This window comes from Arachis hypogaea, chromosome 16, assembly GCF_003086295.3.
Source record: "Arachis hypogaea cultivar Tifrunner chromosome 16, arahy.Tifrunner.gnm2.J5K5, whole genome shotgun sequence".
Taxonomy (NCBI): domain Eukaryota; kingdom Viridiplantae; phylum Streptophyta; class Magnoliopsida; order Fabales; family Fabaceae; genus Arachis; species Arachis hypogaea.
The window spans coordinates 20479052-20623230 of record NC_092051.1 but is presented as its reverse complement, the minus strand read 5'-3'; the positions used below and the strand labels follow the sequence as shown (position 1 = coordinate 20623230).

At 35.0% G+C, this 144179-nt stretch overlaps 8 protein-coding genes, 2 long non-coding RNA genes and 1 pseudogene across 15 annotated transcripts; 7 read left to right on the top strand and 4 right to left on the bottom strand.

The window, feature by feature from the left end:
- Nucleotides 1–52: 52 nt before the first annotated feature.
- Nucleotides 53–3479, bottom strand: LOC140179917 (uncharacterized). Its single transcript, XR_011873992.1, has 3 exons — nucleotides 3006–3479; nucleotides 786–986; nucleotides 53–503 (listed from the first exon to the last, which is right to left on the bottom strand). It is a non-coding gene; the product is annotated as an uncharacterized lncRNA (long non-coding RNA).
- A 6875-nt stretch (nucleotides 3480–10354) lies between these two features.
- Nucleotides 10355–15382, top strand: LOC112758354 (protein EIN4). The gene is made up of 3 exons (XM_072219969.1): nucleotides 10355–10746; nucleotides 10942–12786; nucleotides 14284–15382. The coding sequence occupies exons 2-3, from the start codon at nucleotides 11026–11028 to the stop codon at nucleotides 14812–14814; spliced, it is 2292 nt and encodes a 763-aa protein (XP_072076070.1). The 5' UTR covers nucleotides 10355–10746; nucleotides 10942–11025; the 3' UTR covers nucleotides 14815–15382.
- Nucleotides 15383–20678: 5296 nt separating this feature from the next.
- LOC112758638 (AT-hook motif nuclear-localized protein 20) lies at nucleotides 20679–21915 on the bottom strand. Its single transcript, XM_025807348.3, has one exon. It carries the CDS (start codon nucleotides 21668–21670, stop codon nucleotides 20864–20866), a length of 807 nt encoding a protein of 268 aa, XP_025663133.1. The 5' UTR covers nucleotides 21671–21915; the 3' UTR covers nucleotides 20679–20863.
- Nucleotides 21916–36315: 14400 nt separating this feature from the next.
- On the top strand, nucleotides 36316–38500 carry LOC112758353 (peptidyl-prolyl cis-trans isomerase CYP19-3). Its single transcript, XM_025807002.3, has 2 exons — nucleotides 36316–36921; nucleotides 37808–38500. The coding sequence occupies exon 2, from the start codon at nucleotides 37833–37835 to the stop codon at nucleotides 38355–38357; it is 525 nt and encodes a 174-aa protein (XP_025662787.1). The 5' UTR covers nucleotides 36316–36921; nucleotides 37808–37832; the 3' UTR covers nucleotides 38358–38500.
- Nucleotides 38501–46278: 7778 nt separating this feature from the next.
- On the top strand, nucleotides 46279–48519 carry LOC112756817 (protein FAR1-RELATED SEQUENCE 5-like). The gene is made up of 3 exons (XM_025805433.1): nucleotides 46279–47285; nucleotides 47385–48303; nucleotides 48430–48519. Exons 1-3 carry the CDS (start codon nucleotides 46279–46281, stop codon nucleotides 48517–48519), a joined length of 2016 nt encoding a protein of 671 aa, XP_025661218.1.
- Nucleotides 48520–55123: 6604 nt separating this feature from the next.
- LOC112758352 (ABC transporter G family member STR2-like) lies at nucleotides 55124–57589 on the bottom strand. Its single transcript, XM_025807000.2, has 3 exons — nucleotides 57086–57589; nucleotides 56309–57024; nucleotides 55124–56105 (listed from the first exon to the last, which is right to left on the bottom strand). Exons 1-3 carry the CDS (start codon nucleotides 57551–57553, stop codon nucleotides 55124–55126), a joined length of 2166 nt encoding a protein of 721 aa, XP_025662785.2. The 5' UTR covers nucleotides 57554–57589.
- Nucleotides 57590–68760: 11171 nt separating this feature from the next.
- Nucleotides 68761–69399, top strand: LOC112758351 (uncharacterized). Its single transcript, XR_003179580.2, has 2 exons — nucleotides 68761–68951; nucleotides 69088–69399. It is a non-coding gene; the product is annotated as an uncharacterized lncRNA (long non-coding RNA).
- A 2325-nt stretch (nucleotides 69400–71724) lies between these two features.
- LOC112756815 (linoleate 9S-lipoxygenase) lies at nucleotides 71725–77659 on the top strand. Of its 6 annotated transcripts, none has more exons than XM_072219966.1 (10): nucleotides 71740–71995; nucleotides 72158–72363; nucleotides 72542–72665; nucleotides 73375–73467; nucleotides 73551–73871; nucleotides 73976–74061; nucleotides 74146–74253; nucleotides 74337–74649; nucleotides 75418–75599; nucleotides 77266–77659. In XM_072219966.1, the coding sequence occupies exons 3-8, from the start codon at nucleotides 72554–72556 to the stop codon at nucleotides 74577–74579; spliced, it is 963 nt and encodes a 320-aa protein (XP_072076067.1). In that variant the 5' UTR covers nucleotides 71740–71995; nucleotides 72158–72363; nucleotides 72542–72553; the 3' UTR covers nucleotides 74580–74649; nucleotides 75418–75599; nucleotides 77266–77659. The 6 variants fall into 6 exon arrangements, with proteins under 6 accessions (XP_029149811.1, XP_072076067.1, XP_029149809.1 ...); XM_029293976.2 differs by having other exon boundaries at nucleotides 74337–74659; XM_029293979.2 differs by having other exon boundaries at nucleotides 73349–73467; nucleotides 74337–74659.
- Nucleotides 77660–83579: 5920 nt separating this feature from the next.
- On the bottom strand, nucleotides 83580–87327 carry LOC140180036 (protein FAR1-RELATED SEQUENCE 6-like). Its single transcript, XM_072220419.1, has 9 exons — nucleotides 87205–87327; nucleotides 86419–86478; nucleotides 86270–86329; nucleotides 85435–86171; nucleotides 85296–85339; nucleotides 84990–85236; nucleotides 83981–84317; nucleotides 83723–83791; nucleotides 83580–83636 (listed from the first exon to the last, which is right to left on the bottom strand). The coding sequence occupies exons 1-9, from the start codon at nucleotides 87325–87327 to the stop codon at nucleotides 83580–83582; spliced, it is 1734 nt and encodes a 577-aa protein (XP_072076520.1).
- A 1507-nt stretch (nucleotides 87328–88834) lies between these two features.
- LOC112756813 (glycine-rich domain-containing protein 1-like) lies at nucleotides 88835–97801 on the top strand (annotated as a pseudogene).
- Nucleotides 97802–129382: 31581 nt separating this feature from the next.
- Nucleotides 129383–130109, top strand: LOC112758043 (ethylene-response factor C3). The gene has a single exon (XM_025806604.3). The coding sequence runs from the start codon at nucleotides 129445–129447 to the stop codon at nucleotides 130099–130101; it is 657 nt and encodes a 218-aa protein (XP_025662389.1). The 5' UTR covers nucleotides 129383–129444; the 3' UTR covers nucleotides 130102–130109.
- The last annotated feature ends 14070 nt before the right edge of the window (nucleotides 130110–144179 follow it).

The following is a 144179-nucleotide window of genomic DNA, read 5'->3' as shown; positions in this document are numbered from 1 at the left end:
AGATAATTTTTTCCATTGCTTTTGACAAATACTAATAGTAGATATTGCAAAATGATAAGAAAGTATTGTCATTTCATTGATCCTACAATCCATCGTATGCACTATATAAGGAATATTACAGAAATAGATTTGCTTATCAAAGTATGAGGACTATTACAGATTTTATGTATCAAAATCTTATGTTCAAAATATGCTTCCAGCAAAAGAGGCATAAATCAACCTTCACATGGCATGCGTTGTAAACAAATAGATCCTCTTTGCTCGTCAGCAGGTGCAAAATGGGAAATGAATACTTTACAGGCATTAACATCATCATCCGCCATTCACAACAGGAATCATATAATCACCTTTAAATCTGAGCAACAGACCTAAAACTGGATAGCCGGACCAGTGTACTCTTCCGAGTGCATATAAAGATCTGCAGGCGTTCGGCGTTCCTATCTATACAAGCCAAGCATATTCCTCCTTTTCGCTGTCGCATATCTTAGGGCCATTTTGTGTTGCTGTAGTGCAACAAGCATTAAAAAAGAATATAACTGAGATGCTGATCAGATAATGCTTCTCCCTTCTCTTAAGTGATTTGCAAGTTTTGAAAAGGATAAAAACTTTCTAAGGGGAAAAACTAAAAATCTAACTAAACTTATAAATCCTCAATCAAAGGCTTCAAACTCAAGAAAGGGAGCAAATTGATTTTATAGAACTTCTAAGATCATTTCTACTACCGAGTACCAATGCTATATTTAATGGTGCATGGAATATAAGTGATAGTTCGAAGAGTTACTTACAGAATGTTGAATATGGATAATCATGATAATAAGTATACTTTCTTCCTTCATCTTCTCTATAAGGAGGTGAAAGAATGTCTAGCACAACACAAGGTGTTATTGCTGTGAAACAGTGCAGATTTTCACCATGCTTTGGATATAAAACCGATCTCTCACATGATACAGTCATGCCCTTATCAACAACTAACTTAACCAGTTTAACTACAACAAAGAAAAATTACAACAAAATCATTTTAAAACATGGATGTAAAATAGCAAGTTTTATAAGCCATTAAATATGATATCATATTGTTTAATAATGTTGATAAAAAGATCTCCTGAGTAAGACATACAATTATGTAATTTTAAGTCCTCAACAGTAGTAGCAATTAGCAATAGGAAATTCTATAGGAAAATGATTAATCCCCCTAATACTCTTCTTAATAATTCCTCCTAAATATTTCTGAAGTTTAAACTAACAAGTTTCACAAAATACATCATGAGATAAAATCAATAAAATCTCTTTCCTCAGTCATCCTTATTTTATATTATTTTACCCAGCAAATAAGCATAATTGGAAATATCATTGAGTTCCTAATGATACAATCTCTGAAATTTACTCCTAATCTAAGGAGTTCCCTCATATAAGACACCATGTATTGTATTTTAGTTTTTGACACAATCATTCTCCTACTTTCACAAGAGGTTAAACTGCAAACAAGAAAAAAGTAGGAACCTTATTCAATTAGAAATGAAAATAGTTACTACCAACAAAATCACAATAATCAAATTCAATCATTCAAGCATAATCAAGGACTCCTAATCCGTTTTAAAACTTTTCACTGGTTTATTATCAAATTCTTTTGAAATCAAAATAACATTCAATATTCTGGCAAACGAAGAACATTCAAATTAACATTAAATTTTCATAAAAAAGAAAATAAATTACAATAAAAATAAAAAAATGAAACCTTAAAGGAGTAGGCAGAGGTGGAGGGAGAAGGACAAAGATCAGAGTCCCTAGTGAAAAAGAGGAACAGAGAGGCGAAAACAATGAAGTAGTAAACCCGAGTGTAGCGGCGGCGGCGGAAGCGTGTTGCGGTTCGAGGATTAGAGAACAAGCACGGTGCAGGGGAGAATGAGCAACCGCGCGGATGGAGAAGATCAAAGAAAGACCATGGCGCTGGGAGGGGATCAGAGAACGAGCTACCGCAGAGAGAGAGGAACAAGGAACGAGCGACTGTTGATGGGAAGCAAAAAGAGAGGCAAAGCCCTAGCAGAACTCTTGACTTCTCTTTGAAACTCAGATTAAAGGAAGATGGAGGAATGTATAAAACAAAAAAATCAAGGGCCAAATGTTTAATTATTAATTCTTTTAAAAATAAAAAAGGGGTTTATTTTATAAATATTTTAACAGTGGTTAATCATTCTCCTACATAAAAATAGGAGTAAGAAATCCGTAGCCTTAATAAGTTAATTAAATTTTTTATTACATATTTTTTAATAAAAATATTTTTTTAGTTTTAATCTTTTTAACACGAAAAAAATCAAACTAAAAAATTAAAAGCAGTATAAAAGTTTAATTAGAAGAAAAAAATATAGAGAGGGTAAGGGATACAAGCAATTGATTTTATCGGCTAAGAAGAGGAACTACAGGCTCAGAAAGAGGAGAAATCAGAAGGTAAAAGATCTAAACATGATACATGAAAATATTATGATGTTTAATCATGAAAATACAGAAGGTAAACGATTAATTAGAATTTAATCAGTTTAATTAAATATAAAACAAAATTAAGAAATTAATATATAATACATCAAAGTGACAATTTTATCTTTAACATACAGCCAACAACATTTAAATAATTTCAGACAAATTAATGTAGCAAAGAATATAAAAACACAGTCAAAAAATTAGGACAGAGAATTAACCCAGCGAAAAAAAAATTAAACATCAATAAAATTGTTCTAGAAAACTTAACAAAATACCATCAACTAGGCTATTTAACAAACCAGTGAAATACCATAAACAAAATTATTTCAGAATCACTGAAATCAACCATCATCAGACCATCATCAGGGTTTATTCTAGTTTCATACAAATTAATAAAAGAAAAAATATAACAAAACAATCAAAAACTCAATCAGAAACATTATTCTGTTATTCCAGGTTTTAGAATCATACAAAAATAAAAACTTAAAATCTTAAAACTTAACAAAAAAAACAGAACAAGCAGAGCTTACCGGTGGTGACGGAAAACCAACCTGACGGCGACGGAGGAACGAAACAGACGGTACTTCAAGAGGAGAGGAGACGACCAAGAGCTTCGATCTGCAAGTCTAGTGGCGACGACGTAAAGGAGAAGAGGATCGAAGACAGAGAGGGAGAGAGCGGGGGCTCGAAGACAGAGGCTTGATGACTAGGACGAGGCCGACGAGGAAGACGGAGACTGGCTTGACGACGACGACAGAGGAGAAGAGGACCGAGCAGACCTTCGAGAGGCGACGAAGGCAGCCACTGGCTATCACTACCGACGGCGATGGTGATGGCGTTCTGATAGGGTTTACTCACAGCGAGGTGGGGGGTTTTCTTTTTTAATTTGGGAGTAAGAGAGTATTTGAGAATTTGGGAAAGGTAGTAGTGGCAATCCACATAGAATGGACTATTGGGTGTGGTCCAAAATCAGGTGGATTTGCCCAAGTTTAAACTCAAAAAAAAGGAGCCACGTCCGATTCGGATTTTTTTTTATATTTAAATTAAATAAATAAAATCAAGTTGGCTTGTTCTAGTGGTTAGTTTATTAGTTTGCTTAAACAAGTGTCGGATAATAAAATTGTGAAAGAATAGAAAAATAAAAAAAAAAAGATGAAAAAAATTTTATTGATTGTTGATTGATTGAATTATGAAGGTAAAACTAAATATATATAGAGTATTATCTACGAAAGATAAAAGTAAATATAAGATAAAATATAAAGATAACATAAGATAATAATGGCTAAAATTGTAATTGAATTTATGTATTTTGTTGGGCTAAATTTATGAACCGTTAGACTTTTTTATTGTTGTCATGGATTAAGGTAGAAGAATAGTTTAATATCAGGAGATTCGAATTCTGCCTTGTGCATGCAGCAACTCATTAGCCAGCGACAAATTTTAAATAGAACTCAGTATCGCCACAGATTAGTTCTTGATCTGTCGAATTTGAAGATACCGTAAAAAATAAAAAAAAATAATAAATACAAAATTTACGAAAATATATAAAATCTACCGTGACATGTGTATAATTAAATTGATGTTATATTTGTTTGATTTTTATTTTTTATTTCATTTAATTTAATTTAAATATTTTTAAATTTTAAAATTATAAAAATATTTAATTTAAATTTTATATGATTATAATTTAAATTAATAATTATGACTCTATTTATTATGTGCAGCTCACATTTTCAAAATTAAATTATATTAAAAAAATTTAAAAGAATAAACATTTTACTTCTATAAATAGTAAAGCATAAGTTTATACACTTATAGGGACAGATCTACTTGGTGACATGTGAAGGTAAGTGCTCCATTGAGTTTTATAAAATTTTCAAATAGTATATGGTATTAAATTTTAGTTGTCCCTATTATATAAATAATTTTGACCCAATTCTTTATAATTACAATATTATTGAAAGATATTTAATTAAATTTAATTTTATAAATATATAAAATTTAATTTTAAATAAAAAAATAATTAAATAAATAATAATAAAAGAATGATAAGTCAAAATAAACAACCTTAATCCAAATTATTTCCAAATCAGTTTTTTCGCTGCTATTTTCTTTTACTTTTTTTTTTCAGTTTCTTAGTTTTCTATTTTTTCTATTTTATTTTTTAATTTTTTAATTAAAATTTTATTTTAATCTTTTTGTAATTTGTATTTTATTAAATTATACTGCATTTGTTTCATAATTATACTATTTTATAATTTTTTTTGTTAATGGTTATTATACAGTAAATTTTTATTAGTATTTTATTATGATTGATTTGCTGAGTATTTTATATTTATATTATATTTTTAATTTTTTGTGAAATTATAAATTGTATTTTTATAATGTTTATATTTATTAATAAATTAATTTAAGTTTATAAATTTATTTTTAGTAACAAAAAAATATTTTTAAAAAAATCATTATTATTAGAGTTTGGATCTCAAAATAATTTATCAACCTCTTTTAGTAGAAAGATGATTTTAAAAATCAAAGTAAAAAGTCTTATAGCAGATCTTGGATAATGACGAAAAATTTTAAATTATGTTTATAATAACAAAATATAATTATAAAAATTAGGGTAAAGTATAATTTTTGTTCTAATGTTTGCATTTTTTAAAAAAATATTTCTAACATTTAATTTTATTCAATTTTCTCCCTAACGTTTTTTATTCATTTAATTTTGTCTGCGTCAAAACTATTCCTAAAAATTTTCAATTTATTCCTAACATTTTATATAAGTTGATGTCTAGGAATAATTTTGACACAAATAAAAAATGTTAGAAATAAAATTGAATATAACTAAACGTTAGATGTATTTTTGAAAAAATTGCAAATATTAAGAATAAAAAATACACTTTATCCTAAAAATTAATCTTATTATGTATGATTTGTTCCCACTGACAAAATTTTCTGGATCCGTCATTGCATACGTACATAACAAAATACTCTTTTCTTTCATATATATAATATAAAATCTCTCTCTTTCTTTATCTCTCTGAATATAAGCTGCAACATATATAATGTTAGTAAATATATATGAATTACTTCTATTATAGTGAGATAATAATATTGGTGAACTCTAATATTAGTGCCTTCTATTTACACTTTGTTATTCTATTTTTATTACCTCTTATTTATTTATTTATTTTACAACACATTATCAGCACGAGACTCTTATCAAAATTTAGGAAGACTTAAGTAATAAATTTTCATTATATCAAATCTCTCTCATCTTGAATTTAATGCTTTTGATATATCTGAAAACAACTACTTATCATGGATACTAGATGCCGAAATCTATCTTGATTCAATGAATTTTGGATATACCATTAAGGTTGAAATAATGCATCCTAAAAGGATAAAGGCAAAGCCATGATCTTCTTTCGTCGTCATCTTGACGAAAGATTAAAAAATGAATATCCCACACTAAAAGATCCTGCAGTCTGCAGATATGTAAAAAAATCTTGAAGAAAGGTATAATTATCAAAAGACCGTGATATTTTCTCAAGTCCAATTTGCAGATTGTTATTTTGATAAATCAAAATTTCCAACATTAGGGGAGAGAATAAGCTTCCTGAAAAGGAACTTAATTGGAATGCATCATTCTTGATACATTTAGATCCTCGATCAAGGCAATGTGAACTAGAAGTTCAAAAGATTATACATTTGCAAAGAATAGCAAATGAATTGCCTGATGCATTTTCTGATACGAAAAGGATAACTAAATCCTATATACTAGTTGAAAATGCTTCAATTCGAATTGATATCCCAGTCGGACAAATGACGACCGAAATAAATTCACGTCAGAAGCGTGGTAGACCTGTCAGTTCCAAAGACAAAAATCATCGAAAAAAAAAGAGGTAAATACTATTCCTGTTGAAAAAGATAAAGATATAGTAAAGACGCCTGCAGTTGTCCAAAATTATAATGTAGTTTTAACGCCAGAAGACGTTCAGGTACCTGAAAACTGTGAAAATTACGAGATCTCGATAAATTATATCTTTACAGGAGAAAAATGGGACCGAAATAAGAACATTGTTGATGAAATATTTGCATATAATGTATTATTAAATATCATGCATGAAAGTAAGGATATTGAGCCAAGAACAACCGAAGAATGTTGACAATGGAATGATTGGCCAAAAATGAAAAGAAGTTATGAAGGCTGAGTTAGACTCACCTGCAAAACGTGAAGTTTTTTGACCTGTAGTCCATACACCAGAAAATGTAAAACCTATTGGATATAAATGGGTATTTGTGAGAAAACGAAATGAGAAAAATGAAGTTGTACTCTACAAAACTCGACTTGTAGCACAAGATTTTCCACAAAAGTCCAGTATAGATTATGAAGAAACATATTCCCTTGTAGTGGATGCAATAACATTGCGTTATTTGGTCAGTTTATCTGCATACCATAAACTACATATGCATCTAATGGATGTGATAACAGTCTATTTATACAGATCATTAGATCGTGATATCTATATGAAAGTCTCCGAATGACTAAAGATATCTAAACTATCCAATGAATATTCGCATGGGTTATACTCAGTCAAATTGCAAAGATCTTTATATGGTCTAAAGCAATCTGGATGAATATGGTATAATCGTCTTACTGAGTATTTTGCCAAAAATGGATTCAAGAATGATGATATCTGTCCATGTATTTTCATAAAAAAAATCTACATTTGGATTCATTATAATTGCTGTGTACGTTGATGATTTAAATATCATTGGAACTCTTGAAGAGATTCCAACAATTATAAAAGCTCTAAAAGAAGAGTTTAAGATGAAAGATCTTGAAAAGACTAAATTTTATTTTGGTCTGTAGATCGAGCATACAAAAAATAGGATCCTTATTCATCAAACAACATACACAAAAAAGATCTTGAAGAGATTTTATATGGATAAGTCATATCCATTAAGTACCCCAATGATCGTAAGGTCTTTGGATGTGAAAAGGCATCAAGTCCGTCCTAAAAAAGAAAATGAAGATATCCTTAGTCTTGAAGTACCATATCTTAATGCTATTGGAGCAGTAATATATCTTTGCTAATAATACACGACCCGATATATCATTTGCTATGAACTTACTAGCAAGGTATAATCCATTTCCAACCAAAAGACATTGGAATGGAATCAAACAAATCTTTCAATATCTTTATGGAACGATTGACATGGGATTGTTTTATCCATATGGATCAAAGTCACAGCTAGTTGGCTATGCAGATGCATGATACTTGTCTAATCTACACAAAAGAAGGTCTCAAACAGGATACCTGTTCACATATGGTGATACAGCTATATCATGGAGGTCCACGAAACAGACGATAGAAGCAACATCTTCTAATCATGATGAAATACTAGCAATACATGAAGCAATTCGCGAGTGTTTTTTATTCAAGAGTTTGATCTAATTATATTATGTCATCATGTGGGCTGATTGATCATGAGATAGCTCAAACTGTTCTGTTTTAAGATAATACAGCATGCATTGCGCAACTTAAAGGTGGATACATCAAAGGTGATAGAATAAAGCATATTTTTCCCAAATTATTCTTCACTCATGATCTTCAAAATCAAGGAACGATTGATGTCTAACAGATCTGCTCAGGCGATAATCTGGCAGATTTATTTAAAAAGTCACTTCCAAAATCCTCCTTTAAAAATTGGTACATTAGATTGGGATGCGCCGATTTCGAGATATTAAATAATGTCGACAAGAGGGGGAGACTATACTCTTTTTTTCTTGGTCAGATTTTTTCCCATTAGATTTTTCTTGACAATATTTTTAATGAGATAGTCTTCATCACAAAGAATATCGTACTCTTTTTTCTTCACTAAAATTTCTTTCATTCGAATTTTTTTAGTAAAGTTTTAATAACTCCTAAATGGTAATTTAAGAGGAAGTATTGTAATAAAAATGAAGATGTGATGCCCATTCATTATGGATAGTTCACATTCTCAAAGCTAAATTATATTAAAAATGTTTGAAAAAGTAAACATTTTATCTCTGTAAATAGTGAAGTATAGGTTTACATACGTGCATAACAAAATATTCTTTTCTTTTATATATAATATAAACTTTCTCTTTTTCTTTGTCTCTCTGTCAGTATAAACTGCAACGTATATAATATTTGTAAATATATATGAATTATTTTTATTATAGTAAAATAATAATATTAGTGAACTTTAATATTAATATCTTCTATTTACACTTTGTTATTTTATTTTTATTATTTTTTTTATTTATTTATTTTATAATATTATGACTTTATAATTTATAATTTTAAAATTATAAATTGGATCTTGACCGCCTGACGTGGTGGAGGTGCAGCGTCAATGATACAGAAACAAAAATAATGTACAGTGAAATGGCCGACTAAGTTAAAAAAAAAAGAAAAGACAAAAATAAACAGGATAATTATATTATTTTAAATAAATAAATAAAAAGAATTTCTTTTTATTTTTTTAATTTAAATTTCATAAAATTTTAAATCTAACGTAACAGCCACTTAAAAAGTTTGCCATTATTGATCGCTGACGCTGATCTCTGAAAGTAAAAAACTAAAAAGGAAATATTTGCACTATCATATCATGGGCAGAATCGTCTTACCCACAAGATAACCTAGGCTTGTGCTATTTTGGATGTGCGTCAAACTATACAGAAATAGAAAGAATAAGATTGCCAAGCGAAAGCAAATCCAGCTTGAGATTGTTAGTTGAATGACTGAAAGAATGAATTTAATTTTAATATATTAATTATTTAAAACGTTTTATATATCTATTAAATTAAATTTATATAATATTTTATATAATAAATTTAAAATTAATTTATATTAATAAATAATATATAATTAATTATTTGTATAAAATTTTTTATATTTTCAATATATCAAAATTAAATATATTCAAAACATAATTGAAAACCAAACTTCAAAATTTAATTGTTTAAATTAATTACTGTTGATTATTATAATAATTATAATATATATAAAATATCAATTATTAAATTTACTATTAGTATAAAATATATATTAAATATAAATTAAATATTATATATATTTATACACAATTATATAATAATTGACTTTTAGTAGTATATGTTTTTTTATTATAAACATTATAAATATGGGTTGATGATATTTTAGATTTTATTATTATTAGAGTTTAATATTGATGTATTGATCGTGAAAAGTGTTTTTTTGGATGCCTGTTCATGTGCTCGATATAAAAAATAATTATTTTTATTAATGTGATATTATTTAATTGGATACACGTGTAAAACTATTTTACTTTTATATCCTATGATGCACGGATACTAATACGGGACGGGACACAACACAGGATACGCAGACATACGAATTTTAAAATCTTATAAGACACAGAGACACAACATATATATAAAATATAAAATATTTTTTAGATAAATTACAATGAATTTTTAATATTTTATTGGTATTAAAATATAAAATAATTTTTTAACGGTTTTTAATATCTTTTTTTATCTATATAAAAGTATTTAAAATATTTTTTATTTTAATAAATAATAATATATATCATTTTTAAATTCATTTAAAAAATAAATATTAAGAATAAAATTAGATAAGTTGACACATAGTAATATTTAAATGTATCTATAAATAATAATTTTTTATTTTTTATTAAACCACATATGACAAATACAACAACTCAATAAAGTGTTCATAGCTCATAGTGTATTTCAAAATTAATTTATGCAGAGAAGCAAAAGAGAAGGAGTCTAGGTTCGGTTGATGCAAGCCTCTGTGGGTCCCACAGTTCGCATTTCTCTCTCTCTTTCTTCCAACTTCTACACACAAACGCCTTTCCTGTGTGTTCTCTTTCTTTTCTCCTGTCTCTCTCTGTTTTTCAACATTTGCTTTCTGAAGCGGTAAGAGAGACACGGAGACGCAGACACACTCTATCATATCAACTGAACAAATCACGTGTAACTGTATTTATGATCATGCTCTTCAGAACTGCTCCTTTCAGTTTCAAGTTTCTATTTTTCTTCAACTTTAGGAAACCCGACTTAGTACTGTAACTATATCTCTTTCTTTTTTATTATTATTGTTGTTATTTAATATATTTTCACTTTTCTAGCTTATAGATTCCTTTGATTTGTTGTTATGATTTGGTGTGGTGTCGGTTCTTCTTTCACCTGTATCTAATCAAAGGGAGCCATCACTGTGGGAAGGACTCTGAAGTGTAAGATTTATGTTATTGGAATCCTTTTTGAGCTTCTCGTCTTTCTTGAATTGGATTACAGTAAATCTAAAGTAGGAGTATTTCTATTCAATTCCTTTCAACTTGAATTAGAAAGGCCAAAACTTGAAAGAAGGGATTAATTTTGTTAGTTAGCTGGGTTAGATCTAGGGTATTGACCTTACATGGGTGTGGCAGATAATAGGTCAACATCTACCTTGTGCACTGTGTGAAATTCATGGATGGTTTTGGTTTTGGGAACTTTTGACTTGACCTATTACCATGGAAAGAGGAGTGTGTCCTATCCTGTTGTTGGTGCTGGTTTTTTCTCTTGTGCTCTCTGTTTATGCTATGGATGTTGAGTTTGGACCCTGCAATAATTGTGATGATGAGGAAGGGATTTGGAGCATCCAGAGCATCCTGGTTTGCCAAAAAGTCAGTGACTTCTTCATTGCCATTGCATATTTTTCCATACCCCTTGAGCTACTTTACTTCATTAGCTACTCCAATGTCCCATTCAAATTGGTCTTCCTTCAGTTCATTGCCTTCATTGTTCTCTGTGGGTTGACACATTTGCTCAATGCCTACACCTATTATGGCTCTCCCTCCTTCCAGCTTTTGATCTCTCTCACCGTCGCGAAATTCCTTACTGCTCTTGTGTCCTGTGCTACTGCAATCACCTTTCCTACTCTCATTCCCCTTCTTCTCAAGATCAAAGTGAGAGAGCTTTTCTTGAGGCAGAATGTGTTGGAACTGGGCCAAGAGGTTGGGATGATGAAGAAACAGAAGGAAGCGAGCTGGCATGTTCGAATGCTGACTCGCGAAATTAGGAAGTCTCTGGATAAGCACACTATCTTGTATTCCACCCTTGTTGAGCTTTCCAAGGCCTTGGATCTGCATAACTGTGCTGTGTGGATGCCCGACAATGACAGGCGAGAGATGCATTTGACCCATGAATTGAAACCGAGTTCGGCTAATCAATTAAAAATTTCTATTCCTATAAGTGATCCAGATGTGTTGGAGATAAGAAAGAGTAAGGGTGTGCAGATTTTGAGGCCTGATTCTGCATTGGGAGCTGCTAGTGGTGGTGAATATGGGGAGTCGGGTTCTGTAGCAGCTATCCGCATGCCGATACTTCATGTTTCCAATTTCAAAGGAGGGACACCGGAAATGGTTGATACATCTTATGCTATACTGGTTTTGGTTCTCCCAAATTTAAACTCAAGGGCTTGGAACCCCCATGAGATGGATATAGTGGAAGTAGTTGCTGATCAGGTTGCTGTAGCCTTGTCTCATGCATCTGTTCTTGAAGAGTCTCAGCTGATGAGGCAGAAACTTGCAGAGCAAAACCGAGCGCTGCAACAGGCTCAAAAGAATGCAATGATGGCCAGCCAGGCAAGGAGCTCATTTCAGAAAGTCATGAGTAATGGAATGCGAAGGCCTATGCATTCAATCCTTGGCTTGCTTTCAATATTTCAAGAGGACAATCTAAGACCTGAACAGAAGATTATTATTGACACAATGTTGAGAGTTAGCAATGCACTTTCCAGTTTGATTAGTGATGTAATGGAGATTTCGGCAAATGACAAAGGAAGCTTTCGGTTAGAGATGAAACCTTTCGATCTGCATTCCATGATGAGGGAAGTTTCTTGCATTGCTAAGTGTTTGTGTGTACATAAAGGCTTTGGTCTTGAAATTGATGTCCACAAGGGTTTACCAGGGTTGGTTATAGGTGATGAGGCAAGGTCTTTCCAAGTAATTTTGCACTTGATAGGTTATCTGTTGAACATGTATGATAAAGGGACTCTCATTTTTCGAGCATTTACTGAAAATGATAGTGGAAATAAGGATGATAAAGGTCTTGGAATATGGAGATCAAGTGTGCAACATGACTATGTATATGTAAAATTTAGTTTTCAGATAACGGGTATTACTTCCGAGTCAGATGTATTAAATTCAGCAAAACATTATTCTGGTAGAAGGCACTACAACAATGAACCTAATGAGGGCCTGAGCTTCAGCATGTGCAAAACGCTGGTGCAGGTAGATGCTACATTACCTTTGTCAATTTTATGTTTTTTTTTTATTATGTTGAATAGGAAAAAGAAATCAAATTTATCTATTATTTTTGTTGGTGGTTGCATTTATACTCATGAATTATTCTGAAGTTAGCTTTTTGGTGATCTCCTTGACTTTAGGAGAGCCATAAATACTAATACTAGTCATGGATGGTGTTTGTTTAGATAGATGAGTTATTATTCATTGCTTAAATGCATAGCACCTACTTCAATGCTGATTAATAGTTGTGCATGCTGGGATGCTCAAAGGAGTTTGGAATATAATTGAAACTGTGTTCTTTACATTGATCTGCCACCTTTCCTGATTATTTAATATGTGATGTAGTCCCAACTGTCCCAGGAGGCAATGATTAAATTGATGAATGGACTCATTTATGGCCATTGATTTTTTTTTTTTTTTTTTCAGTTTATACAACGTTTGAGTGGGAGTATTTCTTCTAACTATCCATTGGGAAACACAAGTTTTGGTTACTCTGTTAGTCCATAATTGCTACTCGAGAATTACACAGAATTTTTCATATATTCCTCTCTTCACATGTCACAGGCATGGGTTGACGCGTCCTTTCTGTCATGACCCATAATCTAACCCCTGTCCTGCCCTTTTTATTATTATCATCAGAATGTAGTCTCGGTGTCCTTTTGGTGGTCTAACAGAATTGCAGAGTGTGCAGATTCTGTTTTCACTGTATATTAAATGGATCATTTCGTGTCTATTCCTCATTTTTATGCAGATTATCCTCATTTGGGGCTTAAGTGCTTAACTTAGTTTGCTAGTGTTTCATCCCTTTTACAAATATAATTTTGGTACCAATGGATCTCTGTATCAATAATGGGGATTTAAGTTGTCAGCGAATTTACTTGAATCATGTGTATTACCAAGGATTTTTCGTTGTATTACTTACAAATTTCTAAAAAGGATTTTACATATTTTGTTAGTTACAATATGAACCACCATAAAAATATAGTCGAATCCCCATGACATGACAATATGAACCACCAGTAGAGTAACTGAAATTTCAAGTTATCACTTATCAACACATGATTCTCATTGGGAAAGTTGATTGACTAGTAATGATGCAACATGACCTAAATCTTCAGTTACTGATACATGATTTCTCAAGTACCAAAAAGAGGATGTATGAAAATCATTACTCAAATTTAGTTAGTTGGGAATTACTGATTCAAAGATCATATTCATCAAGGGGAAAAAGAATGAACTAATGGGGTTTGCTTTTTCCAACTGATGATCATCCAGCTACTTTTACAATTTCAATTCATCAGTTGGCATTGGAGTCCAATAGCAGGTTTTATAGATTTATTGTGTGTATATCTTTCAATGTTTCATTGGAACCAGTTTTGGTGGGCTGCACGAGTACCCTTTAGTAGTAAAAGAAGCTGTAATAGTGTATTATATGAAATTTTTTTGAGTAATTCTGACCATATATTATGGAATAATATGCAGATGATGCAAGGTAATATCTGGATGTCACCAAACTCGTCGGGTTTGGCTCAAGGCATGACACTTCTTCTCAAGTTTCAGCTAGGTCGACCCTCGGTTGGAAGATCCACATTTGCACTAAAAGATGCTCCAAACCCACAGTTTAGAGGCCTCAAGGTTGTGTTGGCAGACGACGATAATGTAAACAGGACCGTGACAAAGAAGCTGCTCGAGAAGCTTGGTTGTCAAGTAACCGCTGTTTCATCAGGTTTCCAGTGCCTCAGTGCTGTAAGCGCCTCCGGCAACACATACAAAATTATCCTCTTAGATCTTCACATGCCTGAAATGGATGGCTTCGAAGTAGCTAGAAGGATCCGAAAGTTCCATAGCCGTAGTTGGCCCTTGATTATAGCTCTTACCGCGAGCGCGGAAGATGATGTGAGGGAGAAATGCATACAGGTGGGAATGCATGGATTGATTCGCAAACCGATCCTTCTTCAAGAGATAGCCGATGAACTCAGGACAGTGTTGCAACGTGCAGGTGAAAAATTGTGAAAAAACAGTTTCAAGTGCCTCAAATTTCTTAATTTCCCTTAAAAGTTAATTACACAATGATCCCACAAGGAACCTGGAATTTTCTCTCTAACACACTAGGTTCATTCTGCTAACCATTTTCCTGTTTGATCTCTTTTGCCATATAACAAGTTAGGCTTTTTTTCACAAGGTATACAGAACCAGTTGTCACCATGGAACAAAAATAGATGAAGCATCATAAGATTCCGGAAATGAGTAATAATTTCATGTATGTATATGTTTCTGGGGGAAAGAATACTATTAATTAAGATTTATGAGCTATTGAGGCATGTCATATGGTTCATGATTGTGAATATATATGTTTCAAGACTTGTGTTCCACACTACAGATAGATTTACAATTATATGTCCATGCAATATATTAATTGCTAATCCAACACACATTCATACACAATTAAGTGAACAATTTGAGATGTAATCACGAGAGGTTGTGTTGTTATGATTGTGAAGTGTGTGGGCAACAATAATATTAATACTTTAATATTCTTTATAATTTTATTAAATTTGTAATTAACTTTTATAGTTTAAAAGTTTTTAATTAGATTTTTATATTATTTTAAATTTTGTAATTAGGTCTTTGTCGTACAAAAAATTTTAACTTTAAAGTTAACAGAATAATTTTTTCCCAAATTAAAGATACTTACACTTAAAGGTTAAATATTTAAGCCTGTATATTCATTTATTTTAAAAATATTTTATTAATTTTAAAATTTAATAAAATTATAGTGGGAGATAAATTGAACCTAATATTATCATGCAACGTGCAAGCAAGCTCACAAGCCACAACAACAACAAGAATTGCAATCAGTCAACATCGGTTTTGTGAGACATCGACATCTAAAAACTATATGCTATCCGTGAATCCATGCTATTCATCGATCATCACTATCTTACTCCTTTAATTTCGTCTTTGATTTTGGCATGAACTGGAAGTGTATTAGACTTCTTGAATTTATTTTATTTGAATTAGATTCATTTATTATAAGAATAAAGAAGTTCGTTCCTTTAACATTAGCTATATGTACATATTATAATATATGAAGAAGATATGGCAGAGTTTGAATTTTTTTTAAGGTAATTACCCAAATCAGTCCCAAGAGTTTAAAATTAGACATTTTACTTCCTAAGAAAAATTAATACACAGATTAATCCTTAAAGTTTTATTCCGGCAGAGAAATCAGTCTCCAGTTCATTTTCCAGCAGAGTGATTATCCAGATCAGTCCTCAAGAATTTTAAAAACGGATATTTTAGTTCAAAAAAAAAATTAATGTACAAATCAATCCCCAACGTTTCTCTCCGTTAGACATAACAGTCTTTCATCTAAAAATAAAATAAAATAAAATAATAATTATATAATAATATTGTACCATAATTTTTTATATTTTTTAGACAAAAATAATGATAAATTTATTCATTTTTTTTTATCAAAGATAGAAAACTCGAACCTGCAACCTCTTAATTGAGTATGGAGAGACTATGCCGTTTGAGCTATAGCTCATTGGCGATAAATTTATTCATTAGATTCTTATATATATATATATATATATATATTGTGACTCAATAATAATAATAATAATAATAATAATTAGAGATTATTTTACAAGAAATTCAAGGTTAAAACTATTTGATATTTTTGTATTTAATATAATCAAAAGATATCCTATTTTAAAAAATATGTTTGTATTAAAAGAAATATGTATTTAATATAAATCCAAATTAAAATATTTTTTTTATATATGTTTTTTAATACAAACATATTTTTTTAATAAAACATCTTTTGATTGTATTAAATACAAAAATATCAAATGATTTTAATTTTAAATTTATTATAAAATAATTTCTAATAGTTTTATTTTTTATTATTATTATTATTATTATTATTATTATTATTATTATTATTATTGAGTGACTATATATATATATATATAAAAGAATCTAATGAATAAATTTATCATTATTTTTGTCTAAAAAATATAAAAAAAATTATAGTACAATATTATTGTGCAATTAATAATAATAATTATTTTATTTTATTTTATTTTTGGACGGAGGACTGTTATGCCTAACGGAGAGAAATGTTAGGGATTGATTTGTACATTAATTTTTTTTGGAGACTAAAATATCCGTTTTTAAAATCCTTGAGAACTGATCTGGGTAATCACTCTGCCGAAAAATGAACTGATGACTGATTTGTCTGGCAGAGTAAAACCTTGAGAATTGATCTATGTATTAATTTTTCTTAGGAACTAAAATGTCCGATTTTAAAATTCTTGGGAAGTGATTTGAATAATTACTTTTTTTTTAATAAATATCATAAATCCATTACCACGATGACAATTATTAGGATAAAATCATGTTATTGAAACTTGATCAAGAAAATAATTCGGGGTGTTTTCGTGCTGACCAGATTGGATGAAAGAAGTGATAGGAGACTGTGTTCATCAAAATCATGTCTCTGGCTTTCTGCTATTGTTTCTATTTGATGCTGACTTTATTCTCCTCTTCCTTTCTCGTGTTCAAATAATTGAGTATCCTTATTTAAAAGACCTTTTAAGTGTTCTTAATAACTTGTTTAATGTCGGCTAATTTTTTGTTATTAAAAAAAAAAAAAAGTATAGGTAACCAAAAAAAAATTATTTTCATGCATGGTTAGTGTAAATACACAATCATCAACCAAAATACTGATTTTTCAATTTTTTATTTAAAAAATTATCTAAATGTATAAATCTGATTGAATAATTGTAACTGTTAATACATAAAAATTAAATTTTATAAAAATATAAATTTTACTAAAAAAAATTAGTGTACCGAAAGGTAATATAATTAACATTATGCTACAAAATTTACTTTGGATTTAGACAAATTAAAAATCAATATTCATACATATGCTACAGAAATTTACTTTAATTTGTAGAATGACCTGATCATTATAATTTGACTCGATCGAACTCATTATAAAGCCAAATCAATATTATTCATACATATGCTACAAAAATTGACTTTGGTTTTAGAAGAAAAAAAATTCTTAGTATTCACTTCTGATCCGTGTAGAATGTTTTACATTGTTGAAAAATAAATACATAAATACCTGCTAAAGCTACATATTTTGATATTTTAGGTTGAAAAATGAAAAATGGCCTCATGAAGGCGTGTACTCCACGGCAAGTTCATATGGGTGTACGGTTTATTAATAAAATATGTTAATAAGCATCAAGTGCTTTGACGATTAACTATATAACCCTAACCATATTATATAGTTGTCACTCATTTGTGCTCTATAGTCTTTAACAATAAGTATCAAGTGGCTCATGTTTTCTTAATGCTTGAGCTATGGGGTTTTATCTTTGTTTATTAAAGTAGTATATTATCAATTAACAAATTGGGTTCTGATTAGACTTTTGAATTAAATATTAATAGGCCTGATGACTGTAACAAAGTAGAGTGTGAGATAAAATAATAATAAAATAGGTATAAGGGATTGGTTGGTAAGTCTTTATTTGTATAGTGTTATTTTAATTAAAGGCATTTGAATATGGAAGCCTCAAACCTTAGTGGGGCTCCAACCCATCACAAGTGCACAACTACTTTACGATTCGAATGTTGTATATATGCAAGTAAGCTTAGCTAATTAATAATAATTAAATATTAAATTCATTGTTCTTGATTTAAACATTAACACGTGAATCCATGTGAATTGGGTCCTCAATGTTGGCCTCCTCATTGTTACTATAGCTATAGAGCTAGAGAGGATCCTTTGAGTGTGAAGGAAAACAATTAATAACATCCTTTATTTGAATCAATTAGTTATTCATTTTTATTTTTTATGTTTTTAATTTTTTTTAAATATTTTAAATATTTTTTATTTATTTAATTTCATTTTTAAAATTTTTCATTTGTATTAAAATTATTTTTAAATATTTTTAATTTTATCTCTAATATTTTAGATGAAATTAACGTTAAATTAAAAACGTTAGAAATATTTTTAAAAATACCGTACATTAAAGAAAAAACAAACATACTTTAACCATATACATAAAATGTGAATGTTTCACTCTTCCAGTAGAAAAGTTACCATATGAAAGCACAAGTTTGCTAGGCATAACTTGTGACTTGCCAACCAAATAGGTGCATCTGCAAAATATATTATAGGAAACATTTCAAGTGCACCAGGAGTACCGGTGCTCCAATTGTTTTAACGATTGATTTGAATTATAAAAAATATATATAATATATATTAATTAAAATCAAAGATTAAAATAACTGGTGCACCGGTACTTCCCGATGCACTTGAAATGTTTCCTATATTATATATAATAGAGATTCAATCACCTGTATTATATTGTCCCATGCATGAAGGGAAAGTATTTCATTGATTGATCTTTTAGTAATAAAATAAAAATATATTGTACAAGAAAGGCTCATCACAACAATAGCCTCTACAAATAATCTTGTGCTAGGATCCGTTTTAGTACATATATCTTAAATAAAGGAGTTTGTTATGTATGTTATGTAATGTAAGTGTTCTAGCTATAGTAGTATTAGCTAGGTGCAATAACTAGTGACAAAATAAAGTACAAAGCAATCTATCTAGCTATATAGTTCTGGTGATTTTCGATGACTAGGAATTATAAATATGGTGCAACAAGTCTGCCCAAAATCCCGCATGATTTTGTTCTTGATAGATGAGATGAGCTAACTAGAGAAGGCTGCACTTTACTGGGATAAAGTTAAAAAAGATGACTTGAAATTTTGACCTACTTCTCTCTTTTTACTCTAACGCATTCATTGAATTAAAAAGCCTTAACAAAATAATCCATGTATATAAGGTACAAATAAATATGTGACTACTTTTGTTCTTATTTCTTTCCATGTAAAATTGAAGCTACTCATCCATAATAAAATTAGGATTTTCATTTTAAGGACTAATAAGGAAAAAAAAAAAGAAAAAACTTTTGTGTTCAGAGCCCAAAAATATACTAATTAAAATTAAGATTTTGAAAAAAGAGCGACTAATAAGAGTATATGAACTCCTAGTCACAGAAAGAGAGATATATATATTAATCTGATAATTGGTCAACTTAATTTTTATATATATGGACATTCTAGAGTTCACTTGAATTTTTGATAATTTATATTATCCAAAGTGTCAACAGCTTAACTTGTATGTATAATTTCCTCTTGAATTAATTATTAGTTGTAATCTGTGTTGTATGTTCCCTCATTTAACAAACCCCCCCCCCCCCTCCCCAACAAAAAATGTTACTAATACTATTGATTTAACAGATATTGTTTTAATTAATAGGAAGGACATTAGAATTTTTTTTTTCTCGAAATCACTAGATGTAGACATCATTGCATGAAGCACACATCAACGCCTAAGTTATGGTACTGTATTATTCATGCTATTATTTTCCCCTTTATTTATATATATTTGGGATCAGAAGTATTCATATGCCATTTTCCCCCTTTATGTAACTATTAGCATTATAAGTGCAGTGTGAGTCAACGAATTTAGTTGTATTAACCATATGTAAAGAATTTTACCCGATAATTATCTAATTAAATTATGTATTCAGATATTTTTTAAATAGTAAATTTAAAAATTATAAAGTAATAAGAAATGCACTTCTGTTACTCACATTTTCAATATATCAGATGCAAATTAAAGGCATTAAAGAAAGGATTATATGGATAATGGATTAAAATACTGACAGTATTGGTTAAGCACACGCACTTACATAAAAAAGACCAAATAATGCATTTGGATTCAAAAGTTTTATGGCATGGTACGTCATAGAAGAAGGAAGGAAATGCAAAAGATGATATAATAACAATAAGCTAAGCCGTTTTTTGCAGTAAATTAAATGTACAGATGAGATGGTGAGTTACTACTTAGAGTAGTATCTATGATTTACTAATTAAGAAAAAGTAATTAACAAACATACTAATTATATTAAACATTGAATTTCAAGGGTTGATGGAATGTAAGGAATAATAATAATTAATAGAATCAATAGGGGGGTGGCGGTGGTCTCGAATGACCCCAAGAACCTTCATGGTTGAGCTGCCCAACCATATAACCGTCCCCGCCGGAACCACCTAACACCGGCGGAGAGCCACCGCCGTTTGCAGCAGGAGGCACTTCTTGAAGTTGATCCTCATCCTGCTCAATTGGCAATCTCTCATAAACTGCATTCGAAAACGTAGCCGCCATTATCATAACTGATCCCGACGCCACAAGAGGGCCCACCACCCCGCCGCCCACCACCTGCCCCTGCCCTCCAGCCAGGTACACTGTCAGCCCCGTCGACCCCGCCGGCGACGGCCCGGGAAGAAACGAGCCTGTTAAAGATATGATCTCAAAACGCCCATGGAGTGCCATGACGGCGCCGGGAGCAGTTGGCTGCCGGAGAGTGACGTTGGCGACTGTTCCGGTGGCGCTGAGAACGCAGACCCCTCTCTGGCGCTTCCTTGCGAACTGAACCAAGCTATCGGTGATGTCAGCACCGTTAGCAACCTCCATGACGTGGCTTCTGAGAGCGTTAGGGCTGTCTCTGGTGACGAATATCGGCGGCTTGGGCTTGTTCTTGGAGCCAGGAGGACGGCCCCTTGGGCGGCGCGTGGCGGAGAGCTCGATTGCTCCTTCCTTGGGGTAGTCGTCGCTGTTGTTGTCGTCTTGTTCTTCGTGCTTGTCGATGGGAGCAGATGCAGGTTGGGTGTTCATGGAGAAACCCAGATCGGGTTTCTTGATCGGAGAGTTGGTGGAGTTGTCTACTCCGGGCAGACCAACCGGATCGGTCCACCATCGGTTGGCCATGGTTCTATGAAAAAAGAGAGTAGAGAAGTGAGAAGTTTAATTATTAAAATGGAAAGAAAGAAGGCAAGTGGGGAAGAAGGTTTCTCCTGGGGGAGATGTATGTACAAATTACAAACGCTTCTTGTAAGTTTAAGTAAACAAAAACACTAGGGAATTCAAAAAAATAAGCTTCGTACTTAGGGTTTCCCTTTTCATTTTTCTTTTTATATATATTCGCTCTGGCGGAAGGTGGCCCAATCACATCATTATTCGCATCTCCTCTAAATCATACTTATTACTTTTATGCTCACGGCTATTTCGCCTAAACTTTCTTATTGCTCTTATGTATACTCATTGCTTTTTGCTAAGGTACATTATATTTTCATAATTAATGAAAAATTCTATACAATAAACATTAAAAGAAATTTTGAGAATTAAAAACAATAAAAACATCTAAAATTTAAGTAAAAAATAATCTAAAAGCAAAATAAAATAAAATTATTTTATAGTTTAGAAATTAATATTTAATATTTAAAATTTAAGTTTTAAGATTTAAGATATTTAGAGGTAGAAATATAGATGATAGTTGTCGAAATTGACATTGGTGATCGAAAGAAGAAGTGAGAAGGGGTAAAATAATAATTTTTAAAAGAAATTATAAGTAAATGGACTTGTTTGCTGTTAGTCTAATAATATTTGTAATGTGAAATTATTTTTTATTTTGCAGATTTTTTTTTCTTCTCTTATTTTTGTTTTGTAAGTTTCAAAAAATATTTTCTTTTTCTTTAAAAAGTACAAGGAAAAAACTAAAAGAAATACTACTTTTATCTTAAAGGTACAAATAAACGAGGTTATTATCTATCTAAAGTTAGTGTACCAAAAATAACAAGTTTAAAACATATTAGGAAATAATACTTTTTATTAATATTAGCTAACATTTTATTTTTATATTATTAAAAATTGGAATTTAATTTTTAAAATTTAATTATAAAATATTAATCAAGTATTAATAAAAAATGAATAATTTTGTTGGCGATGACTCTTTTCCTTTCTTTATCCCCACGATTTACATATATTGATTTGCTTCGTCACGTTTTGCGGCTAAATGTGCAAGTCTTTTACTTCTTTTCACTTTAAAAAATATACAAATTCAACGTATATCATATATTCAGACACGCATTCATAACAAAAATAAGATTTTATTATTCTATTAAATACACAGTCACTATTTTTCTGCAGTTTGGTTGTAAAATAATGAAGTAATAATCTCCCGTTACGTTCGGCATATATAATATGACTTTTTGAGAATTTCACATAACATAATAGCATGATTCCTCTCGTAGCTACTAGCTAGTGAGTAGTGACCTTATCAGATCACATCAATTAATTAATATGTAGACAACTAACTGCTTCAAATTTTCAATTGAGAAACGGTTGTTGAAGAACCCATCTTGTTTTTTTCTTTTCTTTTTCGTTGATTCTTTGTTGCTTTCTTATTTTTATTTTTATTTTTTCAGAATAATAGCATTTCACTTTCGATTGTGTTTTCGATCAAGTAACTGTTTGGAGAGAATACCGAAGGTTGTGGAATCTTTGCTTTCATCAAGGCCCTTGGAACTCTAATCCTCTCACTTTTCTTTTCCTTTTACCATTATTAATCTCATATCTATCAACCACGTTATATAAAAGTTATAGTCACTCTACAAGTCTATACGGTGTTTATGCGTGTTTATACTATGGCTCAAATAAAATTATGACTTAAAAAGAGTTGATATATTTTTGGATCTAGTGAAAGTTGTCTAAATTTAAAGAGATCTTAATTATTGACTTAATCTATTCGATTTATTTGTGGTATGGATACTACTATTAGTGTTCGATTCCATTTACACGATAAATATCTACTATTTCTGATATTATATCAGTAACCACCTCAACATAATTTTGAGTTAACTTTTAAAATAGACCAGCCATTTTTTTTTTATCAAAGATAGGAGATTCAAATCCGTAACCTCTTAATTGAGTATGAAAAGACTATGCCATTTGAGCTATAACTCATTGGCACCAGCCAATTCGAATAGTAATCAATATATAATTTATTCATATACACAACTAAAGAAAATGTTAACCATCTAAACCTTTTATTCTTCGTTTTAATAATTGCCATGTTATGCAGTGCAATGTCAGTTACTTGTCTTCTTGACTGATAAACGGAGATAATTTCAACCTCCTTAACTTAATTTTCATACTACTTTTGGAGAATTGAGATAATTAAATATCTTACTAATTTACTTGTATATACTCTAAATGAAAAGGTAAAATTTCATTGCTGAAATTGTTGTAACGTCAAAAAAGTAAAAAATAAAAAGCACACACACAAAACAATTGTAAGGTCATCATTGACCCCATAGTGATGATAATTATATATATTGAAAAAGGTTTAGAGTTGACATTCCAATAATTCTGTTGGTTGAGCCTGTATTTTGTCCTCACTTAAAAAGGATTGAAGTTTAGAAAATATTAGAAAGGAACTAAAAAAATGTGCATAGTGAAAATGCATCTTGATTAGGTCGAGACTGATTATAGAATTAGGCATGTCACACAATTTATTTTAAATTTCACGGGTTTGCAATTTTGATGATGTGACCGGGGCTTTTTAATTTAAAGGCTTTAGAATTTAAACTCCACTTATAACATTTTTAAAAAATAACATATATGCATAATGATTTTAAATAAATTTAAATCGACGTGATAAGTTTTGTAGGCTTTTTAATGAACTCAAGTCTAGTCTCTTAAGATAAAAAAAAAATAAAAAAAAAACTATTATAATTTAAATCTAAAATTTATTTTTATTAGGTCAAGTCCAAAAGTTATGGGAGATAGCCTTACTCAATTTCATCTCTACATGTGTATGTGCATAAATATGCTTTAATTTCTTTTTAATCGAAGATAAAAAAATTTAAATTTACGACCTCTTAAATTAGTATAAAAAGATTATGGCATTTGAAGTATTACTCATTAGCATAAATATGCTTTAATTTGTTAGTTAGGTGATGAGTTGATTTATTGACAAAAATATTTTTACAAGTCACATGTAGAGTCATGTAGCTTAAATCTATGTGCTGACATGACTGCTTTTGTGGGACAACATGTTTGGAAAATCAAAGTAACTATTTCATTATCGTCCCATTTATTTTATATTTATGATTATATCATATTGTTCTATAATAAGGAAAAAAAATTTTATATTTGCTTTATTATGTGGGAATATATATAAGACAATTATTCAAATAAAAATAGTAAAAATATTTTTTTGTAAAAATATATTTTATTAAAAAATATAATTTATTTATTTAGTTACATTTTAAATAAAAATAATATTTTTATAATATATCAAAATTTAATTATATAATTTATTATCCAAAAAATATATATTTTTATATAAAGATTATTATAAAATTTTTAGAATAGTATCCACTTAATTATATATAACTACGTACAACTATATATATACATATATTGTTTGTTTCATCAAGTAAGATTCCTAATAAAAGCCGCTATAAATAAAATAATGTGACATGAACATAATGTACGAGATAATGCATGGAAAAAGTTCACTAAAATGTCTTACATAATTTTGGGAGAAGTCACTTTTTCCCTTTATTATCCAAAGAAGATATTAGAGGCTAATATTTAAAAAAAATGAGGAATAATTGATATATATTAACTTAAATATAAGATAAATACAAAATATTAATCACTTAATATTTCTCTTTTAAAAAGTATAGCTATATAAAGAATATACATTAAACACTGTGTGAGTTTGAGAGGAAAATTATCCCTTTCAGGCTTTCATGATGGAAAACGAAAAACTAGCAAAGGGTTTGAGTCGCCTAATATGTGCTTTATTAAATCCCTACCTCATTTTTTTAGTGGGTTGATAGATTGATTAGTAATTATTAATCTTTTGGTGTAGTTGGTTTTGTTGTTTTTCCCACCAAGTTGTCCTCTTGGTATCTCAAGTCTGACCCTACATGACCATGATTGTCTCAGAGACCAAGAGGAAATTGAAAGGAATGTTGCTTAAGAAAAATGATATTTGTAATATTATTTTTTATATTTTTTTATGATATAAAAATAATTTTTTTTATTTCTTATCAATTACTTTCACTTTTTAATTTAGATGTGGAAAGAGAAATGGTGTAGAACGCAGATATAGAGTGTATAGGTGATTTATGCAAGTGTAGTGTCAAGAGCAAAAATCGGATCGTCCGATTTTTGAGTACACAAATCGGAGGGTCCGATTTATATTTAAAAAATTAAAAAAATTTGGAGTACACCTCCGATTTGTGTATTTAAATTTTTTTTATTTTTTAAATACAAATCGGAGAGTCTGATTACCTTCACCAAAATTTAAATTTTCTCTTCTACACTAATTGGACTGTCCGATTAGTAGGCTTAATTTTTTTTACAAAGAAATCGAATGGTCCGATTTCTTCACCCCTGTTTTAGAAAAATCTATTCCCACATCCATGTCTAGCACTCACATTTTCCACAATAATACACAACACACACATACTTCTCGTATCCAAAAAAATGAGTCCAATTACTTTTAAGTTTAATTACTTTGTAGGTTTCTATAGTTTCACCAAATTTTTAATTAGGTCCTGTTTCGAGAGTTACCTGAAACCGGACTGATTGAGCTTAAATGTGTGGCCCAAATGTTGGAAAGAATGGGCCTTAGACTGGTTCGCGTCCATGAGCCGCCTTCCAAATTGTTTGTATGCTTGAATAGGAGGGAGGTGGTATCAGCAAGACACTCCGATGCCTAAGTCAGCAAGGGGTTAAGCAGGTTTAGAATATTGGAACTTAAATATACCTGAGAGGTGTCAGTGTATTTATAGGTGATGAGACAATAACCACCGTTGGAGTAGTTCCACTATTAGTGGTGGATAACCGTCCCCTTTTTCTAGGGGTTGTTGAGATCTCTCTTCTAGAAGTGGGAGAGAAATTCAAGGAGGCAGTTACTCACTTAGATAAGTATGAGCTGCCTGTTTCAGTCGGTCCCGACCTCTTTGTGGAGGTCGGATAGGCGGTGAAGGCCAACCTTCAAGATTGGGCCTTTTAGCTAAATTTGGGCCTGGCTTATGATTTGGGTTAGGGTATGAACAGTATCCCTATTCGAGTCTGATCTCTTTAATAGGAGTTGGATTCGAGTATTGATAGAGCTCGGGACTGCCTAGGTCATTATCTTCTTCCCAAGTTGAGAAACTGACGTGGTTTCAATTTTGAAAAACCTACGTGATTTCAAATTATCAATCGTCATATCTTGTCAACTGTTGCATCCGTTTGGCTTTTCCCATTTATTCATGGACGGCAATTACAATGGTGCGTTCTTTAAATGATTGCGTCGTTTTACGATTATGCCCTTAGTATCTTATAAATAACTTTTCCTCCTCTCTCTCTTTTCTTTTGTCTTCGACGCTTCCTTTCTTTGCTCTTTCATTTTCTTACTCAAATACTTTGGCTTCTCGCTCGTTGGTGCCTTACAACCTTCATCTTTCCGTTGTTGGAACTCCTCTTTTTTGTAACTAAAAAAAGTTAGTCCTTCTTGGTTTGCAACATTTTTTCAGTATTTCCTTTATTTTTGCTTATGTTCAACTTTGCTTTGCTTATTGAACCATTTTCATAACTTAGGTTATTTTTGCGATGCATTTTGTTTTGCTCAGGCTTTCCGACTTATAAGTCGAATGCTGTCTTATTTTCGAGCTATTAGGATCGTCTTTCATAACCTCTTTACACCGACTTGTACCTCATCGCTTTATCTTGCCGACATTCTAGATCGGGCAACTGATTTTTGCGTTTTTTCGAGGTTAAGCTGGTGCGTATCGTAGTAATGATAAATGAAAATTCTAAAGAGAAAGATAAAAAGATAATAAAGAGAGAGATATTATTACTAATGAAACGTGGCTTTACACGGGCGTTTTTGCTACTGAGGGAATGTATTTTCTGCCTCTAGTCCTCGCTTTGATGCCTTGTTAAAACCCCCTCCAGGAAAATCCTTTTTTGGAAAAAAATCGTGAAGTCGGGAAAAAGAGTAAATCAGGGAGCGAGGTTCGCTTCTAGCTGTAATATCTCTTCATATTGCAAGCGTGCCACGACCTTGGAAGCTCGGAGCCTCCTAGGTCGGACACTCTGTAGTAGCCCTTTCCCAATACCTCGACTATCTTGTATGGTCCCCTTCCAGTTTGCAGCGAGTTTTTCTTCTCCAGACTTGTTCACCACGATGTCATTACGGATGAGAATTAAGTCGTCTGAGGTGAAGTTTCTTCGAATGACTCTTTGGTTGTACCTTGTTGCCATCCTTTATTTCAACACTGCTTCTCTTATCTGGGCTCGTTCTCTGACTTCTGGGAGCAACTCGAGCTCATCTTTGTGGGCTTGAACGTTGCCGACCTCATTGAAAAAATTCACCCTCGGATTTTGCTCATTGACTTCAACAGGGATCATGGCTTCTATGCCATAAGCAAGTCGGAAGGGTGTCTCTCTGGTGGTTGAATAAGGTGTAGTTCGATAGGCCCAGAATACTTGAGAAAGTTCTTCGGCCCAAGCCCCTTTTAGTTCTTGGAGCCTTTTTTTCAATCCTGCCAGTATAACCTTGTTGGCCGCCTCGGCTTGCCCATTTGGTTGGAGATGCTCTACCGATGTGAATTGGTGCTTAATCCTCATACTGGCTACTAGGCTCTTGAATGTAGAATCGGTAAACTGGGTGCCATTATCCGTGGTAATGGAGTGTGGGACCCCAAATCGGATAATGATATTCCTGTAAAGAAACTTCCGACTTCTTTGAGTTGTGATTGTGGCTAATGGCTCTGCTTCAATCCACTTTGTGAAATAGTCTACTCCCACTATGAGATATTTTACTTGTCTAGGCCCTTGAGGAAAAGGTCCGAGTAGGTCCAATCCCCATTTTGCAAAAGGCCAGGGAGAAGTTATACTAATGAGCTCTTCGGGGGGTGCGACGTGGAAATTCGTATGCATTTGATAGGGTTGGCATTTTTTAACGAAGTCGGTGTCGTCCTTCTGCAAAGTCGGCCAGAAGAACTCGGCTCGTATCACCTTTCTGCCTAAGGACCTTGCTCCGAGATAATTTCCACAAATCTCGTTATGTATCTCTTCCAAGACTTCTCCTGTCTTAAAGGTCGGGACACATTTTAACAGTGGTGTGGATATCCTTCTTTTATAAAGGACGTTTTGTACCAAGGTATAGTTCTGCGCTTCCCTTCTGAGTTTTTGAGCCTCCTTTTGCTCTTCGAGAAGGATGTCAAATTTTAGATATTCGATTAGCGGCGTCATCCATCCGAGATCTAAGTCGGAGACTGGCAATATGTCTAACCTGTTATCCATCTTTGTGACTGAGGGCTCCTAGAGAGTTTCTTGTATCAAAATTCTGTTATTTCTTTCTGACTTGGTACTTGCTAGTTTGGAAAGAGCGTCTGCTCTACTGTTGAGCTCTCTTGTTATATGCCTGACTTCAATTTCAAGGAACTGTCTAAGAAGCTCGAGTATTTTTTTCAAGTACTTTTTCATGCTGGGATCTTTCGCCTGATACTCTTCATTAAATTGGGAAATTACCACTTGAGAGTCGTTGGAGATTGTTACCTTGGAAGTACTGACTTCTTTGGCGAGCTTTAATCCCGCAATCCGAGCTTCATATTCAGCCTGGTTATTGGAGGCAGGAAACTCGAATTTTAAGGATAATTCTATTTGGGTTCCCTCCTTATTGACTAGTATGATACCAGCTCCACTTCCTACCTTATTAGAAGACCCATCCACATATATCTTCCAGATTGTGGATGCCTCCTCTTGGTCGCCTGCATACTCCGCTATGAAGTCAGTGAGGCACTGAACTTTGATTGCAGTCCGAGTTTCGTATTTCAAGTCGAACTCGGATAATTCTATATCCTATTGAACCATTCTGCCCGCAACATCTATTTTCTGAAGAATTTACTTCATGGGCTGGTTCGTTCAAACCCTTATGGTGTGAGTTTGAAAATAGGGCCGAAGAGTCCCAGATGCTACAACCAAGGCATATGCGAACTTTTCAAGTTTTTGGTACCTTAGCTCAGGGCCTTGTAGCACCTTGCTTATGAAGTAGACGGGATGCTGTCCGAACTCATCTTTCCGTATTAATGCTGACGCCACAGCCTTCTCGGTGACAGCTATATATAACACGAGTTCTTCTCTTGCTTTTGGCTGGGTAAGGATGGGAGGTTGGCTCAGAAACCTTTTGAACTTCTGAAATACCTCTTCACATTCAGGAGTCCATTCAAACTGGCATCCTTTTTTTAGTAGGAAAAAAGTGGTAAGGATATTAGTCCTGATCCTGCCAAGAACCTGGATAGGGCTGCAAGTCGGCCGTTTAGCTGCTGGACTTCCTTTAGACACGTTGCGCTTTTCATTTCCCGGACCGCTCTATACTTATCGGGGTTAGCTTCAATCCCCCTTTGTGTTAGCATGAATCCTAGAAATTTTCTAGCCTCCACTGCAAAGGTGCACTTATCGAAATTTAATTTCATCCGATGCATTCTTATGGTATTGAAGACTTGCGTGAGGTGCAAACACCTTATTTATCAGCGTTTGATATGTGACCCCTGCATTTTTTAATCCAAATAGCAGGACCACGTAGCAATAGTTTGCTCTGGCCGTGATGAACAATGTTTTCTCTTGGTCCGGCTTGTACATCGGGATTTGATTATATCCTGAGTAGGCATCCAATGAATAACAAATATTGATATCTCGAGCTGGCATCTACTAGGGTATCAATATTGGGTAGATGATATGGGTCTTTCGGACACGCCTTGTTAAGGTCGGTGTAGTCAACGCACATCCTCCATTTGCCATTCTGTTTCTTGACCAACACTATATTTGCCATCCAGGCCGGGTACTTGACTTCCCAGATAAATTCGGCCTCTAGCAGGGCTTGTACTTATTTTTCAACCACTTGAGCTCGCTCTGTCCCGAGCTTTCGTCTCCTCTGCTGGATAGGTCGGGATCCTGAATAGACTGCCAACTTGTGCGACATAAGCTCGAGATCTATTCCGAGCATGTCGGAAGCTTTCCAGGTGAAGAGGTCGAAATTTTCTCGTAGCAGCTTTGTGAGCTCTTGTTTAAACTCTGCCCTTATGTTAGCTCCTATGTTGGTGTTTTTTTCGACCTCTTGTCCAATCTGGACTTCTTTCGTCTTCTCTCCCGGATATGGTCGTAATTCTTCTTTTACTCGGGTTCCTCCGAGCTCTACTGCATTAACTTCCTTGCCTTTACCTCTAAGGTTCAGGCTTTCATTATAACACTTTCTTGCCAACTTCTGATCTCCCCTGATAGTAGCAATTCCCTCTGACGTTAGGAACTTCATGCAGAGATGAGGGGTAGAAACAACCGCTCCTAGCCGATTTGAAGTCGTTCTGCCCATTAGGACATTGTAAGCAGAGGCTACATCGACAACAATAAAGTCGATGCTTAAAGTCTTAGATGGGAGTATCTCCTAAACCGAAAAGTGTGTCCGGATAGGCTCTTAGCTCCTTTTCCTCTAACCCCAACTTATGGAAGGCTAGCTTGAACAGTATATCGGCTGAGCTCTCCTGATCTATCAGGGTTCTGTGTAGGTGAGCGTTGGCTAGGATCATCGTAATTACTATCGGATCGTCATGCCCTGGTATGATTCCTTGTCCATCCTCTTTGGTGAAAGAGATGGTTGAAGGGTCGGATCCTTCACTCTTCAAATGTCTTTTCCGAGATGACTTGGTCAACCACCCTCCAGCGAATCCTCCCGATATCATATGGATATGTCGTTATAGAGTCTGCGGGGGTGGACTTCTTCGTTTGTGGCCATCATCATCTCTTTTTCTTTTCCCCTGATTGTCTGACCTTTCCATGAGATATCTATCTAGTTAACCTTCTCTGGCCAGCTTTTCTATCACATTTTTTAGGTCGTAACAATCATTAGTGGAGTGTCCATATAGTTTATGGTATTCACAGTATTCATTACTCGTAGAGGAGTATAAGAGTGATATCTTCTAGGTCTCTCAGCTCCGACTTCTTTCTTTCTCTTGGGCTCCCTCTCCTTTTCTTTTGACTGGTGAGGGTGCCCTAGCCACCAGTTTGGTTCTTGTAATCTGACGTTTTCCTCCATGTTGATGTACTTTTCTGCTCGTTCTTGTACATCACTCAAATAAGTCGGGTGTCTCTTTGAGATGGACTGGGAGAAGGATCCTTCTCGGAGTCCATTAACGAGACCCATTATTACTGCCTTAGTGGGCAGATCTTGAATTTCTAAGCACGCCTCATTGAACATTTTCATGTAGTCTCTCAGGGGTTCTCCGACCTCTTGTTTCACTCCAGTAGGCTAGTGGCGTGCTTGACCTTGTCTTTCTGAATTGAAAATCACACAAGAAACTTACGCGAGAGGTCGTCAAAGCTAGTGACTGACCTTGGAGGGAGGCTATCGAACCACTTCATGGCCGCTTTTGTCAAAGTCGTCGGGAAGGCTTTGCAACGGGGAGCGTCGGAGGCATCAGCCAAGTACATCCGACTTTTGAAATTATTGAGGTGATGCTTCGGGTCAGTCGTCCCGTCATACAGATCCATGTCAGGGCTTTTAAAGTTTCTGGAAACTTTAGCCCTCATGATATCCTCAGTGAATAGGTCTTCTTCCCCCAATGGGGTGTCCTCTCGATCTGCATAGGAATCCTTATTTCGGAGATTGGATTCCAGTCTTGAGAGCTTTTCTTCAAGCTCTCTTCGTCACTCGATTTCTCTCCTTAGACTTCGCTCTGCTTCACGCTGTTGCTCTAGCTCTTGTTCTAGTTGCTCGAGTCAACCTTGGTGGCCATGTAGTATTCCCATGAAATCGGTGGAACGATGTTGCCCCTCTTGTCTAGGCTGATGAACCTCAGAGGAAACTTTTTTTGATCCTTGGGTATTTGAGGGGCCGTCGCCACGCAGTCCTTTCGCCCCTTGTAGGGATATTATTGCTTGGTCATTATTAACCGCGTCTTGATACTCTTGATCGGGCTCAGATGCAGTGTGTTCGTCTTTATGCTGATCGTCCGCCATTATGCGTTGATCTCCGAGTCCCCGACAACGGCGCCAATTTTCCGAGGGTTACCTAAAACCGGACTGATCTTGAATGTATGGCCCAAACATTGGAAAGAGGGGGTCTTAGACTGGTTCGCATCCGTAAGCAGCCTTCCGAGTTGTTTGTATGATTGAATAGGAGGGGGTGGTACCTGCAGGACACTCCGATGCCTAAGTCAGCAAGGGATTAAGCAGGTTTAGAATATTGAAACTTAAATATACCTAAGGGGTGTCAGTGTATTTATAGGTGATGAGCTAATAATCGCCGTTGGATCAGTTCCACTATTAGTGGTGGATAACTGTCTCCTTTTTCTAGGGATTGTTGAGATCTCTCTTTTAGAAGTAGGAGAGAGATTCAGGGAGGCAGTTACTCACTTAGATAAGTATGAGCTGCCTGTTTCAGTCGGTCCCGACCTCTTTGTGGAGCTCGGATAGGCAGTGAAGACCAACCTTCAAGATTGGACCTTTTAGCTAAATTTGGGCCTGACTTATGATTTGGACCAGGGTATGAACAGGTCCCTGTACTTTTTTTCTTTTTAATTGGGTTCCTAAACTGTTTTAATTTTGTAATTAAGTCCTTCCTAGTGTAAAAAATATTAGAGTTAACTGAATATTTCTTTGTAAATTGAAGGTATTTATAATTAAAAATTTTATTAAATTTTTGACCGCATGTATTTTGGTAAAAATATTATGTTAATTTTAACATTTTCAACTTGAAAAGGACGTAATTACAAAATTAAAAACAGTGTGTAAGGAACCAATTGAAAGAAAAAAAGTATAGAGACCTAATTAAAATATTTGATGAAATTATAGGGATTAACAGAGTAATTAAACCTGACTTTTGTTACAAAAAATAAAATATTTAAAAGAAGATGCACAAAAAAAAGTGACATATATTAGCTTTAGTTCATTAATTATCTTATTTAATATAAGAGAAAAACTCTACAACTAAGTAAAATACCTAACCAAGTCCAACCAAATTATGATCAAGGGTTTTAAATTTATGGGCGCCTCCTTTTCACCTATGTTACTACTGCATCTTCTTCTTGTTCTTCTTTCATTATTATCGTCGCCGTCACCACCACAACCTCCTCTTTCCTTCTCCTCCTTCCTCATCTCCATCTTCCTCTCTTCCTTTTTCTTCATCTTTTTCTTTTATTATCGTTGCCGTCGCTACTACCACGTTACTACCTCCATCTCCTCCTCCTCCTTCTTTTCTCATTTGAATTTCTTTGATCTCCTCTTTCTTTTTTCTCTTCAACCTCCTACTCCATCATCATTATTATAATAATTATCGTCGTCTTCTTCTTATATATATAAAATCCCTTAATGATGATGGCGACAGACAAACAAAGTTTAGAATAAGTTTTCAGACTAAAAATGCACCTTATTTAAATTCAAACTGCACCAAAATTAAATTTAGAATGCACCGAAATTACTGACGATATATGAACAAACTCGATTCAAAACAAGCACAGACCAAGTGCACCTTATTTAAATCAAGAATGCACCAAAATTACTTAATGATAACTCAAAAGTCTTCCTCTTCCTTCTTCATTATCATGATCATCTCCTTGTTCTTTTCTTATTCATCTTTTTCTTTTTGTTTGACCTTCTCATGATTTTTCTTATTTTACTCTCTTAACAAGAATAACAATAACAAAAAAAATTAAAGAAAGAAGAAGAAAAAACACATAATGCTACAAAATTACTAGAAAGATGAAGAATCTACATTCATTCAACTAAATAAGATTGCAATATATTATAAACATGTTCATTCGAGTCTAATATGAGAAGCAATGCTCCTAAAAGAAAGGAATATGAGCAACAGGAAAAAAAGAAACAAAAAAGAATAAAAAGAAGAAGAAAAAAGTATAGTATTAAAGAAGACATTTTTGTAGCAAAATTTCGGTGTAAAAATTAAGAAATTTTTAAGTTATTTAAGAAATTTCGATGTTATTTTTTTGATAAATTATGCATAATTTAAAATTCTTCTTTTTCTTCTTAGAAAAAAAAAGAAAGAAAAAAAAAAAAAAACACAGCAACAACAGTAGTAATAAAAGAACGATGATAAAGAGAAAACACACAAAAAATAAAGAAGAATGCGAAAAAAAAAAAAAAGATATGAAATTTACATTAGTAACCAAAAATTGGAGTGTATATTTACGTTCTCAATAATAAAATTAATTTTTGTTAAATTTAGACTAACTTAATTAAATTTAGTTATAAAAAAGAGTTAAATGTACAACAAGGCTACGAAGATAAATAAAATTGACCATATTCAAAGCGGTAAGATTTATCTTGAAAAAAAAAAAAGGTGGTAAGATTCCAACTCCAACCTCATGGTTAAAAAACTAGGTGATAAGCACCCATAAAGATAAAGAGACATTTTCTTTTACGAAATGAATATTATTATTCTTATTTTAGTAATGTTAATTTTTTTATAAATTCATGTAAACATATAATGCAAAAAAAAATTAGTATAGAGTGCCATCTATTTAGTATTATTATTTTTTATTTGTTTTTGTGATAAAGTGTATAAGTAATGTTACCTATGAAAGATTTTTGGTCTGACCCATACAAAGTTTGTACCTCGCCCAAATTTCATTTTACTCAAAAATGTTTTTGTTTGAAAAGCCCTGGTTCAAGAAGTCCAGTCCCCAATCTACAAAATATGCAAAACCCTAACCCTAAAACCCCTCAGCCGGACCACGTGTTTGTTGAGAAAGACGGCGCGAAGTCAATTGGAACTAGGGGTGCACAGACCCGGCCCGGCCCGGTCCCGAACACTTTAGGGACTAAATTGGTGTGATTTCATCGGGTTTAGGGTCGGGTACGGGTCTCAAAAATAGACTCGGTCATTATTTTGGGTCGGGCCCGAGCCATAGCTCGGGTCACCCGAAGTCGGCCCGGTGGCCCGGTCATCATACACAATTAATATTTTGTGTTATTAGTAATGGATCATGACTATTCTTATGTGGAATTTAAGTATTGTAAACCTTAATATTTTGTGTTATTAGTCATTATAAGACTATAAGTTAATGTTTTATGTTTAGAATGCATAAGACTTTAGACTAATACATAAGATTGTGTTATTTGTATTGGTTTGAATATTTGGTATTATTAGACAATTAGTATTGATTGTGGTTATGCTTTAATATTAATTGTGGTTATGCTTTAATTTTGAAGAAGGGTTGGTTCTTGTTATATTTTTTTAAGTGAATTTTACTATGTTAACTAATGGTAACCAACTTGGGTTGGTCGAGTGGTCAGCTCACTCGTCCGCTTAAGCAAGTGTCGGGAGTTCGAACCCCGCCTTGTGCATGCAGCAACCCATTGGCCAGCGGCAGACCCTTAAATGGAGCTCAGATCCGCGACGGATTAGTCCTTAACCTGTCGGGTTGGGGGATACCGTTTGGGTAAACCAAAAAAAAAAAAAAAAACTAATGGTTGGAGTCTTAAAAATTTGGATATTTTTACATGCTAGCTTACAAGAAGGTTTCAACATAATGTAATGTTAATGACCCGGTTTTCACCCGGTTTTTACCCAATTTTCACCCGGTATAATTGTGGCCCGAAAGTGTATTAATTTCATCGGGTCTAGGGCCGGGTTCGGGTTTAATAAATAGACCCAATGTATATTTCGGGCCGGGTCTGGGTCACATCAAACCCGGCTTCATCCGGCCCATGTGCACCCCTAATTGGAACGGAGGACAACCATTTTAAAGCTAGGCAGATGGCGAGGTGGACGGCGACGCGAACGGCAGTGTGGAAGTGGTCACGGAAGCTGCAATGGAACCAGAGAAGCGAAGCAAAGGAAAGACCGACAATTGGTCGCGACGGCCATGCAAGCACGAGAAACAACCGGCCTAGCGGGTGAAGCGGGCGATGGTGGCATGTTCGCGGTGGATAAAGGTCTGCTTGGGAGTTCGGAGGTGTTAGAGCGACGCGACGCACACACGCAGCGGCGTAGAGAAGGAGGACGAAGTTTGAAATCCGGGTCTGGACCCGCGTTTCCTTGGTTCTGGGCCTGGATCTGACCCAAAAAAAACCCTAAACTCTCTTGCCACCGTTTATTTAAAGCCTTTTCTTCGCCACTGTCTCTCAACTCTCAAGCTCAGATTCATTTCAAATCCAAGGTACTCTTTTCTTCCTTTTTACCTTTTCTGCTATGTTATTGTGTATATCTCTGCACATTTCGAAGACTCTCTAGTGCTTTATTTCGTAGTCTGTGAGTTCAAAACATGTGCAAAATTTCATTTCATCTTCATTCACATCCTCTTGCTTGTTGTTCATAGCTCTGAGGATTTTACACAGAATGATGAACATTCTCTATTTATTGATTTCCATTGTATTATGGTTTTTATTTCTTTAATTATTGTTAGTGTGCTTATGGACGGTCTTGTGTTGATTAGTTACGACATCATCACATAACATAAACCTAAGCTACATCTAACGTTGCCTCCTCGATGTATATCTTTCGGTGTCTTTCTATGATTAAATCGGAAAGGCTCTATTGCATTGGGGCAAATATTGCATCATAAGTTAGCTAGTTTTAGTTTTAGTTTTGGAAGAACAACAGCGAGAATTGATATATAGTTTGACGGTTAAATTACTCTGCTGTTCTGTTTTAACAAATTTGTAATTAAGTTCATATGGTTTAAAAGCTTTTAATTAGTTCTCTGTGCTATTTTGAATTTTTTAATTAGATCTTTATGCTAAGGTTTAGGTACTTAGACCGGAGGCGTGGGTATTTTCAATTTGAAGAGGAATATGTTGATAACCCAAGTGTTTTTGGCATGATAAGATCTAATTACAAAATTAAAAGAAGTGTAGGGATTCAATTGGAAGCTTTTAAATTGTAGGGAGTTAAGTTCAATTTTATTGAAATTATAGAGACTGACAAAGTAATTTAACCTAGTTTGATATATGGTTCTCACCTATTGGCTTTTATAATTTATTTATCTATTGATTTGATTATCAGTACAATGATAGTGTGTGACAACATTGTATTTACCTGGATAGGGAACTTGGGTCAAATCTGATAAAGATGTCGAATCCAAAAGTTTTCTTTGACATTGCAATTGGAAGGATGAAAGCAGGGAGAATAGTAATGGAGCTGTTTGCTGATGTAACACCAAAAACAGCTGAAAACTTCAGGGCTCTATGCACCGGAGAGAAGGGGATTGGAAACTCTGGGAAACCTTTGCACTACAAAGGGTCTTCGTTTCACCGAATTATTCCTCAGTTTATGTGTCAGGGTGGAGATTTTACCAGAGGGAATGGGACTGGTGGAGAGTCAATTTATGGTTCTAAATTCGCCGATGAGAATTTCAAGTTGAAGCATACAGGACCTGGTATGCTTTCCATGGCAAATGCAGGGCCCCATACAAATGGTTCTCAGTTTTTTATATGTACTGCCAAGACTGAATGGCTTGATGGGAAGCATGTTGTGTTTGGAAAAGTTATTGATGGGTACAGTGTGGTTAAGGAGATGGAGAAGGTTGGTTCAAATGCTGGGAAGACATCTGAACCGGTTGTTATAGAAGATTGTGGTCAGATAGCAGAGAATTGAATTCATCATCCATGGGTTTTTCATGGCAAGTTTTAAGCCTTGTTAGTAATACAATGTAAATTAATAAGCGATTATATGTATTACAAGTAAAATGCTTTTAAGTTGATTTTAATTGATAAATTGCTTTGTGCTTTGTTGGACCAGATGATTTAGAAGAGAAGTACCACACAGTACACTAAGTTAGAACCGAGAATGGGATGGGTAGGGTTTGAACTTTATTTTAATCTTATCTGTGGGTTGAAAACTTTTTTAAGACTCAACCCTGTTCTATCCTAAAGTTCTTAATCCTACTCTATCTAATTCTATCTGCAGGAAAATTAAAAATTTTTAAACAAATATAAAACAAAAATGCTAATAAAATCCTAAATTTCCTGTTACATCATCATGTATATCCTACTTCCTCACTGAATATGTCTATGATTCTCCATAATTTCTAGCCTTTCTAGTTACCTACAGAGATTTTATTTGTACCTTTATTGCTCCCCTGTTTTGTACCCTCTCTTCAAAGCCATACATTCCATGATTCATCCTTAGTGTTGGCTTGAATTTCCCATGAAGGCCACCAAGCAAAGGCCGCGACGGGCTTGTCCTGCAACTTCAGCTTTTTGTACATAGATTTAATAGAGCAGAATTTTTATAATACATAGTTGTTCTCCCATGCTATGGCCTTCTTGTAGGGTGTATGTTGCACTCCTCTAAAGTGAACTGCATATTAGTCTCAAGTGTCATGATTGTTGCTTCTAAATTTACAGCATACCGAGTCTTTTAGGAAAATCTTCACCCTTTTTATAATGGTTCGTTGGCCTCTTTTAAAGGTCGCTCCTCAAGCACACAGATATCTTTGGCAAGAGCTTTGATCACATTATGCTCCAATGACTTTAATGGAGAACCTCTAGCGTCTATAACACATTCATGTAAGTCTGACAAGAGTATTGATCATCTCAATGTTGCCTATTCCCACACATATATCATCATTTTATTTGATCATCAATGATGTAAAAATTACTTGCTTGATGCTCTTAGATTTTTACCTTCGTTTAAACGCCATCCAATTTGAAGGAAGCTGTTGCATAATATACTGAAGGGTATTTACAAATTTTATTAATTAATATTATTGATATTATTATTAATATTATTAATATTAATAAACGGTTATTAACTGTTTAGTACTATTTGGTTGAAGGGACACAACCTTTTAAGGATTGTGTATGTTCAAAACATTGTGCCTATTGGCTAAAGGGATACAACTCTTAAGTTGTGTATGTTCAAAACATTGTATTTATTGGCAATAAAAAAGACACAACCATTTGTATACGTAACTAATCATAATTGCTACGTGCAATATGTATAAATAAGTCCTTATCCACTATTTCAGATTAGAAGTATTAAGTGTACAATTTACTCAACCATTAAAAGAATTTCTTTGTTCAAGAGAGTTGAGAATTTCTTACTATTGCTAATTAAGAAATTCTTAGGTTTCATTGTATCCTAGGAGAGTATTGTCATCAACTTTATAACAACTAAGTGTGAGAACAAATATCTCTCTAAAGAAAGCGATCTAATCGTGCCTTGAAACCACTACACAAATATAAGATTTTGTCATCTTACCATTTTCATATACCCAACATATACAAGTTGGTTATTTTTTTAAATTTAAGTTGTTTTTATTTAACTAGAATTAGGTTTTATCGTTTATTATTTAATAATTTACTATTATGATCATTTTTTTAGTTAGAATTATAACATTTATCTTTATCTATAAGTTCCGATACAACTCATGTTTAGAGTTAAATCAGACTTTCATTAAAAAATATAGATTTTTTGTACAGTAAAAATTGTCTTTATTTTTTATACTTATACACTACATTCTATGTTACTTTTTTCTTACTCTTTTGAGTTTGCTCGATTATACTACTGAAGGTTGTGGTAGGCTTAGAGAAGGGGGGTTGAATCTATGCCTTCCTTTTCAGTTGCTGTTATTACTCTTTTAAAATAAACTTTCAATTCAGGTTCTGTTTGAACTCAGTAGTGAAAATTTATGAGACAATTTATTTTTGTCTCATGAATATCAGAAAGCAGAACTCAGCAGAGAAGAAAAAAGCTAACACTAGTATGTATCCTTGTTCGGTTGCCTTGTACTATGCAACCTACATCCAGTCTCCTCCACAACTATGGAAGAATTTCACTATAGTTAACAGTATTACATACACCAATTTCACAGGATTGACCCAATCCTTTCACACTCAAGTTCTAACCTAACTTGACATTGGCTATGCTAATACCTAACTAATCACTCTTAGTGCTAACCCAACTAAGAAAGAGATACCTTACAGGTACAAGATACAAGACACTTAACCAACCTAAAGAAATCAGAAAATAACTCTAGGCTTTTCTCTCAAGTGTTTCTCTCAACTTTTTTCCACTCATGGCTTTTTCTTAAGCTTTCTCACAATGCCTTTTCTCACAAGAAATTACAGAAAGATAAACTTAGAAAAGTACATTACAATCAGTAAAACATGAAGGAGATTGACTACATCAACAGCCTCTTTGCTATGTGATAAACCAGATTTGCATGTCTCTGATTCAGTTCTTCATTTTTGGCGGAATGCTTCTTTGAAAGAAAGCACTGTCCAAGTAGAGGAACTTCTTCAGAGAACTTCTTCACAGAACAAAAACCTCAATACACTGGGTTATCTCTCCTTGGTTCTGAATGAGCACAAAGTCTTCTTTTATCTCCTTGCATGTTGCTGAGTTTCTCTCTCTGAGGTCAACCCTCGAGCTGTGTGCTTTACTCACACACCACATTACCTTTTTTCCAATTAATCCCCAAATTGGAAGTTTGAGTCTGACCTTCTTTCATGACCGAAAGTCTCAGGGAAGCAAAGAAAATTATTTTCAATAGTGAACCCATATCTGAACCCTTGAGATACTTCTTGGTCCCCAAGAAACAATCTTGACCATTGATGTACAGCAGTGGTAAACAGAGATTGCTTTCTTCATTTATCCCAAATTAGGGATTTCCAAGCTGTCTCTTTTTTGCTTGACCGAAGACACAGAGCAGTAGAAACAAACATTTTTAATGGTAATCCCAGATCTTGGCCATTGAAAAACAACTTGGTCCCCAAGACACATATATGAATGTAGATGCACAGCAGTGAAGATCAAAGAACACTTTTTTCATTTATCCAAAAATGGTAAAGCAGAAGATTTGAGATGAAGTGAAGAAAGTAAGTTGCATGCAAATGGAAATAAATCACCTTTTAATTTCTAACTCAACTTGATGGGTGATTAGATCTTTGCTTTATGATTAAGCTTTCTCTTTCTTTCTTCTCTGATAAAAGTAGCAGGAGGAACACAACTCTCTTTCTTTTGTTTTGTTGCTGACCGAAGCAATAAGAGAGAGTGAAGACTTCAATCTTGTATGAGAAGTTTGGTGGGATCAACTTGGGTAAGCATCTCGGGCTTGGGTTGGCTTTCTTCATATTCAGCCCGTTGGTTTCTTTGGCTTTGTTTCTTTTGGGCTCTACTTGACTAACCAGCCCATTAGCCTTGATGTTTTATTTTTATTCCATTTTGGGCTGCTAGACAAAGTCTTGGCCTGCAATGTTTAATAAATAATTAGCAACATATCATTATTAACACTCAACACTAATTATTTATTTTACTCAAAAATAATGTTTGTCATCACTAATTAATTTAGTTAATTTCTTAACTCAACAACTACCTTTTTTTGAATATAGACTCCAAAAACGATACAGTTTTAGCATACTATAATTTTATTTCTTTTGTTGATTCCAGTGCTATTTTTGGAGTTTGCGTCCATCTGGTTTCTTGTAATTTTAAAGTTAAAATATTCGGTTATTTTCCGTTTCGAGAATTACCTGAAACTGAGGTGGTTTGGGCCTGAACGTTAGGTTCAGAGTCCTTATGATGAGAATTTCGACATCTTTCTCAGCGAGGTAATGCCTCCCGAGCTCTTTGATGGTGAATGAGATGTGGTACCTACAAAGGATTCAGATGCTTAACTTAACAAGGATTTTAAGTAGGTTTTATTAATTAGGGTTGAGAAATACCTGTGTGTAATGAGATATTTATACAATTGGGGTGAGGATTTTGCCCTCACTTTGTAACTCCTCACCTATAGTGATAGGTGGTTATTTTTCTTTGTTTAGAGGGTTGTTGTGATCCCATATTTAAAATAATGGGTGAATTTGTAGGGGCAGTTGAGATTTTCTGGCACCCCAAGTGAAGTCAAACTACAGTTAAAGGATCCAGGCCCCATAAAAAATGGTTGGTCACGAGATGTCCAACCCGTAGAGATTGGTCGCGTCGTGTGCAGTGGTCGCATATGTAAGACCTGCATATTAGCAAAAATGTTGAGTGCTGCAGAATTTCAACCTTGCCCTTCGGATTTTCGACGCGCATAACTTTTTTGTTTTAAAAGATTTTTCATTCGTTCTTTGAATGGCATAAACCTCACAGACCCAATTTTCATATGAAAGAAGTTTGAAACAATTTGAAGGTCCGAAAGCCAAGTTATGACTCGTCAAAATTCGGCCAAAAATTAGTTTTTCACAAAAGTTCATAAACCTTTATTTTCATCAAAGCCAACTTAATTCCTACATTCCACTTATATAAATAGCACCACAACATATCATTTACAACATTATAATCCCCAGATCCTATTAGAATCAACCATACTTCAATTTTACATAATCTCATACACAATTCCTCAATTAACTAACAAAATCATCATCAATCATCATAACTTTATTACCCACATCAATCATCATCAAACTATCATACTCATATCAAATTACACACATTACACATACAAGCTCCCATCTCAACCTCCACAACTCACTAATCACATACATAATAATCATTCTCAACCAACACAAAATCATAATTCATTTCCTATCTTAGGGTCACTTGCCTAAGTTTTCACAGAACATTATATATTAAATACGAGAAATCTAAATCATACCTTGACTGATTTCCACGTATTACTCAAGGCAACCCACTAATGCACCGAACACAGCCCCAAGAGGTCCAAAATCATCAATGCAATATCACCCAACCTCTACCAAGTTTCAAAGCTCATAATTGAAGCTCCAATATATATATATACACACACACACACACCTTACCCATAGAGAATTGGTGCAAGACCTATAAAGTTCATGAATCCAATTCGGTCCAAATTAGTTATTGGATTTTATAGAGAATTCCGAGACGAACGCATGGCCGCTGACGGCTCGTCAATCGGAGTTTCGGATCAAAAGTTACGTTGGATTGAAATTCAAGAGCAAGGGTTTTAAGTTCTCCTTCCCTTCTCCAAAATGTTTCCCAGCGTGAAATGTAGAGGAAGGAGGAAGGGAAGCTGGGTTTTGATTAAATGGCTGGGTTGAATTGGGCCTTGGGCCCATTTTGGACCCGGTTTGTCTGATTCGGTCCGTTCGGCTCAATCTTGGGTCGATTTTTTTAAAATTGGTGTCAAAATTCCTATTTTAATTTTCTCTACTCTTTTAAACTATAAAATTATATTTTCTACGGGTTTTACATCCTACCCCCTAACAGAAATTTTCGTCATCGAAAATTCGCTCTCAAATCTTCATATATGCTCTCTCATGTCCAACCGGCCTATTATCATTTATTTTGTCATTCTTCCAACATGAATTCAAACACAAATTCACACTCTCTAGTCTCAGGTACAACATAAAAGACCTAATCAAATTCAAGCCTAACTATATCCGTTTGTTTCACTCTTAACTTAGTCTAGTTCTTTTTTCAATGACTGCAATCTTTTTACCCTTCAAGAGTTCCATCTAAGTCAAATTAACTTCAAGTCCTTCTTAGCTATCTTAAACACTAATCAATTCTCCAATCTCTTAATTTAATTTAATCTGCTGTGACCTAAATCACACACACTTTTCACTCCTTGATTCTACGCCGATTCCTCAAGACACCTTTATATCCTAATACTCCTTTCTCACGTCACTATAATTCTAGAGCCACCAAATTCACCATGCTTCCGCAGCGTTTGTTTAATTATAAGCCACTAAGATTTTAATCATGCTCCTACTCTGCCAGATCACTCCTTGAATCCCTTCATCTCTTTAACTAAATGTCATCGACCTTTACTCCAGCTGCACGAGTTCTAATCCTTGTCTTTCTCCACCACCTAATCTATTACCTTCTCCATCACAATCCTTAGGTCATTTGCTCCATCCTTTCAGCAGTAGCTCGCACAGCAGCATCCACAAAATTAAGCCGTATTACCTCACTCGCGTCCACGAGACGCCCTTTGGGGTCATGTCCACACCGAACAATTGATATTAAGGTGATCAGTCTTAATATCTAAAGTCTAATGCTTCAAATCTCCAAAAGTAATGCTCATGAATATTTATGCTATATATGTCAAGCAGAAATCCTAAATAGCATGTACACACAGCTAGAGTATGCTCAGAAGCATAGTTAGTCCATTCCCCAAGCTCTACAGGAACGAACTGCTCTGATACCATAATGTAAGACCCTACCACACATAGTCTTATGCTTAAGTCATAAAGCTGAGGTGGCAAGGTATCACGAACTCTAAAAGTAAAAATGTATAAATATATAATAATAATAATAGTTGAAAGGAATTTAGATCGAGGAGCCTGTGAAGGAAAGTTTAAAACAAAAGTCGTAACACTCACGTGAACGGAAAATTTGCGTACGAAGAAAACTAAGGTTCATAAACCTAAATATATAGAAAGTAATAGCAGGGAGTCAAGGATACAAAATAACAAGTTCCTAACTCAGCTTGCAAAGCTAGGGCTGGCCGGAGAAATATTTACATACAAATATATAACCTTAAGCCCAACGAAACATGTTTAAAAACCCTAGTTCTCCATTAAACCTCTAGGAGGTACAATAGCAAAGTAGTAATATACATAGGAGGAGAGTCTAATACATATATACACATATCAAAATATCAAAAGAATAAGAAAACCCCAAATGGAAACCACTTCGCTGCAAAAGCTCCAAACGCCAACCAAGGTGTCTCTCGACCTGTATCTGAAAAATAACAACACAGTATGAAATCAGAACCAGAGATTTTTAGCATGGTAAAGGTGCCACGCACATAAGATATAAGGTCCTGGGAATGCCAGAGGCAATCCTAGAACGCTGACACTTAGAAATAAAGTTTAAGTTACTAAACAGAAGCCATAAATGGGTGGTCGTCTAAAGGTTCTCAACCTAACTAAACTTAACCTATACACTAAACTTTCCCACCTTCCCTCCGTTCCTCTGTCTCCTATGAGTTTCACAGACAAACAAGCAAAACAAGGCAAACACAAGTAGTTCACAAGTAATACAGATGATAATTATAACAAATAGCAGATTATAATCACGTAGACAATCCCATATAGTTCACAAGAAAGTAAATCAGACAACATACATATGATGTATGCCTGCCCTATGGCTGTTGATATCAACTGTCGGTTACGTAGCCAGCCCGACATGTCCTGATTGATAACAGTGTAAAATTAACCATGAAAAGAATTCCAAGCTGACATAGGGGAGTTAACACCCCAAGCTCAATGATAACCATGGGCAGGATCCCAAACTGACAAGGGGAGACAACACCCCAAACTCAATATTATCCATGGGACGAATCCCTGTGTTTATTTTTTTTATAAATTGTAGGTGTATGTTCGTTTTTGGGAGATGGAGCCGTCGGATAGCGATTTTTTTTGGAACAAACTCCGATAAGGAGTTCCTAAGAGGAGACAATCTAGATTTTTTAGACGACGATTCAGAGGCTGATGAAGATAGACCTCAAGATAAGAGAATAGCAGAGCTGTCACGAGAAGATATCATGCAACTTTAGTTTACAGATGAGGAAGCTGTTTATCGATTCTACAAGACTTATGCAATGATGCACGGTTTCGCTGTGAGGTTGGATGAAGTCAGACGCGATAGCGATGGTTCCGTAATTATACGCCAAATTGTTTGCAATCGGGCGGGCTCAAGAAAGGAAGAGGTTGAAAAGGACGAAAGAATCAGGGACCACCGACCCCTAACTCGAAGTTGTTGCCGGGCGAGAATTCGTGCAAGACTAGATACAAAAATTCAGAAATGGAAGGTTGTTTCGTTATACGAAGAGCACTCTCATGAATTAGTTGATCCACTCGACGTTAGCATGATGCCTGAGTTTCGCACATTCAGTGTATCGGATAAAGATCAGGGAAAGAATTTGCACGACATAGGCATCAGGACCTGTCACATCTTGGGATACTTGGCTGCTCAAAAAGGTGGATATGCAAACTTGTCATTCAACCAAAAAGATATGTACAACCTCATTACTCAACATAGGAAGGAAAAGGTGAAGGGTGGTGATGCAAATGCTGCAATAAGCTACCTGAGAGGTAAAGTTGGGAATGATTCTTATTTCTTTGGCAAGTACACATTAAGTAATGAGAATCGATTGGAAAATTTGTTCTGGGCTAATGGGACTAGCCGTATTGATTATGAGTGCTTTGGGGATGTCTTGACATTTGATTCGACTTACAATAGGAATATCTACAATAAACCACTTGTGATATTTTCTGGTAGCAATCATCATGGGCAGACTGTCATATTTGGTTGTGGTCTTCTTGTTAATGAGGATATTGGTTCATACAAGTGGCTCTTGGAAACTTTTTTGGAAGCAATGGGGAGTAAACACCCTACGGCAGTTGTCACCGACGGAGATCTTTCAATGAGAGAAGCAATTAAACAGGTCTTTCCTTATGCAACACATCGACTATGTGCATGGCACTTACATAGGAATGCATGCGAGAAGGTTAAGAACAGTGGATTTCTAAATGACTTCAAGAAATTGATTTATGCCAATGTGAGTGTTGTAGAGTTTCAGGTCATGTGGGAAGACATGGTGGCCAGGTATAACTTATTAAGCAACTCTTGGGTCATCCAAACCTATGAGTTGAGGAATCTATAGGCTCTTGCATATTTGAGGGACCAATTTTTTGGGCGAATCAGGACAACATCCCAGTGTGAAGGGATTAACTCTCTAATAAAAGCATATGTGAGAAAGAAAGATACCCTTGAATTCATCAATAACATGGAGACCGTGGTTAGCCATTACAGGAACAATGAAAGAGTCGCAGAGTTCAATAGTAAATATACCGATCCAGTACTTGTGACTTCTTTGCCGACACTTGAAGATTTTGCTGCAAAGACTTTCACTCGTAACATGTTCCGGGAGGTCAGAAAGGAAATTGAGGGTGCTTGTGCAATGAATACAGAGTTGGTAATTCACGATAGTGGAAAACTATACTTCAAGTGTAACATTTTTGGAGTGCCAGAGATTGATCATGTGGTTGAGTTTGACAGAGTTAGGGAGATGCTTCGTTGCGAGTGTCTGTGGTTCGAAAATAGAGGGATTCCCTGCATGCACATATTTGTCTGCCTAAAGCACCAACACGTTGAAGTTATTCCAGAATGCTTAGTGTGTAAGCGTTGGACGAAGATTGCCAAGAGTGACTTTATGAAGACAAACGTCGATGATCCAAGTGATTCTGATAAGGTACTAAAGTGTCGTTTGGGTGTGTTGGGTGCTGAGTGTTCTAGGTTGATGGATGTTGCATGTAAGAACTCAAGTGATTTTGTCGAAGCAATGAATGTTGTTGTCAACACAATTAGAAAACTTCAAAAGCGAGGTGAAAATTCACGCAACGGTAACTTAGACGATGACTACATTGTTGACCCATTGGTGGTGAAGAGTAAGGGAGCCCTCAAGAAAAACTCAAAATTTAAGCAACAGAGAAGGTGCTCAAACTGCGGTGTGACAGGGCACTACAACAAAAGTTGTCCTAATCTTCCTGGTAGAATTCCAAAGGAGCCAGTAGACGATGATACAGAAAAGAATATCAGCAGCCATCTTGACATCTTCACTAAGGTATCTCATACTATAACTATGTCTAGATATTTGTTGTATGCTAATTCGGCATATTGTGTTTTAGATTTATAAACTATGTTATTTTTATGCTTTTGTAATGGAAGGTGATATTTGGTTTGTGATCAGCGCAAAAGACATGATAGTCTGAAAAATCAGCAGAAGATGGAAAAAGATAGGAACATTGGTGGTGGAATAGCACCAACCTACGGAAGGTGATGTTTGGTTTGTGATCAGCGCAAAAGACATGATAGTCTGAAAAATCAGCAGAAGATGGAAAAAGATAGGAACATTGGTGGTGGAACAGCACCAACCTCAGCAGCTAAATCGAATTTTACTGATCAAGTAAAAACATCAAGTCTTGGTCCCGATATCTCGGTTTGTGCATCTACAAGTAACGAAGAGTCCGAGTTGAGTTCCAGACCAGCAGAGTCTCCTGTTGTGGCCCCTGAAACTGGAATGGCAGATTGAAGATGATTCAGACTTTGAAATGATTGATAATTTCGTACCATTTACTAATTTCCTTTTATTGATGTTTTGTATAGTTTGCATTCATTGATTGAATTGACAATTATTGAACTAGGAAGATTATGTCATATTACTCATTTACTATTAAATTTTGAAATTACTTTTTGACTTATTCTATCAATAACAGAACTTGATCTTAGTTTTAGTTCATTTGATGTGTCCCCATGTACTGTAGTAAGTAATTACCACGGAGTTTAACCACCAAATTTTAACTACGAATGCTAACTCGTGTCTTCTATTTATCACCAAATTAGCTCACATTGACGTGCCATAACTGACCTGTCTTTAATAGATTTACTAAGCTATAATATTATTTCTTAAAAATATTCTAACATTAACACAAATTTTTAAATTAAATCTAAAAATGTAAAAAATTAAATTTAGTTAAAATAAAAAATTATAAAGATAATTCTAATATGAAGTGTCTATGCTTTATGATGCTGAAGTCGCTCTTGTTGTCTTCTCCAGCCTTGACCGTTTGTATGAGTATGCTAACAACAGCTTCCTTCGCCTTTTCTTTCAAATAAATCTCCAAATCTTTCACTTTCTTAACTATTTATATTTTATACTTTAATTTGCCTTAAATACTTTTAAACTTGTTTATACACATAACCACATCTTCATGTTGATGATGCTTATTATCATATTTATTTTTAATATAATCAACCCAAAAAAGTTGGTAAATAGAAAAACAATGTCTTTTTTGTGTGTCCAAATTAGAAGTGAAATTTAAACTCGTGACTTCTAGGTGAGTATAGCCAAGTTATTCCATTTGAGCTATACACCAAAATCAACTACTAAGGTAGAATAGATTTAAACTATATATGTATTCGTACACAAATATATACTAGCAACTAGTGTTGTCCTTGCAAGAATGCAAAAGGAACTCCCTACAGCCAAAGCAATATAGCCTGCTATAAGAATTGTTCCAGAAACAGGTGGCTCAACATCTTGTGAGATTGGTGTTGCCCAAGCCATCTAATAGTTGTTTCCAATTTAGAGAACTTGGAAGAGAGTATGAGCTAATAGAATGAAAGGAACAAGAGCACCTCCATATTCCATAGTGATATATTGCCAATACACTGAAAATCCAACTCTACCACTCTCTCTTTCTTCTGCTTGAACAAGTTGACCTTTTGTCTCATCACTTTGTTACCAGTTTTATCATTTTTCTCATCTTTTTTTTCCTCTTCTTTTTCTCCACCATGAGAAATAGGAAAATCTGAATCTCGTTTCAAGGTACTTATTTCATTGGATATTATTCCTTCATCTATTTAATCAAGTGTAGACAAAGCTTTTTTATGTGCACTAACAAGTTCCATAAAATCAGTTTCATTGTTAAGCAGATCAGCATACTTTTCACATTGAGTAATCTTCCCATCCTTCATTACCTATACCAACAAGGCATAACAACATCATAGTAATAAAAATCAATTTTTCAATTAATGACAATTAACTATGATAAATACTCACCAATAAAAGTGTTCACTTATACACTGAACTCACTGGAATTAAACTATAAATCAAAGAAACAATAATGAAAGAAATCAAAGGGACAAAATCAATTGAGAAGAAAAATGACCAATTTATTTAGAGAGATTGAACCATATCGCTAGAAATGAATACAAAAGACATATAAAACCATATTGGATTCAATATCGCAATAAAAGAAAACATATTACAAGTTTACAACAGATAATCACAAAAGAAATTTGGAAATTGAATTATGGAAGGTTGTGGTACTTTCAATCTATTATTACTCATAAAGCCACTCAAATTCAAGATACCCCAAAAGAATTTGAAAAATAATAGCTAACCTCTGTAGACCAAAAAATTTTCCAAAAGTAAGTTTCAAGTATAGTACTTTAGAAGTCTCATCTTAGATCAGCAATGGCAAAAGAAATATAACGCATATTAGTAAATGTAAATGGATCTTAGTACCTTTCGACATTACGGCCCTTCATTGACATTACTTGATAAAGGTCTTCTAATATAGTCTACATACTTTTTTACTGCCCAATAAAGATTGCTAGAATCACATAAAAGAAATTTATCAAAACTGCGATCCACAGCAACACAGGCAAATGCCTTATTATTAACAGACAACGATCTTAAATTCGTCAATTTACCAGGCTTTAGCTTGGGATAAGCTGAGTACAGGTATGAAGTAATAAAAAAATCTAGCACAACATCTTCAGGAAACTCCAGTCGCTGCAAAAAAGAAATGTCAGGTTACAACAGATAAATAATCAGTGTCTTATCGGAGTTCTCAGATTTATAGAGTACATAAATAGTTCCTATCATAACTGAGACCTTACCTGGTAGCAACCTCCTCCATGCTTATTGTTAGAAGGATGCACAAATGGCTGAAGAAGCAGATCCTTATGGATGAAGTGATATCCCAACTTATCTTCGAGGGAAAGAATGTTTATACATCAACAGAGAGAGGACTATAGCCAATAGGGGTGCACAAACCCGGCCCGGCTCGAAGGCCCGGCCCGGTCCCAAACACTTTTGGGGCTAATTTGGTGTGATTTCATTGGGTTTAGGGTCGGGTAAGGGTCTCAAAAATAGACCCGGTCATTATTTCGGGTCGGGTCCGGGCCATAGCTCGGGTCACCCGAAGTCGGCCCGGTGACCCGGTCATCATACACAATTAATATTTTGTGTTATTAGTGATGGATCATGACTATTCTTATGTGGAATTTAAGTATTGTAAATCTTAATATTTTGTGTTATTAGTCATTATAAGACTATAAGTTAATGTTTTATGTTTAGAATGCATAAGACTTTAGACTAATGCATAATATTGTGTTATTTGTATTGATTTAAATATTTGGTATTATTAGATAATATTAGTATTGATTGTGGTTATACTTTAGTATTGATTGTGGTTATGCTTTAATTTTGAAGAAGGGTTGGTTCTTGTTATATTTTTCTAAGTGAATTTTACCATGTTAAATAATAGTTAGAGTCTTGAAAATTTGGATATTTTTACATGCTAGCTTACAAGAAGGTATCAACGTAATGTAATGTTAACGGCCCGGTTTTTACCCGGTATAATTGTGGCCCGAAAGTGTATTGGTTTCATCGGGTCTAGGACCGGGTTCGGGTCTAGGGCTGGAAGTGAGTCGAGCTGAGTCGAGCTAGACCAAGCTCAAGCTCGGCTCACGAAAATTGAGCTTGGCTCACGGCTCGGCTCATTAACAATCGAGCTTATTTCTTAAGCTCAAGCTCGGCTCACCAAAAGTTCACGAGCTGGCTCGAGCTCACGAGTTGGCTCAAATAAGAGAAACATAAATACATAATCTATAATTTTATATCAATAAATTATAACTTATATATTTTTAAAAATATTTGAAAAGATTAATTTTATATATTGTTTATCTATCAATAAATTATAAATTTTATATTTATGTCCTATATTAAAATTATATGTAAAAAATAAATATAAATATTAAATAATTAAGATTGTTATAATATATATATATATATATAATCGAGCCAGCTCACGAGCTAATGAGTTGAGCTTATCCAAGCTCAAGCTCGGCTCATTTAATTTATGAGCTCAATTTTAGGCTCAAGCTTGGCTCACCAGCTCACGAGCTTAGCTTATCGAGCTGTTAACGAGTCGAGTTCGAGCTGGCTCATGAGCTGGCTTGACTCACTTCCAGCCCCATTCGGGTCTAATAAATAGACCCGGTGTATATTTCGGGTCGGGTCTAGATCACATCAAACCCGGCTTCACCCGGTCCATGTGCACCCCTAATAGCCAACACTTCCTCGGCAAACATTAATCAATTGTGAGGCTTCAAAACCAACTTGTATGCCAAGCCACGTACGTAAGAAATACAATTGCAGCTTTAAAGCCACTGTCAACTATAAATGCTCCGACCAAAGCTTCATCTGCATTAGCAATTGTTTTTCTATATAGCCAGTGGTGATTTTTATTGCACTTGACTTCATTTGAGCTTTCTTGCTCCTTAACAGAATTTAAACATGAGTAAAAGTGGAAGAAAATTAAGAGTTTGTATTTACTTATAAGTGGAAGAAAATTTGGGCATCATATCAAAGTGGAACTGAATTTATTTAATTAAGAGTTTGTATTTACTTATAACTCCAAAACACATATCAAAAAGGGTAGAAGCCTCTTGTTCTACCTCTAGATTACCGTTTCTATTGCATTCAAATTGGTATAATTGAAGAAAAATATGAGTAAATGCAGTTGAACATTGAAGTAATGCCATGATAGTAACTTCAGCAAAATTTTACAGAGTGATATGAAAATTGTCGAACCAAAGAAAGTTTGAAATGAAAATTTCTCAAACCCAAGGGACACACTGCCATATAAATGAAAAGGGAAATGTTCATTAAATACCAAGAAGGATCACTCTTTCAAAATGGAGAAAAGGAGAAGACTTACCTGAAGAACGAACAGAGCGAACAGAGATGTCAGCGGCGAGGGAAGGTTCCGGCTAACGGATGAAGACAGAACGAACAGAGATGTCAGGCGGCGAGGAAAGCACGAAGAAGTTCTTGACAGTGACGGTTACAGTGACGGTGACGGAGGCACGGTGAACACAGAGAGAGCGCTCTCAAACAGAGGAGAGGACTTCAAGCTCCTGCGACGGCGCCGATCTTCCACATGCGATGCCTGTACATGCAACGGAGCTGCGGGGTTGAGATGGCTGCGGTGGTTGGCGTGGCTGCTGGCTGCGAGCGGCGGGACTGGGTCAATGGGTGGGTACAGGTTGAGTTATTTTTTCTTTCAATTTCAGAGAGAAATGTGACAAAGGGGCATTGAGCTTCTAAGAAATATAACTTTACTTTTTAATGTTTACAGAAATTATATTTTTATCCCTCTTATAAAAATATTTAATTACAAAGTTGTCCTACTTTAGTTAAGATATTAACTCTTGTTGAGTTAAATTAACTCAAACTAAAACTAAACATCTAATGGAAGGTAATTTACATGTTGATTTAGAGGAAATTGGGTAGAACTCACCTATAAATTAATGCTGGGATCTCTTGTTAAATTAGCCTTTTTAGGTATAACATAACGAAGTTTTTTCCATTGTGTATTATATTGAAGCCAAAGTTTTTATACTATTCATCCACCAAGTATTTTTAACATTGGTATAAAAATATAATTATTATTAATTAATTAATTAGGTCAGAAAAATACTATTATTAAAATAATGTGTATAGTAAACTATGTAAATAAATTTAGCGAGATTAAAGCTTTTATTAGTAGTTATTGTTTCATAATCATAAACAATGAGTAATAGCTCAAATGACATAGTCTCTCCATACTCAATTAAGAGGTTGCGGATTCGAGTCTCATATCTTTGGTAAAAAAAAAAAAAAAAACAATTGGGATCTAGTTGGTAGGCCTGTACCCAACAAATCGAATTTGATGTTTCCAATGGATTTATTGACATATATTCCACTATTAATCTCTGTCATCTGATAATATTGTATGACAAAAACAATAATTAATAATTTAATATTGCAAAAATTGACCTCTCTCCATAATATTAATTGTATTGATAAACCAAAAATATTATCCAAGAGGCACTTGGTATGGTAACTACTAGCACAATAAGACTTATTGGATAGAAGGAATATATTATTATTATTATTATTATTATTATTATTATTATTATTATTATTATTATTATTATTATTATTATTATTATTATTATTATTATTATTATTATTAATCATAACCACCTAATAATCAATAGCGTTCTATCTTAATACATGTCAATAAAATTCGAATTTTTCTACTCAAAACCATTCTATAACACAATATAAATGTCAATTATAAAACATAAGGTTATGAAATTTGGAACAATTCTAACTCATGTATAGGGATGTAATATTGTGCTAAATTCATGTTTATAATTATTGATGATATAATTTTAAATTTTCACTATATTCATAGCACACAAATTTCGAATCAAATTTGAGGTGCTTTTTACATATTGTCATAAATAATAAATAAATAAATAAATTTACTAGAAATAATTTTTTATATATTGAAATATTGTTGTATTATTCCATAAGAATATGTATATAATTATTTTGTTATTATTTTTATATTTTGATGTAAATTCTATTTTAAAATATAATTATTTTGTATATAATGTGTTGTGTAGTATTAATTATATGTATAATTGCAAATACAATACAACAATTTGTTTAACTAATAATTAAGAAACATATATATATATATATATATATATATATATATATATATATAGTTGAGTTTAACTACATATATACTAGCTAGCTAGGACCTCTGGTTCTTAGATCCAAATCGTAGCACCAAGTAAAACAAAAGCCTATATAACACAGCCCAACCTAACATGATTCCCACATTCTCCCACTTCTTATACTCCTCAGTCCCAATGTGAAGATTATTCAAGATTCCAAAACCAGTTATGTTGATGCTATTGTTGTGTCCAAAAGTAATGTTTGTCTGATACTGGTTCATTAGTAGCCCTTCATAAGGGTAAGTCATGGTGGAAATTTTGTTCATCCACCGCCAATAAACCGGTATATCATGGCTGCTCAAGAAGTATCCACAAAACAAGAAGAACAAGGCAGTGAAAGCAATGACAGCGGCGTAACCTAGTATATAGTTGGGAACAACGGAGCTGATGAAGACGACGAAGGAGTTGGTGGAGAGAAGCGAGACGAAGAGGACGATGAGGAAGTAGTAGAAAGGACCTCTTAGGGTTAGGGCAAACCAAACAATGGCAGCGTAAACGGAAGCTTGGAGGAGAAGAAAAGGCATGTGAGTGATTAAGCCGGCGATGGTGTAGGAAGAGGCTCTGTAGGCATTGTGAGAGGTTTCTCTAATGAAGATGAAGCGTTCTTGGATGAAGGCAGGGACGGCGTCGTTTGAGGAGAAGAAGAAGAGGCAGACGGTGAAGATGAAGAAGCTGAGGCGGTTGGTGATTCCCTGAAGATTCTGTTTGGGGTTGTGGAACATTGTGGCCATCATGAAGCCCATGATGGTGAGTACCATGAGGCGTGACAGGAACAGCTCTGGGGTTCTTCGGATGTTGATGAAGTTGCGCCGCATCAGGATCCAGGTTTCCGAGAGGAAGGAGTTGGCGAATTTTGGAGCCAGGTGCTCTGGCGTGGCAGCGCCGGTTGTTGGGGTGAGATAGTCGTTTTCGTTCACAGTGTAGTCACTGCTGTGAGGGGTTGGTGTCGCTGCCAGGATCTCACTTGAGTATGTGTAGTACCCTGGTGAGGAACCATGCCTGTCATGACAAATACACAAATATTATCACGTGCGGTAAAAATTTAGATACACTTAATTTTACTTAATTTCACAGATAATTAAAAATTGTTACATAATACTTATTAAAAATTTAATAATTTTCAGTTATTACTTTTACTTGTACTTCAATTTCTACTTTATTATATGGATCATTATATGGATCAATGTTGGGGAATGGTTTACCTTGCAGGATTATTGTGTGGCTTGGACTCTTTATTCCTGAGTCGTGAAGGAGTGAACTTGAGAAACATAGCGCTGTGACTACTGCTCCACGACTGCGAATTCTTGTTGTACGGACTCCTCAAACTGTGACCATACTCATCCGCAACTCTCCTACTCACTTGAGATGTCCCAGATACCTCCAACGACTTCTCCTCATACCCACGCCCATGCCGTGCCCTCACGAGCGACGGCGACGGCTCGACAGACACACCCTCCTTCAACAGAGGGGGCTTCATTCCAGTGCGTGCAAACTCAGCAAGCGCCTCCACTCCAACCTCACATTGATCGTATTCTTGGATCACGTCAATGAGATGTTCGATAGGGTTCTCACCCTTTGGTACCCTGCGGGACATGCGAGTCAAATGTTGCGTCACGTCATTAGGTGAGCCTTGGTACATGAGCTGGCCCCTGGCGAGAATGATGAGATGGTCGAGGAGCATTTGGATTCTTGAAGAGGGTTGGTGGATGGTGAGGATGACGGTGCTGCCGCTGCGTGCAATGTCGTGAACCTTTTCGATCACATTGTGTGCGCTTGTGGAGTCCAGCCCGGAGGTTGGCTCGTCTAGGAAGAGAAGGGACGGACCGTGGATGATGTTCACTCCTATTGACACTCTCCGCCGCTCTCCACCCGAAACTCCTCTTGTTCCTTCGTCTCCTATGTACGTGTTCCTGGATGTCTGCACACAAAAAGTTAGTCACATGTATTAAATCATGTATTCATTTTTAACAATTAATTACCGATAAGCCAAGTTGATCTATCAAGTTATCGACTCTGTGCCTTTTATCAGCAAGCGAGAGAGGCCCCAATCGAAAATCAGCAGCAAACATCAAAGTCTCATAAACAGTGAGCATAGGAAAAAGCCTATCGTCCTGCATGATATATGCACAAGTTCTCTTGATCAAGCTTGCACTCACACTTGCACCATCCAATGAAATCCTTCCTTTCAGGCTCCCACTCTTGATCCTCCCAGCAAGTCCGTCCAAGAACGTTGACTTTCCCGCACCACTGGGCCCCATCACCGCCGTGATGCACCCCTTCGGTGCATAGCCACTGATATCGTGGAGTAAGTCCACGTCTTCATTCGACCACTTCTCCTCCACCTTCAACTTCTTGCTCACGGTGTAGGTGAGGTTCCAGAACTCCAGACCGCCGCTGGAACCCACTGTTTGTTGAGCGGTCTTGTTGCTGTTCTTTATGTCAATCATCGTTTCGTGACGATAACCATTGGGTGGTGGAGGAGCCATCACTCAAGATTTAGGATTTAAGAAATGGATCGGAAAACTGAGGGAGTGGTGTGGTGAGGAAGCATTATAAGGTGGGAAGTCGGTGATTCCAAAGCTATGGAAATGATGTCTTTATTGATGAATTCAATTTAGGGTCGTTTTCATCGAAAGTGGAAGAACATGGTCTTTTTGTTTTCTTCATCAATGGTTTTGGTTTGTTATATTTGAGACATTATATTATTTAGCATAAGTACAACTTATGTATTGTTCATATGAATCATACAAAGATGTTTCAATCAATTCTTTATTTTGTATGGACCTATAACTCTCATATAATTACCAATTTTTTGTTTACTCATTCTGCATAGAAATCATAAAATACCATTAATTTATCATTCATTTCTTACAATGTATTTTAATAGACTCCATATTTTTAAATGAATAAATCATGACCAATGATGGCAACATGTATATATATATATCGTAATTCACAAATAATGGTTATTGACTGTGATCTTCCACAACGGAGATAGATAAAAGAAATTAAAAAAGGACCCATGTTTAATCAATAATTTCAAGGATAATATACTTCGATTTTATCCTCAAAAACCTCATCAATCCATGGCAAAATATATATATATATATATATATATATATATATATATATATATATATATATATATATATATATATATTAATGCTGGGATCTCTTGTTAAATTAACCTTTTAGGTATAACATAACGAAATTTTTTTCATTGTGTATTATATTGAAGCCAAAGATTTTATACTATTCATCCACCAAATATTTTTAATATTGGTATAAAAATATAATTATTATTAATTAATTAATTAGGTTAGAAAAATACTATTATTAAAATAATGTCTATAGGAAACTATGTAAATAAATTTAGCGAGATTTTTTTTTTGAAAAAAGGAGCTCAACACACATGTGGAGCAAAAAATACAAACAATTATAATGATCGTACAACTTCTATGTCATCTCCGGCATTGCCATCAACAACATGAGTCATTTACAATACCATTCTGTGACATATGAAAAGGATTGATCCACGCAGCCTCTAATCCCTGTTATTTTATTGTGAAAAATGGCATCATTTCTGTGTAACCATATAATCCATATCACTGACAAGAAGGCAACTAGCCAATACCTGCGTAACTCTTTCCTCATTGGGACAACTTTCCAACTCTCAAATTGCTCTTTCACACTGCCGGGGATAATCCACTTGTTTCCAAACGACGATATCCAAGCACACCATACCTGCCACGAGTACTCACAAGTAATAAATAGATGTTGTATATTTTCAGCATCTTTCTTACATAACATGCACATGGTATCATTCTGTTGTAGGACTCCCAATCTACTAAGCCTATCCTTTGTATTGACTCGGCCTACCAAAACAAACCAGAAGAACAGTTCCACTCGTGGCGGAACTAGGCCTTTCCATATTTCTTTTGTGAATCTGTAGCTCAGAAGCTCCTCATCCATAGTCTCTTCCTGCAACACCTGCACAAATGAGTTAGTTGAATAAACACATTCTTTGTGAAATTTCCACACCACTCTATCTTGCACATCTGCTATCAATCTAACAGATTGTAGGAAATGCAGCAACTGGTTCAGTACATTTGTCTCCCATTGTCGTAGTTCCCTTCTCCATTGAAATTGCCACACCCACTCTATCCCATCCCAGAACCCACAATCCCCAATAACTGATCATTTTTTGTTTGAAATCAAGAAGAGTCTTGAAAAGTTGTCTTTCAGTTTTTCCACTTGGAGCCATGTATCTTCCCAAAATCTGGTGGACCTACCATCTCCTACTTCCATAGCAAGCCCATCAATCATCTTCTGTCTGACATGTTGCTCTTTTATTTGTACTTGGCATATGTCTCTCCACGGTCCTCCCTTCTTTGGCAATATCTGAGTCGACAACAAGTGGTTTGGGTTCAAGTTATTGCAAGAGCATACAATCCTCTTCCATAGGGGACAATCCTCCTTAGAGAACCGCCACCACCATTTAAACAATAATGCCGTATTTCAGACCACCGTATCACCCACCCCCAATCCTCCTAGCTTCTTTGGTGCCTAGATCAACTCCCATTTCACTAGTGCCATACCAGGTCGTCCATCATCCTTTCCCCAAAAGAATTTCCTCTGCAAGTAGATAATTCTTCTTGTAACTGCGTTTGGCATCTTGTACAAACTCAGATAATAAATAGGCAGGCTGTTAATAACTGACTTGATGAGTACCAGCTTTTCGGCCTTGCTAAAAACCTTTACTTTCCACAAGCTGAGTTTTTACCAACCTCGAATTTGCTCCTAGGCTAATGCCAAGGTACCGCACCGGTAGAGCTGCCTCCTGACAACCTAGTAGCTGACACATCTGGTTGACCCACTCCTGGCTACAGTTCACTGGTATCAAGTTAGACTTCTTGAAGTTGATGCTTAACCTTGACATCATTTCAAAACACCTCAGAAGCCTCTTATAGTTACTGACAGTCTCCTCCTCTGGCGGACAGAATAAAATAGTATCATCAGCAAATTGTAGGTGTGATAGCTCTATTTTATCCCTACCGACTAATAGAGGAGATATCCGACTGTTTCTAACCGCCTCCCCAATCATCCTGTTCAGCACATCCACCACCAGGACAAACAAGAATGGCGATAGCGGGTCTCCTTGACGTAGCCCTCTCTCCATTTTGAATGGTTTCGACGGTGATCCATTAATTAGAAGGGATATAGATGCCGATGTAACACACTCCCTTACCCACGCCTTCCATGTTCTTCCAAAGCCCATCTTCTCAAGCACAATGTCAACAAAGCACCACTTTTCTCTATCATAGGCTTTTTGGAAGTCCAATTTAATAATCGCTGAAGCCTTCTTCTTCAGTTTTAACCATTGCACAGTTTCACATGTTATTAAAGCTCCATCATGTATCTTTCTCCCCTTCACAAAAGCACTCTGAGATTCCCCAACTAAGCATGGCATAACACCCCTCATTCTCCGTGTCAATATTTTAGAAATAACTTTATAGACACATCCAACCATGCTGATAGGTCTGAGGTCTTTTATCTCCTTAGCCCCAACGAATTTCGAAGCCAACGCTACCCAAGTGATATTAGTGCCTGCTGGTAAACTCGCAGTTTCAAAAAAGTTCATCACAGCTGCAGTGAACTCCGTGCTAATCTCATCCCAACACTTTTTTATAAAATTCATATTGTATCCATCACTCCCCGGAGCCTTAGAAGATTCACAGTTCCATACTGCCGCTTTCACTTCCTCTACTGATGGTAGCACCTCTAAGGCTTCTGCTTCCTCCCTCTCTAGACGGTTAACCAATCCATCCCTAAAAGTCACCCTTGGGGACGCTTCCTGGTGGTACAGACGTTTATAAAAGTCCCGGATGGCAATCTTGATTCTTGCTTGATTCCTTACTAGCCTCCCATTGATCACCAAAGCCTCAATCCGGTTATTTCTTCTCCTCGTCGAAGCAATATTATGGAAGTACCTTGTGTTTCTATCCATCTCAGTGGCATATCTAGATCTTGACATTTGCTTCCATTGCATATCCTGCCTTATATACCACTTCTCACAGCACCTCACTAACGCCCTTCTTCTTGCCTCTATTGTACCATCGTACCGTCCACTACTAACCATATCATCCACCTTACGTATTTCTTCCTCAAACCTCTTTATCCGCTCAGTCATATCCCCAAAATGCTGCTTATGCCATAAACGTAAAGGTCCTGACAGTGCTTTCATCTTCTCTAGGAATTGTACGTCTCCTAATTCCCTACATTCCTCCTTCACCATTCTCAAGAACCCTTCATGTGTGAACCACGAGTCCAGGCTACGGAACGGTCTTGAACCATCAAATCTTTTGAAGTCTTCCATGATCAACGGGCAGTGGTCTGATAAACCTCTAGGTTCACTTCTTAGACGCAACTTCGGGTACATATCAAGCCACCCTAAAGAATCCAAGCTCCTGTCAATACGACTGCACGACTGTTCCCTAAACCATGTATACTTGCAATCATTAAGTTCCAAATCGACCAACTCCATATCATTTATCCATGTTCTAAACTTTGTCGCAGACGCTGGTAATGCCGTAGCTCCTTTCCTTTCCTCAAAGAGCAGAATTTCGTTAAAGTCCCCCAAAAAACAGAATGACACCTGACACAATCCTGCAATATAACTCAACTCCTCCCACATGGAGATTTTCTCAGCTTTCTCATGCGGTCCATACACCAAACATATAGCACAATGAAAGTTATCTTTTACCACAACTCTTTCTAGACACAGCCATCTATCCCCTTTATAACAATTATACATTTTAAAGGCCGGTTCATTCCATATTAACAACAGTCCTCCTGAAGACCCAATCGATCCTACGAACTCCCAACACGCTCTGTCACTTCCCCAGATGCGAGCAACATCAAATTTAGTCATGACCTCCTTCTTTGTTTCTATCAAACCCAACATTTTCAGCCTAAATTTATTTTTAAAATTCTTTAGCATACTAACTTTTGCAGCATCTCCCAACCCCCTTATATTCCAAGAACTAAAAATCATTTTACCAAAATATTACACACCTGTTTACGATTTTTTGGCCGGCTTCTTCGATATTTTTCTTTTTGCTTGGCCTGTCATCGTTTCATCGCCATGACTTCGTTCTGCTCCTGCAAGATTGCCATAATATCATCCTCGTCGCTGCACTGAGCACCTGACTCTACAGCTAACTTCCAGACCTCTTTGTTCTCAGCCATCTCTTCTTCCCAAGTCAGCCTCTGTTCTTCTCTGCCTAGTTTCCTCATCTCTGATTCTGAATCTGCGTCATTCTCATGTTCTTCCTCGCGTCCTTTACCCTATCACTGTACAGTATCATCCACCAAGATTTTCCCTTCCTCCAGTCCCAATCATGTTCCTCTTCTAGACTGCCGTTTGACTTCCGGATCATTACAGTATCGGATTATCTCATCAGCATTTCCTTGTCCCCCATTCTCTGCGCCGCTCGTCCTTGGAGCTTCTTCAATTTCTGCATCCAAAGCCACCTTCTTTCCTTTCTGTCGTCGGTCACTCTTCTCATTGGCAACCTCCTCGACAGTGCTCTGCCCTTCATCAGCCCGCTTACATTCCGTTCCCCATGCACCGATCGCCTGGTCGCATCTCAGCCCACTGCCGCCTTCCACTCCGATTCCCAAATCTCCCGATGCGCCATCCATGCGTCTAGGCGCCATGCGCACATCCGCTAGCTTCCGCCCATGCCCGATCGATCATGCGCCCGGTTCCCTCTCCTCCTGCGCATTCTGTTGACCGACTTCTCCCCTGCTCCTCGTCCCGACGGCGTGCTTCCCCAAGGCTGGAGGTGCCATGTTCACCCTAGGGAGATTCACTCCGCTTCCTGCCGAGTCATCCTTGCGCTCGGGTCAGATCCAGCCCGTTTAGAGGACCCACCCGCTGGCCAAGCCCCTACGCCCTTCACCAGCAACTCATCATCTTGTCTCATCATCAACTTATTGGGCCTGTTGACTTCCAGCCCACTTTTCTTGCTTGTACCTTCATATATATATGGCAATCATATCCTTCATAATAATTATTTGAAACCGTTTCTTCCGAATCAATCTCATTGATTTCATGCGATCCCTTTGAATCCGCCCAACCCTTTAATGCCGCATGATTACCGTTTTCGTATGATGGATTTGAATTTTTGTGATGCCACTCGTTTAAAATGAGACTTGAATTTACGAAACTCCCCTCCCCGGTTCGTCGTTCCTATGGTCCACCTTCATCTGTACTACCGCCGGATCCCATCCAACCGCCATTGGTTCCCGCTGCGTCGCTTTTCCGTTTATCATGTGCCTTACTCCTGCCTCCTCCTTTTTTTTCCGAAAGCACTCCTCCCGATACACCTCTCCATCCACTTCTCTTACAAGGACGTCGAATTCACTTGTCCCTATTGTAACGTGGATCCATTCGTTGATCATATCAAAGGTGCATGTATTGATGAGAACTCTACCCACACTGAACGAATTACACAATTCCGTCAGTTTATCGCATTCCACCACTTCGCCCCATTGCTCTCCTATTCTGTGAAAGGTGTTCCTTGATCATGCATGTACTGGGACTCCATAACATTCTAGTCAAACCCTTCTAGACTCACTTTTCTCAGTCTCATCCCATCTCCAGATCATATAAAACAATTTTAATAGTTCGTTCATTCTAAATGTGTAAGCTTCTTCGGCACTACGCACTGTATTAAACGTTATCATTGCTTTATATGCCCCCAACTCCCTTACCTGTGTCACACCTGGCCAGTCCCTGTGGATCTTTTGTTGTAGTGAATTAAAATCAATCGCCGTCTTCGTGCCGCCTACAATACTTCTCTGTAGCCATGTGACATTCTCATTTGCTATCGACACTTCTAGCTTCTTTGTCCATCCATTGCTACTTTGGCCTTTGACGGGTGCATCTGATATATGCCTCACCATTTTCTCTTCAGCCGCTCCCACCCTCTGCTCCAGTGTATTGTGGCCTCCAGCATCATGTCTGGTGGTCACTTTCATTCGTTTGTCTGTCATATTTTGTAACGCAGCTTCCCTTCTATACTTCGCTTCTCCAACAAACAACTTTCTGCCTCTCAACACCATGTTGTTCATGTCTGCAATAGCCTTCAAAACTCCTCCCTTTGTGGTGTACCGTATGAAGGCAAACAGATATATCTGTCCATTTTTATTCTTTCGTGACAGATATATGTTGATGATTCTCTCTGTCCATTTGAACATATGAAACAGTTCTCTTCTTGATATATCTTCTGGCAGATTATCGACGAAGACGGAGAAAGACTACTAGCATTGTAATCCCCAGATCCTACTAGAATCAACCATACTTCAATTTTACATAATCTCATACACAATTCCTCAATTAACCAACAAAATCATTATATAGCATTCTAGCTTTATTACTCACACCAATCATCATCAAACCATCATACTCATATCAAATTACACACATTACATATACAAGCTCCCATCTCAACCTCCACAACTCACTAATCATATACATAATAATCATTCTCAACCAACATAACACCAATTTTCATTTCCTATCTTAGGGTCACTAGCCTAAGTTTTTACAAAATATTATATATTAAATACGAGAAACCTAAACCATACCTTGACCGATTTTCACGTATTACCCAAGGCAACCCACTAATGCACCGAACACAACCCCAAGAGGTCCAAAATCATCAAGGCAACATCACCCAACCTCCACCAAGTTCCAAAGCTCATAATTGAAGCTCCAATATATATATATATATACCTTACCCACAGAGAATTGATGCAAGACCGATCAAGTTCATGGAGACAATTTGGTCCAAATTAGTTACTGAATTTTGTAGAGAATTCCGAGACAAACACGTAGCCGCTGACGGCTCGTCAATCGGAACTCCGGATAAAAAATTACGTTGGATTGAAATTCAAGAGCAAGGGTTTTAAGTTCTCCTTCCCTTCTCCAAAATGTTTCCCAGCGTGAAATGAAGAGGGAGGAGGAAGGGAAGCTGGGTTTTGATTAAATGGTTGGGTTGAATTGGGCCTTGGGTCCATTTTGAGTTCGGTTTGTTTGGTTCGGTCTGTTTGGCTCAATTTTGGGCCGATTTCTTTAAAATTGGTGGCAAAATTCCTATTTTAATTTTCGGGGTAAGTATTGTTTTGGTTCCTAACGTTGAAGGTCAGAATCAAAACTGTCCCTGATGTAATTTTTGATTTAAAATCGTCCTTAATGTTACATTTTTTTTAAATTGTCCTTTTTAATAATTTTTTTTAAATGACAAAAATACCCTTTTTTCACCATTTCATTCTTCTTGTTCTTCTTCTTCTTCTTCTGGTTCTTCTTCCAGAAGAACAAATTCTTCTTCCATTAACAAATTAAAAATACAGATTCAACAAAAAAAAAGAACACAAAACTCAAAATCAGAAATTCAAGAAATCCAAAAATAAATTCTTCTTCTTCCAGAAGAACAAATTCTTCTTCCATTAACAAATTAAAAATACAGATTCAACACAAAAAAAAAACACACAACTCAAAATCAGAAATTCAAGAAATCCAAAAACAAATCAACAATGAATCCAAAAACAGAAAAAAAGTAACAGCAATTCAGAAATCAAAACAAGAACAAAACCAACAATAAAAATTAGGGATTATGATGAACAAATCCATTATTCCAATCCAGATTCAACAAATCAACATACAACAATGATAAAATCAGTAAATAACAAATTAAAATTAAATTAGAAGTAGAGGCAGAAGCACTCAAGCAGAAGCAGAAGCAGAAAGTAGAAGATGAAGCAGAAGATGCAAAAGCAGACGATGCAGAAGCAAAAGCACTCAAGCAGAAGCAGAAAGTAGAAGATGAAGCAGAAGATGCAGAAGATGCAAAAGTAGAAAAAGCAGAAACAGAGATCGAAGCAAGAAGCAGAAGCGGCGAGGAGCAGCGGCGAGGCGGCGAGGAGCAGCGGCTGGGTAGATCGGCGGTGGCAGGAGCATGCATGAACGGTGGGTAGATCGGCAGCTCGAGCTCCCCTTCCCGGCGACGCACTCCACGGCGGCGGCAGATGCAGAGGCCGAAGTAGGACCACCGTGGGCTGGGTAGATCGGCGGTGGCCTCCTTCCCTCCCTCCTTCCCGTTTCCTTTCCCCCATCCCTAGCCCCCCCCCCCACAAACAAAAACGCGTTTCCTCTCCCCCCTCTCCAAATTGCGTTCTTTTTTTTATTTTTTTTATTTTATATTTTTTATTAAAAGAAGGGTAGTTTAGTAATAAAATAAAAAATTTTATTAAAAAGGACGATTTTAATACGAAAAAAATTTAAGGATGATTTTAAATCCAAAATTACGATGGGACGGTTTCGATTCTGACCCTCAACGTTAGGAACCAAAACAATACTTATCCCTTACTTTTCTCTACTCCTTTAAACTATAAAATTCTATTTTCTAATTTCTCGAGTTTTATATTGTGTGTAAAAAATCACATGCAGTAGTTGTCTTCATATGAAATTGATAGTGTGTGTGTGAAAATCGTTAGATGGTTTAATAAGTTTAACTAAATTATCATCTAACAATTTTATCTATTAATTTCACATAAAGAAAACTGTGAGTTTTTACCCCCCACACACATATATATATATATATATATATATATATATATATATATATATATATATATATATATATATATATTAACGAGAGTTTAACATATACGTATAAATTATAAGTGTTACGAAATTACTTTTCTTTAAGATTAAAAGACAGATAATAAACAATTATATTTTTAACAATAAAATGACTTCACTATCACTCCATTTACTAAGAGAGATTTTCCCCTTCATTTTGTAAGGGTCAAACTAAATAACCTCTATCTTTATTCTCATTGTAATAAGTCACTTAATTTCGATTAAAAAAATTAAATATATAAATAAGAAAAAAAGAGAATTAACATTTTTTCTATCAATTTTTTTCCTCTATCTTTTCTCTCTTTTGTTGGCTAAAAGAGAATAACAATGTTTAAACATTTTTATTAATAAAAAGTATAAAAAATTAATTTTTAGTTAGCTAACATTAGCCACTTTTAAAATTTATCTTTATAATTTAAAATTTAAAGTTAAGAATTTATGATTTAAAATCTAAAATTTAATATAAATTAAATAATTTAAAAAAAATAGTTAATATTAACTGAAAATAATTAATTACTTAACATTACTTTTTTATTAACTGATGATTGGTAGTTAAAAAAGCACCAAAATTTGCAAAAAAAGGTCAACTACACAACTAAGGTTCCTGCTGAGAACGAAAACAGGAGTTTTATAAATGACACAAGAGCCCAGCCAAGTCATGGTACTAATAAAATTAAAATAACATATAGAAAACATTTTGCGTAGTCTCATCGCTGCTTCATTATTGTTCCTGAAAGAAAATGTATTTTGAAAATGATCTTTAGCCAATTGAAAGAAGTGATATCGTAATTCACAAATAATGGTTATTGACTGTGATCTTCGACAACGGAGATAGATAGAAGAAATTAAAAAGGACCCATGTTTAATCAATAATTTCAACGATAATATACTTCGATTTTATCCTCAAAAACCTCATCAATCCATGGCAACATATATATATATATATATATATATATATATATATATATATATAAATTAATGCTGGAATCTCTTGTTAAATTAGCCTTTTATTAGGTATAACATAACGAAGTTTTTTCTATTGTGTATTATATTTGTTCTTGCCTGTAGAGTAGGTCGGCTACTCGTATGAAACGTCAGCCGAGCTATCTCCTCGGGAGGCTGCACTGCTAGCTCGTCACTTCCGAGCTTTTCCTTTCAACTTGCAAAAGCGTGGACAATAAAGAGGAAGAGAGGGGGAGTGTATCTGCAAAGGCACTCCAATGCTTAAATCAGTATAAAATTCAAGTAAGAAGTCTATGAAAAAGATACTTTTATTTTGTTTTTATATGATCAGTTTTCTGTCATTAACGATTTTTTCCTTAACATCTATCTTAGCAAGGATTGATAACGTATATGGTCATTATGTTGTCTTTTACTCGTTTGTTTGGATCCATAATGTCAGTTTTGCCGAATTATTACTCATGAAGGTGGTATTTATAACGTATATCGCCGAGTTATGGCCGAAGTGTAACATGTTTTGCCGAGTTTTGTAGGTGTAACGACCATATCAATATTGAAACCAAAGTTTTTATACTATTCATCCACCAAGTATTTTTAACATTCGTATAAAAATATAATTATTATTAATTAATTAATTAGGTTAGAAAAATACTATTATTAAAATAATGTGTATAGTAAACTATGTAAATAAATTTAGCGAGATTAAAGCTTTTATTAGTAGTTATTGTTTCATAATCATAAACAATTGGGATCTAGTTGGCAGGCCTGTACCCAACAAATCGAATTTGATGTTTCCAATGGATTTATTGACATATATTCCACTATTAATCTCTGTCATCTGATAATATTGTATGACAAAAACAATAATTAATAATTTAATATTGCAGAAATTGACCTCTCTCCATAATATTAATTGTATTGATAAACCAAAAATATTATCGAAGAGGCACTTGCTAAGTTTGATGATATTCGAGATCCTTGATTCTCCTTCTATTGATGTAGCTTGTGAGAAGATCAAAAGCCTTACGAAGGCAAAGGACCTTGATTCTTCGTTGATATTGTTGATCAATGGTGCTTGGGCTAAAGCAAAAGAATCTACCACAATGAAGCAAAAGAAATCAAGCTACTTAAGCATCTGCTAAACATGAAGTCAAGATCCCCGATGCTCTATACACGTGAGTGGATTTCCTACTTATTCAATCAAATAACAATGCATAGAAATCAAAACTCTTTGAAATGCATCTTCTTTTGTAATTATTGTGATCTCTAATCTTTATTATGTGATGCATATAAATATATAATCTGAATAAGGAAGAAGCAGATTTTAGGGAAGCAAGGCAATTGGACCAGCCAATAGTTTTTCAGAGGTTGCTTATTCTGAAGGAGACTATTGAAGAGGAATATGAGCCAATAGATGAGTTTTAAGGCACTTGTCCTTGTTCATACAATCATAGTAGCAAGTTGAAGCAGAGAAAATGATTAAATGTGAGGGAAAAAGGATTTGTAGACTTTAGGATAGTGTATGTTTTAAAATTTAGGAGAATTGTATTATTAATCCATGTTTTCATGGCATAATTTTGGATAGTATTTCTTTTAGGTGCAAATTAATGAAGCATCTCTCTAGCTACCTATTTATATATATATAAAGGAAAAGTATGAGGAGCCAATGGAATTAAACCTCAACCTTCTACCATCAATAAGGTTGTTGATAACCCAAGAAAGAAGCCAAGAATTATTAACAAAAATGGCTCTCTCTCAAGTATGGTTAATTTCTCACCAATAAAATGTAGCTTCCATCAAGAAAACTATGTTTTATATATATATCAAATATTTTTTCATAGCCTTAAGAACGTTTTTAACTGACAAAAAAGGTTTCTTGTGATTGCTTATAAATTATATTTTTAGCAAGTGCTTTATGGCACGGTTAAAATACTAATAAAAGGAAATATATATATATATATATATATATACAAAAGGGAAGTTCACTTTGAATTTCTGAATCATTACTCTTCAGATAATGATTAAAAGTTTTAGAAAAATAACAAAAATAAAATTGTATACACCACAACCATTGCAACTTTTAATTTTCAAAAATGAAGGTTCTTCTTGTCATTATTGCAATATCATAATTTATGCTACTCGAATTCATTTATTATCTATTTATCTATATATGACTATAATAATTAAATTTGATCGGATTGAACTTGAATCCAAACAGACTTGTTCGATTTAATTGGTTAAATTACATTTATATAAACTTTTATACCAGAGATATAACTAATTGTGTAACTTTATAATTCTATTATCTCATATTAAAATTATATATACATATTTGTATACATACAAGTGAGAGCCTTAATTTTGGATAGGTAGCTACTTGACTACTTCAACTTGTCCTGTATTTAACCAATTTGGATTTGTCGAGTAATCAGTTTATTCATCTGTTTAAGTAAGTATCGAAAATTTGAATTCTGCTTTGTGTATGCAGCAACTCATTAATTAGTGTCAGACTCTTAAATAAGAGTCAGATCCACAACGAATTAATCTTTAGCATGTCAGATTGAGTAATACCATGTGTTGGAAAAAAAAACTTGTACTACCTTTGATTGTTGACGTGCAATTTTGGCACTAGTTTGAGCTGCAGTACAAGTACAACTCTATTCCCAATAATATCTCAATTACTTATTAATGTTGCCAATCGCATGCACAATGAGATATGTATACAATATATACAATGGGCTATTTATTAGGCTCAATTAATATTAATAGAAAGAATTAACCAATTAATAACCATAATCCTATTATAGCTGTTTAGTTTAATATACCACCCAATTTCTCATATTTACACTTTTTTCCCAAATCAATCAACCCTTTTGTTTCGGCGTCCCCCCCCCCCCCCAACACACACAAACACCCAAACCCTTCCAATCTTTGCACACACCAGTAACGGCGCATAACCCAAACCCTCCCAATCTTTGCACACCCCCAAACCCTTTTGCAACCGAGGAAGGGCACCAATCAACCCATTAATCCTCATCGTTGGCATCAAGGAGGGCGCACTCTTGGTCCTGAATATCTCGCCGTCTCTGCAACAGAGCCGCTGGGTGCGACACCGCCGACCAGGAACGCAACCAAGGAGCGCTCACCCACGAACCGAGCAGCATCAGAGTTCTCATCGCGTGGGCGCTTTCCTCTCCTATCAACGGAGCAGCCGACCCGGGAAAAAACACCTACCTGCTCGTCAACACACCGTTCACCGGAAACACAAAGAACATCATCCTTAGAAGAATCATAACCATCCAATGTAAGTGGATTTTGTTGTTCATTTTTGGATTGGTAGTCGCTGTTGCATGTTTGAAAGTAAATATATTTTGTTGGTTAAATCACTGATGACCCATGTGAAAAAGCAGTGGTTGCCGTTTATTATCGCAGAGATGGTGGAGTGTGTAGTTAGTTTATGATCTTGATATGCTTGTTGATTTAATTTTGGCGCGGAAAAGGTCGGAAATGTTTGGGATTGCTTTTATATAGCAGTCAAATTTAAATTTTTTTGTCCCTTTCCGTGTGGACTATGTGCATGCAACGTGACGTATACAGGCTGACCATTGTTGAAAATGGATCGATATTTGTTGGATGGTTACTTTAATAGTATGTTGGATGGTTACTTTAATAGTATATTGGATAATTATTCTTCAAATTTTTTCCTACACTACTAGAAAACTAGTTATTACAGACGGATATTTCCGACGGATTTTATCCCACGGAAATACAGAGGAAATTTCAGAGGGATTTTTTGTCGAAAAACAAAAAAATAGATTAGCATAAATTACACACGGAAAAGAGAATCCGTCGATAATTCCGTCGAAAAAATTAATTTTTTTCCGGAAAAAATAATTACAGATGGAAAATCCGTGTGTAATTTAAATTTTCCATTGAAAATATTGAGGTAACCCTAATTTTATCACCACCCATTCACACTCCATTCGAACGTGGCTGTAGAAGGTGATGTTCAAACTCTTTGCCCTTATCCCTCGAACTTTTCTCCTCCGGTAGAAGGTGCTGTCGCCGCCGGCGGGGACAGACCGTCGGTGCCTTCGTCATCTGGGAAAGCTTTACTCGGCCCTCTTCTCATCGTTCCTCCTCTTCTCGCCGTCGCACGAAGTTCTGAGTTGAGCTCGTGGCATCGCCGTCGCGAAGGGTTCCTCCCCCCTCGCCATATGTTGTTTCTGATTCTCTGCTCCTCGCCGTTTTTTATTTAGGATTAAGCTAGCCTTTGCCTTGGATTTTGTGATTTCATTTCCGATTTTGTGATTTAATCTCTGCGTTTGCCTGTTTTTCCTAAATTTGGATTAACTCATCAAGTTCTTTGATTATTCACCAGTGTTTTCTGAAACCAAAAATCCCAGTGTTTCCAACAAGCAATGTGCTGGGAAGGATTTTGTTGTGCTTGTTTCAAGGCTTCTTGTTGTTGAACTCTTCCTTCGTTATGATTCCTTTGAGATTCAAGTTGGAACTTCAATCAAACACTTTATATATAGGGTTGCATAGATCTTCAATCTTTTGATCTATTCGCACTCCACTAACCAGGTTAGCCCTAACTCCATCCCTTGTTTCTTTCGCTAATTTTTCATTCCAAACGCGTTATTGTGCAGTGTCTTGCTCTGGTCTCAAATTCGGTTTGAAATAGTGCTGATTAGTGGTTAATTGCTATCAATTTTGTATAGTTGAACATATCTCTGTTTTTGTTTTTTTTTTCACCCTCCAGGTTGGAATTGAAATGCAGAGAAAAGCAGTATTATCGTTGAGGGACGCAAAAAGCGGCAATGCGAACCAGTTGAAGGCTCTATGCGGCAAGAAAGCTTTGGTGAAGCTTCTGCGATGGCATTTTGGTGAAGCTTCTGTGCTGTTCTCTCAGGTTCATTTTTGCTATGTTTAATAGACTTGAGTTTTGGCAGAGCAGGAAATTATTTCTGTTAGGAAATCAACCAACTGGATAAACCCTTGGGGGGAAAAAATTTAACAATGTAATTCAAGCTGGTTATTGTGAATTAAGTTACTGGCGGATGTATGTCTCAATTGGCTGTTAATTAGGTAGCAAAGGGATTAAGGAATGACATAGGATTGAAATTAGGTATACTTGTGTCAGACAGAATTTAGGTTATGGCAGAATTGTAGGGAGCTAGCTATTGTTTGTATTATGATGGATATAAATTTCTATTAGTCTCTTTATATTCAGGTTGCAGCTTCAAAGATAAGTAGAGATCCACCTACTGGTATTGTTGATGCTTTCTATGGATCTGATTATATTTTATTTTTCTCTCCATTGATTCTACAATGCCATTGGTTATCTGTGGACTCTCTTGGTCTCCATAAAGATTCGACCTATGATCCTTATCTGTTGGTTATCTATTGAATTGGGATTTTGATGCTTCCTGTTTATTAAGGTGTGATTCATGAATTGTTGTGTATGTGAAATCTGAGAATTTTCACAAGATGACATTGATCTGGATTTTTATGCTTCTGATTGGTTTCCATAATTGTCTAGTTTATTAATTTCATTTGAAATGTCTAGTTTTTACAATGATTTGGGGAATCCAGATAGCAATGAAAAATATGCTCGCCCTGTTCTTGGAGGATCTACTTTACCGTACTCTCGTAGAGGAAGAACAGGAAGGCCACCTACTAACAAAGGTCAATTATTTCACCTAAATATATAACATGTTTAATTTGTGTTATTAGTGCTAATTAATTTTTCTTTCAACTTAATTAAACAGATCCTAAGAGTGAGAAACGGAGCGATTTTGTTTACCTACCAAGGGACGAAGCATTTGGTCACTTGAAGTCATCGGATTTTCTAACTTATGGATTAAAATCTATAGCCCAAGATGTGATGCCTGTTCTCACAGATGCATTTGATGCAAATATCTTAACTCTTGAGTTTGGTGATTTTGATGAAGTGGATAAACTCTATACTGGTGGAATTACACTACCTACAAACTTTCTCAGCAAGTTTTCCCCTTTGCCAGTACTCAAGGAAATTCTACGAACAGATGGTGAACAATTCCTTAAATATCCACCACCCAAAGTCATGCAAGGTATATATTTATATATATGCTACAATTATCTTATACATTAAACAATATTAATGTGGCGAATAATGTGTATAATTTTAAACTGAAATTATGTGATACATATACAGTGAATAAATCTGCATGGATGACTGATGAAGAATTTTCTAGAGAAACACTTGCTGGTGTAAATCCTAATGTCATTAAGAGTCTTGAGGTAATTCGATTAATTTGTGGTAATAAGTTTTTAGGGAATTGCATTCAATTATAGCTTGGATTTGGTTAATTTTCATGTATGCAGGAGTTTCCACCAGGTAGCAAGCTAGATAGTAAAGTCTATGGTGATCATACTAGTACAATGAAAAAAGAACATTTAGAGCCTAACTTAGGAGGGCTTACTGTAGAACAGGTAATTTTGTTTTTTTTTTTTTAGTATGTGGTAGTGATGAACAACTAACAATTAATTAATGAATTAATTTGGGTGAAACTCAGGCTGTTGAGAAGAAGAAATTGTTCATTCTAGATCACCATGACTATTTAATTCCATATTTGAGAAGAATAAATTCAAGCAAGACAAAGGCCTATGCTACAAGGACAATTTTCTTCTTGAAAGATGATGGAACTTTAAAGCCACTAGCCATTGAGTTAAGCAAGCCACATCCTCAAGGAGAAGAGCATGGTCCTGTGAGTGATGTCTATCTACCAGCATATGAAGGCGTTGAAGGTTATATTTGAGTGATGTCTATCTAGCTACATGCTTCTGTTCTTCACTTGACTATCGTTGCTAGGCACTCGCGGCACTATGGTGGGACACGGTTTGTACTTTTCTAATCCTTTATATGAGTTTTTCACATGATAAAGCTACATTCTGTTTTAATTCTTTACACTTGCAGTCCTTGAAAATATACATCTGCTTTTGTTTACATTTTAATTTTTCTAACATATATTGCTAGGTAAGATAGATCAGTCAATATGTTTCTTTAGCTAGGAAAGTAGTATTCCAATTAAAAAGTTTTGATAAGCCAATTACTTGGAAAAAGACAAGATACCCTAAAAATGCAAGACTATTCAGCTTGCTTGATATGTAACAAGTCCATTGCACCAGTTTTCCAGCATCAACAGCTTTAAAGTTCTCCTCATTATTTCAGTCTTAACTTTTTTATTATTTTTATGGTTATGAACTCAGCCTTTTCAAACAATTGCGTGTATTAATTATATTAGTCCTTATCTATATTTAATTATTCAAAATTTGTGCTCATCTTAATTTATTCATTTGATCATTCACATTTTAAATTGTGTTTTAGTTTAGTCTTCTATTATTATCCATTAGTCCCATTAAGAAAAGTAATATTATGTTGCTAATTCATTATGCCAATTGCCATTTCAACTTCATGTTATTAGTTATGTCACTTTGGGTAATTACTCTCACTGACACTGACATTGACATTGGCACTATAACACATCATCAAATTTGATAGGACCTTATAATAATCAAAGCAATTATCCTCTTTCTCACATGTATACGATGTTACTCTTTTAATATATATATATATATTTTTATTTTGTGATGCAGGGTGAACGAAGTTTCCATCTGTTTGGGTTTTTGATTTGTGTTTCGTCAACTGCTGCCAGAGCATTCAAATCGGTGCTTCAATCTATTTTTTGATTTGAGGAGAACAATGCTTTCTCTGTGTTGTTGGCTTATGTATTTTGCAACTTGTTCATCAGGGTTCACTGAATTATATTAGTTCCCAGGTAAAGCTGGCCCTCCTTGTCTCTCCCAAGTCTTGAAGACATACTTAATCAATTTTTAACCCTTTAATTCTTATCTTCTGTGAGCTCTGAAGCAATGGTAAGAGGATTGGAGGAGTTAGTAATCAATATATAAACATTCACGTGCCTTTTACTTAAGAGTTTAAAATTTTAATAGAGAGGGTTCATGACTACTATTATGCCTCTTGTTATGTTACAGTTTTCTAGAAAAACTCTTCTACCATCTAGCCATTCTGGTCCCAGGACTTACATTATTGAAACCTAGATTTTACTTCCAATTGGAATCCTCCTTGAGCACAAACCTCTTTAAACCTTAGGATGACCAATTGACTAGAAAACTAAGGTGGAGACGCCTCTAGGCTTAGTTTACATTTCCAAAATACTTTCTTATACATAAGCTGGTCAGGATCAAAGTGTGGACAAAGCACAAAATTTTGCTCAAGTATACTTCTTTAGACAGATAGATATAGTTTATTTAGGAATCAGTGTTATGTTTAGAAGCGATGTTGAAAACAAGACTTAAGCAATTTTATTTCAGTTTAGACTAACATTAGCTATGCCATTTGTACTTGTATCAATAGTACAATGTATAACTCTATTTTTTATTGCGCTGTAAAATTGAAAACCCAAGTTTTGCAGAGCCTGTTTTGTGGAATTTGTGATTTTAGTCTAGACCTGCTTTTATGGAAATTATTTTAAGCTCTTTCAAGGTGCTAATGCACTATGATGGAATACAAAGTAAAATGGAGTATGGAAATGAAAAATGAGCATTACGATTACAGGAATTTGTATCATATATGCGTGGAGTCATGGATTCATTATATAAGCTTGATTATCTGGTTCATTCAAAGTAGGGTAAAGTACTAAATTGGTCCCCTAGGTTTGGGCGTAATTCTGTTTTGGTCCTTAAGGTTTAAAGTATTCTATTTGAATCCAAAAATATTTCATTTAGCATCAATTTAGTCCCACAGTGAGGTCAAAATTAAATAATTAACAAAATGTCCTACATAACAATAATTCAAGAACAAAATCGATAATCTGGAGAACAAGTACAAGCTCCAGAGGCACAAAATCAACCATTGATGCATCAATACATTTATTTATCATTTTCTTTAGTTTTATAGAAAATATTTTATTTATATTATAAAAAAAATAATAAATAAATGTATTGATGTATCAATGGTTGATTTTATGCCTCTGGAGCTTGTACTTGTTCTCCAGATTATCGATTTTGTTCTTGTACTGTTGTTATGTAGGACATTTTCTTAATTATTTAATTTTGACCTCACTGTGGGACTAAATTGATGCTAAATGAAACTTTTTTGGATTCAAATAGAACACTTTAAACCTTAAGGACCAAAACAGAATTACGCCCAAACCTAGGAGACCAATTTAGTACTTTACCCTTCAAAGTAATAAGATTCAATTGAATGAGGTCGTTTTATTTATAATTAAATTACTTTCTGTATACGCACTTTGGTTTATAAGCCTGTTTTAGGATTTGTTCTAAGTTATTTTGTTCTATCCCTTCTTAACTCATTTACTCACTTTTCCAAGTGTCCTATCCCCTCTGTTCTATGGTTTAATGTAAAAAACATCTCTTCCTTTTGACTAATGAAATATTGTTGGAATCTGCTGGGATTTGCAGGTGCAGCAACAACATTTGGTTATTCCTTCAATGCAAAGCCATGAATAGATGCTTCAATGAATCACAAATTTTCACTTGATGGAGTCACTTTTGTCCTTGCAGTGGCGCGGCTTTTCTCTATTGATTGGTACAGAAACTGAATCAATGGGAAGCAAGAAGTTATGATAGGATACTCGGACTCAGGAAAAGATGCCGGTCGTCTTTCTGCGGCTTGGGCGCTGTACAAGGCTCAAGAGGAGCTCATAAAGGTTGCGAAGGATGTCAGTGGATATGTAAACATTGTATATATAACCTATTCTATGATGTCTGCTGGATATTTAGATCAGCATCATATGATTGTGTCTCTAATACTATTGTTATTTATATAATAAGACTTTGATCCCTTATGATGGCATATTTGGTTATATAAAAAATGTTTCATATTTTTATTTTATTTTATTTTATGTTTTTAATACTAAAAAACAAGTTTATTTTGCAACAAAAAAATTTTAAAAAATTATATTTTATTTTACAAACGGATTTACAGACGGATTTTCTGTCTGTAATCAAAGTGTGAGATAGTTTTCCAAGGTTCAAATTACAGACGAAAAATCTGTCGAAAAGTCCGTCTGTAATTACAGACAGAAAATCCGTCGAAAAGTTCATTGTTTTAGGGAAATGGATAGAGAATTTACAGAGACAAAATCCATCGGTAACTGGTAAAAATCCGTCAGTAATTTTCCAATGGAAAAAAATCTGTCGGTAAATAATTTCCGACGAGGCTTTTACAGAGGGACAAAATCCGTCGGTAATTTCGTCGGTAACCAAAAATTCGTCTGTAATAAAGACTAAATTTTGGTACTAGTTTGAGCTACAGTACAAGTACAACTCTATCCCCAATAATATCTCAATTACTTATTAATGTTGCCAATCGCATGCACAATAATTATTTATTCATCAATATATATTATATGTATTTAATAATATATAAAGAGCACTGCTAGGGAGACAATGAGATATGTATACAATATATACAATGGGCTATTTATTAGGCCCAATTAATATTAATAGAAAGAATTAACCAATTAATAACCCTAATCCTATTATAGCTGTTTAGTTTAATATACCACCCAATTTCTCATATTTACACTTTTTCCCCAAATCAATCAACCCTTTTGTTTCGGCGTTCCCCCCCCCCCCCCCCACACCCAAACCCTCCCAATCTTTGCACACACCAGTAACGGCGCATAACCCAAACCCCCCCAATCTTTGAACACCCCCAAACCCTTTTGTAACCGAGGTAGGGCACCCATCAACCCATTAATCCTCATCGTTGGCATCAAGGAGGGCGCACTCTTGGTCCTGAACATCTCGCCGTCTCTGCAACAGAGCCGCTGGGCGCGACGCCGCCGACCAGGAATGCAACCAAGGAGCGCTCAACCATGAATCGAGCAGCATCAGAGTTCTCATTGCGTGGGCGCTTCCTCTCCTATCAACGGAGCAGCCGACCCGGGAAAAAACACCCACCTGCTCGTCAACACACCGTTCACTGGAAACATAAAGAACATCATCCTTAGAAGAATCATAACCATCCAATGTAAGTGGATTTTGTTGTTCATTTTTGGATTGGTAGTCGTTGTTGCATGTTTGAAAGTAAATATATTTTGTTGGTTAAATCACTGATGACCCATGGTGAAAAATTAGTGGTTTCCATTTATTATCGCAGAGACGGTGGAGTGTGTAGTTAGTTTATAATCTTGATATGCTTGTTGATTTAATTTTGGCGCGAAAAAGGTCGAAATATTTGGGATCGCTTTTATATAGCAGTCAAATTTAAATCTTTTTTGTCCCTTTCCGTGTGGACCATGTGCATGCAACGTGGCGTATACAGGCTGAGCATTGTTGAAAATGGGTCGATATTTGTTGGATGGTTACTTTAATAGTATGTTGGATGGTTACTTTAATAGTATATTGGATGATTATTCTTCAATTTTTTTCCTAGTGTCGTCAATTTCTAATTATTGATGTGTTCCTATTGCCATTGCAACCAAAGAATTAGCTGAAACTATTGTTATTGGTTTGTAATAAAGTTAAAGTAATTTTCATAACAGGCCTAGACAGTTAGATTTTTAAACCCGGACGAAAAAATTGCATTTAGGACACTCTAACAAGGTATTATATGCTGTATGGATCTAAGTAAAGGTTTGATGCACTTGAGGTGCAACGTGTGTGGTGTGCTGTTGTTATAGCTTTTTATCTCATTTATAGATGGTGACAAAGGGAAAATTGTGAGGTTTGATCTTTGTATGAAACATGCTATAATCTTTGTGTCCAATATTTTCCTAAATGAACTCATTTTCTGTTATTTGTTTTAATTAAAGCAAGATATTAACCCATAATTCAACTGATTATCATGATTATATGTTGGAAGAGAACCTGCTATTTAACCATTCGTATATGCTTCTTTGGCCATTTGTGGCCTTGTTTTTACATTATAGAAGATGATATTTTTTACATAAAATAAACTATTTTGCATAGATGCCTAACTCACTATTTATTAATAGGAATTTTCTAATTTCATGCAGAAGAACTAGTGCTTCTTTATGCTAGTACATGTACCTACATATTTTATTCATTCCAGGTCAATTTAAGACTAATAGGATTATGCGTTATTTTGTTAACTACTTTACTCTAATCTCTGAAGATATTATACCTATGTGTAGATGATGATGAATCAACCCATCATTAATGTGAATGTTAAGACTAAAATGGTAGGGAACATGAAAGAAGCGTGATGAACTTGAATTGGGCTGAACTGAAGTGATTACTATTCAACAAACTTAATTAGTAAACAATTTTTTTATAAAAGTAAAGCTAATACTACCATTTTTTTGTTGGATTGGTGGAATTTTACCACATTAAATTATGCACAAGATTGTCCCAAGCATCTAAGTCAGCAGGGTTTTGTATTCTACTATACTTCTGCTACCCAAGATTTTCTTTATATGAAAAATGCTATAATCTGTGTCCAATATTTTCTTATTTGTCTAGATACGTAAGTATGATATTGTCGTGCCATATAGCGTCCAATGATTAAGTTTACATCAATTGCAATGTAATATAATGCTATTATTTACGTTATTTGGCTGCAGCTTACCAGCTTCTTTTGTAAGACTTTATGACTCAGATTGCCGGCTGAATATTGCGTGTGTGAATTATCACGGTGCTCGACCAAACCAATCCCTAAACCAGCCGACGACACACTCAGATGGGTAAAAAGGTATCCCATTGATTACATGAATAAATGACCATAGTTGGTTATTTTTTATGAAAATATGCTGATCCTTTTTTGTTTTGCTCAACAGAAACTAGTTGAGACGCAATGCTCATCCTGCTACATTAACAATTTATTTACCCATTTGGAATGACATAATGAGCAGGCTAAGTTAGCAGAGATTGAGGCCATTGGATTTGGCTTCCTGCGCCGGGTACCACAATGGCATGTGAAGCAGAGCATCATGCTCCAACTAGCTAGGGCCTATGACGTGGAGACAAACACTATAAGGGTCGACGCCGGGGACATTCGCATTACCGCCGAACTTATCGACAATGTATTCGGCATACCTTCTCAAGGTTAATGTAAGTTATGTAAGATGTAAAACTCCCGGTTCGGGGTTATGCTTTTTCCCATGTTGACACGTACTGATTGTGGTAAACTGTTTCATTTTGCGCAGGTGACCTAATACCGGTATTGCAGAAAAAAATGAATCGCATTTGGCAATAAAGAGAGAATTTCAGAAGAAAACTACAACCCAGTTGCGGGACTTTCTCTTTTCCTATCCGATGGAGACCGAGCAACAGAGGATGACATTTAGAAGATACTTTATCTTGATTGTATTGAAGATGTTTCTTAACCCAACTAGCCAGTAGACTATTTCTCCATGGCACCTCCCTCTGATATTGGACGTCTCTAACCCAAGAAGATTTCATTGGTCGTATCAGATATTAAAGTGGCTGCGGGATGCGATAAGGAAATTCCAAGACGAGAACCGGGAAACATGCGGCGGGTGCATGTTCGTGTTGCTGGTATTGCAAATAAATTACGTAAATTTAAAAACGATCTATGGCTTTATGTTTAAGTCCTAATATTCAAGTTACTTGTGTATATGTTTTGTACTTTCACCGCCTAAAGCATGGTCCGTTGCATGCATGTCGTGTGCCCGAGCCTTGGATTGTTGAATGGACCACTAATGAACTTGATAAGAAGGCCGACCATGTGATCTCACAGGTTCAATCTCTACTAGTCTCTTTTTAACAGTACAGTGGATATGGCAAGCATTGCTATTCCTGCCTTCGTTCGCAGTACGTACGGCCCAGCTCGTTCCTACGCCAAGGTCCCAATGCAACCGAACAAGTGAGATGAAATTATAACCCAAATTTGAGAATTTTTAAGTTTTCTTTAACTAATGTGGCATAGCACGTTACAGGTTTTTGACATCCTAATTGCAATAGTATTTTGTTTTCATGTAGCTTTGACTGTGGCATGTGCGTTATTAAACTAATGAAAAGGTGGACAGAAGATCGTGAACTTTACGAATGGGACGATGTTTGTTAAGTAAACATTTGCCCGGATGTCATCATTCATGTTGTATGAATATCACTGTAACGGTTCTTAATATCAAATTGCCTGATAAATGTTCTCTCAGGATTCACTCAGTTCATACAGGATGGAGTTGATGCTTGACATTATTTGTGGCCAACACAATGCATTGATTCAGCAGCTTATTTCATTTTTGGAGGAAATGGTTAAACCTGTTCGGCACAATGCACCACGGAACAAGAAGAAGAACGTTAGTTCACCATACACTGCACCTAGCACGAGGTCATTGATTGAACGTGCGGAAGGATTACCGAAGGGGGCAATGCGCAAAGGGAGGAAGAAGTTGCTTACTTAGGCTTAGCTCCAGTGAATTGAACTACCTTATTGTGATTATTTTACTTGCTGACGATATGCCTACGGATTTATTTATGTCACATTAGAATTACATGATTCTAGGATGAAATTTTTTTGGCTTGACATTAAAATGATACTTTGGTTATGTTACCATGTAAGGGACTTTGTTTTCTTGCAGCTTAGATTCCCGGAGTTATCAAAGCTGTATAGTAAAGTAGTCATATTTGTTAATACTGGACTATAGGAACAATAACCATCCACAGATATAGTTAAACTAAACATCTTATAAAGTACTATAATGAACATCCATGCGAATAGTGAAATTGAACATCCGCTCAAGAATAAGAAATTGTTATTTTTAACTTTGATTCGAATTCTTGATAAAAATCCAAAAAATTATAGTCACCCCGAGTGTAGAAACAAATAATACAGAATTTTTTATATAACGTTTTATATTTTAATAATGTTTATAAAATAATATAATCATCATAATTGATAATAAATATAATATATATTCATTTTTGTGTTAATTTATAACGAGGTAAATTATTTAAATTAACAATAGAATATTAGTTAAAAATACATTTGAAGTTACTACCATAGATATAATTTTTTATTAAACTAAGATAATTATGTTTCGTGTTACTATTAAAAATTAAAGAATACTATGTATTAAACAAGCAAATATTGTAATTTACTTCTTACAGGCATATTAGGCAAATCATTAAAAAAATAGGAGTATATATGCTAATGCACTTTTAGAATATATTAAAAATGCATTAAAAAAATAATGATCTTTTATTAATTGAATAATGACCTTTCACGTATGGCTACCATACTATAGTTATGAAAGTTGCTGCTGATATGCTTAGCGATTTAGTTATGCCACATTAGAATGACATGCTCGTATGCCTAGGGATTTATTAAAGTCATCTTAGAATGACACCAGGATGAATTTTGTTGTTGCACAGGAGAAGAATTTATTGGTTATGTTACCGTAAAAGACTCTATGTTTTATTTCTCTTGCAACTTAGATTCCTGTGGTTATCAAAGTTGTTTAGTAAAGTAGGCATGTGTGCGCATATTGGAGTAGGCGATCAATGACCATCCACAGATATAGTTAAACTAAACATCCTATACTTTACTGTAATGAACATCTAGTGTAACTTGGTCAAAATTAATCAAAACAAACAAACGCTGCACATAGAAATACTCACGGATACCCATCCATGCTTAGGGTGAATACCGATACTCCAAAATAAAAGGAAAACCATGGTATATACTCATTATGCATTCAATTCATTGGAATAAAATAACGCAAAAAGGTTCACTCGGGTGACATTAACATGCTTCATGTAATCAATCCAATCGTATTCTCTGATCAACTGCATAGAAACTTAAACCCTATATGTTTACCCCATGAAACCAGCCTCTTCCACTAATATTGAAAAAAAAAATGAATACATTGTATAACAAATCTTAACTTTTTCTAAAGGAGCTTAACAAAGACATGAAGCCACCAACTTGTTCGGGATCAGCCAGGCCTACAACACCATCGAATCTTACATCTTGAGTTGACTTCGGACAAACCACCTGGTTAACAAAACAAAAGGTCCACAGTTAACTACTTCCATAGTACTATACCAAATAAAGATGCTGGGTCGAGGTTGATACACACATTTACCGGGGGGTCATGCTTGTTTTTCCTCCGAGCAGATTTTTTAAATGACTTCTCCAGGCAGCGCCGAGCCTCTTACTCTTTGGTCGGCCCTTTGTGTTTACCTTCGATGGGGCTTGGATGTCCATCACATCGGCAACGTTCGAACTTATTGAGCCACTATTGTTGTGGGAGTCCGCCACAGTCTCGGACCTCTTCTTGACACGGTGAGCAATCAACTTAGCTCTTGTTTCTTCCAGAGCAGCGTGAAGCAAGGCTGTTTCTTCATCATTGTTTACAAAATCCTGAGCAATATTGTAGAAGTGTGCACATAGTCCCCTGAATGTAACATGACTCTCATCCGACCGACTGACGTCATGACTACTCTTGACATAAGTATGCTTGCGCTTTATGTTCTTGCTCCAACGAGGGAGAACATATTGATTAGGTACTTTATACACCCTGTAAGAATGGAAGACTTCAAGACAATGACAGCATAACACTCCTGAATTCTCAAATAGATTGCACTCACAACGAACCTCCTGTGTGGATCGATCAAAGTGGATGTCGTACGGAACACAAAGAATAGTATCATTCACTAGTTTTTCCTCTTCAACCTTCATGCATACCACTGGCCCCTCTTCAGCAACAACAGAGACTCTACAATAGCCTTCTTGACAAACTCAATTTGAACATTCCTAAATATGCATGTAGTGTACTCCTGCTAAAATTGTCTCTCCATAGGTGAGGTCGTTGCACAAGGGATAACCCCTCTCGAGTCTACTGCATCATCCTCCAATTCCCTTTGCTCCTTAATTCCAAGCACATTGTCATATTCGTGAACAAATTAGACCAAGCTAGTCCGACTATGTAAGAAATTTCCGTAGAATGAGTGCATGCTCTCACTCCTTTGTGTGCTCCTCATGGCCGCCCAAAATTCACCCTTGAAGAATATTGGGACCCACATGCGTCGATCATCAAAGAGGTTTATATAAAGAAAGATAAACTTTTTATTAAATCATATAAAGCCATCTACCAAAAAGATTTCAATTATTGAGCAAAAAATAATTGTACACTAACAGACCTGACAGCCATGTGTTGTTATGTAAGTTGTGTTCGTCTATGAATTCATACCAGTTATCCTCAAATGACTTCTCGGTCCGAGAGTTCCACACAATATCATTAAACTCATCATATAACTCTCTGTACCGGCGATAACCTCCAAACTTGTGCGGTAACTTCTTCGTAATGTGCCAGATGCACCACCGATGGCGTGTATCGGGTAACACATTTTTTATTGCACGAGAAATGGATTTGCATTGATCGTAATGATCAGCTGTGGAGCAGTTCCCATGCACTTGACCCATTGGCAGAAAACCCACTGATAACTTGGAATTTCCTCATTTCCAATAAGAGCACAACCAAGGATGGTCGACTTACCATGGTGGTTGACACCAACGAACGACGCAAACGATAATCCATGCCTAAATGGAAAAACAGCGACAAAAAACAAATATCAGTCATGACCAAACTAGGAAAAAAAAAGAAGAAAACTAACCCCATAGTAATTACTCCATACTTGTTTGTGCTGTATGTGCTATCAAGTGACACAACATCTCCATAATATTCGTACGACGCCCTACACCTTGCATCCACCCATACTGCACTCCGAAATTTACACTCATCGTCCAAATTCACCACGTAGAAGAAGTTTGGATTGATGCCCTTCATTCTTATGAAATAGTTCATCATCTCTCTGACATCCACGTTGACGTTGCTGGTTCGGAGCCTAGCTATAATAAAGTTTCGTAAATCCTTTTCTGAGTATCCCAGGTTAGATGGGCCCCCAGACTCATTTGCCAAAACTAGGAAAGTCTTGTTTGGTCGAATCCCAGCCTCATCATTATCCTTGATCACGCACTTCGCATGCATGGTCAGCTTCCTATACTCATGGTAGTGCACCGTCTTTCTCGCTGAACATGGGTGCGAGTGACTCAATTCCACCTTGAAGAAAAACCAGTCTTGCGTCTCCTTGTCAAACTTCACGTATATCATTGCCTTGCATCCAGCGGCTGAGATCCTGTTCTTCCGCGTTGACGCTTTGACACGAGACACACAAAACCCATCCCTATTATAGTGAATAGCTTGGTTAATGGGTTGATTTGTAATCTTATCACAGGTTGTCGTCCGTATCTTAGTAGCAAACCTGACTTTCTTCACGTATGTCACATAGAATTCATGAGCCATTTGCAATTGCTCAAACCGCATTCCAACACATGGTATTTCATCTTTCCGAAGGCCATCGTGGTCCGGTACCTAAGTATCAAATTTATTAAAAAAAATAAAACAAAACCGTTAATGTTCAAATCAACCATGCGGTTCAGGACTAGCAAAAGTTAAACTTGAGACCAAACCTGGTGACCATAATCCATCTCTTCACTTCTAACCTGCAAAAGATCCAAAAGCGGCATGTCCTATAATCGCAAAATAAACGAACAAAATGTAAAATCACGATGGTTATTGCCCCAAGCATTATAATACAGGATGAAACTAGAATCCAAACCTCGTAACAAATATCCATCTCTTCACTTCCAACCTCAGTAACATCCAATCTTGGCATGGCCTATAATCACGAAAACAAACACCGAAAATCAGATTCATGAAAACTATTTAGATAATCCACTAGTAAATGAGATGCACAAAAATCCTTTCCAAGCTCCATATATAAAGATACAAAAATATAACTGGACCGCATCATCCTACCCATATTAATTTAGAAAAAAATGCATCAGTCTCACCTATTGATAGAAACTATTATATTTAACCTATTATATAAGCATTTTAACTACTAATATTCTCTGTGCTACATCACATTGTGTACCACCGATATCAAAAAGCAGCACATACAACCAACATGCACTAATTTCATTACTGAGTTTGTGAATCCAATGTCACTAAAGTGGCATTTTTAATGCATATGCCATCTATCATGTATACTCATATATATAATATGTATCTAAACATGCATGACTCTTATTATTCTATTTAGCTTACATTTTCGGGAAAAGTCTTAACAATAACAATGCAGTTAGTTTTATCTTATTATATTTAGCAATATAATAATCTCCTCATCGTTTTATTCTCTAGGCATCAAGCACATCATGGGTGATTACTTCTAAACTAGCCACGTGTCCAGTGTACCAAATAAATTGCTTATACATGCTGGTTTAAATTTTCATATTAATATTCCATGACTCATTAATGCACTCATATCCTCCATGCAAAGATGAACATCTAAATCTTATATAAATAAGCATCCATGGTGAAAAATTCAATGGACCATTCTCACTTTATTAGGCTGCTGACCGTCAGCGAAAAAATGTTCTGGAGCTTCCTCCGGTGGTTTCAATGGATTGTGGTAAGGAATGGATGATGGAACATGACACAGAGACTGCACGACCTTACATGCCATTTACGCACTACCACGCGGTGATGGACATATCAAAGAGGAGACAATATTAACTCCTTTATCTTGCACGATGAATAAACCGAATAGACCACAGGCTGGCTAGGCAGGTGGACTTGATGCGGTGCCGCTAGAAGGAGCCACACGCTGGAAATGCGCTTCTGGGCGTTCACCACTGCGGACCTCGACGTCTCCGGGAGCGACTTCCGGTGATAACACACGAGCCAGTGAGAAGATGAGATAGTAACGTCGGCGAGAGGGGTTGCGTTCTTGGTTGTGTCGGCGCCGTTCATAGAGAAATGATCATGGTTTATGTTTTGGTTTAACTGAATCCTAATTTTTTGAACCATTCAAATTAGCAAATCTTCATAATTAATGATTGTAACCATAATTCAATATTAATTTCAATTAAACCCCTATTACCCATAATTTAATTTTAATTTCAATTAAACCCCATTGTATGCATTGTATAATAAGAGCATTGGTTCCTCATACTTTTCCATATATAAAAGCTGTTGCATAAACACATTTTCCTTCAGCAAATTTCTGTACAAGAACCAACACCTTCTTTGCCTTTGTTGTTTCCACTTTCCAGGTATGTAACTGTTAACGGAAAGAAATATGAGTCAATTGTTTTTATTTGTTTATTTATTTATTTCTTGTAGTAGTGATTCAAAATAAAAAACCAATTGACTTGATACATAGTGGATGATCATAGTGTTTTATCTTAACAGGAACACACTCTTTTTTAAGTTTTGGTCACAAAGGTTTTGCAAATTAGGTCCCTTTCTTTTTCACTCTAATCTTTCTGGTTGACCAACTTCTGAATTGTGATACAAGGTCTCTTTTTAATCTGAATTTGCCACATTCATTGTCTGGTACCATTCCTTCTGATAACACAAGAATCTGATCAATTTTCAGTTTTGATGACATATATGGTTGACTAATATGTCTTAAAGTATATTAACAGTTGAAGTTTATACCAGATTGTTTCTGAAAGAGAGTGTGTTTTGCAGGTTGAATTGAGAGAATGGAACCACAGCAAGAATTATAGTGGATTGCAGTAAGTGTGGACCTTGAAGCCGCTACAAAAAAAATAGCTTCAGTTCCTTGCAGCTGTAGATAGGAATCGTCACCTCTATGATGGTTCTGCTCTTGACAGGGCAATCTATAGGTGAACATTCTCTGATTATATTTATTTGTTTCCCTTGCTGTTTATGGAGTTTCACATCTACCAGCTGTTTGATATTTTTCCTATGAGAAAGGATTTAAACTTCAAACTCTTGGTTTGCTCGTCTAGTTTAACTCAATGAAAATGAATAACTAGGTACAATGCTTGTTGGCTTCCCTTGCTCGCGAAACATTCTCAGTCTCGGACCTTTGAAGGGCCTTTGGTAGTTCTCTTGACTATGAATGGGTTTGGCACTGTCACAAGCTAAACCCGGTAGCGTTTCAGACCAGAAAAATATTTACATGTTCCTGATTGTTTGATGGAATATAGATGCTAATTATAATGTTTTGGTTCTATTCCATAGGAAGATACAAGTCTGACTGCGAGGAACTTTACTGTCGGATACTCGACAACTTTGGTGTTGTCTCCACTGTTGAAGGAGTTTGTAGCAGGCAAACTGAAGAAATATGGAATAAAATGTATCCTAATGAGCCCTACAATGTTGATTTGACTAACCTTCTTCCAGAGGATATCTCTGAAAGGATTTCAAGTCTTGCTGTTGAATATCAGATTTGAGATATAGGCTTTATATAAGTTATTATGTTTTGATATAGTTTCTATTTTTAGATATCTGATTCTATTGTATCTCCTAGTATTAAGGGAGTTTATATATATATATATTGACGCTGAGAGATGATTCTCTCAAGGAATTCATCCAAAACACAATCCTTGTCTCACTCCATTCGTGTATTTCAAGTTGGTATCAAAGCGGGTTCCGACCTGGCTCTGGTTTCTATTTGTTTTTCTTCTTTTTCGGCTGCAATCTCTCAGTCGTGTTCCCTTTTCCCACCAGCTGACACTATCAGCTGTGTCTCTTCGTCAGAAACTGTTTTTCCGGCCAAAACCTTGTCAAACATCAGACCCACTCCAAAGCAACTCCAGAATTAGAACCGAAAAGCCAAGTTCGGCCTGTCCCCAAAATTTCACCGCTGTCAACCGCCGCACGCGCCGACACGCGCCGCCCCTTTTCCTGCGCGTGGTCCTCACGCGCCTCCGCTCCAGATGCGCGTGAACGTCACGCTCCGCTGCCCATGCTTTTTCCGGCCCTCGTTTCCCTTCTACAGGTGTTTTCTAGCCGTTTCTGAGTATCTGCCATCATGTCTTCTAAGGTAACCCCCGACACCAACTCCAATGGTGGCAAACCGATTGTTCTAACATCTGTTGTTTCTGGAACCACTACAATGACCTTTGAAAAATTGATGGGTGCCAAAAATTACCTTTCTTGGGCTGATTCTGTGGAACTTTGGTTCATGGGCCAAGGCTATGAAGACCACCTTACTAAATCTGTTGATGATGTTCGCACCGCTGACAAAACCACTTGGAAGAAGATTGATGCCCAGCTATGTAACCTTATGTGGCAGACCATTGATCCACCAAAGCTGACTATGTTTCGGGCTTACAAAACTTGTAAAAAGGTGTGGGACCATGCTAAAGCTTTAGACACTAATGATATTGCAAGACTTTACCATGTTGCTAAGAAGCTGTGTAGTTTACAGCTTCAAAGAACTGATATGGAATCTTATGTTGGGGCTGTGGAAGCTGTCAAGGAAGAGTTTTCGACTCTCCTTCCCTATGTGTCTAATGCTGATGACCATCATGCTCAACAGGGGAAGCTGTTTTTGGTACTTACGTTACTTGGGTTGCCAGTTGAACTTGAATCTCTTCGACAGCAAATATTGGGCACCTCACCCATTCCTTCCCTTGAGGACGTATTTGCACGACTCTTGCAATCCGGCCCCTCTCTTGAGACCCATACTTTTGACCAAACTGAATTGGCATCCCAATCTTCTTCTCAAGTGTCCTTTCAAGTGCCCACTCGCAGCGACCGTGGGGGTCGTGGTAATGGTCGTGGTAATTGTACTCGCCCTAGTTGTACCTATAGCCATAGGATTGGTCATACTCAGGATAAATGTTATGCTCTCCATGGTCGTCCTACCAAGGTAGCTAATGTTGTCCAAACTAATGAGCCATCTGACATTCACTCCGCCGCACAACCACAAGGGATATTTGTCTCTGGCATTAATTATGATGAGTTTCTCAAGTACCAAGCTTCAAAGCAGACATCTGCTCCCGTTGCTTCGGTGGTCCACTCTGGTAATTCTGTTGCTTGTATCTCTCATTCCTCTTCTCTTGGACCAGGGGTCCTTGACTCAGGTGCTTCTGATCACATTTCTGGTACTTCTTCTGTCCTCTCTAAACTTGAACACCCTGTATTTCTTCCTTCTATCACTTTGGCTGATGGTTCTAAAATTGGTGCTAAGGGAATAGGTCAAGCTACTCCTCTTCCTACATTACCTTTGAAATCTGTTCTTTTCATGCCCAATTGTCCTTTCAATTTGATTTCTATTAGCCAACGTACTCGTTTTCTTAATTGTTCTGTTACCTTTTTTGATGACTCCGTCATTGTGCAGGATCGAGGGACGAAACAGACGATTGGTACAGGATGTGAGTCTCAAGGACTGTATCGGCTTGCCTTACCCACTACTACTATGTCTTCTGTTGCTGCTGTTGAGTCTCCGGACGTGGTCCATTATCACCTGGGACATCCCAGCCTCTCGAAGTTACAAGCTATGGTCCCGAGTTTATCTCGTCTTGCTACCTTATAGTGTCAAACTTGTCATTTAGGTAAACATGTTCGTAGTTCTTTTTCAAGTCGTGTTAATACACAAGCTGCGTCTCCCTTTTCTGTTATTCATTCTGATGTATAGGGACCTAGTCGTGTTACTTCTCATTCTGGTTTTCGTTATTTTGTCACCTTTATTGATGACTTTTCTCGTTGCACTTGGTTATATTTAATGAAGGACAGATCTGAATTATTTGCACATTTCAAGTCTTTCTGTTCTGAAATTCAAAACCAATTCAAAACTTCAATTAAAATTTTACGAAGTGATAATGCTCATGAGTATTTTTCAGCACCCTTTTCGTCTTACTTGTCCTCCCAAGGCATTCTACATCAGTCGTCTTGTCCTCATACCCCTCAACAGAATGGTATGGCTGAGCGTAAACATCGTCACTTGATTGAAACTGCTCGCACTCTTATTCTCCATACTCATGTTCCCCTTAAGTTTTGGGGTGAGGCTGTTCTGACTGCATGTTATTTAATTAATCGTATGCCTTCTTCTATTTTGCAAAATCAAGTTCCTCATTCCATTTTATTTCCTCATGAGCACATTTTTTCTCTTCCACTACGAGTCTTTAGTTGTACTTGTTTCATCCATGATCTTACCCCAAGCAAAGACAAGTTAACTGCTCGTTCTATCAAATGTGTTTTCTTAGGGTACACTCGATTTCAAAAGGGTTATCGTTGTTATTCTCCAGCTCTTAATCATTTCTTCGTGTCTGCAGATGTCACTTTTCTTGAGAATACCCTTTTTTTCTTTGCACCCGACATCACTTTACCTTCCATTACGGAGGTGCTTCCTGTTCCGTACTTAGATGGGCCTCCTATTCCCACAAAGCCTCTCCAGGTTTATCATCGCCGCCCACGGCCTGCAGTCCAAGATAACTCATCTCCTGAACCCGTGGTTGAACCGTCCTTGGATCCTTCTTCGGGAGTTAGCAGTAGTCCTCCTATTGCTCTCAGACAAGGTACTCGTTCCACCCGTAATCCTAATCCTATTTATAATTTTCTTAGTTACTATTGTTTATCATCTTCGCACTATGCTTTTACTCCTCTTTGTCTTCTATTTCTATACCCAAAATAACAGCAGAAGCTCTTTCACATCCAGGGTGGCACCAGGCTATGATTGAGGAGATGTCTGCCTTACATTCTACTGGTACTTGGGATCTTGTTCCATTGCCACCGGACAAATCTACTGTGGGTTTTCGTTGGATCTATACTATTAAGGTCGGCTTAGATGGAACCATTGATCGATTAAAAGCCCGCCTTGTGGCTAAGGGCTACACTCAAATCTTTGGTTTGGACTATGGTGATACCTTCTCTCCTGTTGCGAAGTTGGCCTCTGTTCGTCTTTTTCTTTCTATGGCTGTCATTCGCCATTGGCCTCTTCATCAACTTGATATTAAAAATACTTTCTTACATGGTGATCTCGAGGAGGAAGTATACATGGAGCAACCTCCCGGGTTTGTTGCTCAGGGGGAGTCTTTCGGCTTAGTATGTCATTTACGCCGATCTTTATATGGCTTGAAACAATCCCCTCGAGCTTGGTTTAGTCGCTTTAGTGCTGTTATTTCTAAATTTGGCATGATTCAGAGTGAAGCAGATCATTCAGTTTTCTCCCGTCATTCTTCCTCCACGACCTCCATATATCTGGTTGTTTATGTGGATGATATTGTCATTACTGGAGATGATCATGAGGGAATCACTCAGTTAAAACAACACTTGTTTGATCACTTTCAGACTAAGGATATGGGGAAGTTAAAATATTTTCTAGGAATTGAAGTGGCACAATCTAATGCTGGGATCTGTATCTCACAGAGAAAATATGCTCTGGATATTCTTGAAGAAACTGGAATGTTGGATTCTAGACCTGTAGATGCACCAATGGATCCCAACACAAAACTTAGTCCAGATCAAGGAGAACCTCTTGCAGATCCTGGTAGATATCACAGATTAATTGGCCGATTGAATTATTTGACAGTCACTCGGCCAGATATTTCATTTGCCACAAGTATCCTAAGTCAGTTTCTTGACTCCCCATGCGATAGTCATTGGGACGCAGCTGTTAGAGTCCTTAGATATATCAAAGGTGGTCCAGGAAAAGGTTTGTTGTATGAAGATAAAGGACATAACCAGATTGTTGGGTATACTGATGCAGATTGGGTAGGATCTCCATCTGATAGACGTTCTACATCTGGTTATTATGTTTTTATTGGTGGAAACTTGATATCTTGGAAAAGTAAGAAGCAAAATGTTGTAGCAAGATCTAGTGCGGAAGCTAAATATAGAGCTATGACACTTGCCACATGTGAACTTATATGGTTGAAGCAATTAGTTAAGGAACTTAAATTTTGTGAGCCGAGTAAGATGGAACTGGTGTTCGATAATTAAGCTGCCTTACATATTGCTTCCAACCCTGTGTTTCATGAACGGACCAAGCACATAGAGATTGATTGCCATTTCATAAGGGAGAAGTTGCAAAGTGGAGAAATAGTAACAGCCTTTGTCAACTCCAACGATCAACTTGCAGATATTTTCACCAAAGCTCTCCGGGGTCCTCGGATACAATACATATGTAACAAGCTTGGTGCATATGATTTATATGCTCCAGCTTGAGGGGGAGTGTTGAATATCATATTAGAGATATAGGCTTTATATAAGTTATTTTGATTTGATATAGTTTCTGTTTTTAGATATCTGATTCTGTTGTATCTCCTAGTATTAAGGGATTTTATTTCTGTACCTATGTATATATATATATATATATATATATATATATATATATATATATATTGACGCTGAGAGATGATTCTCTCAAGAAATTCATCCAAAACACAATCCTTGTCTCACTCCATTCGTGTATTTCAAGTCTTGCAAAATACACCAAATATGATCTGGTTTCAGCTGCCAAGAGGCAGAGTCCATTCTTTTACCAGGTAATGGAGAATTCGTGTTGTTGTCTATTTCTAGTCTCAGGTTTTTGAGTAACCACAAATTTGGGAAAATTTTGTCCCAAGATAGAGATGTTTCCCTTGCTTTTTATATATGTATTCTGTTCGGAACAGATTTATGTCTTCTAGTATCTCTATATTTCTGTCATGAGATAGTTACCAAATGAGATTAGTCCACAAGTCACTGGTTGGTCTATTTCTAGTTGAATAACAAGTGGTTTTGGGAATTTTTTTATTTTGTAGTTTCTTTTATTAATGGTCAATTATTGTTCATTGAAAGTTCATAAAACGTTTATCTTCTGAATGGATCCTATATTTCTCCTTCGTGAAAGGTATCAAGACCCCACATGAAAAATGATCTGTTCATCAGGGAAGCCGTGGCCAGGTACAAAGGCTTCCTGTATCTTATCAAGAGCAACAAGGAGAAGGGTATCAAGCGCTTCTGTGTTCCGACTTACGACATCGACCTAATCTGGCACTCTCACCAGTTACATCCAGCTTCTTATTGTAAAGACCTCAACAAAGCACTTGGAAAAGTACTGGAACATGATGATACAGACTCAGACAGAACTAAAGGACGGAAACTGGATAATGGTTTTTCTGGAACAACAAAACAGTGGGAAAACACATTTGGTACAAGAAGGTTGTTCCTTCAGATGAAAATCCGCATGAAAATTTGCTACAATATCGGAAAATCGTGGAGGTACTTTATACATTGATATTTCACTTAACTACTTTGCTTAAATTGACAGAGATTTTGAAATGGGGAAAGCATAAACTCGACCTTAGAATTACGTTCTTGTAGATGTAATTTATGCCTGAATTATTTTTCAGGTTCTGTTAGAGTTTGTTGGGGTTAAAAACTTACCCGAGGGACAAGAAAGAGGTCTTCATGTCATATTTTCCAAATCACAGCCTGATGCATTTCTTAATGCTAAAAGGAGACTAAGTATTTTGTCAGAATCTAAAGAAAAACAAGTTGCATCATTCCAGTGTGAGCAACTACAGGGGAGCTACATTTTGAGCTCATGTCACATTCTTCTTCTAGCATAGCAATTAGAAGATCAGCAAAGACATTGGGATCTACTTCATTCCCCATGAAAGACTATCTAGACCCAGTTTCACAACTCTCTGTTGAGAAATGGTTGGAGTTGGTACCATGTTCTAGTACAATTAGCTCAAAGCCAATCATGTTAAGAGTAGCCATCTCCTTTACTGTCCCAGTTTCTGCTCCATATGTGCTTGAAATGACTCAGTCATCCCCATTTTCGAAAAATGCATGTTTCTTCAATCTTTCTGTTAGGGCTCGCCATGCCAAGAGCTGGACTCATGCCACAGATGAAACTGGCACCACATTCATAAGCCTTCTAATGAGGTACAGTTTAGGAACTACTTGAAATAAATGCATGCATTGATTCCTCATGGTTATGCCGCCAATTCGAACAATGAGATCATTTTTCCATATGATTTCCAATAAAATTTGGTTCGGCAACAAACAATATTAGTGGGCCTTCTCACTTATTATTATATTGAAGGGACTTGAAGGACTCAGAAAACACAGGAAGTATAGGAAAGGAGGTTGTTGGCCTTATGAATTCCGGTGAAACTCGAGTTCTAGCTAACTCAACGGAAGATGGATGGTCTGTTATGAACAAGCTCTGGTTGTTTAAGAAAATAAAAAATGATGATCATCTCTTTGAGCTTACTGGCTCCACGATGGTATGTATTTATTCAAAATCATTTGTTTGTAAAATATATTGGCATGCAGGGAAACTTTAGTGTTGTTTGATCCATGTAGTTGACCCTATTTAGTGAAACAAGTCTGTCATACTTTCTTGACGGCAAACAAGATTTGCATGCTTAAGTGTATCCATTGATTGGGTTACCTCACTCCGATTTACATTATTTCATGATAGCCTTGTTCAGTGAAGTTGAACGTGGTGATGGATTTGAAATCTATGAGAAACTGATCACTAACTCTTGTGATTTCTGGTACAGGTGAAGCTCTTCCCAGGAAGAAAGCTAGACTATGAAGCTAGGCACCATAGGAAACAAGCAAATGAAACGGGCTTGTTAACCGCAGTCGAATTCTCCACAGAAGATCCTTATGGCAAAGCAGTAGCATTGCTTGACTTGAGATCAAGAATTGTCATGGTACCATACCCTCATGCTAAGGCACATCATTCAATTTGATTAAATATTCTTCAAGCTATCAAGTGATGAGTGCTCCAAACAATTTAAGAAATGTATTATTTATACTTATCCGATTTCGTACCCATCAGGCACCAACTTGACATACGTCAAACCTATCTTATATGGGTCTGAAACATTATCCTATAGAAGAGTATGTTTTAACTTGGCATACGAGAATAAATAAGTATATATTTTTTTATGGCAACTACTCAAATGAATATAACAAAAACATCTTCTTATGAAGATATTTTATTTAAAAGTATGATTTATTTATTTAGCCACATTTTAAACAAAGGCAACATTTTTATAAATATTAAAATCTAATTATACAATCCATCGTCCAAGGATCAAAAGAATATATTTTCACACGAAAACAATTATAAAGTCTTCATTGTAGTATTCACCTTTTTTATTGTATATTAGATGAAATATACTACTATATACACAAGAATGCACATAAAAATGTCCCATTATTTTATATTAACCTGTGTGTAAAATTGAACAGGCTAAAGAAAAATGGATGGTGTTGCCTGGGATCATATTGGCTTTCGTTGCTTCTAACATGATGAAGAAAGAAGGGTTTGAAGGCATCATTGCTAAGAGCAAAGATCTGAAGGTGAATGGTTCAGATGAGGCAAAAGATAAGATAGAGCTGAAGGGAGTGGACTCAAACATCAATAATGTATTGTCAAGTGGAGATGCTGCAGGGTTGACAAAAAAACTTGGAGGCTCGGCTGGAGGCTTTGGGAACAATGAAGTAAAGAGTGGTGGCTGTGGAGGCTGCGGTGCTGGTGCTTGTGGTGGCGGGTGTGGAAATATGGTTAGAAGTGGTGTTGGGTGTGGTTCTGGTTGTGGCGGAGGCTGTGGAGGAGGATGTGGAAACATGGTAAAGAGTAGCGGCTGCGGAAGTGGTTGTGGTGCTGGTTGCGGGGGGAGGGTGTGGAAGTATGGTAGAGAGTGGTGGCTGCGGAGGTTGTGGTGGCGGTTGTGGTGGTTGCGGTGGAGGGTGTGGTAGCATGGTAAAGAGTGGTGGTTGTGGCGGTTGTGGTGCAGGGGGATGTGGAGGTGAGAACATGAATAAGAGTGGTGGGTGTGGCGGTTGTGGTGGTGGTTGCGGTGGTTGTGGTGGTGGTTTTATGGACAGTGATAAGGCAGTGGCTGATGAACATGAAGCCTGCTTTGGTGATTTGTGAATATCAGCTTTTAATTTCTGTAATTAGCACTATTAATCTCTTGTTAAATAAACATGAGAGAGTTGAATATGCAATAATGATGCCAAGCATTTCATGTGTTCTGTTCTGTTATGCCTTTCCTTTGTAACATCATGCGTGTGTGATGTTCTAAGAATCAAGTGTGCATGGGGTATTATGTTGATATTATCATGCTTGCATGCAAAATCTTTTCTTCACATGTGGAGTTTGTGGATTTGGATAATCAAAGTTGTAAGAAACAATATGCGATTCCTTTATCAATTGCCATACTTAACAAAGATGCATTTTTAATGATAATCTTCCCATCATCAAATATATTTTTGATATATTCTCCAAAGGCATGCAATGTGATATGTATTAGATGAATTAACACTTTATTCTAATAACAGTCCGAGGTCTAAGTCAATAGCAAGACCAAGAAAAGAAGATGAGCTTTCTGCTTACTTCTTTCTCTGGTCAGGAAAGTCAATAACTTAATCACTGGCTTCTCTATCCGAGTATGGCCTCCTACTCCCATCGGCCAAGCTTCAATCTCTTAGAGCGGACGCTGCCACTGTAGATCATCCAAATGGGGACTCCAAAATGATACAAATGCGCATTTCCTCTCTGAATCGAGAGCCGGAATAATAGAGGTCATATGAGGCTCCTCTCAAACCAATAAAGAGATTCATTAGCAAACTGAGTCTTATTACGGTCAAAAGGGCACGTAAAGTTAATACTTAATAGTTGAGAAGGTTAAATAATTTAACTAATTTAATTAAATTTTTATTTAATAACTTTCGGTTATCAATTTTATCAATTTTACGTGAAGTTGACTGCACCTGAGTTTTCACCTCTAATAACACTTGTAGTATAGAATTGGTGTAATATAATATATCAATCAATATATACTAATTAGAATTCTTGGTCAATGAAATATTCTGATTAAATATGGAACAAAAAATAAAACGTAATCTGATGGTTTTATCATTTTTCCATTCTTAAAAAATATTTTTTATAAATATAAAGCAATAACCCGCTAGAATCTAAAATAACTCGTTATCGACTATACCAAAACTTATTTCTAGTAATAAACTCTTAATAGCAATAATATAATAATCATTATATGTCTTATTTAATTTATATTTTTATAATAATTATATACTTGTCATTATTTTTATATGTTATAATAGTAATTATATATTTTATGATTAATAAAAAAATTTTATTAATAATTATATAATTGTTATTAAAATATTTTAACTACAAAATATAAAACAACTAATTTTTAATTATAGCTAAAAATAAAATAAATAATTACTAAAAGTAATTTTCTAACGGTGATCACTCACTTCATTTGACTTATTTTGTACATTATACTTTTTTTCCCCATAAAACTATGATTGTCGAAGGCTGCTAATAATGCAATTGTTGAAGGCCTTGGTTTGTCTTGTTGTGGAGGTCCTTGATGATGGCTTCCATATGATCACCATTTGTGATGTGCTTTGTTTCACAACCGAAAGTGATGGATGTCATGATTTTCCAGGCTACTCTTGATTAAATATGATAATAATATAAATCCTTAATCTCAACTACATAACTTTAATTTATATTATCATTAAAAATAATAAGTTTAATTTACAGAGGCCTAAATCCTAATATAATTTAAAATTTAGTTATATGTATTCTTAGAATATATATTAAAATTACTATTAACGAAATTTTATCTCTTTTTCTTAATAAATATATTAAAAATGTAATTTTTTATATTTTTAATAAAAAAGTTTTAATTTATAACATTAAGATGTGTCTTTATAGCACATGTAACATATAACAGCATTAATTTCGCTAGGAAACCAATTCAATATCTGTCAATTACCAGCCAACTCAAATAGGCTTAGTAACAAAAAGCCCAAATAACTAAAGAAACACCCAAAAAACTCAATAGTTACCCTAACATCATCTTTCACCTTTTAAGTTCATATTCAGAAATTCACCGCACAATCCTTCCTCTTCTTCCCTCACTCGCCACCCCTGCTGCGTCGCCGTCATCGGCCGGTGAAGTCACGTCAATGTGGAACGGCCACCAGTGCCGAGCCTTCCACTGCCAACGCTGTCATTTGCGAGCTTTGTTCCGTTCAACGTCGCTGCCGCCGCGTCGATCGATCTCTGTGTTCTCGCCAACACCGTGCCGAACAATCCGCCGCCTCCACCCAGTTCCAGGCATCGTCTTTGCCGGCGCCTCCATGCGCGTTCTGAGCGACGTCTATGCCCACCATCGTTGCCGACCTTTCTCCTTGCGGCGCTACCCGCCGCTGCGCCGTCACCCTCCCACCGTGAGTCTCATGTTTCTATTTTTATCGCGTTTGAATATATCTGTTTCTTTTTTCAAACCCTATATTGGAAGGAAGAAATAATTGGGATTTTTTTTCTTTGATTTGTGTTTAATAATGCTGAATTAGATGCGATTATAGATTGGATGTTATTATAGATTGTATAGCTTTTTTTTAAAGAAAATTTTGTTCTTTCCGATTCAAAAAGTTGATGATTTAGCTTGTTCCTGTATTATTGTTTGTTCTCTGAATTAGTGGATTCTGCATGCACGCTTTACAAAGACTTTTTGTTTTGTAAGGGTAATTTGGGCGTTTAATTTTTTTGAATTGCTAAATGTTGTAATATTAATTAAATTTAGAGGTGTTTTGAATATGTACATTTAAAATTATAGCAAGAACAGGGATCTCATGTAACTAGATATTGAATGCTGCTGTCATTAGATAATGGATGGTTTTGTTTAAAAAAATTAAAACTCTATCCCATTCAAATATAGTGTATGTCACTTGTTTTTAATACTATTGTTCCTTACTTGAATCGGTGAATTTCAGTAATTTTTTTATGGCGACAATGTATGGTTATTATATATATTTCCGTGGAATTATATTGAAAGTTTTGCCTGTGTGCAGTTTTACCCAAAGATCTTTACATATTATAAAATTACCTGATTTATGTTGCTGAAAAGCCTCGCCGCTGACTATCGCGCGCCACCATCAAGAGACACACACATGTGGATTCGGCTATGGAACTTATCCTTCTCTTTTTTTTTCCTTCTTCGCCATCCATTGCAGAAGACATGTAGATTTTAAGGTCATACCACAGAAGAAAAAAGATACCTAGAAAATTCATGATAAGTGGATGTTACTTCTCTCAAGCATCAGGATGTTTTTTTTGCATACTAAATGAATGTTACTTCATACATTTTTCGAGTTTTCTTGTGTTGTAGTTGTGGATGTCTGTATTTTGTTAAGAATTGTATGGCATTTTCTTTTTAAATCCTACTCGGCATGTTTCTCCGTGTAGGTACTTGGTTATTTTTGTGTAGATCTAAGTAGATGTTACTTCTTAAATCCTACTCGGCATGTTTCTCCGTGTAGGTACTTGGTTGTTTTTGTGTAGATCTAAGTGGATGTTACTTCTGTTAAGTATCAGGATGTTCCTTTTTCATACTAAATAGATGTTACTTTATACATTTTTTGAGTTTTCTTGTGTTGTAGATGTGGAAGACTGCATTTCTTTAAGAATTGCATGACCTTTTTTTTTAAAACCCTACTCGGCATGTTTCTCATGTTTCTCCATGTAGGTACCTGATTGTTTTTGCAAAGATTTAAGTGGATGTTACTTCTATTAAGTATCAGGATGTTCCTTTTTCATACTAAATGGATGTTACTTTATATATTTTCCAAATTTCCTTGTGTAGAAATTATGGATGCCTCTAAATTCCTTCACCACCTTCCCAAGCAACATGCCATGTTGGTTTCACTTTTGAAACTATCACACTAAGAGTGTAGTATAATCAATCTTGTTTTCCATCATAAAATTCTTTTTATCAATCTTGTATTTTGAAGTTTTCATATACAAATGTCCAATAGTTTAAGATACACTATCCAAAATTACTTCTATAATCTATTTGTATTTGATTAAATGTCCAATAGTTTTGAAGAAGAAAAATTTCTGTTTATGTACTTGTGTTCATATAAGTAATAGCCATCATTATTTGCATGATAGCTTGGTAACTTCCAAAGATAATGATGAAAAAAGAAAAACTCTCTAAAATACTTTAACAACAATATAATGAAAAGATTAATTCCATACAAGGATACAAGCTTCGTTCGTTTTGCTTCTGAAATTTGAAATACCAACTTTCGAATATAATATAACAAACATAATGAAATTGTCAATAGAACTGGCATTTACGCTATGACAAATTTAATGGGATCAAGGCCATTATTTTTTACACTTTCTGATGTACTAAATATTTTTTATGCTGATGGATCTATCTGATTCTTCATTAGCTTAATAGTCATTTGAAATTTTTTTTTTTTTGTAGATCTTCCCTTTTCAGAATCTTCACTGCAGTATCCTTCCCATCACTTTTCAGCAATGATATCCAATAACAATGAATCAGCAAAAATGAAATTGTAATTAAACCTAAACAAAATTCAGCAAACAAATCAGTCAATCCAAACCAAATGAAATTCAAATACAAGAAACATAAAAGCATGATGGAGTATCACTAGTGGATTAACAGCAATACTCAAGCATAATCCAATCAAGCATAATCCAATTAATTCAGCAATCATATTTTTACAAAATTGGCTATAACATAGTGGATTAACAGGATCAAATAATCTTAACAACTCCATCAAAATAGCAATAAAACATGAAATCTCTACATAACCCAACAATATTCAAACTATGCCAACAACAATTCCTCCATTAATTCAATAGAAAGTCAATTAAACCAGTTCAAATGAATTCAGCAGCATATTCCATCAATTCAACCAGCAAACTCATAATAGTTTTAAATTAGTGCAAAGGTCTGGTTTGCGGAAAGAGGAGAAGAGGATTGGTGTGACTGAAGAAGACAGAAAAAACTTTGCGGTGGATGGTTCGATGACGATGACAACGGAGAGGAGTGTGTACAGTACGGCTGTAAGAGTGAGAATGGAAGAAAGAGAGAAGAAGAAGAATTTTTGTGCGACTATGAGAGTGAGAAAAAGAAAAAATTTCTACAATTTCTAATTAAGATTTATTTAATCAGTTCTTAATTATTTCAATTTTAAATTTAAAAAATTTAAAATTAATTATTAAATAGAATTGTTTAAAAAATTGAGTGATTTATGTTGTTTCCGATATTTTTCCCATATCAATATATCATTAAAGCTATGCCCATTGATGACTTTACTACAAAGTTGCAACGCTGAGGATCACATTCGAAAGGATTTCTTGATGAGTTTAGCTACAAGGCACATTTGAAGTTATTAATAAAAATATTATTATAAAAAAATATGTAAAATTTAGTTTTTAATATTTTTATTATATATTTATTAAAAAAATAAAAATATTTTACTAATAATAATAATCTTAATTTATATTCTTAAAATACATACATATTAGTTAATTCTTTTTTTATCATTAAAAGTATACGTGAAGATTATTAGTAACACATTTTTTATTTTGGTAGATAATAAGGTACAATAAATACATTATAAAAATTTAACTTTTATTATTTTTTTTTTATAAAAATTTTTTGATTAATGATTTTAACATGTATTTTTATAACGTATAAATAATTTTACTGTAAAACATAATATATGATAATATTTAATAAATTTAATGAGAAAATATTTTGTAGTTGTTATATTTTTATAACATATATTAACTAAATTTTATTCTAAAAAGATAAATAAAGCTATTTTTTATTTTTTATAGTATTCTTTAATTTGATAAATAAAAAATTAATCTGTTGTGGAACTGAGTTTTATTTAAAAGTTTATTGGTCAATAAATTACTATACGGAGCCTGCTACACATACAAGCAAAAAAGGCCTACAAGCGTTACAAGTTGGCCCAGCCCATAAACACTACATGCGCACTCACTCCCTTTGAATGGAGCGTCAATGCCACGCGCGTCACTCAACGGTTACGCTTCGCAAAAAGCGCTCGTTATGGCGCACTACTCTTCCTCTTCTCCTTCGAAGAAAACACAAACCGTCAAGTTTCGAGCAACATTCCAAACTGAAGAGATAAAACTCGTCGTGAAAATTAGCAGAAACCATCAACAAAAGATAGAACTCTCCATCAACAATCTCCAGAAAAAACAAAGAAATATTACTCAAAGTATGTTACTATTTTACTCATTTTCCACATTTCGAAATCGAAGAACTAGGTTTTAGTGTTCTTCTACGTTCTTCTAGGTTTTACTGTTCTTCTTGTTCTAGCTCTCATTTTACTGTTTTTAATGTTCTTCTTGTTCTAGGTTTTACTGTTCTTTTTGGTTCTATGTTTTACTGTTCTTCTTAGTTGTTCTAGATTATACTGTTCTTCTTGTTCTAGTTCTTCTCGTAACTGATTTTTGGGAGTATATTGCGTAATTTGGTGGGTGTATATGGAGTAATTTGTTGGGTGTATATGACATAATTTGTTGGGTGTATATTTCTAAACTAATATAATGTAATATAATCAACTGTTGCAACTGTTCTAATATTGCTTGTCCTTGGGTGTATATTGCTTGACCTTGTAATGTTTGCTTGACCTTGTATATTTATGCATGTTTGAGTGAATTGAACATCATTTTGAAATGATCTAATTAAATACTTATGAGAATCCGTATAGGTGTATGTGGCTGATCTATGGGTGTATCTGACTGATATCTATGGGTGTATTTTTCATTTCAGAAAAAATGGCAGGCAAAAACCCAACTGGAAAAAATATAAGAACAAATATATGTCTTGGATCAAATCAGTTTTTCATAATAGAAATATATCTGACTCTAATTTTGCTTTGTTTACAGCAAACCAAGGACCTTAAGTGTGCAACCCATCTATTGAGTGAGAAATTCAGAAATATGAGCGAGGAGAAGAAAGCAATTGTTAGGAATTTGGGATTTGGTGGCCTGATGCACATCCCGCCACTAAGGGTGCATCACCAAATATTAAAGGAGTTGGCTAACTCCTTTAAATTAGGGAAAAACACACTCGAAATCGGCTACGGTTCGTTTAAAGTAAGACCAAGAACAATAGGGGTTGCGCTTGGCATCAACGCGTCAGGTAACTCGTTACAAACATAGGTGTATATGAGCCATATTGAGGTGTATTTCAAGTGATGCTTGGGTGTATTTCAAGTGATTTTCATACAATGTTGTTTTCCTTTTTGTAGGAGATCTACTGCCTCATAAAGTCAATTATAAGGATCTTTCTGAAGACAACAAACAAATTTTTAGAAGATTCCAGGTGAAGACCCTCAAAAATCTGACAGATGAGATGATGGCTATTGGTGTTGATAATGAACAGGATCGCCTCATGTTCAAGAGGATTTTTATCCTCTATATACAGATGGCGTTCCTGTTACCAACCACAATAAAAAAAATCTCTCCATGTGCACCTGGCACCAATTTTCAAGATGGACACAATAACAGAGGAGAACTGGGGAGCACATGTTCTGAATTTTATCATTAAGGGCATAACAGATTACAATCTGAAAAAGAAAAAGGCAATTGACGGCTGCCTGTTTGCCCTGATGATAGTTTACTTCCATCTATCAAAAAATAAAGACAAGAAGGGGGGAGAAAGACCTCCAGAACCCTGGATTGCCAACTGGACTAGAGAGCAGTTTGTTGAAAGAATGAGGGCAGAAATGGAGGAACATATGGTAAGTGAACAAAATATCTTGGGTGTATTTTATTTACCTTAATGTTGTTAACTAATATTTCTAATGTTTCAGGGAATTGTAAAGATGGCCGAAACAAAGGAGAAAATGAAAGAAATAAAGAAAAAAGAAAAAAAAAAGAAGAAACCAAAAAAACAAAAAAAAAAAGAAAGGCAAGTTCATCATCATCATCTGAGACTGAAACAACTGAAAGTGAAGTGCATTCTACCTCTGAGTCTGAGACTGAAGAGGACTCAGAGGATTCAACAAGGAAACAACCCACCCGAAAAGTCAAAAAGTAAGTAAGATACTTGGATGTATTTTGTTTATCCAATTGGATGTATTTTGTGCATTTATTTGGGTGTATGTTGTGCATTCATTTAGGTGTATTTTGTCCTTTTTAGTATATTTTTGAATAATGATTGTTTGTCTTTCAGAATGGAGTCCAAAAAAAGAAAGAAGATTCAGGAAGATTCTGATTCAGAATCTGAATCAAATGATGAGAAATGTTCTGAAATTATTACTGCTTTCCTTTAGATTTATTATCAAGATTTCATGTATTAACAGAGCGTCTCTTATTAACTTTTAGAAGCGAAGAATCATCACCAGTAGAGAAGCAAAAAACAAAGAAAAAGACTCAGAGAAAACCACAAAAGTAAGCACTTCTTTGGATAGTATTTTCGGATCAATTTAATTTTGTATTTTTTATTCATACTTGTTCCCCCCCCCCCAGGACACAATCCAAAAAGAAAAAGGTCATTGTTGAGAATTCATCTCCTGAGCAAGCTCAATCCTATCATGGGTACAGTACTTTGTAAGCTATATTACCGTCTATCATCAAAATTATATTTGTTAACATGTTCTTTAATGCATGTACTGTCAGATCTGAAATTGGAACTGAAGAATTAGATGAATTCTTAAGGGAAAAGAATGAAAAATCTGTTGCACAAGGGTATGTCTGGTTGGGGTGTATATTTCAGATTTTAAGGTGTTTTCTTTGCTGATAATTGTTTCTTGTTTGCCATGGAGAAGGAAGCTGACACGCGATCGACAAAAGGTCACTATGTCTCATCTGAAAGGTAAGAAGATTTATTTGATAAAATCTTGTTATCCTGATTTAACAGTATGGTATTTTTTTATGAATAATATGTACTCTATTATGTTTAGAATATCGGACATAAACTTAGGAAGTAATGATCTTTCGTCTCAAGGACACACAGATCAAAGTAGCGTAAACAAACCGGCAGAGAGCATGTAATTTCTCTTTCTAATAACCGTTGCTTTTATTCTTTTATTACCTTCTACTTCTAATTCTGTATGTATTTTTTTTAGGAAAAAAAGCCCTTTAATGTTTTATTCGAGAAAAAAAGGCAGAAAAAAAAAGCAAAAACTGGAAGTGTGTAAGTTCTCAAAAAACAAAGCCTGTCTTTCTTTTGAATGCTTCGGGTGTATTTTTGACTTTCTTAGGGTGTATTTTAGGTTGAGTCTGGTTGAAGAGTCAGCCAGTGATGAGCCAGCTGAAGAGAACATGATGGTTGTGCGGGTAGAGACACGGTCACAAACAGAAGCGCTTGCAATGTGAGCTTTTCAAGAAAATTTCAACCTTATAACCATTTTATTTTCGGGGGCTTTGTTAACCTTTTATTTTTCTTCTTGTTTAGAGTTCCGATTTAAGTTTGTCTACCACTGTCCCAAACAACCACTGTGCCACAAATTGAACTAACCCCTGTGATAGAAAATGAACCAACCCCTGAAAAGTCTTCAAGTCAAAAAAATAATGAAGGAACTACAAAAAGGTAATGAATAGTCTTGGGTGTGTATTTGGTTACAGTTTGGGTGTATATTGCCCCTGTTGGGGTGTATATTTTCACAATTGATCTCTGAATAGTTTTTTTATAACATGATTAATTTTATGTAACCCGCAGCACTCCTGAACCACCCCAAAACCTGAAGAAAGCACGCCCACGCTTCCACCAGCTCCATCTAAAATGTAAGTTCATCAGAGTAAAATAAATGTTTCGTTATCATTCGTATATTCTTATTCTTATAATACATTATACATGATCACGCAGTAATCTAGCCCCAGAAGACGTTGCTGCACTGATGATGATGGCACGGACAGTATCGTACGTTCCTAAAAAAGGTCTGATGCCATCATTCAGCCTTGGCTTGACTTATTCAAGCCAAGAAGAAGAAGCAACGCAGGAGGGGGCGGAAACGGAAGATGGAGGGAGGGCAAAAACTCCAGAAACCCCAAAACTGCTAGAACAATTAGGGGATCTGGTAGAAAAAATTGCAAGTGGTGGGGTGACAACAAAAGGAAAAAGTCCACAGATTCGAAAGGAGAATGGCGGAGAGAGTTTCGAGAAGTTTGAAACTCCTGCAAGGACGAATGAAGATACGGCTGACATGAAAGAGAAATGCTACATCTGGGCCATACGAGTGAAGACATACGGAAATGGACTAACTAATGAGTATGACACCGTGTGCACACTCAAAGCTCAAGATAGTTACATTTTGTCAAAAATCCACCTCGCATCACTCGCAGCTGAAACGCATATAGAAGCTGAGGTAATATTACAATAACCTTAATATTTTTATCACCAAAATTAACTGCAATGTTGATTGATGTAAATTGATTTCGGCATATTTTTCTAGATTGTCTCTGCCATGTGCCTCATCCTAAACCAGCAAGAGATTAAAAGGTTTCAAGAGGAAGTATATTGTCTCCCCCCCCTGATATTGTGGTAAGGGTTGCTTCAACGAATTTTGGGTGTATTTTTTGTGTTAAATTGGGTGTATTTCATGTGTTCATTTGGGTGTATTTTCTGTGTTCAATTGGTGTGAGTTGTGTATTCATTTGGGTGTATTTTCTACACTCGTTTTGGTGTATTTTTTGTATTCATTTGGTGGTTCACAATATTTGCAGAACATGGCCATTGGAAATCATCCAGAAGGGGTATTCTTACAGCCTAAAACCAATAAGCCATTCAGGGTGGAAGACTACCTAATGTTTATACCCTTCTTGGACCTTAAAAAATTAGCCTCACATCATTATGTAAGTTTTCATTTCTAAAACTTCTTATTACCATTCTTTACTTATGTGCCAAATAAACTAAAATAGTGTTCAATCTGGACATACTTTAGATTTTTGCACCTATTTGCCATTCACATTTCACAACATTGGTGGTTATGGTTGGCTGATACAAGAAAGCAGAAATTTTATATACTCGACCCATATCACACGAGATCTCTGTCCGATGAGAGAACGGCCCTAAATACATTCATTGTAAGTTGGTTCTGTGTTCTGTATTTTAATAGTTGGGTGTAAGTTTGTGCTCCTTTGGGTGTATTTATTTATTAAATTTATTCATATATTACTAATTTGTTTTGTGTTTTAAGGGATATGTAATTTTACGAATTAGAGTATATGCTGGGGGCACCTCTAAAGAAAAAGGACAAGGACAAGGAAATTAAACCGCCATACATTAACATCTCAGGCCAAAAGATAAGGTATAAATCTTTCACTCTGAAAATTAAACTTTCCTATATGTAATTTGTAATTTATTTTCTTGGTTTTCAGCTATGACTGTGCTATTTATGTAATGAAGTGGCTTGAGATAATTCAGCCCGAAAACATTAAAAGGTTGAAGTATGAGTGGGACAATTGGACCTAGGTAAATGTGTTTAAAACTAAATAACTCTGTATTACTTTACTCAATTAACATGGTTGATTAAACAGAATATTCTTTTTAACTGTAGGACGAGGTGGACCACTTTAGAGTAGAATATGCTTCCCGGATTCTATTCTATGAAATGAATCAAGACAAAGCCGAAGCCATTAGGGGAAGTAATGCAATAAGACTGTCCAAGCCATCCTCATTGTTATTGAGTCCATATTGTCAGATAGATTCTAATGATATTGACGCTGATTAATGTAACTGTTATATAGTCTTGTAAGAAATTAAACAGATGATGTAAAAATTTGCCAATTATGAGTAAAACTCTCTCTACTGTATTCAAAATGTCTGAATTACAGGTACTATAATAAGAAGGAAAACATCAAACCAAATATACACCCATAACCTAAGATTTTTTACACCCAAAGAAAATTGAATATACACCCAAACATCTATCCCTTGATGGTTTATCCCTAAAACCCTGAATCCTAAACCCTAAAACCCTAAACCCTAAACACTAAAATCTAAACCGTAAACCCTAAACCATAAAACCCTTAAAACCTAAATACTAAACCCTAAACCCTAAAACCCTAAACCCTAAAATTCTTAAACCGTAGTAAAAAAACAAACAATATTTTATAACATAAACAGCAGATTGTGATATATATATATATATATATGTAAAATGTGAAACACAAGAAAATTCAGAAATACACCCAAAAGAACAGTGCTTTTACACCCATATTCTGTAACTATACACCCAAAAAGTTATCCGCTGCTGCTGGTTCCCTGAACTGATAATTCATAACACGTCCTTGATATTGGCTGGAATTTGAACGTACCACTGATGCAGCATCAAAGAGGTTTAACTGTATATAATAAACTCACATATTAGCTAAACTATTAACGAGAAAATTAAACTCAATCACCACATATTTAAAGAACATCACTTTTACCTCGTTTAAAGCTTTCGTTTTCTTCTTCTTTGAGGCATTTGCAATCTGTTTGTCCAACTTTGAACCTAGCCTATTTTTGGGACGTCCTCTTGTTCGAATCCTTGGAGGGCTTTGAAGCTCGTTAACAGATTCCAAGTTGGCATCTTCGTGAGATAAAGAAGATGTCCCCTTCCTTTTGGCTTTCAATGATTACATCTCAACCATGACGTTATCGTACGCACGGTGCAGAATCGCAGTAAGCACCTCCGATTCTGATGCAAATTCGCAAATATTTTGTGAACGAAAAACCAATTCGTCAAACCTCTTGCTTCTTGGCTCCAACAATGGCTCGTCGTGACTGCTCTTGATGTGTGTGTGTCGCCTCTTTACCTTCTTGCTCCATCGTTCCAATATATATCTTGATGACACTTGGCTTACTCGTTCAAAGCTTAACACACTTAGTGCGTGACGGCACAATATCCCTCTTGACTCGAATAATAAGCATTGACATTTTACCTCGGCTGCTACTGAGTCATAAGTAACCACAAACTTGTTGAAAATTGAGCTGGAAACTTGTTCTCCAACTTCGTATACTGAATAGCCTAATGCGGAATTCGTTAATCTAGTGATGCAATTTGCCTTTCCACTGAATTGTGCTTGGACTTCCCTAAACTTTTGATGAGTGTACACATCTTGAAACTGAGCTTCAATGGAGGATTTGGTTGCACATGGTATGACCGTATAAAAATCTGCAGCATCTGATTCTCTCTCTGCTTGCTCCCTGCTTCTGAGGCAATTATCGTATTGTTTGACAAATTGAATAAGCGAGCTGTTCCGGGTAATAAACTTGTTAAAAATGAATGCATGCTCTCGCTCCTTTGTGTGCTTTTCATCCTTGCCCAGAAGTGGTGATCCAGATAGATTGGAACCCATATATGACGATTTTCATAGAGATCTGTAAAATACACCCAAAAATATACTATAAATACACCCGAAAAAACATGCAATTTACACCTCTGCTACAGATTTTAAACAACATTATCTGAAAGCCACTTGTTATCCACAAGACCAAAATTCAGTAGAAAATCATTCCAATTCCTATCAAATGAATCTTTACTATGAGAATTCCAAACAACTTAGCTCAATTCTTGTTCAATTTCAGTATGTCCCTTGTACCCGTTTAATTTGCTTGGAATCTTCTTCATGATGTGCCAAATACACCAATACTGAATTGTTGTTGGCATACAAGCCTCTAAAGCCCTTTTCATTGATGCGCATTGATCGGTGAGAATCCCTTTCGGAGCATTTCCTCCCATGCAACGAAGCCAACATTGAAATAGCCATTTGAATGATTCAATTTCTTCGTTTTTCATCAAAGAGCATCCAAGAAGTGTTGACTGACCGTGGTGATTCACCCCAACAAAAGAACCACAAACCAAATTATACTTGAAATAAATTACCATAGTGCAGAATGAAAATCATTACATACACCCAAAAAATGATTTTATACACCCAAAAACATCCAATATACACCTCTGCGGTAGATTCATAAAACAACATTAATTTAGCATCATAAACATGGACAGTTTATTACCTGTTGTATTGTAGGTGGTGTCAAATGAAATAACATCTCCGAAATACTCAAAGGCAGCTCTACTTCTTGCATCGGCCTAAAAAGCCAACTAATCGATTGATCATCCTCAAGTTCAAGCTCAAAAAAGAAATTATGATTCTTCTCTTTCATTCTTAACAAATATTTCCCGAATTCCTTTGCATCTTCTTGTTCAGAAATATTCCGCACTTCTCTCGTAATGTAATTCCTCACATCCTTTTCAATAAAATTTAACTCGCGGTGACCCCCGGCTGCTGCAACAAATGATTGGTAAGTTTTGCTTGGTCTAATACCAGCCTCCTCGTTATTCTCTATTGTATGACGAATGGACATGCTTAGTTCCCTGTGCTGTTTGAGCATCTCTGCTTTACTTGGATAGCAAGGGTGTGAATGATGCAGCACAACCTTTGAAATGATCCAAGCACCAACATCCTTCAATGTGTGTATATAAATTCTTGCAGGACAGTTTAAACCAACTGTGGGATATGTCTTCTCGATCGGAGATATTTTAGATTTCCATTTTCCCTCTCTGCTACATGTAATCAATTGATTCTTAATCTCGTTTCCCTTCTTATTTGGGCTCCGAAATCTTGTAGAAAAATCTGCAGCCTTGGCGTAGTCCCTGTAAAATTTTCCAGCATCTTCAAGGGTGGTAAAAGTCATTCCAACCTTCGGAACAAACTAGTCATCAACAACACAGAGAGGCTGCAGAATACACCATGTCAAAAACTAAAAATACACCCAATAATTTTTTATCTACACCCAAATGACAACAACTCAACTTAAATAACAAAAAAAGCCATAAACTGTAAATACACACACACTTCCCCTAAAATACATCCAAAAAATCCTTATCTACATCCGATCGTCTGCTATAAATTGCAGATAATTAATCAAAACTAATACATTAGATTCAATCCACAGATTTATGTTCACGCATTAATTTCACAGTCAATGTTCACGAATTATTCAGCTAGACAATCATAGACGAATAACTGCATCAAATTCAGAGTAATCGTAATAAGCTGAATGTAAATCAAACCTCATGAACTTCGTTAGATTCAAATTCAAAATCTACTTCGCCCTGATTCAGCTGACAATCTGAGGTTGAATCATCCATTATCTTCAAAACGAGTTCAAACTTTGATTTCAGAAACTAGAAAATCGAAAAAAAACGAACCTAGAGCTACAGAAAGAGAAACTCACGTCAATAACGAAGAACAAACGAATGATAAACGCAGGGAAAAGAACGATGGAAAAGGCAAGAAAAGACGCGCGAGAAGGAGAACGAAGAAATTTGGCAAGAAGGAGAACGAAGAAGGAAACGAAATCTTTTGAAAATTAGAAGTTATATATTCGCGCGTTCTGTTATATAGCACGTGAAAGGTACATAACACTAGGAGCGCGTTTTGGGGGTTAGTTGTTAATTGGACTTGTAAGGCTTGTAAGCCTTAATCGCTTGTATGCGAAGATTTTCTCTTACTATATATACAAAATAAAATTTGAATCTTTAATATCTATTTAAAAAAACTAGTGAATTGATTACTCCAGCCAAAAATAAATAAAGTCATTTATTGATTATTGCACGAGACTTTTGTTTTCATGTTCTAGACGATTTAGGTATCTTCTCATGGAACTGCTTTGGTCAGGATGTAGTGGCGGCGAATCTTGATTCTTAATTGGATTTCACTTTTTAGTTTTAAACTTTGAACGTCATCAACTGCAAGCTTAGTTATTGTGTGTTAGTGCCTCGCATTTAATTAATTATTATCGTTCAAAGATAAGGCATAAGCAAAAAGTTAACATACATAGATGAATTCCGTTTTCTATAATTTCTCATGCACGTGTGGCTGCAGATACAGTGCAGTGGTACAAACAAGAAAGCAACGAGTTCATCATCATCTTCATCAAATTTGTATGCACTTACCGCTGTGCAGCTCAAGGAACAGCACCTTTAATTAATCATTATAGCATCAATTGTAAAATGTGAGGATTCACGCATTATTATTATTATTATTCATCCAGATTAAACGATTTGTATTGTCTGGGTAACAATTCTTGTAAAAACAAACTAACAAATAATAACAAAAAGTCTTTGGAGGCCAACAGATTTTAATAATTTTGGCCAAATAAATAGTTAATATAAATACTAAATTATCTTTAATAAATAAATTTTATTAATTTATAAGTGCAAACTAATAAATATAAATGTAAACTGTGTTGACTAATATATATAAATTCTAATAAATATAAGTATAATTTATATACTTTATATGTATAGTAATAACATTACAGATAATAATGCAAAAGCAATAACATCATCATTATCATCCCTAAACTAAAATAAATCTACTAATTAACATTTTATAATCTCCATCGAGAATTTTGTCGCCACTACCGCAACAAGTACACTGTTTATTCCCAGGTCAATTTTGTAATACTATCCTTTTTATTACTGTAGTTACTTTGACCTTGTGGGTTTGTGGCGCACCTATATAATCATTTATAAGAAAGCATAAAGAAAATCCAAATTTTCTTTGATTTGAATGCTGATCCGTTTCTAAGTTGTACCTTTTTAAAGCGGTTTCCAACTTCATACTGTAGATAGAGTGATGTCACAAGCAGAGTAAGAAATTCTCTTTTATGGTTATCATTAATTTGTCAATTTGCCATCATTGAAAGATGTTCAACAAACCAATGGAAACTTAACTATCAAGTTAAGAGGGCTCTGTATAAAACTTAGGAAAGTTTTCAAATGTACCGTCGTATCGGTATTACAGTGATTTTTAACCGTTGATCTTAATTATATATATTATATATATTTTTTATAATTAATATTAACGGTTAAAAATCAGTGAAATATCGATATGATGGTACACTTGAAAATTTTCCTAAAACTTAAGGAGGTTTTTATGGTGGTAAAAATATCTCTAAAATTTTGGAGTATTTAAAAAAGAGACCGAAATAGAGAGATAGAGACAAGAAGATAGAATTATGTCTTAATATTATATTTGATTTAAAATAAATATGGAGATCGAGAGATATAGTTAAAATTTAAAAAATTAATTAGAGTATCTTTGAAAAGAAATATTATAAAAAATTCAGTTTCTGTTGTTAAAGATTGTATCTTTACTTTTTGAAAAGACTGAAATTTTGTGTTTCAAATTTCAGATTACTCAATACAATACTCAGTTTTAGTCTTTTAATATTAATTTCAATTCTAAAAAACAAACATAACCTAAAGGACCTAAATATAAAAAAAATTAAAAAAATGAGAAACTAATTTATAGATATGAAATTTTTGCAGAAGAGTCCAAAATTTAAAAATACTATAACTACCAAAAAAATAGTTCCACTACTATACCAAATAATAATAATAATAATAATATAATAATAATAATAATAATAATAATAATAATAATAATATTATTATTATTATTATCAAAAAATTAAATACCCTCATCTGATTTATTAAAAAATTGTTAATTATGGCACAAAATAAGAAAAAATTTTTTATCTTACTGCTACAAAAATACTTGTAGATTTATCTTTACACAAGACTAAAACAATATATTAATTACTTCGGCTACAAACAATTTTAATTGATTACTACTTATTTACTATCACTAGAAATTTACTAAATTATAACTAACAATTAAATACTGTTTAATTTAAATTGATATGCACAATTCTAAGTATAAATATAAATAATATTAAAGTATCATAGTTAATAATCATGAATGTATTTATTTTAAAAATTATTAACATGAGCTCTGTTCTCTCTAAAAAAATTATTATCGACCTTGAAAAAAGATCGTTAGAAGAAGAAGACTTAGTGGCTAGAAGCACCAAAAAAATAAAAGAGAAAAACCCAAAACATCCTCTGACAATTACTTCGAAAGACAACGAGGTTCTTGACAAAAAAAAATCCAACCCGGCCCCTGAGAATTACCTTGAAAGGACAACGAGGCCCCTGTACAAAAAAAAGTCAATGTTATTTTTTTTGTATAGGGGCTAATCAGTCCAAAAAAAAAAGATCAGGGGCCGGATTGGGTGTTTCTTTTTCTTGGAGACTTCGTTGTCCTTTCGGAGTAATTGTCAGGGGCTAGGTGGGCTATTCACTTAAAATAAAAATGAATGAAGAAAAGAAGGAAGATGCTCCTATGAAAGAGGACAAACAGCCTGATGAGATTGTGGGGATGAAAACCTCGGAAGAATCTGATGCCATGAAGGAAGACGAAGTTGCTGTGACGAATAATGTCCCCCAACCTCTGAAACTATCTTATAGGAATAGATTGGTTGCAGATGGTCTTGATAAACTAAATCCATAGGTGATTGAAGAAATGGTGGTTCAGGAGTATCTTTTAGACAAAGAGATGCAAATTTTTGAAGAAGAGAGTCAGACTCCCTTCAATCCAAATCCAGTGATTAAAGTCTCTTTAGAAGAGTACAACGAATGGTGCAGACCTTGGAAGAAAGTGCTGATAGTTAAACCCTTTGGTAAGAAGATTATTTTACATGTTATGGAACACTAGATTGATCAGAGATGGACCATCAAAAGAACCGTTCGGACCATGGACCATGAGGGTGGATTCTTCTTGGTGCAATTTTCACACCACGAGAATTATGTTTATGCATTGTATGAGGGTCCCTGGATGATCACCGATCACTATCTCCTCATCCAACGATGGAGACCATTATTCATACTCCATGAGGCTGAAATCCAAAAAGTAGCAGTATGAGTGAGGATTTTAAACTTATTGATTGAAATCTACAATAAATACTTTCTTTGAAAGGTTAGAAAAGTGCCAAACACTATGCTAAGATTTGATGAATTGAAAGAGTTTCGTGCGCATACTATGCGTACGAAAAAAAGCCAAGTCATGTGTACGCACGACCCATGCGTACGCACAACTTGTATTACAGAATTGAATGTTTTCGTGCGCGTTCCGCGCATATGCGTTAAAGGGGACTCGTGCGTACGCACGACTGTCCTGTTCTTCAGAAAATGTTGATTTTAACTATTTTTGCCTATCCAATCTACTTTTTCACCTCTGTAACCCATGTTTAAGACCCGCTAACTAGTATTTAGGTTTGGAAATGAGTGTGAGCATATTTAATGGATGAAATTGATAAGTTTGAATAAGATTGTAGATTGAAATGTCAAGATTAATGATGAGTTGATGAAAGTCTATAATTAATGAACTTACTAAATACTATATTGACTCAAGACCTTAATAATAAGGATGAATGTGATCTGATTCACTGTGCTGGCAAAGGCTGAGGTCGAATCCTAATTGCATGCTGAACCGAGATGTATTCTGGCAAGGTCAATGGTATAATCCGCTTGCATATTGACTGTTGTTTACTCTTGGTAAGGACATAGCAAGGATGGTGGTGAATCCCATTTGTGCACCAAGCTAAGATATACCAGAACAAGGATGATGATAGATCCCGCTTGTTCGTGGTTCTCTCTGTCTGCAAGGTGATAGGGCACTAATCCCCCAATCTGTAGGCCACTGCCTCATCAGGAAAAGGTGGTAGGGCACTCATCCTCCGATTTATGTCCCTGATGTTTGCCTCCAGGAGAAGGTGGTAGGGCACTAATCCCCCAATTATATGCCTCCTGGGGATGCGTAGAAGAGAGATGATATCCGAGTTAGCTGCCGAATGTGTCGGGTTCTGGCATACGTGAGCTCATGGCCAGTAGAACAGACATGCATCATGTACATTTAGTAAAATTGTTTGAGTGTGCATTTCGTACTTGGATTGACTATGTGTATATCTCTGCTTAACTGTCATTTGCTATATATGTTGTAATTGTCCTTGATTTGTGTTTGCAACCTATTACTTGTGTTTGTCTCTGCTGAACATTTACTGAGTTCAATACCGAAATTATGTGGTATTGAAATAAAAAGAGAATGGCTGAGAGGAGCATAGGAGAGAACTTGAGATTATGGATTATTGACATAGAAAAGTAATTAGTATGTTTACCCTATTTTGGATAAGTATGACTCTAGGGTTGGATTTTGTTTGTTGGAGTTTAGAATTGCCTAGTTAGTTCGTGTAGTTTTACATCGTCTCTATTTGGAACTGTTACCCTGTTGGGAACCTTTTAGTTCTCACCCATTTCAAAATTTTTCTGTTTTCAGATACAGGACGTGACGCACCTCACTAAGCGTGCTAGATTTTTCTCTGGGAAGCAAAGATTTAATCTTGGGAGATATATATTTTGTACCTAGTTAGGTAAAAGGTTTTTCAAGAGAAATTTGGTATCTATAGCTGAAAAATTCATGGAATATCAGGACCCTCGTTACACATAAACAATTTATTCATATGGAGGTCCAATAAAAAAGTCAAATTCCTTAAAATTTTACAGCGATTTATGGCAGCCCATAAATGGGAAATAGAAATTTGTTATGGAACAACATTAAAGAGATTTATCCCAACATCAATGGATTTTGGTGCTTGAAAAGTGATTTTAACTCTGCCTTTTCTCTTAATGATTCAGGTGGTTCCATAATTTCTCTCAAGATACTCATAAGGTTATTAATTGTTTAAATTACTGTGAATTAAAGGATTTAGTTTTTTCAAGTCCCCTTTTTACTTGGCAACGGAAAAATATTAAAAAGAGACTTGATCATTTTTTTAAGTAATTTTGAGTTTACAAATAGGTTTTTAGATGTTAAGCTTAAACATCTTTCTAAGTTAAAATTTGATCATCTTCCTATTTCGCTAGATTTTTTAGCTACTATCAACAACCAAATGAAAAGACCTTTCAGATTTCTAGCTCCTTGGATCCTTCACAAAGAATACAACAACTTGATGGAGAATACTTGGAACAAGGATAACAACTTCCTGGAGAACATTGCCAACTTTACCAATAACATTAAAGTGTGGATTGTGGAATAAAGACGTGTTCGAGAATATCTTTAAAAAGAAGAAGCATATCTTGGGAAGACTAGAAGGGATCAATAGGAAGCTGTCTTTTAGCCAATTTTTTTCTCTTGAAGACCTCCAAAAAGAGCTTTGGAAAGAGTATGAATATATTGCTATCTAAGAAGAGATATATTGGCAGTAGATGTCCCACTGTAATATTTTCATAGCATTCAAGTCTAAAGATGGGACTTGGGTGGATGATATAGATATGTTTAAAGATTGGGGAGTCAGTTTTTTTAAAAATCTCTATACTAATGATGCTATTGCATCTATTTTGTTTTTCAGAAAAATTACCTAAACTAAGGGATAACGACTATATTGAAATTGGCAAAGAAGTGTCTACGACTGGACTGAAAACAACAATCTTCAATATAGGAAGCTAAAAATCTCCAAGGAGTGATGCCGACTAAAATTTGCCAATAATTTTGGAGTGTAGTGATTGACTCTTTATTTGAATGGGTTAAATTGGTGTTTCGGGGCTCGAATAACATTAATAGGGTTAACCAAACTCTTATTTCTATAATCCTAAAAATACACTCCTCTGAAAATTTTAGTCATTTTAGGTCTATTAGTCTTTATAATGCCTATTACAAAATCATTACTAAGATTATTGCTGGTCGTTTAAAATATTTTATGCCTAGTATCATATTTAACACTCAATCTAGTTTTGTGACTGACAAGGTAAGTGCAGATAACATCTTAGTAGCACAAGTTATTCACTCCATGAGGAATAAGAAGGTTGGAAAAGGTTTGATGGCTATCAAAATCAACCTGACAAAAGCATATGACAAACTTAGTTGAGATTTTGCCAGACACACCTTAAATGATGTTGGAATACTAGAGAACATAATCAATATCATTTATCAATGCATCAGTTCACCCACTACGAATTTTTTGCAGAATGGCTCTCCTTCAGAGACATTTTCTCCATCCAGAGGCATTAGATAGGGAGATCTCTTATCCCCTTATCTCTTTTTTCTTTGTATTGAAAGATTATCTAATTTAATTCAAAAGTTGGTTGATAATAAAAAGTGGGATCCTATTGTTCTTTCTAGAAATAAATCTAAAATTTCTCACATTTTCTTTGCAGATGATCTCGTGTTGTTTACTAAGGCCAATACAGAATAGGTTCGAGTTATTAAGGAGGCTCTTCAGACATTTTACAGTAGCTTGGGTCAAAAGACCAGCTTCATCAAGTCCTACGTCTTCTTCTCAAAGAATGTCAATCATAACGTTCGGAGTCAGCTTAGCCAAGAGATCGAAAATATCCTTACAGCAAACCTTGGTTAGTACCTTGGGATTCCACTCATTCACGAGAGATGCAATCAACAGCATTTTCAGTTTGTGATCGACAAGATTCAACTCAGCCTAATAGACCTATTTTAGTGGTGATAACAATACTTTCAACTCAGCAAGATGCATTTGGAAGATAAAAATATCCTATAGAGGGAAAGGAGGGATCTTACCATGGATAATAAGTTCGAGATGCCCAGAGAAAGAATAATTTCTGAGCCACACCTTCAGAGATTGTTCTCTTATCCAAGAGACCCGGAATAGATTAGTAAAAATAAAGAATCAGAAAAATTTCTTTACATTAAACTTTTAAAATTGGTTGAAAATTAACCTGAAGTCTACTGCTATTATACAGAATGGGTTTGCTTGGGCCACCGTCTTCTTCACCATTTGTAATACAGCATGGAGGTGTCGTAATAAGCTAATTTTCAACAATGAAAATACCCCAAGCAATACTGTTCTCCCTTTAGTAACTTCTCTTGCTAGGGAATATGACCAATTTCAAAAGATGTTGGAAGAGAGTGTGAGAAGACTTCACAAGATTAGAAAGAAGGAGATTAGGGAGACTTCACTAGTTGAGGGTTAGATTAAGCTCAACTGTAATAACTTTGTTCTTCAACTAGAAAATTGAGGAGCTTGTAGTGATTTGTTGCGTGAATCTTGGGAGGCTGATTGCTAGGTACAACATGAAAATTGGCCATTGCTCCATCTTAAAGTTACCTGTTGAGGGAGACTCTTCGTGCGCCATTGAATTCAGCAATAAAGAAGAAGTGAGATATCATGCTAGCTCTTTCATCATCTATGTTATCAATAAACTCTTGAGAGAAATAGAAAACATATATATAACATATTTATTGAGAGACAAACTCCTGTGCGTATGCTTTGGCTCGTCAAACTCAATTTTAAGAAGTAGGAATAAATTTTTTAGAAGAATCTCCTTCTTTTCTTTTTTTCAAATCTTGTTGTAAATGTCTTTGGAAGTAGTGTTTTTAGATTAGTGATTTGTTAGTTTCTTTTTGCTGTTGGGCTTTGGACCCCTTTGAACATAAAAAAAAAAATCATGAATGTATTTAAAATTTAAATATCATCCTTTTAATTTGTCTGTTAGAGAATCATTAGAATCAATTTAGATCAATTAGTATACTATCGTCTATATTTATATAGTATATCTGTGTATTAATTGTAGGATTCTATGCCTTTATTACTTTGATTCTTCTGGCACCTATATATACCCCTTGTATATTGTATTCTTGATCAACCTGGATAATATACAAAACACTTTCTTTAGTTTGGTCTCTTGTTTCTAACATGGTATCAAGAGCTTAGGTTTTTTTTCCATGAAAATTAGTTCATAGTCCTTTGTTTTTTTCCTCTTCCGGCAGTGTTCTTTGGTCTCTCTTTTGCTACCTTTTCAGACGCTTTGGTTTGTCACCGCCCTTACCACCGCCTTTGTCTCGTCATTGCGAGTTCAACGAGTCCAGCCTCGTCACCAGAAATCACCGCACGCGCCGCCACGCTCCGTCTGAAGTTCGCCGTTCGTCTGTCTCTGAGCAGTACTTTGTGCTCCGTTTTCAACGCTTTCCTGACGTTTAGATTCGTCACCGCCACCACCGTTGCCTTCAACTCGTTGCAACGTTTTCAACGCCACCGGAATCATCGCCAGACTCGGCCGGACGCGCCGCCACGTGCCGCTTGAAGTGGGCTGTCCGGTTGCAGGTGTTCTCCTTCCAGAAGCATCCATCGCCGTTGGATCAGCGCTCCAGTTCAACGGCTCAGCAACGCCCACGTGTCAGCCAGACGAGAGACGGACCGCGTCCGACCCACGTGTCCGACCCGACCCGATTCTCCGCCACCTCGCGCCCAGTCAGCCGCTGACGTGTCTTGCCTCTCCAATCACCCCGTGCCACGTGTCATTGCTTGCTGATGTGGCAGACAGTGGGACCCTTCCTAAGGTTTTTTGGTGAGCTCTTTCCGATTCCGGCCTCAGATTTCTCATTTTCTGCTCCGAATTTGCAGTTTTTCTCTCCTCTCCTTATTTTGTGTGTCTTCTATTATGGAAACATCAGCTGTTTTTGCTGCCACAGACAAGCAGGGTACTTTTTGTCGAAACTGTAACCGCTCCGGGCACCTCTTCTCCGACTGTCCTTCTGTTGAATGTCGCACATGCCACCAAAAGGGTCACATTAGCTACCATTGTTCACAGCTGTTTTGCCACTATTGCAAGCTCCCGGGACATTTAATTACTGCCTGTCCTACTCGCCCACCACGTCCTAGTCCACTCAACTCGTCTCCTGTCTCTCTTTCTGATATTGCATCTCTTCTTCAGCGTCTCCTCTCTATTTCTGGTAATACCCCTGCTGCTTTTTTCACCCCTCCAGGTAATTCTAAATGGTACTTTGACTCGGGTTGCTTTAATCACATGTCTCCGTTGCGTCATATTTTCTCGTCCATGTCTCCCACTACGAATGGACCTTCTGTCAATACTGCAAATGGCTCCCTCTTGCACGCAACACACAAGGGTTCTATATCCCAGTCAACTCTTAATCTTCTTGATACTTATTATATTCCCAACTTAAACTACAATCTTATTTCTGTTGGTCAACTTGTTGATTTGGGTTTTGAAGTCACTTTTTCTGTTTCTGGTTGTCATGTACAGGATCCTCGGACGAGACAAATCATCGGGACTGGACGTAAGGTCGGAAGGTTGTTTGAACTCGAAAATCTTCATATTCCTCATGTACCAAATCTCTGTGCTGCTTCTTCTCCCTCTACCCTCCACTTATGGCATCAGCGTCTTGCCCACACCTCCTTAGGAAAACTGCGTCCTCTTGTCTCTCAGGGTGTTTTAGGTCAGGTTCCAAATGAATCTTTTGATTGCATTTCTTGCCAAACTGCCAAACAACCTGCTTTATCTTTTCACCATAATTCATCTCTTGCTTGCTCTCCTTTTGATCTCATTCACTCTGATGTTTAGGGCCCCGCTCCCACTGCCTCTATGGGCGGAGCACGATACTTTGTCATTTTCATTGATGATTATTTCCGCTTTACTTGGGTTTATTTGATGACTAATCGCATGAGTTACCTCAGATCTATATCAATTTTGCTACTATGATTAAAACTCAGTTTTCCAAAGTCATTAAGGTTTTTCGACGTGATAATGCTATGGAATACCGTGATTCCAAACTCTTAGCCTTTCTTGCAGAACAGGGTACTTTGTCTGAGTTTTCTTGTCCTGGTACATCTCAACAAAATGGTAGAGCTGAACACAAACACCGTCACATTCTTGACTCCGTCCGTGCAATGCTCCTTTCTTCTTCGTGTCCTGAGTGTACTTGGGGTGAAGTTGTTCTTAGTGCTGTTCATGTTATCAATAGACTCCCTTCTTCTGTTCTTGGTAATGTTACTCCCTTTGAGCGTCTTTATCATACCTTCCCAGATTATAGTTCTCTTCGAGTTTTCGGTTGTGTATGTTTTGTTCTTCTTCAGCCTCACGAACATAGTAAACTTGAACCTCGGGCTCGTATGTGTTGTTTTCTTGGTTATGGCACTGAACACAAGGGTTATCGTTGTTGGGATCCTCTCTCTAAACGTATTCGTATATCTTGTCATGTTGTCTTCTGGGAGCACCACATGTTTTCTCGATTCTCATCCTTTGAGTCCATTCCTACTACTCAGTCACCTTTGTTTACTAACCCCTATGTTGATCTTTTTCCAAGTGATGATTCTACAGATTCTATCTCGAGTGACCCTCCACAGTCTCCTGTTCTTCTGCCTTCTCCATCTCCCGATGATTCCAGACCGAACGATGATCCTGCTTCTACCGTCATGCCTCCTCCTCCCGCTCGTTCTTCTAGGGTAAGGAATCCACCTCCTCATCTTCTTGATTACCATTGCTTTTCTACTATTCTTCATCAACATGAACCTAAGACATTCAGAGAAGCCTCCTCCAACCCAAATTGGCAACAAGCAATGCAAGAAGAATTACAGGCACTTGAAAAAGCACACACTTGGGATATGGTTGATCCTCCTTCTAATCAGGAAGTTGTGGGCAGTAGATGGGTATACAAGATCAAGACTCGCTCTGATGGCTCTATTGACCGTTATAAGGCCCGCTTGGTTGCTCAAGGTTGTACGCAAGAGTATGGTATTGATTATGCAGAGACTTTTGCCCCTGTCGCTCGTCTTACGTCTGTTAGAGATCTTCTTGCCATTGCCGCGGTTAAAAAATGGTCTCTCAGTCAGATGGATGTGAAGAATGCTTTTCTTAATGGGGATTTGAAAAAGAAAGTCTATATGAAACCACCTCCGGGATATCCTTGTCCTACTAATAAAGTTTGTCTCCTTCGCAAGGCACTTTATGGACTTAAGCAAGCTCCTCGTGAATGGTTTGACAAGTTCAGCACTACCATATGCAGTCTTGGTTTTACTTCTAGCCCTCATGAGAATGCGCTCTTCATTCGTAAAAGCGAACGTGGAGTTGTTCTTCTACTTTTGTATGTTGATGACATGATCATTACTGGGGATGATGTTGATGGTATCTCTGATCTCAAGGCCTCACTTCACCGTACCTTTGAGATGAAAGATCTTGGTTCTCTCAGCTATTTTCTTGGTCTCGAGGTCATCTCCACCGATGATGGCATCTATCTCTCTCAGGCTAAGTATGCTTCAGATCTTCTTGCTCGCGCTGGGATTACAGATAGCTGCACTGAGTCTACTCCTCTTGAGCCTAATGTTCGTTTTACCCCTATGGATGGCACTATTTTGGATAATCCGACTCTCTATCGACAGTTAGTTGGCGGTCTCGTCTACTTGACTGTCACCCGACCAGACATCGCCTATCCGGTTCATGTACTTAGCCAGTTCTTGGCAGCTCCTCGTACTACTCACTATGCGGCAGTTCTTCGCATTCTTCGCTACATCAAAGGCACTCTTTTTCATGGCCTTTATTTTTCTGCCCATTCCTCTTTGTCTCTTCAGGCTTACTCCGATGCTGATTGGGCTGGTGATCCCACTGATCATCGTTCTACTACTGGTTACTGTTTGTTTCTTGGCGACGCTCTCATTTCTTGGCGTGCTAAGAAGCAAACGTTCACTACTCGCTCAAGCACAGAAGCTGAGTACCGTGCCCTCGCTGACACCACTGCTGAAGTTATCTCGGTTCGTTGGCTTCTCGAAGATTTGGGTGCTCCTCAGTCGTCCCCTACTGATGTTTTTTGTGATAACCGCAGTGCTATTCAGATCGCCCATAATGATGTGTTTCATGAACGCACCAACACATTGAGATTGATTGTCACTTTGTTCGGCAACGTATCCTTATTAATGCTGTTCGACTCATTGATGTTGGAACACTAGATCAGACTGCTGATATCTTCACGAAAGCTCATCACCCGACTCGTTTCCGGACTTTGTTATCCAAACTCAAGTTGGTATCCTTAGCTCCCACTTGAGTTTGAGGGGGGATGTTAGAGAATCATTAGAATCAATTTAGATCAATTAGTATCGTCTATATTTATATAGTATATTTGTGTATTAATTGTAGGATTCTATGCCTTTATTACTTTGATTCTTCTGGCACCTCTGTGTATTAATTGTAGGATTCTATGCCTTTATTACTTTGATTCTTCTGGCACCTATATATACCCCTTGTATATTATATTCTTGATCAACCTGGATAATACACAAAACACTTTCTTTAGTTTGGTCTCTTATTTCTAACATTGTCAACTTGTTCGTTTAAAAAAAATCCATTAAATTTACATAATTCAATAAAAAAAATTAGATTACTCGTTATTAGCTGTAATTAATAGTACAATAAAAAAATTTTAAATTTTACAAAAATGTTTATAATAGTTATAGATGCACAACAAAATATCCATTATCAACAAAATTAAAATAACAAATATAACTAAATTAACAATTAGAAACTAATTTTTTTATAAAGTTTAAAAAAAAATTTTGTATCCATTATTTTCAATCTTATTTGTTTATTTGTTATTTTAGTTGTATCTGTTGCAAAATGTAAAAATGCAATAAAAATTTTCAAATTTTATGCAAATAGGTATAATGGTCATAAAAAAAATTTATAATAAAAAATTTTAATTTTTATAAAAATATTTATGATGATAGTCGTTTATAGTTTCTTCAACCCGTTTTAACTTTAGAAAAAAATATATTTATTTGTGATACTAAAATTAGGCTAAATCTAACACCACGTACATGAAATTGATCATATATATATATATATAGGGCAAAACTTTCAATTAACATATTTTATGGTTTGGGCTCATTGTAGGCCACTAATATAAAATCTGAAACATTGATTTATAAAGGTTTCGGCTCTACTTTCCCTATCAAAGACGAAACTAATTTAAAAGTTGTTACATAAAAGATATTTTGGTTTTTTTATGTTCAATGTGAAAAAATATTTAATTTTTTAAAATAACTACAGAGTTTCAATATTTTAAAAATAAAAGTTAAATTTTAATTTATAATAAATTAAAAAACATAAAATCTAAAAGGGAATTTTTATCTTTTTATATTTCATAATATCATATATTATTTATTTATTATTATCAAATGAAATTATATGAAATAATTAAAATATATCTAAAAATATTAAATTTAAAAAATATTATTATTAATTAAAAATTAAATGATTCTTTATGGTTGATTCTAACGATAAACCAACAACAAAAAGCAAACGTAAACTATCAAGAACCAATTTGTTGAGTGGTCTAGTGACATAGTAAGTAAAGAAAAAGGCTAGTTATTAATAATAAATTATAACAACTAATTCATGTTCTTAAAATAGAACAAAATTATGCTACTTTTTACTAGTGTCATAATTGACACAACTTCACTTAAAATATTCGGACGTATTGACAAACGTTTCATGTCACTAATCTAAGTTAAACACTTAAAATCTATATGTGTGTATATTTTTTTAGATCTACATAGTAGACCTTTCAAAAAAAAGTAGGGGTGAACGCGGATCGGATCAGATATGGCCAAAATTTCTATCGGATCCAATATCCGCAGTTTTTAAGTTTGGATCCGATTCGATCTGCACATTTGTGGAGCAGATCGGATCAGATATCAGATATATCCGCAAAACACAAATATTTTTAAAAGCTTGTTTTTATTAAAAAAATATTAATAAAATTTATTTTTTTATTCTTTTAAATATGTTTACTCTTAAAATAATATTAAACATACTTTTCTTAAATAATAAATTAAAATAATACAACATATATGATAATTATTAGTTGAAATAAAACATAAAAAGAATATTTACTTATTTATTTCTTTATTTTTGCGGATATGCGGATACCTATACAAAATCCACAATCCGATCCAAAATCCGCAATCTGATCCTATTAGTGTGCGGATCGAATCCATATTCGGATAAATACCGTGGATATGCGAATCGAATCCGATCCATGATCACCCATAAAAAAAGGTATATATTATATTAAGTAAATTGAAGGAAAAAGAAAAAAAAGGAATGAAAGTGGTGAAAAAAGAGAAAGTGTGTGTTAAAAGGTAAGACACGTTAAGAGAAAGTGAATGAAAAAAATTAAAAAGAAAAAATTATATTATAAAAACATTTTAGACATTTTAAGTTTTAAGTGAAATTTTAATAGAATAGAATTTCAAATCGAACCTATTCAGATTGGAATTGATTTAAAAAAAACAAAAAAATTAAATTAAATTCCATCTAAACTAATTTAATTATTTTTATTTTAAACACTAAAATTAAATTCAATTTCCATAGAAATTAAATTCAAAAGAGTTTTCAAACACCCTGTTAGTTCTACATAATTCTTTTTCTATCCCATCACTACCCGATAAAAAAATTTATTTTTAATTCATGGGTGTTCAAAATTATAATTAGTTGGGACTTGGGAGAGAAAAAATAAGCATTGAAAGATATAATTAATTAAAAGAGAAAATAAGCATTGAAGGATATAATTAATTGGGAGAAAAGAATAAAAAATAACATTATAATCAATTAGATATCTCTACCGTTTAATTTGATGTAGATCTAATATCTATTTATTAATAGAAATTCACATGCAATTATCTTTATATCAATTTGATATAATTAAAAATTATTAGATGATAATTTAATCAAATTTATTAAATTATCTAATAATTTTTAATTATTAATTCACATAAAAACAACTGCATGTGAGCCTCCGTCTTAATATTAATTTGATATAATTGAAAATTATTAGATAATAATTTAATTAAATTTATCAAATTATCTAATAATTTTTAATTATTAACTTCACATAAAGACAACTTAACGTGAGTCTTCATCTTATTCATTGGTAACTAATTTAGATTGGTCAAATTATCAATTCACTCATCCGTTTAAGTAAGTATTAGGAATTTAAATCCTGTGTTGTGCATATAACAACCTATTAGCCATTAAGCCAATGAGTAATAGCTCAAATGACATAGTCTCTCCATACTTATTTAAGAGGTTGCGGGTTTGAGTCTCATATCTTTGGTAAAAAAAAAAAAAAAAAAAAAACCTATTAGCCATTGATAAATTTTTAAATAGAGTTTAAATCTGCAATAAATTAATCTTTATACTTTCAAACTGAGAAATATCGTTGAAGTGTGGGACACCCAAAAAAAATATCTATTTATTGATATAGATAAAAAACACTGGTGTAAATATAATTCCTTTCTATTTATATATATAAAATAAATTAATTTTATTAAATACATATTTATCACAAACAAACCATATTTTTTTCACTAAATTTACACCAAAAAATTATTAGTATACTTGGTCATCCTCCAATTTATTCGTTATACTTTTACCAAGTTAGAGACCATTTACACCATATTAAAAACGAAAATAATGTTAAGTGTATACTAGAAGCAGTGATCAATATAAAATATATGTTGAAATATAAATATATATTAAAATAAATTAAACCACACATATATTTATATACAAATATATTTATGATTAATTTTAATAGATAATTTTAATATATAAATAATATTATTTTAAAAATTAATATAAAAAAATCATCACAACCACAAAAATAGTATATTCTCCCTTATCCTTAAAGAACCTGTTTATGCTTTCCCCCAAATCCAAAACTTAATTAACAACTTCCTCATCAATAAGTAATCTGACAACCCTGTTATTAGTTTTTGGAGTAGATGGAATAATGAGGTCCAAATTAAACTAATATGGATGCATTGAACAGTGATGGATCGCCTTTGTATGTATTTCCAAGCCTTCATCCTAGGAAATAGTATAATATAATTAATTAATAATTACTAATTATGCCTCACATATACGATATGATATGATTACTGTAAAGTTTTTATAAACGTTATGGTTCTAGAAAAAAGAAAAAGAGCAGACATGAAGATATATGTGGTTCCAAAATAAGCAGAGAGCAATTAAAAGTTTAAATAATGTTGAATGAAGGCCACACCTCACACTGGCCGCCTTAAACCAAATAATACCCCTGAAATTCTCTTTGACTCACGTGTGTCATCTTTATTAGTATTTTCTTAATTTTAATTTGGGTCCCGTTAATTAATTATTCAACACTAAATCGCAACTTGCATTGCATTCATGCAATCTTATCTTCCCTCTTTTGCATATAATACTGCATGCTCTTAATCGCTCCTATATATTTAAGCACACTATAACACTCTGCTTATCATTCCAGAAACATCTTCTAAGCTATCATTCACTCAAATCTTGTAATTAATTAAGCTCTCATCTAGTACTATCACTATATATGGATCATTATTATTATTATAATAATTATTATTCATCGTTCTCTGTTCCAGCACCATATGCAACTACATCAAACTTTAATCAATCCCTTCCCTTCAACGAAAATGACTCCGAGGAAATGCTTCTATGCGAGGTTCTTGCACAGGGAAGTGGCGGTGATGCAGCGGAAAACTCCTCCACCGAAGAGGTGAACTCAACCACGGCGGCGCTGCAGCCACAACAACCATCTTACAGAGGGGTAAGAAGGAGGCCATGGGGAAAGTACGCGGCAGAGATAAGGGACTCGACGAGGAACGGCGAGAGGGTATGGTTGGGAACCTTTGATACGGCGGAGGAAGCTGCTTTGGCTTACGACCAAGCGGCATTGGCAAGTAGAGGATCAGTGGCGGTTTTGAACTTCCCGGCAGGGATGGTTGTTGAATCGCTAGAGAAGATGATGATGGAGTGTGGTGGGTTTAGTGAAGATTGTTCTCCGGTGTTGGAGCTGAAGAAGAAGCATTCCATGAAGAGGAAGATGGAGAACAGGGAGAAGAAACTGCTCATGATGATGAATACAAATAATAACAATCATCATAATCATGTCATGGTATTCCAGGATTTGGGTGCTGACTATTTGGAACAACTTCTTACAATCTCGTCCAACGATGCAATGCTATAGGAGGAGTGTTAGAGACAATTTTGTTGTTGGTTAAATGTTAGCTAAATTTTAATAAAATGTTGGTTTCTTAGGCTTTTTTATAATTTATATCTATATTTCTAATAAAAATATTATTTATATATTAAAATTAGTAAATAAAATAAGTCACTAATTATAAATATATGTATGGTTTAATATATTTTTAATATGTATTTATATTTTAACATATATTTTATATTGTGACTGATTTTAGTATATATTTAATATAGTTATATGTAGAAAAATTTTGCACATACAAAATATATAATTTATATTTATATTTATAAAAGTTTGTAGGCATAATCAATACAATTTACATTTATATTTTTCAAATTTTATATGTATAAATTAATAAAATTTATTTATTAAAGACAATTTAATATTTAATTTGTGTTGATTAAATAATAGTAAAAAATACTAAAAATAATTAATTTTTAGGAATTTTTTTAACTGTTGGTAAAAAATATTAGTTGATATTAATTTCTACGCAAAGGAAAAAAATGAGAGTAGCTTCTTTTTGGTTAAGTGTTTTTATTTTTTATTTTTTATTTTTTTTATAGTTTCTCCAATAATAATTTAAATAATAAAAATATTATTTATATATTAATTAAAATTAACTAATAAAATAACTATTAATATATTTTGTATAAATATATGTTATTTAATTTATTTTTAATATTTTATATTAATAATTAATTTTAATATGTGCTAATAAGTTATAGTTCAAATGACATAGTCTTTTTATACTCACTTAAAAGTCGCGAATTTGAGTTTCACTCCTAAATTAAAAAAAAAAAAAATTAATGCACACATATTTTTCTTATTTTAACGGGTAAGAATGGGGAATCCGGGTGGGGCAAAGCAGTTGTTACGCTCCCCGTTTTCAATGGGTGTTCTTGTGGGTGACTAAAGGTGGCACACGGCCAAATGATGACTATATATATGCAGTATGCTTAGTGATGTCAATTATCGTTGAATGTCTTCGCTCAATAAAGTAACAAACTAAAGTCTGTCAAAAACTAATGTCACCCCATTAAGGATGATAGCCAACCCTATTAACTACCTAAGACATAGCGGCTATAACATCCTCATACTCATACGCATTCGTTATTACAACATTTCTCTTGGCAACAATTAAATGTCAAAAACAATCAAATTCTCCTCTAGGCTACTTAATTTACATCTTATTAAGTGTACATCAAATAAAGTAATAAACTATTAAATTAATTATATATATAAAATAATATTAAAAATAAGTTAAATAATATATATATATATATATATATATATATATATATATATATATATATATATATGAATCATATATTTTGTGCATATATAATATTTTTGGCTAACTTTCGTGATAAAGCATTAAGCAAATAAATTAGACACTGAATTCAATTATCTTTTTTTAGTTTTGTTGCTGAACGAATTAGTTATTGCCATCAAATTTCCTATTTATTTACAACCTTAGCTTTAATCACAATAGTTACACTGCTCGTATAATCAAATATTCCTACTTTACAACAGAATTTTGAATAAATGGTGGTATTAATTTGTGTGCTCACAGTAGCTGGTACTCTTCTCTAACCCCTGGAATTGGTTGGGCTTGTCACTAGATGCATCTTTACATTAGACTTCAATCTTGTGCTCGTTATTAATTAATGAAAAATGCTACTTATCTATTAAATTTTCAGTCTTTAGATTAAGAAATTAAATACCAAAAAGAATAAAAGAAAATAACATTTTTACTTTTTGAGATGTTTAAATGATATTCGTATTCTCTCTATTTATAAAAGATATATATATTTTTTTTTTTAGCCAACGAGGTATAGTTCAAATATTATAATTTTTCTATACTCATTTAGAAATTGTGGGTTCGAGTTTTCTATTTTTACTAAAAAAAAGATACATTTTTTTACGTAAAATGTATATATATTTCATATTATTATTTGAATCAACCAAACAATTATCATTAATTTATATATACAATTATAGTTATTAAAGAGTACTATTTAATTTGGTCAAGTGAATTAAAGAGTGAGTTAAAGAGTATTTAATTTGGTCAAGTGAATTTATATATACGATTATAGCTATTATTAAAGAGTATTTAATTTGGTCAAGTGATTTAAAAAGTGGATTATTTTAATCTTATAGAAGAGAAAATCTATATTTTACAAATCCAAAAAAAGAAAAATGCTATCCAAAAATTTCCAAAGAATAATGAAGTGTTATTTTCTTGAAAAAAAACAATTTTAAATAAAAAATGTTATATGTAAAAAATTTATTTCTAAGTATATATATATATATTATTTAATTTATTTTTAATATATATTTTATTATATATTTGGTGACTGATATTTTGTATAAACGTAATATGGTTAATATTAAATTGATAATAATTCGTGTTGAATTTGAAACTATATATATAATCTGAACCAAAAGTTATGTAGACTTTTTTTTCTGATGGAAGCGTTTCCTTGTATAGATTGGGTTGACTTAATTAGAGGCAAACACAACTACCACACTCTTCACAAGATCGATCTCTTCTTCTACAACATCAACATGGCTTATAAACAGAAAATTAAAAACAGGATCTAATTAGAAAAGGAAGCGTAATTAAAAAGAAAATCAAAGCAGGTGATTGCAATTGCAATAATGACGGAAAATAATTTATAATTTTTTAAGCGAAGATGGCGATCATATCACAGCATATATTGAAGATGAGGGATCATTATTATTTAACAACAATGCTACATATTGAATATTTTGGATAATACTTCATCGATAATAATTTATATTCATATTTATAGAAATTTATTTAAAAAAATATATATAATTTATATTTATATTTATCAAGATTTATACACATAAATTAATATAGTTTGAATTAATTAAGTGATTAGCTCTCGTCTGATTAAATTAGTATCAGGGCTATGCATACTTTATATTTATCATACTGTTAAATACTAAATGCTGCCTAAAATTATTTAAAATTACGGGTTCCCAAGATTTTCTGATTATTTTAATTAATAAAGTAGAAAGCAATAAAAGAAGATGAAAAGAATGAAGTTTGGATATGAAGGATGAGGAGAAAGGAGGGGTAGAGGGATCGGCAGTGTTGGAAATAGGCGCTGGCGGAGGTGAAGGAACCCTGCCACTCACTCTGTTCATTATTATTCCCTTGTTTGCACCAACTCGTGATGAAGATGAAGATGAAGATGAAGCAGCAGCAACAGCAGTTCTTCCGAAGCCCAAGAGAAGAAGCTCAAGAAATTGATGAGTAACAGAACCACCACAAGATATCGAGCAGCTGCCATTATTACCAATTTGATTAAATGCACGCAATGTTTTTATAATGGAAGAGCACATGCATGCCATCACCTTTAGGCTAGCAATAGGTAGGGTAGGGCCCTACCTACGGGTTAAAAATTTTATTAAAAATTTATCCTACTATATCTGCAAGTTGAAAAGTTCTCAACCCTAATTATATCCGCATCTTAAAATTCTAAACCCTACTTTATCTTACTATACTCGTAAAAATATCAATTTTTTTAAAATAAATATAAAATTCAATCCTTTCAAATTTTATACATATTAATAACATAAAAAAAAATAAAAAACTAATGCTGTCAACTACACTACCACACACGAACCTTCCAACACCATCATGCGTTTCCTTCTTCATTCTAATCCCTTTCTCTTATTATTATGGGATTCTTTTTATTAACATTTTCCATTTTAATTAAAGTCTAAACCAAACTCTTTTCTAGGTAAATATATAAGTGCTACATCATTATCAATAGTTTTCCAACTAATATTAATACAAAAGAAGAAAGAAAAAAACAAACATCAAAATGTGGAATTTAAACCGGGAAGGTCAGACGATCAACATCTTAGTAAAAAACAGTTAATAAAAATTAAAGTTGGCTAAAATTAATTAGATATAAGGTAAATATAAGAGAAAGTTATTAATAATTTAATATTTCTCATCAACTCGGAGATTATTAATTGAGTTAATAGTCAAATTCGTCTCTAAAAGATTATCCATTCTTTAAATTAGTCCTCAAAAAATATTTTTAGTCATATTAGTCCTTAAAAGATAAAACGTAAGTCAAATTAATCTTTTCGTTAGTTAGATGATAACGGTTAATGATATGTTATGTTAAGTGCCATGTGGCATGATGACGTGGCAGGTTAATGCCACATGTCTATGATTGGTTGACGTGTAAAAGAATTATTTATAATAAAAATAGTTCCTAACAGTCTCATTTTCATCCTTAAAATTTTAAAAATTAATCAAATTAGTCTTTATATAAATTTCTTTTATTTTTTTCATAATATTAAATTTGAAGTATATTTTATAGTACTAATTTTAATATATTCCTTAATAAATAAAATTTTCTTTACATAAAATAATAAAAATAATTTAAATTATTATAAAGTTATTTTGTCATTTGTATTTTAAATTGTATATTTTCAATTTGTAATTTTTTATAGCAAAATTTTTTTATTTAAACGAATTTATCAAATTATTGTTGACTATATATTTAAAAATTTAATATTTTAAATTTTATTATATAATATAATATTTATTTTAAAATTTAAATCTTTTAAATTTTTAAAATTATAATTTTTATTATTATTTAATATATATGGTAGAATTCAATAATTAAAAAATCGATTTGTGGCATCACTTATTGAAATTTAATATTTTAATATATTTTTTTAAAATAATTACTATATTTATAGAGTAAGATATAAAAAATTAAAACATTTAAAATAACTACTATATTTATTTAGTAAAATCCAAAATATAGTTTTAATATTTTAGATTTTACTAAATAAATATAGTAGTTATGTTAAATGTTCTAATATTTTATATCTCACTAAATAAATATAGTAGTTATTTTAAAATATTAAAAAATTAGAGTTTTAATATTTTATATTTCACTAAATAAATATAGTTGTTATTTTAAATAGTTTAATCTTTTATATTTCACTAAATAAATATTGTAGTTATTTTAAAATATTAAAAAATTAAAATTTTAATATGTTAAATTTCACTAAATAAATATAGTAGTTATTTTAAACATTTTAACTTTTTATATTATAGTAGTTATTTAAAAAAAATTATAAACTTAAAATATTAAATTTTTAAATATATAATCAATAATAATTTGATAAACTTGTTTAAATAAAAATATATCACTATAAAAAAATTATAATTTAAAAATATAAAATTTAAAATACAAATGACAAAATAACTTTATAATAATTTAATTATTTTATGTAAAGAAAATTTTGTTTATTAAGGTTTAAAAAATAATATTAAAATTAGTACTATAAAAAATACTTTAAATTTAATATTATCACAAAAAATAAAAGAAATTTATATAAGGACTAATTTGATTAATTTTTAAATTTTAAGGATGAAAATTATTTACGTCTAAATTTGCAGGGACTAATTTAATTATAAATAACTTTTTTACACGTCAAGTGACATGTGGCATGTTAGTGTCATTGACCTAACACGTCAACCAATCATTTTGTGACACGTGGCATTAACCTACCATGTTATCATGCTACATGACATTTAACGTGACACGTCATCATATCGTTATCATCTAACTAATGGAATGACCAATTTGACTTACGTTTTATCTTTTAAGGACTAATATGACTAAAAAAAACTTTTGAGGACTAATTTAAAAAATGAGTGATTTTTCAAGAACGAATTTAACTATTAGCTCATTATTAATTTCTTATTAATATCACTATTCAAAGGAATTAGAATATAAGAATAATATTTTATGAAGATTTTCAAGTGTACTGAGAACATCGATATTCCAGTTGTTTTAACCATTAATCTAAATTATAAAAAATATATATAATATATATTAATTAAAATCAACGGTTAAAATAACTGAAACACCGGTGTTCTCAGTACACTTAAAATTTTTCTAATATTTTAATGATTTTTAAAAAAATTTTAGTAAGACGTACTTTTATTTTTAATTAATTTTAATTATCAAATACATCCTCAAATTTTTATTTAATTAGACTAGTCAATTTATACATCAGATTGTTCGAATATATAGAGGAATTGACACAAGAGTTTCAATTTTTTAATAAAATTTATATATTTTTATTAAATAACGATAGAAATGAATTTGTCTAATGTTTTATACAGTTTGATGTGAACATTTATTTTTCTAACAAAATAAAAAAATTATTGACTATTTGGTGTTACATTTTTTAAAAATTAAAATATTTACTAAATATATTTTTTGTGGTTGATTTAGAATATTACTCGTATACGAAAGAAACGTGAATAAAAGTCAAAGAACCCAATAATTGATGAATATGGTTTATTTATAAGCATATAAATTAACTTATTTTCTACCGCAAATTTATACGTAATATTTTTTTGGTGACTAAATTTATACGTAATATAATGGGTTGGCTTCTAGCTCCTATATCATTATTATTACGTGTATATGTAAAACTATAAAACTTTTTTTTTTTAAATTAAGAATGAGATTCGAATTTAAAATCTTTAAATAAATTTAAAATTTTTAAGTGAAGATGATAAAATTATGTCATTTAAATTATAACTTTGACATAAAACTATAAAACTAGTTATACTCAATAATGTAATTAATAATACCCATGTTTGTCAACTCAATTTGGGAACATAAAATATTTAAAACGGCCACCACAAATTTTGGTTAAACTCTCTCAAAGTCTTGTCTGTATCATTATATCAAGTGGACAAACCACCTCCCCAATTTACACGACTTTGAACTCTCACTATGTGTAATCCCAATTTTCCCTTTTTCTACATTAAATGGAAGAATGGAACCTTTATACTTTCAAGCTACACGTGAAATTTAATGACATACGAACAGTAATGAATTCAAAAAATTTTGATAATTGGGATAAAATATATATAATATAATAATAATAATTTTTATAATAAAAATATTAGGTATATATAAAAATTAATTATTAAATTATTTATTATTTTTAATGTATATTTTTTATTTTAATATATATACATATAGTTATTTTTTATATACATATAATATGATTAGTTTTTAAAATATTTAATTTATAAATTAAAATACTAAAATAATAATTTAAATAATAACATATAATTTAAAATTTTATTATTTAGATTTTATATTTTAAAAAAATTGAATAATTTTTTTTTAACAATACAATCGAAATATCTCTCTTTTTATATATAGAATAATACTATATATTTAAGTTTTTTTACTAATTATGTCCAATCAAATTAGTTTAAGATAATGAAAATCAATTATGACTAGTATTATTTCAAGTCTTATTGTTTAACCTGATTAGATTTAGTTTATAAAAAGATTTCGATATGTAGTATTACTCTTATATATATATATATATATATATATTTCTCATATAATTAGAAGCTAACTCTTATTGAGATTCATGGTTGAAAAATTTTTTTCAATTAATGCAGTTGTTATGAAAAAAATTAAAATTAATATAAAAAAGATAAATAATACTCTTTTGAATCATTTTTTTTTAAAAAAGATAAATTTCATTTAAATTGAAAATTGATCATTCTAATGATATCTAATATAAAATTCTTAAATTAATTATGAAATATGAAACATTGAATAAAAATTTATTGTGAAGTCAAATTCAATAATTTAATAAAATAAATAAATATTATTATTATATACTATTCAAAAAAAAATTTTAAATTGTAATAGAGACACTTGCCTCCAATCACATACGTACCTCGTATTAAGAGTAAATAATCATATTTTCATCATCAAAATTTCAGGTATTGATAAATTTATGTTAAAAAAATTTTCACTTTAGATCACATAATTTTAAGGGCAAAAAACATAAATAAGCTAAGCTGAGTGATATTTTATACAAATCAGCCAAAGCAAAATTTGGTTCATCAATCAACCAAACCACGTTTACATGTAGTTCGAAATAGGTAGGTTCGAACTCATATAACATGTAATTCGAATAATGTAGATTCGAATTATACACTGACACACAAACCAACATAATTCGAATCAGGTTGATTCGAACTACTTCCAATGACGCAAAACCATGTAATTCGAAATGAGTTAATTCGAATTACACAAAGTATAGTTCGAATCAGGCTGGTTCGAATTATAAAGGACCAGAGGTGTATATATATAGTGTGAACGTGAGTTGCTCTCATTAGAGGGGGAAAATGGCTAGTGAGGAGAGTTTTGTAGTGTTGGTTCACCACAGAGGATCGATTAAGAGGAAAACACGTTCCGGTGTGAAGTTCACTGATAAGGATCCTCTCAGTATTTTCGTGAGGCCTACGACGAGGAATGATGACCTTGTTAACTCTGTACTGCTGAAACTTGGTCTGGAAGGTGTGAAACGGGTTAAGAAGTTTTTCTATCGCATTCCAATCACGGTGCTCAAAGAAACCGTGAAGTATGATTGTTTCACGATCGGAAGTGATGAGGACTTGCAGGTCATGTTTCATTGTCGCCGGCAGTTTCCCAAAGTGAGGACACCAGAGCTGTTGGCAAAGTTGGTTGATATAGTATCCAGCTCGGGGGACTCGAACCGGAATACCCCAACTTTAGGCACGGTAGCCGGTTCTAGCTCCAGACCTGCCGGTGCATCTTCGTCCGTCCCTGTGTACGAGCCACCCGTCCAGCCTGTCGCCTCCCCTTCGTTCGTTGTTGATCTCAACGGCAGTGTAGGCGGCGAGGTTGGAATAGGGAATTTTGTGCCGACCTCTTTACAGTGTGCTGTACCGGCTGGGGTTAGAGATGGATTGTTGGATGATCCAGAGGACGATGATGTGGAGCCGGATATGATTGCTGATGACAGTGGCGATGATATTAGAGCGAGTGAGCCTGCTGGGGCGCGAGGTGGTTCTAGCTCTGGCACACAACAGTACCCTCCACATTTTTCATCTTTGGACTTGGATACCATGAGACAGGAGGGGGTTCCTGGGGAGCCTGCTGGATTTGGCGCTAGAGATGCGGAAGGGTTTGTAGGTCTAACAGAGTTTCAGGTTGGTCAGTAATTTCAGGATAAAGATGAGGCCGTGTTAAGTGTCAAGACTTACAGCATCCGACGAGGGGTACAGTACAAGGTAGTGGAGTCTGACTATCGCCGGTATGTTGGCAAGTGTTCTGAGTTTGGGAATGGGTGCACATAGTTGATTCGGCTTAGTCTCCGGCAGCGCAAGGGCATTTGGGAGGTCAAACGGTACAATGGACCGCATACGTGTCTCGCGACCTCCATCTTCAGCGACCACAGGAGTTTGGATTATCATGTGATCTCGTCATTCATTATGCCAATGGTTAGGGTTGATGCATCCGTCAGCATCAAGGTGCTCCTAAATGCCACGGCCGCACACTTTGGGTTTAGGCCGACATACAGGAGGGTGTGGTTGGCGAAGCAGAATGCTATTGCCCTCATCTATGGTGATTGGAATGAGTTATACAACGAGTTCCCTAGGTGGGTGTTAGGAGTTCAGTTGACGATGCCTGGTACTATTGCAGTCCTTAGGACGAGCCCTGTTCGAGCTAGGGGACAGCTGGACGAGTCTCAAGCTTATTTTCACCGACTGTTCTAGACGTTTCCACCATGTATCAAGGCATTCCATCATTGCAAGCCGTTGGTTAGTATTGACGGCACCCATCTGTATGGCAAGTATGGGGGAACGTTGCTTGTCGCGATTGCACAGGACGGGAACTCCAACATTCTGCCTGTTGCATTCGCACTAGTTGAGGGTGAGAATGCCGAGTCCTGGTCCTTCTTTCTCTCCCACCTGCGTCAGCACGTGACACCGCAGCCGGGTCTGCTGGTTATATCGGACAGGCATAACAGCATCAAGGCCGCGCTTGAGGCTCCCGACGGAGGATGGCTACCTCCAGCTGCATACCGTGCATTCTGCATTTGACATGTAGCAGCAAATTTCGCCCTAACCTTCAAGGGCAAAGACGCAAGGAGGCTTCTTGTGAATGCAGCGTATGCTAAGACCGAGGTAGAGTTCGATTACTGGTTTGATATTCTGCGGTTTGAAGACCCTGCCATGTGTAAGTGGGCGAACCGGATTGAGTATTCATTGTGGACACAGCATTGTGATGAGGGTCGGAGATTCGGGCACATGACGACAAATATCTCTGAGTGTGTTAACTCAATCCTCAAGGGGGTCAGAAACCTCCCTGTGTGCTTGCTGGTGAAGGCAACTTGTGGAAGGTTGGCCGAACTATTTGTCTGCAAGGGAAAAGAGGCTGAGGCCCAGCTTGGTACCGGATAACAATTCAGTCAATACCTGGTGAAGTGTATCGAGGCCAATTTGAAGACGGCGAGGTGCTTCACGGTGACTTTGTATGACAAGGATAACTCGGAGTTCACCGTCGTAGATACGACTCCCACTGGTGCATTCTCACTGGGTAGCTACAGGGTCTCACTTGGATCTCAAACATGTGATTGCGGATATTTTCAGGCACTTCATTTCCCGTGTCCTCATGCCTGGCATGCTGTGCCTATTCACGGCTTACTTGGCAGCCGTATGTCCACCAGGTGTATCGTCTTAGTTCGGTGTTTAATGTGTATCAGATGGGGTTCACACCTCCCATTCCGGAAGGTTTCTGGCCACCATACGATGGGCCGATAGTGATCCCATACCCGAACAAGAGGCGTGCGAGGGAGGGTCTGTCCCAGGTCCACTCGGATACGGACCACTATGGACGAGGCAGATCCAAACCGGCCGAAGAGATGTGACCTCTGTCGGCAACCCGGACACACATGTCGGAGTTGCCCACAGATCGGAGGACCAACCCATATAGGGGGACATCAGTAGGTGTATTCTTAGCTTTAGTACCTCGTTGATTTCACTTTTGCGTTTAGATTCCACTGTTATAGGTTTTGTTAGTTGGAGTTGATAACTGATAAAATTTGTTAAACTTAATGCAATGTACTTTGCATGCGATATTAATTAATGAATATGTTCCGTTTCCGAAGTGAAGTATGAAATGTCCGATGAATACATAAGGCAATAACTCCATCTACAAATTAAATGATACATGATAACCAACACATTACTTAAACATAGATAACCAAAATACAACTTGGATCCTACAAATACATGAAAGACATAAATAAAGGTGGCTAGGATACACCACTAATCATGAAATACAGTCATACAACTTACACAAATCATCTGAATAGGTGTGAACCGGTGAAGCAACGACGGGGTACCCGTGTCCTCTGGCCTCTCCAGATAAGCGGCTCCTCATCCTCGATCTCATCCTCATCCTCATCCGAGGCAGGCTGTGGAACTGGCCTAGGCTGGACGGTTGCCCCAGACGGCCCAGCAACTGAGTGTGACCCAGCAGTATAAACGGAAGGAGGGGTACCACCCAATGCAAAGTAGTCAGGAGCAGGCATGGTAGGAGGCTCGTTTAGATCCACATCTAAAGGTGCCTGTGTCCCCGACGTCTGACCACGCCGACGTGCCGCATCATCCTCCTACATGATGGCACTAATCTCATCTAGGAAGTGTGATCCGCCGAAGTCCGCATCAAGACCATCACTGGCCAGCAAGTCAGAAAACATCATCGTCGGGCTAACCCATGGCGTACTCTCTTGAAGTGTCTGGTCATGCACGGGGACACCAACGAAGTAATCGCCTAGTAGCCCTGAACCAAGTCCACTGTCACCCTGGTCAGCCCCATCTCCCATGCCGGACCCGTACCACTCTCCACCATGCCCCCCATGATGGGGACTAACACCCCCAATAGGTCCGTGCTGATCGCCGTCTTCGTCGTCGTCACCACCATCACCGTGATTGTGATCCACAACACGCGCTCTCCGTCTGCCTCCACGCCCTCGTCGTCTACCTCTACGTCCACCCGCCGCGTCACCCTCGTCCATAGCCTGGTTCAGCCACCTCCACTCTTGCTGGCTCCGTCATGTCCCCACACGAGCTTTCCTCTTAACCCGACGCCTATCCGGCACATCGTCTACACGATCCATATTGGGAACTCGCCCAGCACCTCTCTGCGTCGCCTCCACAGGAATAGGAATGGCTCTCAGATCCCCCAGGTACATCTCTAGTGACAAGAACCTCTTTCCATCATGTGAGGGTCCCGGGTCTGCGACAACATTGAACCGGAGAACGTGGTCCGCACGGCTCTCCCAATGAGGATGCTAGAACTGCAAACTGTACGAGAACCAATTATCACCTCATCTCCCGTCCTTCGACATCGGAAAGTTGATGTTCAGGGCGGGCTGGGGACGGAGTTGAACTCCGCCGAACTGCGGTAAGACCCTATATATCTGATGTCACTCTATCACGGCAAAATATATCAGTGACGTCACAGACCGCCATAACGCCGTATGATGAGGCTCCAACACCTCCGGATGCACAACCTGAAGGACGTCGGGGGAGCTATAGGGCATCCAGATGAACTGCAAAAAGATTTCAACATTATCAGGCCAAATCATGACCCAAAGTCCTAAAGCTTAATTAACTAAACATTGACGGTTAGTATACTCACATCCCTGGCATGTAACATGTCTATCCGCAGCCTCCACATCTGCACTCTAGGTCTCTTCTCGCTACCAGAAGGGTTGTGACCTGACCACCTGCATCTCACATCGGTGTTATAGCGTGTTAAAAGTGTGACAAAATAGTACAACATTATAAGGGGACATGGAATTAAATAATTTAGCTTGAAATAGAAAAGTCTGAGAATGGTACCTCGAGGCCAACGGCCAGCTAAACGTATCATACCCAGCAGGCCTAAACCCAGGAAAGTGCCAAAAGATCCAAAACTGAAGTAACTGTAACGGGCCAGCTAACTTCACCACATGTCTGTTGGCCACTCGGCACATGCACCGGTACAACCATGCTAGTGCTACCGACCCCCAGCTGTAGCTCCCCATCTCCTCAAACCTAGCCACGTAGGGTAGCCATCTGATGTAAATACGGTTGCCGGACTTGTCGGCAAACAGCTGAGTGCCCAACAACATCATGATGTAGGCACGAGCAAAGCGCCACACTGTCTCCTCATCGGCTCTCGCGGGGCACTCTCCAAAAGTCTCCTGGAACCAGGTGCAGTTTACTACAAACTTCTGAACTTGGTTCACAGGAGGAATCACTCCAAGCAACTCCTGAAACTACACCCAAACTGGATGGCCACCTTAGATGTATAACTGGAAATTTGTCAGGCAACCACTGACATAACGCCCGTCCGCTGACAACCCCAACTGGTACGCCACGCCCTGAAGTGTGATCGTGCACTCTCCGAACGGCATGTGGAACGTGTGCATTTCCGGACGCCACCGCTCGACGAAGGCACTGACAAGGGGCTCATCTAATTGGAACCATCTATCGTTCAGTCTCGCAAGATGGTATAATCCGGCCATCTGCAAGTACGGAACATACCTCTCATCGAGTCGCATGCCCTGCTGCCGCCGCATGCTCGAGATGCATCGCTGGGGCTACGCACTACATGGACCGCATAATTAGAACCACTTACAAAACCACTAACAAAAACAACTAACAACATAAACCACTTATGGAAACCACTAACAAAAACCACATACAAAAGCAATATAATAAACCACTACCAAAACCACATACGTAAACCGCCAACGTAAATCACTAACATAAACCACATGCAAATCCACTTACAAAAATCACATGCAAAACCACTAACATAAACCGCATCCAAAACCACTAAATAAACCACTTCCAAGACCACCAACATAAACCGCTAACATTAACCGGTAACACAAACCATCAACAAAACCGCATACAAAACCACTAAAATCAACTGCATGCAATACCACTGACAAAAACCACTAACATAAACCGCCAATAAAACCACATGCAAAACCTCTAAATAAACCACTTGCAATACCACTAATATAAACCACAAACAAAACCACTAACTAAAAGCACAAAAGTCAACCGCATTCAAAACCACTAACATAAACCACATCCAAAACCACTAACATAAACCACATCCAAAGCCACTAATAATACC

Excerpts from the sequence above, each read along its gene's own strand:
- LOC112758354 (XM_072219969.1), top strand. The coding sequence starts at position 11,026 with ATGGAAAGAGGAGTGTGTCCTATCCTGTTGTTGGTGCTGGTTTTTTCT. Across the intron at positions 12,787-14,283 it reads TGTGCAAAACGCTGGTGCAG|ATGATGCAAGGTAATATCTG; the intron begins GTAGATGCTACA and ends AATAATATGCAG.
- LOC112758638 (XM_025807348.3), bottom strand. The coding sequence starts at position 21,670 with ATGGCCAACCGATGGTGGACCGATCCGGTTGGTCTGCCCGGAGTAGAC.
- LOC112758353 (XM_025807002.3), top strand. The coding sequence starts at position 37,833 with ATGTCGAATCCAAAAGTTTTCTTTGACATTGCAATTGGAAGGATGAAA.
- LOC112756817 (XM_025805433.1), top strand. The coding sequence starts at position 46,279 with ATGATGCACGGTTTCGCTGTGAGGTTGGATGAAGTCAGACGCGATAGC. Across the intron at positions 47,286-47,384 it reads TGGGAAGACATGGTGGCCAG|GACAACATCCCAGTGTGAAG; the intron begins GTATAACTTATT and ends TGGGCGAATCAG. Across the intron at positions 48,304-48,429 it reads ATCTTGACATCTTCACTAAG|CGCAAAAGACATGATAGTCT; the intron begins GTATCTCATACT and ends GTTTGTGATCAG.
- LOC112758352 (XM_025807000.2), bottom strand. The coding sequence starts at position 57,553 with ATGATTGACATAAAGAACAGCAACAAGACCGCTCAACAAACAGTGGGT. Across the intron at positions 57,025-57,085 it reads TAGATCAACTTGGCTTATCG|ACATCCAGGAACACGTACAT; the intron begins GTAATTAATTGT and ends TTTTGTGTGCAG. Across the intron at positions 56,106-56,308 it reads CCACACAATAATCCTGCAAG|GCATGGTTCCTCACCAGGGT; the intron begins GTAAACCATTCC and ends TTGTCATGACAG.
- LOC112756815 (XM_072219966.1), top strand. The coding sequence starts at position 72,554 with ATGCAGAGAAAAGCAGTATTATCGTTGAGGGACGCAAAAAGCGGCAAT. Across the intron at positions 73,872-73,975 it reads ACCACCCAAAGTCATGCAAG|TGAATAAATCTGCATGGATG; the intron begins GTATATATTTAT and ends ATACATATACAG. Across the intron at positions 74,254-74,336 it reads GAGGGCTTACTGTAGAACAG|GCTGTTGAGAAGAAGAAATT; the intron begins GTAATTTTGTTT and ends GGTGAAACTCAG.
- LOC140180036 (XM_072220419.1), bottom strand. The coding sequence starts at position 87,327 with ATGGCATGTAAGGTCGTGCAGTCTCTGTGTCATGTTCCATCATCCATT. Across the intron at positions 86,479-87,204 it reads ACGGTCAGCAGCCTAATAAA|GCCATGCCAAGATTGGATGT; the intron begins GTGAGAATGGTC and ends TCGTGATTATAG. Across the intron at positions 85,340-85,434 it reads AGCACATACAGCACAAACAA|GCATGGATTATCGTTTGCGT; the intron begins GTATGGAGTAAT and ends TTTTCCATTTAG.
- LOC112758043 (XM_025806604.3), top strand. The coding sequence starts at position 129,445 with ATGGATCATTATTATTATTATAATAATTATTATTCATCGTTCTCTGTT.